At 40.8% G+C, this 144,179-nt stretch overlaps 2 protein-coding genes across 4 annotated transcripts; one reads left to right on the top strand and one right to left on the bottom strand.

Moving 5' to 3' along the window:
• The first annotated feature begins 102,115 nt into the window (after window positions 1-102,115).
• On the top strand, window positions 102,116-123,872 carry C5H14orf180 (chromosome 5 C14orf180 homolog). Of its 3 annotated transcripts, none has more exons than XM_005031080.6 (7): window positions 102,116-102,262; window positions 104,402-104,580; window positions 112,279-112,379; window positions 113,214-113,321; window positions 117,203-117,329; window positions 119,230-119,256; window positions 121,950-123,872. In XM_005031080.6, the coding sequence occupies exons 4-7, from the start codon at window positions 113,304-113,306 to the stop codon at window positions 122,147-122,149; spliced, it is 372 nt and encodes a 123-aa protein (XP_005031137.1). In that variant the 5' UTR covers window positions 102,116-102,262; window positions 104,402-104,580; window positions 112,279-112,379; window positions 113,214-113,303; the 3' UTR covers window positions 122,150-123,872. The 3 variants fall into 3 exon arrangements, with proteins under 3 accessions (XP_005031137.1, XP_071894337.1, XP_005031136.1); XM_072038236.1 differs by having other exon boundaries at window positions 102,136-102,262; window positions 104,455-104,580; XM_005031079.6 differs by lacking the exons at window positions 102,116-102,262; window positions 104,402-104,580; window positions 112,279-112,379; window positions 113,214-113,321 and adding an exon at window positions 114,394-114,638.
• Window positions 123,873-126,497: 2,625 nt separating this feature from the next.
• Window positions 126,498-143,441, bottom strand: TMEM179 (transmembrane protein 179). The gene is made up of 4 exons (XM_021279599.4): window positions 143,001-143,441; window positions 138,892-139,029; window positions 137,319-137,397; window positions 126,498-135,046 (listed from the first exon to the last, which is right to left on the bottom strand). The coding sequence occupies exons 1-4, from the start codon at window positions 143,300-143,302 to the stop codon at window positions 134,867-134,869; spliced, it is 699 nt and encodes a 232-aa protein (XP_021135274.2). The 5' UTR covers window positions 143,303-143,441; the 3' UTR covers window positions 126,498-134,866.
• Window positions 143,442-144,179: the final 738 nt, after the last annotated feature.

Raw genomic sequence — 144,179 nt, 5'->3', positions numbered from 1 at the left:
TCTTGGTAACGAGTCTGAACCGAAGAGTCAACATGGCTTATATTGCATAAATATTAGTGCTCTATAATAACATATCAAAAATCTATCCACACCCCTTTTTAAATTTATCTTGTCTACAAGCTATTTCACCCTGAGAACAAATCTATTTGCATGTGTATAGGACACTTTGATACAGTGTCTTTTTTCATCCTAATGTATGTTTTATTCTTTGGAGAATAGAGTCCTTGAGAAGCAAATATAGTTTTCCTGATCTCCCACCTGAAAACTTAATAAAGGGAAGAAGATTGTGTCTACTACTTTACACCACAATGCAAAGAATAACAAAGATATGAACAGTGAAGGCTCTTTCATTTGCATGAGGTTTCTGGGTGCCAGTGAAAACAAGCTAGGAAATCCCTTTTGTTGGGTTCCCAGTTGCTTTGATTTTTGACATGAAGCATTCTGTGAACAGCACAGGCAGGTTTGTACTGGGAAAGTGAGCACCACAGCTCATTATCAGAAGTGCAAATATTGTCGGTTCAGAGCTCTGTCTGTGGGAGTGTGTGAGCGAGAGAATTTTGCTGTGTATTTTTCTTAGGTTGCTTTTCTTATGTAGAGCCTTATTCTGTAATTTGATAGACATGGTTTTCCGTAAGTGAGTCACACTCTTGAGTCTGGTTTGTTATGCAAGTCATGCCCGGTGGCAACTTGGGGAACTCTATTAGAGGAGAGCACGCTTGTGGACATTTTTCACATATCCATCGATTAATGGGATTGTTGGATCATTTAAAATGCTGATCTAATGAAAGGTGTGATGATGACCATTCCAATACCTGACTTCCAGCCAACAAAATAAAAATTATGATCTTATGCTGGAAGTCTCTGCAATAAAAATCAGATCGGGCAGAAGAAGCTATATGTAGCCAGCTACACCTTTTTATTCCAGGCCTATAAATGGATTTGCACACAACACAGCAACCTTGAGTCAAATATTTGCCATTACAGTCTCTCACCAATAATGTGGAGCCTCACCCAAAGCAATTGGCTTGTATTGATTTACACCCAGCTGGTTGCCTGGCCCATCAAATTCTCCCCTTGTGAAATCTGTTCCACTTTCTTCTTTCAATTTATTTCTCCTCCATTACATCAGTGCTTTGCAACTGTATGTATTCTTACCCTGAATATGATTACTGGGCATCATGTTCTGCCATTCAAACACTTAAAATGAAACAATCCAGTCCTAAAAATCTCATCATCAAATAAAAAAGAGAGAAAAATGGGAGAAGAAAGAGAACAGGCAGGTATAGTGAGAGGTGAAATTGCAGAGCTGGGCTGCTCCCAGGACCAAGTGGCATGTCTCTCGTAAACCCCCTTCAGGAGAACTGGAGATCTAGTACTTCACCAAAGCTGAGCACTTCCTCTCCATTTTGCCACAGCTCTGCAGTCATAACTTGTAATTCAGAAGAATCACAGATAACATTTAAAATAAGAACAGTAAAAGTAAATATTTCCTTTACAAAGACTGCTTTCTTTGGGTGGGTACAAATATGTGATGTAGTGGAAATTTTAATGACAACAATACCTTTTCCATTTCTGTGTAAAACTAAATTCTTAATTTCTGGATCTAATGAAAAAAAAAAAAAGTAAAACAATTTAAATGGTACAGAAAAATATGCATCTTGGATAGGGATTTGATCAAAAAGTTAAACTTCTGAGCTAGTGACAGGGAAAACTGTATAAACCCTACAGGGGCAGTCCTGATTTCAGGCCTAATTCACAGAGATTACTTGCCATAAGGTACCACTTGAGTAATGTAAAAGAAAAGCACATAGATATGATGGGAAACGTAAGCAGCTGACTCCTTTATGCGGCAGTAAACTGGGGTAATCTATCCCTGTCCACTAATGTTTATAAACATATTGTAAACAAGCATAAACGAACAGCTCATCTCTCTGGGGGGACCAGATGCATCCTTAACACTGATTAAGTGTTTTGTTCTGCCTGAGTGTCTGGCAGAGGTTTACGCTCCGCAGCAGAGGGAGGGAGACAGAGTAATGACAGACTCCTATTCTCCTAGCTCTTTAACAGCTTTCGGGGATTCAGCAGGCAATACGGCATGTATAATTCTACTGATGATCATTTCCTACAGCACACTGTGACACAGGGTACATTTGCCTGTCAGGTTTGTACATCAGCTTCCCAAGTTTCCTTTCCTGCAGAGGAAACTCAAGATGTGCAGAAGCAGGAACAGCAGCTGCATGTGGGGAGGTCGGCTCGCCCACTCCCATCTCTTTGATAACAACGAAAATGTCTGAGCGCTGAGTCATTGGCATGATAAGAATCACAAACACAGCTTATTCTCTTTTTTATTTATTTTATTTTATTTTATTTTTTTATTTTAATTTTTATTTTTTAATGTTGGTAGGCTGCCTCTCACCCTCCAGAACTCCGTGCTCCAAAAATAGCAAAGCTTTCATTGTTGTAGCTTCCCACAGAAGCTGAGGTCAGGAATGATTTAATAAGGCACCTCATCATGTCCTGTGATGCTACAATCAACTCCTACTATTTTGCGGGGTGTAATTTTAAGAGCTGGATTTTATGAGCAGTTTGCACTCCTCTCCCTCCCCACTAATTACAGCCACAAATGTAATTCATATGGACTCATATGAACAATTTGTTGGGTAGCAGGGTGAGGATTTGCTGCCTTCTGCGAACTGAGCAGAACAGAGATTAAACAATCTGAGGACAGTGGTTTGTTGGTGTGAAATCCTCCAATCCAGATCCTAAACCTTTCATGCCAGGGCACTGTCTCTCCCTAGAAGATTGCTCTGCAGCTTCTGAGAGCTCCGCTGGGGAACCCTCCTCTGCTTTTCTGCCAAAAAAAAAAAATCACTGCAAGAAGGGAAACTGGTAGGAAAGAGTGAAAGATGGATCTACTATTTTATAGAAATAGGGTTTATTAATAGTACGAATATTGTTTTATTTCTTTATCTTTTTGCCAGCTTTGATTTTTCACCCCTTACTGGTAAACTCTAAACAATTTTGTTCTAAATTATTTAAAACCATCACAGACTCACAGAATCATCTAGGTTGGAAAAGACCTTTGAGATCAAGTCCAACCATGAATCTGACCTATGGAGTTCCACCACTAAACCATGCCCCTTATTGTCACACCCACGTCTCTTAAATACCTCAAGGGATAGGGACTCCACCACTTCCTTGAGCAGCCTGTTCCAATGTTTTAGCACCCTCTCCATGAAGAAATTCCTCCTAGTGTCCAATATAATGTTTGCTATTCTTATCTACTTTATGCTAGTAGATAATACTAACTTATCTAATAGCATTATTTATGCTATTAGATAAGTTAGTATTATGCTATTTTGTAATAAGAGTTGTCTGACACAGTAACTTTCGAGCTTATTTAACTTGTTCATATATTCTTATACTTTTAACTAAGTATTTGTGCACTTTCAGAAGCTACTGACAAATTTTAGTGGCAGTGTGTGGATGCTGAATGAGTAAATGTGTTTATAGTTTTTGTTGTATTAATTATATTTAATATATAAATGCTGCTGCTGTGTACCTAGTGTATCTTCATTTCAGTGTATCATGAGCTGGTGTGTCTGTTATGGGCTGGGTAAGTAAGACCTGGATTGCAAAAACCCAACATAAGAAAAATGGAAAAAAAAAAAAAAAAATCATCCTCATAATGCAGAAAAAGCTGCATCTTCAAGGCTGACTAAAGCTATGAGAGCACTGCAGGTGTCTCTGAGGGGTCCCTGCCACCCACCTGTCCTCCACCTACATTTTTCTTTGCTGATAGCCTGCAGGGTGTCTGGGTGAGCCAGGAGGAGAGAAAACTGAGTCACCAGCTCTGTGTGGGTTCATCAGCCCCACCTTCCTCTTTTCTAGGTGAAAAGAAAAATGAGGCAAACCTCAGGAAATCGCTTCAGCTCCAGTTTAGGTAGAGCCCAGGTTTTCCTATGGAAGGAAAACATACCCGTGCACAGGCTGGGGTATTTGGAAGAAGGCATTTCTAAACTGAAACATCTTTTTTCTTAAGTGAAGTATCAAGAGAAAATTTCACAGCATAAAGTAATCTGTTTAAAGATGCAAATGATGTAAACAGCAAAAAAGGTCAGGAAGATTGATAACAAGTTTAGTAAGGGTTTCTTTTCCCTAACTGACATGCAAGATGGATTGCAGGACAAACAACATAAACTGCTTATAATCTCCTTTTCCCTTTTAGGCTAACACATCAGTGCTAATGAATCTGGTTGTTCCTTATTTATTTACACAGAAGTTCTGCTGCACATATTGAAACATCAGGGTTTTTGTTGATTTGTTTTGTTTTGTTTCATCACTGTGGATGTTTTAGTATCTATTAGCAATAATGACCTAACCTCTTCACAGAAAGAAAAGCAGAATGGAGGAAAAATACAAAACAAAACAACAACAAACAAAAACACTAACCAACTAAAGAAACAAACAAAAATCCCCACCAAAAAGCAGTTCTTGGCTCCATAACATAGAGAAGTAGATCCTCAGGGCAGCTGAAATGCTAGAAAAGCATTTATACATCAAATTTGCAGCTTTCTTTATTTGTGGTTTCATTGCCATATATTCTCTTTTCCATCAGCAAAGCAAGTTTGGAAATAAACAGGGTAAACTACTAGACACAGATTTGTAAAGCATCTTTGCAGACTGTTGCCAGCAAAACTCTAACTGGGGATACCAGCAGCTCATGTGCAAACTGAACCATCACATCTGGGCTCAGATCCCCCACGTGAACCAAAATTCATTGCACATTTTAGAATCTGCATTCAACAAACTCAGTATTTTCATACAAGGACTGTGCTCCTCACCTAAAGTAACAGGCATCCCTATCCAGACAGAACCAGGACAGGACAGAAACAGGGACAGAAGACAAAAAGAAAAGTGGATTGTAGAGCGAGGAATAGCCCATCACAGTCTGACTGCACAGAAGAGAGATGTGAGGCCTCCTCTGATCACTCAGAATGCCCCTGTATGCAGATAGTAGTGCCCCAGAAAATTCATAGTTGTTGAGTAAATATTTGTATTCACAGTTCAGGTATGACTGGAAGGAAATTCAGATCTTTGTGCTAGTTAAGATCACTAATTACTTCTTAGAATTATTAATTATAGGGACAACATGGATATAACTTGCCTGAGAGCAAAATTTGGGTTTCCGCATGTTTACAACTGGCTAGCTGGCATCTAAGTGGAATCTGTCCTCTCCTGACAAGAAACCTTATATGAGTTTCTGGGTATACCATACTCACTCTCCTGGCCACACCTCAGTTCATTTCCAGGCAAAGCCTCTGATCTGTACCTTATCTCTGGACTGTAGTTGTCAGAGGGCATTTTTCCTTCATCTGGCATGGCCCAGAACAGACATGTAATTTCATGCGTCTGCTCAGCCTTGACCTGTAGGTAAGGTTGTCACTTGTAATCTAGGGAGGAGGCATTTCACAGTGAAAACAGATGAAATGGAGCCTTAAATTTCTCACAGGCTTTCACGTGTTGGAGCTGAGAGCCACTGTGAAGTGCTGGGTGAGCTCCCAGCACGCTGGTGGGCTCTGGTGGAGTGCACTGCCTGTTGCACAGTGCTGGAGGAATGTGGCATGCTGCAATGCTGGAAGGGTCATTTTTCCATTATGCTTCTAATCAGCAGAGTGTGAGAAAGAGGAGGAGAGAGATAATCAGAAACCATACAAAAAATGGCTCAGATTTCTATGACATACACATCTGGAAGCAATTGCTACATTAATTAGTATATTGATTTTCTCCTCTTCTGGCTATTCTCCCATGTAACTATTTGTTCAGCTTGATTCCTGTTATCTATTGCCATGGAGAAGCTTGGCTATAAAGCTGCTTTTTGGCACTGTAGAAAATGAGAAATAGATGGAAGAGGTTCTGCCATCAGGTTATTACATGTTCATAACGAGCAACTGTCCCTAGAGAATGGACACAACACTCATTCCTATGTAAAAGAAAAGTTATCTGTGCTTTTTATTGGCTGGGTTGACTCTTCACTTTATCTCGACAGGTGCTGTCCATGGATCAAAAGTGACTGTGATAGAGGAAGAAAGGCATATCGTCCTGTTCAGATTGCAGTGCTAATTTCCAACAAGGTGACTGCATAGACTGGTTTGTCACACCAGCTATAGACCTGAGTAGGGTCTGAACCCATCTTGCTTGGGAAGCTTGTCTCTTACCTCTTAATTTGACCTTTCCTGGAAAAATCTCTTGGAGACTTTAAACAACACAGCCTATATTTTCCTGCCTCACTTCTCCTGTAAGATGTTGCTGACACCCCCTGCCATTTCTTTTAAATCAGTTCTTATTTATTCCCCGCTGTGGTTTCTATGTGCAAAAGACAATTACTATAAAAGATCTCACCATGCAACTTTCCATTCACTGTACAATACCGTATGTATGACAGGTTGTAGGGTGTCTCTCTCATGTTAAAGTGTGGATTACCCACTACTGTTACTTAATGCATATGTAATGAAGAAAAAATCGGGAATGAATAATGGTTATAGCTGATTTGACCTTACTTTGTACAATGTGAGGCCATTTCTGGCAATCGTGATCTCATTGTAGCTTTAATGATCTCATCTAATTATTGCTAACTCAAAGACCTTTAGTGCTTTAATGTGAGTCAGAGTATGCACACCAGCAAACTAATGAACTCATCACATTGTGCTAGGCTTTAACCAGGAACAGGGATTCATTTGGAAAATTGGAAAAAAAAATACATTAGGGAGAGGAAGCTTGAGATTATTTCGCATTTATTTCCCTGACTTGAAAGAAGAAACAATAATGACATTGCTGGGGAAAATAAATGTAGATGAAAGTAACATTATTGACTGCTGTAAACTGTTCAGTTGAATGAAAAGGATAAAGAAGCAATGTGCTGTAGTTCTGGAAAGAAACATGGCAAAGCATGTTGGGTTTATTTATTTTGTACAAGTATGGCTCATCCAGGTTAACCTGTGAAAGCAGGAATGCAAATAATAGGAGAACAATCCAACTTAGGAGAAAAGCTGTGACTGAAGAACCCACCTAAACATTATGGCAAAGTTAAAAGAACATGACTTTCTCCACATGAAAAGTGTAAAGTTAGGCTATCTACCAAAAGAGTTAATTTTAGTATTCTCTCTCATTAAACAGAGATCTGTTAATGAACAAACTTTGCTTCATTCTGTTAAATAATTAAAAATCTAAGTTTCCCACCACTAGGTAGAATAGGTTATTATAATCCATTAAACTCCCCAAATCAATGTTTTGCCCCAAAATATAAAAGCAGAACATCGATATCATAACATAGTGAACTTTAACAGCAGGGTATTCACTGCATGTTAATCAGCTTTCAAAAAGGGCCTGAAAATGTCATGAGGATGAGATACCTTATGAAATTTCAATTCCTTTCTGCATCTGGCAAGGCAAGGAATATTTAGAGGACAGGCTTTTGTATAACACAATAACACTTCTGTTCCCACTTTGAAGGGGGTTTGGAGAGCATCTGGGAGCAAAGTTTCCCTCACATGTAGTGTAGGACAGTTGCATCTTTTTTTTTTTTTCTTCTCCTGACCTTCAGCTAAAAGTGGCTTTGACATCTTGTTAAAAAGAACTCAAGTGGAGCATTTTTGTATGAAAAAAAAAATTCATCTGCATCAAAATATCTTGCAGAGTAGTTTAGAAAATGCAAGCACATATATGTTGCTGTGCTTCCTGCTGTCTTAATCAGTGACATACTCACATGGGTTTCCCAGCTCATGGCTGTTAATGCAGTGCTCTTATAAGATGTTGGAAGTTGTCTTTCACCTGTACCAGCACCTGTTTTAATTCCTTTAATTCCTGAAATCCCACTTTCTTTTTAGGATCTTCAGATGAGGTTTATTGGTAACAGGAAACCTGGCATATAGTGAGAAAGACAACTCCCAAAGTCTAAGAATATGTTCCCCCTATTTCCTACATCAATGCTAGAGCTCAGCCTGCCCAGGGACTGAGAGGCTTCAGATACTGTGGTGCTGTCATAGCTGTCGGGGCAGATGTACAGTTCCAGTCCTTTCCATGGACAATTCTAAAGCACTCAGTTGTCAGCTGAATTGGGAACAAAAACAAGTTCCAGCAGATCAACACCCTTTTCAGAATAAGGACATGTTTTTCCTGTAGATGCCTGTATTTTTTTTCTTAAATGTGTTGATACTCCTCATGAATACTTAACACATATGCTCAATTCTTGTAACTTTGCAGATTTATTGGGGAAGAGCTAAAATCAGTCATGTTCTTAGCCTTCTGTTTCCCAGAGAAGACAATAAAATGGGACAATGTAAGTTAAGTCCACCGAGTGCTACAGGCAGTTTCTTGAAGGAGGTTTTCAGACTTGATCTTAATCGTGCTCATACCATACTGAAGCTAAAGGTCCACATTATGGGGTTTCATCTGGAACAGAGTTACACAAGTTGGTTTGGAAAATCCCACCTAATTTCTGCCAAGCACTTGATGATGACTAATTAATCTTCACAGCTCTTCCCCTGAGATAAGCACCCTTACTTCACAGATAAACAGCTTTTCATTACATTGGAGAAGATATTTCCATTTCCAAAAGCTTAGTCTAAAACGTGTGCTGTCTCCTACACTTTGAAGAGGATGGCAGCATGAGGCATTGCTCCCCAGCCTCAATGCAATCCTATTCATGCCACTGTGCTGCTCCGCTGAGTGCCACGGCAGTTCCTGAGGAGCTGGACCATGGCAACGATTGCACACTTGTCAGGCAGGAATGCTGAAATAGATTTGAAAGTGAGCAAATGACACGCTCAAATTGCCTTTCTATCTCACTCCTTCTTTAAATTTTGACTTACTCCAGTGATGGAAGGTGATCTGGGCCATAATTTTATTCAGGGCTAAATACACTCATGCCATCAGGTAGGCAGATGAGGAATTCTTCATCTTATTAGCATACAAGTCTAACCCTGCAGCTCAGGATTGCAAGACTGTTCATATACAGTTCTTGCATTTTTACTGGTATCAGAAGGTCAAAGACCAGCTTTTTAAATTCCCTGTGCTTAGAGGTTCAGGGAGAACACAGCTAAGAATACCTGAAATTTGCCATCGCATACTTCTTTTCCCACAGATACCTACACTGCTGGAGCCCCTCATAAGCCCCAAGCACTTTATTGATTTTTATCAATTGAAAATTTGGCCCTTACACTCAATTATAGAATGAGATATGTCTCCAGAGTATCATGGAAAGGGAACATTTATTGATCTTTCTTCACTGGTGGAGTTTTCTCTCCATTTTTCAAAACATATAGGCTTCTGTTTATTAAATAAAGATGATATCTGGCAATGCTCCTAGTTTAGACACATAATTAAACAGGAAATGAATTGGCTGTGGAATACAATCCCCAATCAATTTGCAGTTTTAATTGTGTGTAATTGGTCAAAATCAGAAGTTCAGCTTTTAAAAAATACAAAGTTATTTCCCTCTTCTACCAAAAGCAAAAGTGGTCCTAGCAATAAGAAGCTCTGGTACATAATTTCAGTTGATCAATTTGGGGGGAAAATAGTGAGGGTTTTTTAAAGGTGAATAGTTACTTATTCAAAACTCAATGTTTTGTTTACCTGTTTCTTCACATGGAGTTAATGTCAATGTGGGAAAACAACACCTCGCAAGTGGAATGGGTTTTGGGGTTTATTTTATTTTATTTTGCTCTTTGCAGAAGTAGTAAAACTGTGATTAAATGATCCATGTTGCTGATAGTAAATTCCTCACCGATTCACTTCTGCTTGTGTATGCAATATATCCTAGAGCCCTCTGACTGCTTGATTCAGCACTTACTGGAATCAATTTATAGGTTGCCCCTTTGACTCCATTAAGCCATCTGCACCAGTTGGAGGCACTTGGATGAAACCAAGCACAGAGTAACAGCGTGTTCGTGTGTGCATGTGATCTCTGCAAATATATTGCTCACCTATAGATGGGATAGGATGCTTTACATCCCTTGGGACGCTGTGGGAGTTGGATGTTTAAGGTAGAATGGTCCACAGACACAGTTGTAAGAGAAAGTCCTCCAAGTACTTTAAGGTTGTTAATTTTAATGCCTGTTTTCTCTGACCTCACCTCTCCCCTTCTCTGCATCCCATCTCAGAAAGGTTAACAAGCAAGGAAAGATTAAGCCAGAATTGCTTTCAGAGTGTTTTGTCTTTAATCAAACATCATCTTCAATGATGATATGAAGAAAAACATTGAGCTCCCACACTCCAGCATGTTCTTATTATCCTCAGTGTACAGCAATTTCTCTCCTTTTATAGCAGTAAATACAGATGTTGCTTTAGTAACAAAATCTGCTTTAAAAGCAGCATAACCACATTTCAAAAGAAAAACAAAACAAAACAATCAAAAAAAAAAAAGTGATCCAAGAGCTGATACTATGGTATAGCAGAAGAGTTTTTTATTGTTCAGTTTTGCTTGGCAAATCTCTTGGTCATGAGTTATTTCCATTGGCAGCTTAGGAAAGAAAAGAGTAGGGCAGAGCCTGTGCTGTGATAAAAAACACTAACATATAATAACAAAATCTGCCCACTTTTTCAGCATAGCTCTGATGGATGTGAGTACTTCAGCCCTCCAGCATATGTCAGGTGTGACACTAAATAGAGAAAGCATCTCAGCATATCGGGTCCTGAAGTGTAAATTCTCATTTGGTTGGAAAGAATGGCTGGAGATGAAGTGTGACTCTCTACTGCACACTGTGATTTGAGCTTCCCTGCAAAGTATTAATTCCTACATGATGGCTGCTCTACCACACTACATTACACAACCTCAGATACTATTCTGAAATATGGTAAGGAATAGCTATGGGAAGCTTAGAAAATTAATAAGTAGAGATTATATTTTCTAGCAGGGAAAACCTGAAAGGCAGTGCAATCAGGGCAATTCTAGCAATTGTGTGCTCTGAACAGATGTCAATGCATTGTAGACTTCACAGTTTGAAAATCCAGTGTGCTTTCTTTTTGTTCCTAATAATATTTATATAATACTTACATTCAGTCCTTTACAGCTAAGTGGAATTTGTGACATCTGGTCAGACAAAATATCACCAAGGCATTTTTGAAAACATGAAGATTCACTGAGTTTTTATCTCATGCTTACCATTAATGAGGTGAAGTCAGGAGAAAAAGTTCAGATCTGAAAACTGAGGAGAGAAAACTGAAAGAAAGCAATTACATGAGTTTTAAAATTGATTATTTGTATCTAGGATGAACAGTGAGTGCACACCAGAATATAATGTTATACAGGAGTTTTATTTTGATTATTTTATGTGTGACAACTTACACTTTAAAGTAAACATCATTGTGCCTAAGACTCTGTCCTTCTCTTGCTGCACAGATTATATGAGGGACAGAAAATATGATTGTACACTGGGTCAAATTATCAAGCTACCTGTGTTGGCATTACACTGTTGAAGACAGCTGGACATGGCCCATAGCACAGAGGCCCTTTTTTCACTGAGACCTGCCATTCACTCTGTGAATCAAGCTGTGAAGGAAGAGATATCTTCATCCAGGACTAATTCTGCCTTTGTTGCAATATCTCACAGACCAGACAGATCATATTCTTCATAATAACAAAGAGCAAGTGTTAGGTGCATTTGTGGCAGTGCAGTAGTTAAAATTACTATCACCCTGTGTTTCAGGTTAGTAGCTCTTTAGGGCTGGGTGGAAACGTCTCTACCCACCTGCCCTCCTGCCTTTGTATTTCTATTAACTACAGAAGATCAAAGTCTCCTTTCTTATTCCATTTTGATTGTAACAGGACTCAGGAGCAAGTTGAGACAAAGGATGAAGATTATTATGTATACTATCAAAGTATGAAGAACAATGGAAAATGTTAATATAACTCAACAAGGACACTTTATCTAATAAAAAGAAAAAAAAAACACAAAGGAAAACACATGAAAGCAAACGGTAAATACATACAAAATAATCAAAAAAAAAAAAAAAAAAAGAAGAAGAAGAAATGAGGTTCTTTAAGGTGGTTCAAGCTCTGATATGCAGCATGGAATATTTCACCCTGTGTTTAGGAAAACATCCTCTTCATTGGGTGTTGCAAGATGGATGACTATGGACCTTCTTCAGGTTTGAAATCCATCTCAGATCTCCGTAAGGAAAATGTTGCCTCTGATTTCTACTAGATTGCCTCTGATTCACGTTGCTGTGAGCAAATGGAACAATTAGCACCAGACAACTTCGCCACCTCCTCTCACATGATTCCTGATCTTGCAGACAGTTGTGACATTACTCGTCTTAAGCATGAGCCCTCCACAAAAGCTGTTTTCATAACCACAGTTTTGCTTTGAACTAAATTCTGTCATTGTAGGCTGCTTCATTAATTCTGTAAGGCAGACAACAGCTAAAGTGCAAAAACTTCATCATCATTGTTGAGGTCTTACCTAGATTTCTTTTAAAAAGCTTGCAGCCTTTCACTTTCCACTGCATGTTTAGGATGCTAGTCAGATAATGTGATGAAAGAGTAAAAAGATCATATTTTAAAAAGTGCAATCATAAAATTATTTTTAATAATTTCTAATTTCTAATAATAAAATATCATATCATTACAATGTAATAAAAATGTAATAAAGTTGAGTTCTTAAGAAGATTTAAAAGGCAATTGTGTCTTTTAATGTTGTAATAATTATACAATTAAAATTATAAAATCACATATAATAATTAAAACAGAATCTCCAGCCATGACAGTGTCAGAGATTCTCACTGTTTCAGGTTTGCTAATGAAGCCTCTATAAGCAAAAGACTAATATAGACTCGGCTGAATTGTGGGGCTTGCTTCTTGCCATGCTTGTGCAGTGTGAATCAGACTGCTGATTCACACTGAGTGACAGTCCGTTCTTCTGGGTTGCTAAATTTGCAATCAACATCACAACCTCACTCAGCTTTCTCCATATCCTATACTAGGAGCTTCTCCCCTCCCATCCTCCCATTTTTTATTTTTTTTCCTGCGACTGGATTGATGGACAGTGTCACAGGACACTCGCAGATGTCTGCAGTATGCAAATCTACATCCCTTTGTCCCACCCCCACAGTGCCTGGACAAACCACCTCTGAGTACCGTGCCTCCAAAAATATCACAGAAATAAATGCACTAGAAGGCTTCAAGACAGTGAGATATTCCTCTTTGGAACTACTGAAAAAACTGCAATCACAAAAATAGACTTTGTCATTTTCTTATTGAATCTTAGATAGTTTGGGCTTTATGTTGAAAATGGAATTTTAGACCTAAGGTGAAAAGGGGAATGTATGAAGGGCTTTTCCTATCAACTTTACAGTTTCAGCAGCTGTCCTAGGCAAAGGCACACATGCAGGCCAGATAACACATTCAGTCCATTAAGGAATCAGTCTATAAAGAAGCAGAACTGGCAGCCCAACAAACAGAATCTTTACCAAATCTACCTTGTCTTGCTTATTTCTTGGATCATTGTGGGACTTATAGGCAAATTTTACATTGTCCATCTTCTGAACATAAGCTTCTAATCAACACATACAATCTCCAATATGTGGTTCAATCATATTTTATTTTAACTAGCATAATGTTTAATAATCCAAATATTTTTTTCTTTATTTTTTCTTTTTTCCCAGTTACATGTATTAGTTCCAGTCATCCCTAGATTTATGTAGACAAACCACTGCTGTTCCAAAGATGTGCTTCCAGAAATATATCAATGTTTAAAAATCCCTAAAAGGATACTTAACAACACACTTCCAGCTATATAATCCAAAGTGACAGAGAATGCAGAGGGGAACCAGGAGTTTTGAATTTAAATAAGCAATTTTGTCAATGAATCAATTTCAGCAAGATAAGTTGAGAGCACAGATGAAAGAAACTTTAGGGACTATTTAAGCCTGTGAAAACCTATTTGTTCATACTTTCTTTATGCAGCCTCTGTCTAGTATTTACTCTAGAGTCATTTTTATATCTTTCCGAAGTGTAGGTGCCACCTATTAGAGGCAGAAAAAAGAAATATCAAAGGAAGCACAAGGAGGTGAATTATATCTACAAAAGCCAAGAACTTCAGAGGCTGAAGACCTCTGATGAAATTCTTCCAAACAGGGCCTGGCTGTGCTTACAGATATCAGGTTTGAAGTGGGGTCTGATGAAAAGTAAAACAGTTATGGGCTTCATAAGTGGACAAGGACAAACTCACAGGCTGGTTCCTGTAACAGCATCTCAAAAGAAAAGCACTGTGAGCTTGAGGAAAGGATGTGTGAGAATTCACCCAATTTTCTTCAACCTTTTTGACTTGGGTGAAATTTTCATTTGTAGAGTAGTATCCCATAAACTGCAGAATATGTATGGGCACAACCAGATGGCCAAGAAATGCTGCTGTGGGAAGACTGCCCAAGTATAACCAGCCCTGGGAAAACTTAGATGTTGAGGAAAGGTCAATGAGAAATCCAATGTGTTCACACGCTGCTCAGAAGTTGCAGGTGTCCCAGACAACCTTATAGCAGAGTGGTGGGATCAATACACCCTGTGGAAGACTTCCACAGATCTGCCTGGGCATATGCAAACATGGAGCTTTTCATTTCATTATGCTCATAGCAAAGATTGCAGTGATTCTACAGACTGTTGGGATGCAAGCAAATTGAAAGAGAAGTTTGATCCAGCACTATGATCAAGTAATTACTGCACTGAATGGGGAACTGGCATACCTATGCTCCATTTCCAATTCTGCCAGTGATTTGATATGGCTTTGGGCAGGACACCACACCTCTACACACCTTGGTTTTCCCTTCTGAACTCCAAGCCATATCTTATTCTATTTGTTTTGTGCTGTGTTTCTCCCTTTGAACCTCAGTTTCAGCCATAGCTATCAGCTATTATCATCTGTAAGAGTAAATAAACTTAAATGATAACATCTCAGAATCTTGACTCAGGCTCAACATTTTATGCACATGTGGATGTTTATTAACTCCTGTTATACTGCTTGTTTCCCAGGGAAAATGTATATTCTCTGTCAAACAAAATGTTTTGGTGGGTAGGATTTTTGTCCTGTAGAAGCTGGGAGCTAAAATGTAGCTGTTTTCTCAAAGCATCTAACAAGACACACAAAACTCCAACTACGTATACAGAAAATATTGGTCAAAAATAGGCCAAAAAAATGGTACCCACAGTTTGTTCTACGTGTGCTGGACAAAAGAAGGGACATAGACCCATCTGTGAATGTCACATTTAAATATTTCATATCACCTACTCTACCTGCCTCCAAGCTTACATGACTTTGCTAAGCAGCTGACAACCATTTAATTTTCTGCAGTAACTCATCATGGGGGGGCAAGCTAAACACTCACGTACATGAGAATGAGGTTCTTGACTTCTAAAGACATTGGTCATAAATGGTCCATCTGACATCAGTAGCAGCTGGGTGCTTGAATGCACAAGAGCCACACTGATTTGTTTAAAGTTCCTCTCATAGTAGTGAAATGGTTTCTACAAGGCAAGGGGTGGCACAGGTGTCAGAGTCCTGAAGTACGGTTAAATTCAGAAGTTTGACCAAAGGAACAAACTATGAACACTGGCTGAAATCTCACATGATGGATTTGTTTTAGTCCTACTGAAATAAACTGTATTAATATGAATAGAAGGGAGAAAACAGGATCTTTACTGTAAAAAAGCCTTGCATAGTAAAATGCATGGCTTATGATATCTTTTTTAAATCCTCCCCCACCAAGTGCAATGAACAGCAACAGAGAAATCCGAATGGAATTGGCCAGATCTCTCTGTTCATTCACAAGAAAAAAGATATCAGCAAATGCTCATTTCTTATAAATTGTAATTTTTCCAGTCAATATCTTGCTGCAAGTCTAATCATCTTGAATACATACACAAGAGGCATTTCCAGCTCAGCCAATATGATTAAGTAATAAAGCAAGGCATAAGAATTTGTATAGTGTTCCCCACACTAAGCATATCGGAATACAATTAATTCTCATTTTCAGGAAATACATTTTTTATATATGACCATATACGTTTCCTGAGAATGAGAAGTAACACCGTGTTACGTTCCGGTTCCAAGAGTCTTTCTTCTTAATTGAGAAAAATGTTAGAAAATAAGCTGGAACCAGACTGCCCCTGTGGCTACTGTTTTATTTAGACAAGGAGTAGTTTATTTTAATTTGTAATATTTAATGCACAGTGGGAGTTTAGAAGAGACTGCTCCAACCTTCAATGAAATAAATGGCATACAGCAAAATAAAGTATTTCTATGACTGCTTTAAATCTCTTGGGAAACAATGAATTGAAAAGTACTATTGTCCAAGCATTGATATAGATTACTAACAAAGAGCTGGCTCCAGTAGGTCACCAATTACATCAAAGCAACAGAAATGGCTGTTTAAGTCTCAGTCACAACTTCACAGCGTGAGCCATCTCACTGTTATTTATTTACTAGAATATAGTTCTCAATCAAATACCTTTTACTTGTTATATAGCTACTCATATGACTCTCCTGCATACTGCTCTGCTGAGCGGCTTGGAAAGACCTATCAAATAACTACAGGTCAATCATGTACTTCTGCCCTGGGGATCATGATTTAAAAGATCAGTATCACGTTTTAGTCTTTCTGTTTGGACTGTAATTTTAAAAGTAGATGACATAACAATGCATGAAATGAGTTTTTAAAATGGACTGAAAAATCATTTTCCAATACTCCTTAAACAGCCTTTGTTAACTTGCACATTCAGGAACTTTAATGGCACAGCGCTAAAGGGCATGTTCCTAGCTGATGCTAATCTTTATATTTTGTATTTGCTCCAACAGTGTTTATACAAGCAGTGGATCTGGCTCAGCAATTGCAGCTACAGTGTGTTTATCTTAAACATTTCCCCTCATTTCCTCCTTCCTTATTAGCACTGAAATGTCATTTATTGAAGCAGGTTAGGGATTCCAGAAGCCCTTGTTTGATATGGGTTAATTTCATGCAACTTGTTTCTTGGCAATATTTTTGATTTTCAGCTCACACATCAGCTTTCGTGTGAGCTGGATACCATGCACTCAGCTCCTTGTCACTTCCATCTCAGGAAATGAAACAAATTAGCTTTATTGGATTTTTTTATTATTATATTTATTTAAATATTTATTTACTTATGTGGCACTTTACATCCCTGCCAGACCAGTGAAAGGCATGGCAAAGACAACATTCTCCCGAGTGAGATGCCCTCACTTGGGCCCTAAATCTCTATGAAAATATAAAGTTGAAGTCATGCTCTCTTGTACAAAGAAACTGCTGAGCTGGATAGTGTCTTTAGATAGCTTTTTAGATAGCTTTCCAGCGGGAACATGAGGTTCAGTTGTCTTTACCATGCCAATGATTCAGTCATATTTGCTGTTCCCGTGGCATTCTGCATGTTCTATTTATTATATAGTTAGTCACTATGCAAGCTGACAGCTGCCCACCACATCAAACAGGACCCGGAGCACATATTGCCTTTATGCCAAAAGACAGGCAAGTCTATCAGTGCAGGCCTGTATGCACCAAAAAAGCAGTATCAGCCACACAGATGCAGAACGTTCTTTTTTCAGAGAACTGGTCCTGAGATTCTCCAAACATCTGCTGTAGAATTTTATCATTATGGAAAAAAAAAAAAAAAAGGAAAAAAGAAGTTGTACAGAGGTTTGGATAACAGTAACACCAGTAACTGAAGGAAACTTTATGTATCCCAAGTACCCAAAGGAAACTTATGACTCACTGTATTCGTGCAGGGTTTTCTTTTCTCTGCTTAGTTAACTTTGGATTTAGGTGGCTTTTTTTTTTTTTCTTGGGGGTAGCCAAAGAAGGAAATGCTAGTTTTGTTTTTGTTGCTTTGTTTGTGACCCTGTTGGATGACTTGTGGATGACCCTGTTGGATGACTTACCCAGGGCTGGTGGGGAGCAGGGTGGGAGACCACATTTCTCCAAGCCACCCTCATGTAAACTTTGGGCAAAGGTGGGCTAGTCATTGGTTTAGGCAAAGGTAAAACCCATGTAGAGTGTGGCCATGCAGCTCTGGAACTCTTGGATCACTGTTTGACAGCTCCACTGTAACCAGGGATTTTGGTAGACATAATAATTGAATTTATTCACCATCATTACTAAACCCACAGATGAGGAAAGCTCCTGGTGTTATTACTGTTTATCTCCTGAACTCTCCTTTACTTTAGAGATGATGAACCTCCACTTAACTTTTTGAGGTTTATAGAAACCTTTTAACTTCAAATATTTTGTGCTGGCAATTTAGACACTCTATCAACTTGCTGGATGTTTTTTCAACATATTTAACAGCCTTTCACTTAACCTGTGAGCCTCTGTCAGGGCTCTCCATTGTTCTTATTTCCGTGCAGAGCTCTTCTATGCCCTGCAGCAACCTCCAGATTACTATACTAGTATACACATACAACTAATGTTAAATGGCTCTTTTCACGAGTGCACACATCAACTAATCAACATTAGGGACTTGTAGTCATCAGTCTGAAAGCCTTGTTTGCCATCATCACCACTGAGACCCATAGATCAATAAAAAGCTGATACTGTTTATATAAAACCTAATAAACAAGACCTGTCTGAGGCTTACATATGGTTTCATTCATTCTAATAAAGCAAGTGCATCTCTGATGAGATTTAGCCCATCAGATTTTGTAAACTGCTTATTCACTTCAACAATCACTGACACAAGGATATTGTTGTATCCAAGTCTAGGTCAAGCAAGACTTACTTGATCTCATCCTATTTCCATAATAATCTCTGTCATTTCTCCAAGAATAAGAAGGTAAGGGCACTTTTATTGCCGCAATAAAAACAGCAAAGTGATCTTCTGATGGCACTTAATTAGATTCATTTTATCTTCTTTGACTGAGCATGACATACTGTAACCCTTATTTATGAAGTAAAAATGAATGTCTTATGGTTCCTAACACAATTGAAGAAGAAATTACCATGGTATTCAGCTTAATCTGTGTTTGTATCCGACATAAATGATCTTAAGATAAATTACAGGAAATTATTTTCTACTCCTGGTAACCATAACAACAGATGAGAATTGGTTCTAGTTCAACTTACTGACTGTTCCTGAACTCTTCCATAATGTGTAATAAAAATTATAAGACAAAAGCAATCCATGGGCTTTCATTTTTGTTTATATAGGAACAATTTGTGAAGCACTGAAAAGTAATTTTAGGTTTAAGTTAAGCTTCAGTCTTTCATCTCTCCATCAGACACATAAGGTGAAATGCATTGCTGTTGCAAAGTGCAATGGCTTAGAGATCACATAATGGATCTCCCAGGAAAGGGACACATGGCAAAGCTTAAGGAAAATGACACCTCTATGAATTGTGGCGAAATGAGAAAATTGAGAAGATTTTAGCTGGGCAAGATTTTAGAAAATACTGCAGATCTGAAGAATCCCTACAAGTAAATTTATTTGAAACAGGACAGTAAGAACAGACAGTGAATACGTTACCATAAAAAAATTCTGAAAAATTTGGAGGCTTTAAGTATATTGATTCAAGCAGTGTAACTCAACTCTGAAATGAATGACTCTTCAAAACTGGAAAGAGTCCTTAGTGTACAAGAAAGAAAGATAAGAGCATTGAAGAAAATTTGAGCTGTTAATTAAGTAGAACTTTAAGTATCATACAGTGCGTGGATAGTTCATGTTGGTAGGAACCTCAAAAGATCACTAAGATCTAACTTTCTGCTCAAAGCAGGGTCTGACATGAAATCAGACCAGGTTGCTCAAGGTTTTATTCAGTCAAGTCTTGAAAACCTCCAAGGTGGAGGACAACAAAACCTCTATAGGATATCTGTTTTACCTCTTGAATATCCTCATAGTGAAAAAGTTTCTCCTTATATGCAGTCTGAACCTCTCATGTTTCGTTTAATGCCCAATTTCTCACATTCTTCCACTTAGCTCTTAGATCTTCACCTGTTGGTACAGCCAAGGATGCTCTTGGACATTTTTACTGCCTGGGCACACAGCTAGTTTGTGAGTCTATGAAGACACCCAGATTCATTTCAACAGAGCTACTCCCCAGCCAGCTGGAGATAAGTGCCAAGGCTGGGTGAATGAACTTCAGGTATAGACAGAATTGGCAGACAGGAACCAGCCATTAGAAGTACTATGGTTAAATGGCAGAATTCCTTCTTTCTGCCAGGTCTCATAAAAATCTTTATATCCATGGACACTTTCTAAGCTGATTCAGTTAGCAGAAAGAATAAAAAAGAGAAATAACAAGTATGGGACAACCAGTATGTTGAAGCAGGTGAAAGAACTCAGCAGTCTTGGCTATCATGTGGGACAGGAAAGATAAGGCACAGCAACTTGTGTCTGTAAGGGATGGTACAAAGCCTGATTTTGATTACAGATAATAGACTACAAAATGGTGCCTATGCATGACCTGGCAGGCAGCAGAACAGTCAGAAAAATCAGAAAGATGGCAGTGTGGTGACCAATTTGGGGATGGGTCGCCCTGGCATCACGTCATTGGAAGGTAGACCACAAAGAGCACTGTGTGCATCATATTTTCTCATGCATTCAGCTCCCATATTGGAAATGTACAGCAGTTCCCTTAAGCTAGGGCAGCCCTTTAAAATTATTCATTTATACAGGCCGGGGACTTAACTTGTGATTACTGAAAGTAAGTAGAAGTAGGTCAGTTTACATCAATTTACATCAGACCATTTGCAATTATTTTTTCCTTTCTGAAAAACATTTTACAGATGATAATAAAATTACACAGCAATTAAGTAGTGAGCGATTACACCCTGTGCAAGCAATTCAATAGATAGTGAGGCAACATCCATCCTGCAGTGGTTAATTATTTGGCTTAAGAAACAGACCTTCTTCCATGGAAGCATTTGAAGGTGAAGGTCACTGTGTTCAGTCAGAGTATGTCTAATCCCAGCAGATAACACACAGAACACAGTCTGTGTGTGCAGTCTTCCTTGCAGAAACAAATGGTAAAGCAATGAGAAGGTAAGGAGGTTCAGGATAATCAGATTCACTCTCCCTTCTTATGCAGTTCCACTGAACAATTTGAATAACCCCCTAATGCCAGGTTATTTTATCCAGAAGGTCTGGAGGTCTGGCTTGGTCCTCCTACCTGTCAATGAACACAAGGTTAAAGGAACTTCATCTTTAAAGGTTAAAGAAACCTGTGTCTGGCATGTTCAGAGAAAAAAAAAAAAAAAAAAAAGAGTTGGATTCTCCAACTTTCTAGCATACAAGCAAGAGAAACAACAATTTCACACATAAAAAAATAAGACAGGAAATTCTTGATGATGGCAATGCCATTTTATGATTTATAAGAACAGTTGCAATCCACCCTAATTTCCCAACTGAATAGCAGATGCTCTTCAGTAAAAAGCTGTTATCATTTTATCTGTTTTACAATATGTCATGTATATTTTGCCAATCATATTTTGGCTCTCATCACAGTGTCTGCTGTAATGCAATTGCAAGCTTGTTTAATCAGTTCAGCATAATCTTGTGCTTTCAACACTGAGAGAACGCACACACATGCGGATTATGCGTTGCCCACACTATTCCCTTTTGCCTTGTGAAACAGAGATGCATCGCTCCATCCATTTGTTAGGCAGAACCAGCCTTTGAAGGTCTGTGTGAAGTTCTACTTAAAATGGATGGCACAATATGGTACATGGTTTTTTACCTGGCTGAGCAGTTATTCATTAAAAAACATGGCCTTAATTGGTGTTGCCTCACTTTTGTTTTAAAGCAGATTATTAAAAGTTACACATAGCGTGATGTGTGCTGCTGTTTTGTAGTTCAAAACCGTGAATCAAAAAAGCTACTTAAACTTTGTACCTGTGCAAATAAAGACTTTCATCTTCACAAGCTTAACAATTTATACTCCCCAAACTCATCCATCAATCTGTAGACTTATTTCCCTTGAAAACACCTGCTATTCGCGTTTTCTGTTGCTATCTCTGGTTATTTCCAAGGCTGCTGACACCAATTTACATGAAAATTCCCATTTTGCAAATCTATTCACAAAGAAGCACACCCAGCTTGAGCTGAGTTTGCTCTGTGGTATAGAAATGCTACTGAAGATGACAGCTGGGTTTTGTGCCTTCCCAGCTCTTTATGTTTTGCTGTTACCCTGTTATTCCTGTGATGGTTGTTCCTCCTGGCCCTTAGCTGAACTGACCACAAGAGTCCACGGTCAGTAGCTTTTACTGGGCCTTGCACATAAAAACCCCAATTCAACATTAACTGCTTTTAGCAGTCCTCAGCACTTTTTTATACTGCCATTGCACACTGCATGCTTTTCATTAAGGGAGATCAAGAAACTTTCACTGGATATCACATCACAGCAGTTGTGTGGTGTAACAGCCCTAGCAAAACCCCTCTGATTAACAGCACCAGGGGTGATGAGTTCAGGCTTCTTCAGCTGTGGAGGAACCAGCATGCTTGCGGTGAAGTGTTCGTCTCCCTGAAAAAAAGTTTACTGGAAGGGTCTTTTTGGGTAATAGATGGTAACAGAAGAAGAAGCTCTGCTGCTTGTGTGCACTATAGGGTGATATCTTTGCTTGGATCACAGGTCTTAGAAATCTGCTACAGCTACTTACACAAAATTTTGCTACTTACACAAAAAGCTTGAGTGGGTGTGTTTTCAGTTCTGCAAACTAGCAGCAATTTAGAATCATAGAATATCCTGAATTTATTATCTATTTTCTCTATAAATTATAATTAAAAGTTACAAACTTTTTATTTATTTATTTATTTATTTTTATTTTTTATTTTTTAATTTTGTTATTCTTCTGTTTATTCAGGCTTCAAATCAATAGAATATCTCAGAGGCACCCCCAGCCAGTTCTCACAGCTGTACAGGGTGTTTTGTTTTGTTTGATACCAAGTGAGATGTGATTTTCTTCTGTGGCACAGAGAAGGAAGAAGCATATTCTAAAGGCTGAGAAATTATTAGCGGTTTCTATGCAAAGGTGTCAAACAAGTAATGCGCTGGGGGAAACAGATGGAGCTTCCTTTATCTCAGCTGTGTTTCACCTTTTAAAACAACAAGGAATTTGGCCCAAAGGCAAAAGTGCCTTTTCTTGCCTTACAGACATTTGTTCCCAGACCACTAAGAAATGCTTTTATCTTCCCTGTGTAATAATTACAGTGCATCAAAAGGCCAAGAAGGCAGTGAACTACACCTAAATTGTTGCTGGGTTTTGATATTTTAATGTAATGCGTTCCATTGTTGCTTCTTTCTTTGTTTCATCTTTGCACTTCAAGCTCTGTCATCTTGGGTGAAGCACTGTGAAGTAATGCTATTTATGTGTGTGCTGGAGGAACTTTACTAGGTTTATCCCTCTTTCTCACCCATCAGAAAAAGTTCTGCAGCACAAAGAAGTCAAACTGACCCTTTCAGCTATCTCCCATACACTTTGGAAGATCTTGGGGTTTCCTCTCTGCTCTCAATATTTTTCATTTCTCTACAGAGAAATTTCTCCCGACTATTTTTGTTCCTCAGTCCCACACAATATCAATTTCTAATTGCCATTCACTCGGTTACAATCAGTACAGCTGCATACTCCCATCAATACTTTATCAGAGGGCTGCAACAGCTCCCACATTTCAGTGGGAGCTTCCTAATATTTTTAGTCATTCATTCATCAGTTCCAGGATCTTCTCTGCTGAAATAATTGATGCAAGGCAGCCTATGCCTGCATAGCCCATGGAGCACAGGTTTGGCTGCTGCTCCCTGCCTGCAGGACATGCACCAGTAGTAATAACATGGTGGTCACGGTGAATACCTGTTGTTGCTTTTCAGGGCTTATCAGTCCATGCCCAGCTATTTGTGGCTGTGTGATTTTAGGTTGGCAGAGAACACGGGTTGTCTGAACTCCCTTTCTCTTGTGAGTTGCTATATGGGTCTGCTACCTCTTGGTCTGACCATTTGCAAAAGCAGAAGTTAGCACCTGGAGGTGTCTGCTGTGCTTGCCACCAGTGCATGGAGACCTGCATGTCCACAAGACATGGCCCAAATGCTGCTGTGCTCACTTCAGGCATTGCTGATCTCTCACAGACCCTATGTGGGCACAGCTGTCTGCTTCAGCATCAGCAAGGAAAGAACAACACCTGTATCTCTGAGAAGAGAGAGCAGGAGGGGATGTCAAACAGACACGGGAGCACAAGGTACAGAGACAAGATTATATTTTGCATAACAAGCAGAGCACGCCAGTTGCATGACCACTGTGAAGGCCATTGTAGGATATGCAGCAGAACTGAGTACAGAGTTTACAGTTGCTCTGAGCTGGCCTGAGTCACACAGCCTTTGTGTTTCCCAGCTTTACAGCAAGAAAAATACGCAGGGCTGATTTGTGGTCCTCTTGGATTATTTCCTAGGAAAATCTGCTGGTTATTTAATGAATTGTAAAACACTGTTAAAGATGAGAATGTCTTCAGGTATCTGAGAAAACAATAACAATGAACTGTTTCCTAGTTTATTGGTCTATAGGGTTATCATAATCGGAACTAGCTGGTGGGTTGTGCATATTGATTCCCTAGCAGTGTGTTGAGGTGCAGATATAGACAGCTGAACAATAAATCTAGGCACCAGGCTGACACAATATATTCTTGAGCTATACAGCAGCTAGGGCAAGTGTTGTCTGCAAAAAAGTAGAACCATGATCAATAAATATATTTTAATCAACACTCTCAGGGAACATTTTATCTCTCAGGGAGAGAAAAAAGCAAACTTGATAGAAAATACATTGAAAATCCATTTAAAAGGATTGAGTTCCTTTACCACTATCTCCATTTTCATAAATTGCAGACACGTGCATGTCCTTGTGCATAAAGATCACAACATATTCTGATACGGTGAAGTCAAATCTGTAGAAGAAAAACTGCTCAATAACATCTTTTGCTGTGAGAATCTCCTTGTAAACTTCTCAGTTAAAGGAAATGGCATGGTAACTACATGATCCAGACAGCTATTAATGCGACAGGGAAAGGTCTGCATTCCCACCATGCAGGTGGGAGTTGGTGTGCAGGCAGCTGAAGCCATGACAAGTGAAGGGAATATAAGTCCCGCAGCAGAGGAGAAACCCCTGCAGTGAACCACTGAGTGCAAGAAATCAGAGAGCAAACGTGGTCAACAGGGAAAGGAACACAGGCCAGAGCTTGTGAGTGAAGGCGAAGCTTGTGTAGAGATCAGCTTGGGTAGATATTTGTATTTATTGCATTATCTGTATCAATGACCTGTATCCACAAGCCGTGTTATCAGTCCTGGAGTACAGTGAGAGGGCACCTGGCCTCTCAGCTACAGCATATTTTGTGGAAGAGGGAAGAGGATAAGGACATCAAGCTGCGCTTAAGCTCATGTGGGAAGAAATACTCTGGCTCTGTTAGTGAGGCAGACGGCTCTGGTTCTCACATCACTGCTCATACTGCTGGCTATTTTCTGAAGCAATCAAAATGCTGTTGCACCATATTAGCTGCCCAAGAAGGCCAGAGTCAGCTGCTTTCTAATTATAAGATACTGCTTCTCATTGGAACAGGGAGATGGGTTTCTCCCAAGCAACAAAACAGCAGATCTGATCGTTCCTGTTTTCTGTAGAGCACGGATATATACTTTTACACATTTTTAGGTTTATCTTCCTTTTGTATTGGATTGATATAACACTATCCCACCAAGCTCTGGTTTACTGTCATGGAATTAAAAGAAGAATTTTGCCCTCCACGTCTAATATGGTATGGATGTCCTATAAACTCATTTTAATCTCCAGCCCACGTACCTTCTTTGCAAGTTAATGTGGCATGTTTCAAGGAGGTGTGAGCAGAATCATGATGCTCACAGAATTCTCCTGAGAGTTTCCACATCAGATAAGAAAATAAAGGCTGGTATCTTGGTCCTGAGGTCACTGACAGGTAAATCACAGAGTTTAGCATTTCTCCCTCTTGACCATGTCATTTGCCTTTTGTAGAGCAAAATGAACTTGCTGAAACACCCCTGTGGATGTCCCTGGGAGCTGGATCTGATCCATAGCTGTTTAAACTACACCTGTGAATTAAAGCTGCTTTACACACAACCTCTAAAAGACACTAAACTGCAGGAATGCAAATAGATGATGGCATATGATGACTCTAAATTACAGTAAAGTGATCCATGGAGAGGCAAAAAGACTGCTATCAAGAGAGTAAGTGAATGCAAAAGAAGACACTGGTAACCTTGATTTATGTGCTCTGCAGATGTACAGCTCCTCCCCAAGGATGAGATGAGGAGGGGGTGCAAAATAGAGTGATGGACACATGAGATGGAGGCACCTGCACTCTGATATGTATAAGGACATGTATAACTGTCTTGGATTAAATCAGTGGTAACTCTAGACTAGAGTCTAGTTGAACAGTCTGGCCTTTGTGGGTGGTTTTGCTGGCCTCATGTAAATCTTCAAATTGAAGGAGGTCTATAGTTTCTCCCCCTTCTATGAAAGGGAGATAGTTATATATCACCCAGCGATCCTTGGAGCATTATTCTGGAGCAGGTAGTGGACTTTGCAATCATGAAGCAGTTTTATCATTATTTTTGGACTGCACACAGGTGAGGACACACCAGGAGAGTCTGTGGAGCCATAGCCAGGTGAGCACATCCTCTGAGCCAGGCTGGCTTTGGGACTTAATAACTCCATTCTGCCATGGACATTAACTACAGCTTCTCTACAAACGTGATAATGTATGTGCTGTGTTAGTGGCTGACAAGTCGAGCAATGGTTTCATTGATTAGTTGCCCCCTTTTCAGAGAAACGTCTCATGTGGCTTTCCATCCCACCACCATGGGCCTCAGCTTGTCTGCTGAGTGCAATAGCATGTGAAGAGACTGTGCTAAGCCAGCACCCTCCCCTTCCCAAGCAGCTGAGTTAGGGCAATGACAGACTGACCTCTAAATGGAATTTATATCATTCTTTTCTCCACATCAGGCAATGTAAATGTTCCTCCCTGCCTTGTTTTCCTTTTAGGATAAACCTTGCTGTTCCCTTCAACTCTCATGAGATGCATGTAGTAATGCATTTGGAGTCTGCTTTATGCATATCATGCCTACCTCATTTCATTCTTCCGCCAACAATCAGCCAATTTAAAAGACTTATAGCTAATGTTTGAGTCTTTTCAAAAAAGCAACGTATGCTCCTAATTTCCTTTAATAGTCCATTTTCATTCAATTTATCTAGTTTTATCCATTCTCTTTAGACTAAAAGATTTCGTTTATATTCAGTTTTTCCTTGTAAAGAGAAGTTTATTTGGGGGAGGGGGTAATAACATCCTTTAACTTCAGGCAGTTTGTTTTAAAGAATTATTTCCATTAAAAGAATAAGAGCACAAACGTCTTTAAAAATTCTCCATCTTATTTGTGCATCATTTAAATGGAGAAATGTCACTCTTCTATTATGCTAATGACTTTTAAAGAGGGATAAAAAAATTTACCTGTAAAGAGCAATCAAACATCTCTTCTTGCAACAGTAAAGGCATCATTAAAAAAAAAAAAAAAAAAAAGGAAAGAAAGAAAGAAAAGAAGAGACAAGTGCATATTTAAATGAATGATCCAATGTGAGGATACACGAGAGTGATTTGTGTCTTGAAGCTCTGCTGTCACTTAGATTATGCCTGATGAGCATTTAATGAATGTTCACAGAAATAAAAAAAATCTACTCATTTTATTTGGGGACAGGGAAGGCAACAGCCATTTTTAGGGCACAAAACTTAATGTGCTTTCTTTCAGCTCAGTAGATACAGCGATATTCATAAATCCTTTCTAAGTGTACCACCGTAATTATAAATCTTTTAGCTATATTTTTCATTAGAGAACATTAAGGTAAATATTCTCTCCAAGAAAAGATATATTTGGCATATAGGTTTTTAAAGCTGACATTTAAGTACTCACCACAGTATTGCAGCTGTTCAATAACATTATTCTTATTATTTGTTATTTAAGGTTTGTACTCCTGAATGCACTGTTCTATTGCTGTAAAGCAACAAGACCCTTGATTTACCAATTGCATGTAGCCAGCTATCACCTAACAGAGAAAGGGGAGCCTGCAGGAAACTGCAGCTTATCATTTTCTGATCTATTCTCAGCAATCCTATTCCAGAAGCACAAACCATACCCCATAACCTTAACTAGTATGAATGCTGCCCCTATACAAGGGGACAGAGGAGAGTGCTGGGTTTATGTTTAGCCCCGCTCAGGTGCAGGAGGACAGATGGGTAACAACCCAACCCTGCACCTAGTTCTTCTTGCTTCACACCTGCTTCTCCTGTTGGACAATGCATTTCAAAAAGTGCACCTCTTTCCTTCCAAAGCAGCCCCATGCTATCTTTCCTCCTGAGTGACATACAAAGCCAGAAAATTGGTGAGTGGTTTGTTGCAGACACTGAGACTGTGCAGTGATGTTGCCTGGTACAGAGTCTTCTTTGGTGAGAGCTGTGTTAAGAACTACTAGATCTATATTGGCTACCTATAGGCTGACAGTAAAACCTTCACACTTTACCATCTTACTGTGTGTTGTGTGTTTCACAGGAATCTGACTCAGGAAACCTCCAGAATTAATTTTAGCAGTGCACTAAAACATGTTTAGCTTTAAACAAGCCCACACATACTCTGTTGGAATCTATTAGAAGTGAAACAAGTAACACATACTGAGCCCCCAGGAATCATATTCAATGTCAGAAGATTATCTCCAGCATGTGTGTTTATAATCAAGGGTATATGTAAATCCAATAACATGAGCAGAATAGCCAAATTTCAATGAATCTTGGTGTTACACTTATCAGCTTTGATCAACTCACTTTGAGACTGACCACGGCAAGCTGAAGTGTGTGGATCCTTCAGGTCTATCCTGAAACATAGCTTTGACAAAGCCCACAAAAAAAAAAAAAAAAAAAAAAAAAAAAAAAAAAAAAAGCAGAGCAAAGAGGCTTCATTAACTTGCTTTAATGTTCACTTGTCATTTCTTTCTAATACCATAGTTTCCATGTGCAGATCTCTGAGTACTTCGCAAGTAAAGTAGCCTAACGTTTCCTTCACAAGTAAGTAAAATTGCAACAAAATCAATCACTAGCACAGAGAAATTAAGAGTAGTGGACTGATAGCAGAGGGCTGAGAGCAGGAGAGCACCCCTTCCCCATGTGTTAGACAAGCTGGAGAGGCTCGGTGCCCAGCCATAAGCAAGTAAGTCTTTAAAAGCAGTCAGTGAAACAAAGCTTTTTCAGGTACAACTCTCTTTCTTAACAATTCCCACAGAAGCAAACCGAAAAAGCCATCAAAGCTTCTGGGAGGAAAACCATAAAGTGGGATCCTCCTTCCCCCATGACAAAGCGTTGAGCCATCTGGGAGAGCCAAGGCAGCAGAGCCTTGTTTTGGAAAATGTTTTGTTATCAAATGCTAAGAAAACATAGATTTTATTCCAAACATCAAATGCAGCTTTTAAATATAATTTGTTTCCCCGTGTTACAACTTACAGTCCCAGAAGGTAAGTGTATATTGTCACTTTACCTAAAATGTTAACGTATTCAAACTTCCTCAGTTTTTGTTTAACACACATGGAAGTGTGGCATGCACCTTAAATGAGAGCATGAATAAAGAGCAAAATCATGAAGCTTGAATCTGGGTATTTTGTTAAATGCTGCCACTAAACCTGCTCCTCCTCCCTTTTCCCCCTGCCCCCAGCAAGAGAGAAATGGAAGCATAACATCACATAGTTCAAGGCTCCTCTTTAGCAAGCTATAATTTAACCTCAGGTTATCTTGACATTCGCATGCTGAAGGGAACACTCTGCGCATGTCATTGTGTGTGAACAGCTAAACGAGAACAAAAATATAAAGAAAGAGGTCAGAAAGGAAAGAGTAATAACATAAGCAATTTACACACCTCTGTAAAGCAGGGGAGATTCTCCAACAGACTGTGCTGTGTCAATACGTTTGCTCAGGACATTTGCCATTCAGAGAAATGCTAAAATTTAGCACTAGCTACAGGTAAACCTGCAAATATTCAGGGAGTTCTGAGGATGGATGACACACAAATGTTCGCACAATGTATTAATTATCTGCTAAATAGTGGAAGAAACCTCATTTCCCTCCCCCTGCAAACAAAACATTACTGATAGCTCTCGTGCCATTTCTGACATTTGCCCACATGTGTCTCTCACCCAAGAATCTTAACATTGCTCATCAATTCATCAGAAATGCAAGTATCACAGATAGGGTGTTTGCAGGATGGGTGTTTTGGCAGTGAACTTCACATTTCTACCCCTAATACCTCATCTTTTGGGGTAAGTGACAAAAAAATGGAAAATACTGAAATAATGAACAATTGCAAACGTGATGGCTAATTACTGAGTACTGCCAGGTAAAGCATCATGTTGAGGCAGTGGTGCCTTTGGCTGAGGGTAACTGAGAGAGAAAATGCTCCTCATCATGTGCAGGGATGGTGCAAACAAGAGTCAGATTAGTATAACACAATACCACCAGACTACATCTACTTATGGCATAACACATGAGCTTGCTGCCAAAGACCCAAGCTGAATGCCACTTGCACAATGTACATTCCAACATAGACATGGTTTTCTATTATAGTGATGCAAACACAGATATTTGGGGTTGATTTCATGCCCTTGCCATGTGGGCAGCAGCATCACCCATGGAACAGCTCGAACGTGGCCCCACAGAGCTCCAGCTTCCTGGGCACATTAAAAAGCTTTCTCCTCAGTTCTTGGCTTCCATACAGAGCATCCTTTTTAACAGGAGCTCAGAGCTGTGCAGAGGCATTTGCCACTTTTCGCAGGTCTCGGAGTCACTGTAAGGCCCTGGGTTACAAGTGGGACTCACAGTGGGCCTCATAGATCTCACAGAACTGAACAACTGTAAAGCAGTTGCACTGAAGTGGTATGCAACAGGACTTCACCAGCAAACAATGCTTCTCTTCCCTGATGCCCTTTCCCCAGCAATTGATGCATGAAAATGGGTCATGTCCTTCTGCTCTGCATGGACTCATCCGAGGGACTGAATATGCAGGGAACCATCAAGTTGTTCATCCTGATGATTTCTTCAGCTTCTGTTTGTCATGGCATGGAAAACAGTATAAAAGACCAGCAGATCATGATAAATAACCCTTCAGTAAAGGATGACTGTATTATCAAAAATACTATTAAAAAAAAGGTAATTATTTTCTGTGTGCTTTATAGCCTCCCAGGAGTAACAGACAGACACTCCCCCTCACACAACACTCCAATATTTCACCTATCAAGGACATAACCCTGGTTATTTACAGACTGTAATGAGAGTGCCCACACTTTGATGTTACCATAAATAAGCAGGTAAAACTGCTGAGTTTCAAGAAACTCAGCTTGATTGCCTGGAAGATGTTATTATTTTAATAAAAAAGAATGGCATGTATAATGATTAAATTTATATCAAGCACACAAGTAGGTTTCACTGAAGGATAAGCATTCAGGCCTTTCTTCACAGCTTGTGCTTTAGAAAAACTGGTCCCTGTTTTTCAGTTAAAAGTGGATCTTTGTTCAAATGACACGTGGAAATTCTTCCTAGAAATTGCCTGAAAGCAAAGGTCTACCTGGTTGTGATGGATTTCAGCAAACTAGCATCTTGATACTTGTCAGATATGACAACACCTGTCAGAAAAACAGTCCTATGTAAGATGTAGGAGCCACAGAAGTGATACAGCTCTATCAGCATCTATATCACCATCGGTACTTACTGGCGAAACCATGCCTCAGATCTCTTCTACAACATTTCCTTTTTGCCCCATGCTAAATGTCACCTGCATACACATTTCAAAATATCATTTAGGGTTACCTTATGAAACAAGATGCAACTATTTCTGTATTCAAAGGATGAATGAGGGCAGATTTGAAAAAAAAAGAGACCTGAATTTAAACAGAGTATCAAACAAGCAATCAAACAAGCAAAACTAACCAAACAAATACAACAACATAAATGCACAAACACACACACATGCACAAAATCCACCACGCAACTGATATCTGTAACTTTTTTTTTTTTTTTTTTTTTTTTTTTTTTTTTTTTTTTCCTTCAGTGACATTTGCAAGTTGTTCTTTTTACTGGATGGGAGAATTTTCTTGTATTTTCAGCACAGCTTTTTAGCCATAGGTGGCTAACAAAAAATTTCTGCATTTTGCTGTGCTGATGGACTTTGAGATGTTCATCCATTTTTACTATGAAAAAGTTTGACTTCAAAAGTTTGACTGCTCAGTGCTGACCATTGCAAACTTTAGGGAGTCCTTAGTGCAAGGACACTTCTACATTATCAGGTAGCTTAGCAGGAGTAGGTCTGCAGAATTGGTGTTGCAAAACAAATACCCCCATTAAAATGGGGTGGGGATTTCATTCTTGAGGAATTCTGTTGTTGTGAACTGAACTCCTATCAGCAGTTGTGTACTGGTGCACATCTGGAACATATCTTCCAGCTTAGTTTCAGCCAGAAAGAAATCCAAGTGCTTCAAGACTGCTCCTTGATGTCAGCCAAAATGTGGTAAGCAGAAAAAAAAAAAATCAGAATATGCTTTTCAAAAGAGCAGCCAGATCCAAAATGAAACAGCTAAATACGTATGCAAAGAGTCAGGAACAAAACACTAATAGCCTTGATTGTGCTGCAGGAAAGGTGGTGGTCACCAAAAGTAGAAGGTAGCCCACACACAAGTGGATCAAGTGAAGAGAACCTCACTTCACATCATGGGGGTGATCTTGTTAATATTATATATGATGCATATTACATCAAAATCTGTGCCTATTTTCTTTCAAAACTGTCAACACAGAGACATACTCAGATACTGCAGGTTGGATTTCTGTGTCCGTGTTTTAGATAAGCAAGTGCTAAATGCACAAGTCTGACCCAGTAACCTTAGGAACCCTTTATAGTCAGCAAAGAGATTTCACACTTAAGGGATGCAATCCTCTGATCTCTCATTGATATTTTGGTACAAGAGGAAAATAGAGAGAAATAGACAACTCTGTTGAGTATAAGGGGAGATAATCACGCCATGTTCAGACTCAGATACATGTTTGAATATCCACATGTCAAATGTTACCTTTCCATGTATTTCTCTCTATTTCTTTCAAAAACTATTTGTTTGATTAAGTACACATATTGATTAATGAGTAGAATATATTGATTAATGAATAAAGGCTTCATAGTTTTTATATTTTTGACACAATGAAGTGTGAATTTCCATATAAAATCAAATTCTATGCAAACTCAAAATGACAGGGGAAACTGAAAACTAATTTTTGAGATGAATGTATTCACAAAGGTACCATTCAGAAACTGAACAACAGGAGGGAAGAGGATTGTTTTTCACACCAATTCATACCTGCTCAAAGCATCTTCTTGCAAACAATGTCCTTTGAGACAGCAGCTACTAGGAATAACTTTGTTGTGCCATGAGTGTTGATTGATTCATATTGTCATGTCATTCTTCTTAACAAGAGTTTGAACTTACAACTCCTTCCTCCTGTGGGGAACTCTTTAATGAAGAGGGCAGAGGCTGTTGGGAGATTCAGGGGATGCTGAGAGATGCAGCAAGAGAGGAGCTCTCCGTCCCTCCCCTGGAGAGTGGGTCATTCTGCAACAATAAACTTGGACAGGGAGGAAGGAGTCTGTGAGCCCAGCCTAACACTTGCCTTTCCACCTGTTGAACATTCTATATAAGTTCACTCACTTTCTCTCTCTCTTTCTCTCTCTATCTAATTTATATTTTTCCCGAGGCAGCAACTATCAGAGACAAAATGGAGAGATTTCAACCCTGACTTCGGTCTCCCAGTAGCACAACTGATACTCCTGCACAGGATATTCTAGAGGAATAAACAGAATGAAATAAATAAATTCACTATGAAATTCCCTCTACCCCAGGTTTTCATAGTTTATCTTTGAACTGCCATCCATTATACTTAAACAAGCTCATAACTTCTTTATGTTCAAACATAAAGTTGTTTATAGCTCCCACTACTTTCCTATACACTGGTGTCCTTCCTTTCTTCCCTTTCAGAGTGTTCTTAAAAGATGTATTTTCTTCCTTAATGAGGACTTCTGTGCACATATTCCTGTAAGCACTTCTACTCACAAAATTTTTGTAAAGATACTTGAAATTATTTGCCTAATACTTTAGCACAGGCTGGCATCCAAAATTTAGCAGAATTCCAGTTTAAAAAATATCTTCTGAGAGATTTCATTTATCCCTAATCTTCAGGACAAGACAAGATTTGGAGAAATCTTTTGATTAAAGAAGAGCTTTCTTTTCTGACTCTTCCTTCTTAAGAGGATTTGCTAACACTTACTGACCCTGTTTCTTCCTTGCGGGGTGCACTCTTTAATTTCTCCCTAGCACATACAGAATGAGTTGTTAAACCTCTGTGCCTTGCTATGTCATAAACTTCAGACATCAAAACTGAAGTGTGCCAGGTCTGCAGTCAGGCACTCAGGGGATAGACTACAAAAATACTCACAGAGCAGATGTTTTTTGGTGTTGTTTTTTTTTTTTTTTTTTTTTTTCTTTCATAACAGAAGCCATCTGTTTCTTCTTCTTCTTTTTTTTTTTTTTCCTCTCTTTTTCTTTCTTTTTTTTCTTTCCTTTTTTTTTTTTTTCCTTTTTTTTTTTTTTTAACCAATGAAAAGAAAATGTCTTCTCTCTAAATGATCTGAATAACTCATCAGAAATGCAGAATCTTCAAAAGACACTCATGGCCAGAGCCGGTTTCTTATGCCCATCCTGCTAATTATCAGCCAGCAGAATACAATCCTGAGCATCTGCTGAAGATGTAAATTTTGAAAGGCTCAGCTTCAGTTCTGGACACCTGTTTTCCCAGCCCACCACTTCCCTCATCATAAGCCCAGATGTCCTGTGCTGCTGAGAGGTTCCCCAGCTCTCATTACCTCCGTAGGTGATACATGCTGTGCTGTGAAACCTCCTTGAACACAGAGAGGCTTAGGAGACAACTTACCTCAAAACACACTATTTTCCCTGAAGAGCAGAAAGCTGTCTGTTGATCATATACTAGAGACAGATGACTTGAAGGACTGAATTTGAGCCTGATGCCTGTTGTAGCCATACATGCATGACACCAAAGACAGACCAAAGTGGGAGGCAGGCATCGTTTTCCCAACCTCTGAATTTTAATGCATCAACTTCCACTGTTAACATAGAGAGGCAGCTTTTGCAAGCATATATTGATTTGCCTGACATGGCATGACAAGTTTAGTTCACTCTGAGATCTGAAGTTGCATTAGATCCCAATCTTGTTTCCATAGGAGGGAGGCACACCTGGAGGTCACTCTACCTGCAGCTTATATGTCCCACACTATGTGCCCATGTTGTCTTCAGGTAGGTAGCACTGGCTTGTGTGCAATTACTTGAGCACAGAGCTACGGCACATCTGACACTGTGGATGTTGCAAATGCTCTGTCTTCACATGGCAAATGTAAAATATACCTCTACCCAAATATTGAAAAATTAATCATATAATAGTTCAATGCAACAATTCTCAAACTGAGTCCAGTAGGAGAAATGAGCAAAGGGAGCTGAACCTCTATGAGTAGCAGAGAGAACATCTTTCTTTAGTATTAATCCCACACAACATATGAAGGATAAAATTTCAAAAGAATATTTTTACCACAAATAGAGTTGGATTTGACATTTTATCTGTATATCTAACTCTGTGTTTTAGCAAGCAAAGAGATTCAGTGGATAGATGGCTCACTAAAAGCATGTCCCCGTGGAAGTCAGCCAACTCAGTCAACAATGCTGAAGGTACACGGCCACAGCCCAGCTCCCAGATACTAAGGGCTTGAGGTGAGGTGAGGTGACAGTGTTGGAGATGGCCTGCCATAGCACCACACATCAGGGATAGCAGGAAGTGTGTTTCCCTCTAACGCCTGCCTGTTCCCTTTCTTCAGAAAATGGGAAACCTCTGTTTTCATGTAATGAAAATATTCTTTTGAGAATAAAAATATTCTTTTGAAATTTTATCCTTCATATGTTGTGTGGGATTAATACTAAAGAAAGATGTTCTCTCTGTTTTCATGTAATGAAAACAGAGGTTTCACAACACTTTTTTTTTTCACAACACTTTTGTTGCACTTGGGATTTACAATGAAGGGTTATCTAAGGCACAAAAAAAAAAAAAAAAAAAAAAAAAAAGAGAAACTTAGAGACTGCCTCCGAGTGGGAGGTTGCTCCATGGTCTGCACACTTCACCCTGCTGATAATTATGGGTGCAGAGCCATTACCCAATTTAATCCTGCATCAATATCTGGTGTTTCTGGGAGTCATATTGCAGTTTTGTGGTCTAATCTTTGTTGCTCAACCCAAAGGCACACACAGACTTAGTGTCAGGATTTTGAAACATGTAATATATATATAAAAATTTATATAGATAGATAAATATGTATATTTATAAACATATTATATATATATATATTATATATGTATGTGTAATATATGTGTGTGTATATATATATATATATGTATTTTTCATTTAATGGTGCATTTTTTTCAGCAGGGGCATTGACCCAAAATACTACCATGTCTTCTGTCCCCAATTCCAGTGCAGTACTAGCCATTCAGTTGGGTAGAAACAAGAGCAGCAACATACAGATGCTGCAAACCCTGTGATGCAGAAGGCTACAAGGGCCATCACAGAGCATTTTGGGGCAAGGATAAGCATGAGACAATTTGTAGCAGTATGGTTCCATATATTCAGACTTCTCTCCCTTCCATGCAGAGGCTCCAGTGGCTACCACTGCTGTGATGTGATATAATGGAATTAAATGGTTTTAGAGCCACTCAGTGCTAACGTGGGCTTGCAGGTAGAGATAGCTAGCTATTGCCCTTAGCCCAATTCTGAAAAGACAGCGTGTGGTCTCCTGATGACTGGGTTCAGGGTTATTTCCCAGTGAGGGCTTGTCCAGATGGGTGAACAGTTTGAATGGAACCATAAATATTATCCATTTCTCATCCATTTCCAAGATTCCCTCAGCTTTGGTAATTGGAAATTGAAATTGCAGAATGAGAAATTGATTTCTTCTTCTCTTTTGAAACATATAAAGAAAAGAAATGACTGGCAATGTTTGTGAATGGTTTCCAAGCCCACCCAGATCTAAGATAATGAGCTTCCCCAGGCACCAGGTAATTCCCTCTCTTGTGCTCTCCCTTTTTCTTTTTCCATAAATGCAGGTCTTGCTGCAGATAACACAAGATTAAACTCCCCAGTCTGAAACTGAACTACACATCACTCACACAGCAAATATAATAGGAAAAAAATTCTATTCTTCTTTTTATTCTTTATTAAACACCATCACTTAATTTAGAATGCAAATCAATATATTAATAAGGAATGTATAATTTTTAATGTCATCTGTGCAATCACCCTCCTAGATTGAACTCATTGTATTATTGTTAATGACTGAAAGCTCACGCTGTACTTTATCAGCCAAAGTCTGTCTCCAAGAACTTTCTAATTAGTGCTACTAATCACTTATTCCTTCTCAGTGAGACTAATGCATTATTATAAAGACTTGTGAAATACGTCCAACAACATATATGTCTTGTTAAAATGACACTCGGGAGATACCATTACCCACATCCATCAACGACACTTAATCCATCACATGGAAATATTGCTTAAATACCATTGCCACAGTCAGCTGGGTGCAGGCATCTTCCACGAGGCCTGCTAGGCACAATGTCTTCCTGCTTATGGCTCTGGCATACTGCCAACTCCCTTACATCATATAGCAATTAATGTACCCTTACTTAGATAACAAGAAGTTAGGGAGGCAGTGGAAAGTAGCAGTGAAGTGGGACAACTGATGAAATTAGCTGCAGGAAATCTATTTTGTAATAAAACTGTTCATAAAAGTGAAATGTCATTTAAAGGCACAATTTCCATGGGGAATAAGTTTTTATGTCTGTGTGCATCTTTAAGGCAAGAAGTTTTTCTTTCTTTTTTTTTTTTTTTTTTTCTCCATTTCTCCTTTTAATACTTATTTCATTTAAATGGTTTTATAGAAGCCCAGAATATACATAGACGTCTTTAAGCCCATGGGAATCTCATTATATGTTATGCATGTCTTTTTCTCCCCCACCACTCCACCTCCCTTTTTTTTTTTTTTTATTCACAATGATTCGAGATGCTGCAGTCATTTAGCTGTGAGAAATACTCAGATCATAGAAGTGAGGATAATTAACAATATGTATAAATGAATATGCCAATTTCTTTTTAAGTGGAAGAAAAGATCCCATTTTAAACTGACAGGTTACACTGATGGAATTTGATTATTTTCCTCTTTCCCTTGTGTTTGAATGCAAAACCAACTATAAAATCAACTTCACAGATACATTAACAAAAACATACTCCAAACTGTCTAAATTTAATAGGGTATGTTACGAAGATCCTCCTTTTGACATGACCTAAAATGAAACTCAGATTCTTATTGTATCTAAATGTCATGAAATATTCTGGTATTCATATAAAAAACACTTTGAAATCAGAGTGATTTATGAGGAGAAATGAAAAAAAAAAAAGTCAACAAATAAATAAACTCAAGCTTATTGCTTGGACCAGAACATGACCCTTCTTGAGTGGTTTGAGGGAGGTTTTTGCTAGCAGGAGCCAGATGTATGTAGTTCAATCACAAGGGAAAGAGAAAATAGTGAATCTTTCTCTTTTCTTCAAGGCAAAGAGAATTCCCAAAGACCCCTGCTGACCAGAAATCAGTGTGTCATCTCCCTGACTGCTTCCTTGGGATTTATTTTTTCTTTTTACTTTCTTTTTTCCTGCTGCTAGAGATTCTTTTAGTGCTGGTTCTTCTATCCTTATAATGTTACAAATTACCCAGCTAATTTATGAAACAGATATGTTGCTGCAAAATATCTCTCCCCATTATTTATTATTATTATTATTATTTGCTAATCTCCTATCTCTTAATGTCCTGAGTAGCTTTCCTTTCTGAGTCAAACAAAAAGTTGCTGATCTGGTCTTTGTAAGTATTAGAGATGTATATATTAAAATATCCTAATATAAACAGGACCCTGGAAATTAGGGATCATATCAGTTGATGTGACCTGTAAAAATAAACCCCAGGGATTTTCTTCTTAATAAAACTCTTCCATTGTGTGAATTAAGGGATGGGGAAAAGTCCTATTCCTGCTGATATTACCTGAAGAGACCAAAAAAAGGGTCTTAGCGTGCAATGAAGCACTCCTGAGATTACAAAACAATAACAATGAATCTACAAAGGAGGCTTAAGAATATCAAAAGGTGAATATTACAAAGAAAGGCTTTGCAGATCTACAGCTGATGCTTACCCCACTGCGGTCCCTATGGGAAGATTCATCTCCAGCATACAGACAGTATGATGAAAACAGCCATTCACAAGCATTACAGTTATTTTAATTATTTCCACACCTGTGGAGATGAATCTGCAGAAATGATGAAGACAATGCTACAGAAAAGGGCAGGTGTGAAATCAGCAGCTGTGACTGCTGAGGCCAGTCATGATAAAGTTTTGCCCTTGCAAAATCTCTGGAAGTTTTAACACCTCACAGTCAATGACAGTAGTTGAACCCCACCAAAATTTCCATGGCTTCATTCATTATGCTCTTCCTTTGTCATGTTCTGCTCCACAGACCGTCTCATGCACAACAGGGACTTCACAAAATAAGACTAGAGGTGTTTTGCTCCATTTCAGGGATACACAATGGGGTGCTAGACCTGGTATGGGGGCACTTGGCCACTTTCCTTGTGTCACTACAGCAGACAGAGATTTCCCCTCTGACACCTACAGTTGTGTACAGACTCTGTGTGTATTTAAAGCACACAAAGGGAAACAGGTTCGCACACAGATAGACAGACCTGCTCAGAGCAGTTCTGCAAGATTAGAGAGGAAAGTTCTCTCATCCTAATTAAAGCTGAAACTCACTTCCCATTATGAGCCTGATTACATTTCAAACAGATGCACTTTCAGTGTGTGCAACTGTTCTGGCATTGTGAGAAGATGAATGCACTGTGGCTTCAGCTACGGAAAGGTTAGACTCAAGAGTGAGGCATTTTCAGAGCCAATCTCCATGAGTATCCCCCAACCTGAAAAGGGAAAGCGTCAATGAGCTGCCTTTTTATATCATGTGCATGTGCATGGGGCTGGAATTCACTTATTTTAATTACTATAGGACTTCAGATTAGTGCAGGAAGGAAAAGATACAGATAAAAATCATTCAAGCAATTGCTCACAAGAACAAATGGCTCTACAAAAAATTCCTGCGTCATGTTAACATTAAACTGTATGAGTTTAATAATAAGAAAGAAAATCTGTGAAAAAAATATGAAGAGCCAAAAACTCCAGGCCCTTATGAACTACTTCTGAGTAAAATATGGAGACAGCCTTTAAATCAGCAAATTTATTGTCAAGAGAGACTTGAAAAAGCTGGTTGGCCTCCGGAAGAGCTTCCCCAGCAGCTGGAAACACTACATTTCCATCAGACCTGGTGCTGCTAAGCATTGCCCAGTGCCACATTTGATTCTTTGCTTTCTCATGCTGTAGTATGCTGGGTTATCTCCACTGAATACATGGTTTTATGCAAGAGTAAAATGAATGAGAAGAATCGGTAAAGGGTCTTGAAGTCTCTAGGATGCTGTAGGAAGAGCCTGTGAATTTCTCTGTCTAATCTCTTCACTTTGCTTTCTGCAAATGACAGAGTTGCAACAGAGCCATGGATTCTCACAGCATTGCAAACTAAAAACGAGGGGCTGTCCATGGAAAATTACAGAAAGAAAATGATAAGAGGATATATTTTCAAAAGATTTTGGAACAAGTAGATTTGAAAATTTGTTCCTAGATCATTTTTGCATCCTCTCTTGAAAATATGCCCTTTGCATTCTATCATCTGTATATGTATCCTTTTATACATCTATATTATCTTTGTATCACCAATATCATAAAAATGGTGGGCACATCTTAGAATGTCCCCTCTTAGTACCATTACACTTATCCCCACATTATGCTAGTGTATTCAGGAAATATGTCTTGAGGTGTTGGATATTCAATGAAAATAACTGCTAAAAAAATAGTCTTCAAAGATCCTAATGGCTATCCTCAAGCTGAATATGGTAAGATAATTCAAGGGATAATGTGCTGCTTTTAGTGTCAAATTCTTCAGACTGTACAACCCTAGCCAATACTGGTCAATAGCAACAGAGCTATGCAAATTCCCATCAGGTACAGGATGAGATGAATCAGGGCTGGGGATCTGGCAGAGAACGGGATCCATAATAGGAATTTCAGTCAATACAAATCCTTTAAGACAAGCAAAAGTTTAAGTTATATGCTCATCTAATATGGTATAGCTCCTGTTTCTCTTGGGGAATAGAGCCACTTGGATTATGCCTTTAGGTAGCACTGGAGGAAGTCTTCTGAGTGCATTTACACATGAAATCCCTTTGTACATGCAAGTACCTGCCTAGAGTATCAGTGTGCATTGTGGAGGGTCACACTGCATTTTATCAATGGTCCTATTGTGTCTTCTGAAAATGTAGCTCTTTAAATTCATTTCTTCCATTTTAGCACTTATTGGTGTGTTTTGCTCAGTGACTACAGCAATGACCATTGCTAGATAGATATAGATAGATAGATGCTGTCTAATTCTACACCTGAAGTTATATTGCAGCCAATATGAGATCTAGCCAGTTTTCTAATTCTACCCGTATGTTATCAGGGTTTGCCACATATTTTAACGTAAGTGCTACATATGTCATCAACTTTGTGGTAAATATGTCTATTTTTCCTCCTGGAATTACAGAAGGGAGAGGTTAGTGTCTGGTACATTCCATTATTTATTGTCTCAATTCAGTGCAATTCAATATATTGTGTTAATTTCCTTTTCCTTTTTTAAAAGAAATAATAATCTGTCACTGAGGTTGCAACAGCTCCAATGTTAATGGAATTGTATGAGACAATGTCATTGAAATTGGATCGGTCCAAATGGAATCATTATTGTTCGTCCATTGAGGTCTTAATGGCTCCATCAATCGATGTGTATAGGACAGAGCCCAAGGTGTTTTGAGGAAGCTCTGAGGTGCATCTAAGTGTTCTGAGCCTTTGTGCACCTTTGAAACACAATAACATGAATTAAAAGGTACAATTCCAAAATCTCCTGGAGACCCATTATCTGCAGATCACACAGCAAAGGCTCCCTTAGAATTATCACGGCCTGTCACACGAGTGTATAGTTTGCAAAGCACTGAAATAGTAGATCACAAGGCTAAAGGGGCACCAGTGTATATTTAGGGATCATTCATCCATAGATCTAGGGCTGTGTGCTCGAAATTCCTTAGGAAGTTTTTTAGTAAAGCAATAATTGATGCACTTACTTACTGCTCTCTTTCCTGCATTTAATATTTCACCTTTTCTAATATTGCTACAAATTCCTGCAGGTGCCATATTTCATTAAACATTCACAAGCCTGGACATGTCTATATTTTTGTCTAAAAGGAACACCAAAAAGCAGTGAACACAGGGAAATTCTGGCCTTGTTTTCAGACTGCTCTGAAAGGAGCAGCTGTTGCAAGGGGGCAGGACGATTGTCCCCAACACAAGTCAGTACAGTGCTAGAAATAGTTCCATTTGATACCCCAAATTGTCCAGACCCCAGCACTAGTAAATGTTAGGCAGCATAGATCCTATGGAATAAAGTTGCTTAGTGTTTCTGGTGGGTGATGCTCAAGAAATTTTAGAGTTTCTTTAATAGAGTTCAACAACCTGAGACACTAGACAAGTGTAATTGCTATCAAACTCATGAGTGTCTTAGCACTGGGTATGGGAATGGGATAATACAGACCCTCTGGCATTTTTCATGAGGTATACGATGGAAGAAGGGTAAGAAGATCCCTATCTATGCCATGGCTGTGTTGACTCACAAAGGTGACTGATCACAATGAAGCACCAACTGACCTGTCCTAACTCTTCACTGCAGCAATGAGGAATGTTTGATGTTCTCAGCACTGTTCCTCAGCAAGACCCTTCAGATGAAAATTTCAATCCTAACTTCTGTACTACTTCCACAGCTAGTAACCATCTTTGTAGTTCATTGATACTGTCCCATCATGGAGAGTTATGAGTGATAGCATTTTTAAGGAATGTATTAATTTATTGTTTAAGAGTGAACATGAGTATCCCCACAAGTCTTTGGTGGCAATTTTCTCTGCTCATCATATCATTATTTCCCCAAAAATTGATGTTGTTTTTTTCAGTAGTAATTTAGAAAGCTGTTGAAATGATATATATTAACCTAAAGCCAGTCATCTTTTTATTCACTCTAAGAAATTATCAATTTCAAGAAAATTAAGCATTTAAAAGTATAAACTTTGAGTTTTCTGTTGAAGTTTTAAACTGCCGAGTTGTGTTCTCTTGTTGTGACATGCCCCTACACCTCTATTTCTTATAAATCCAAGAAATTTCAGTTAATGCTTGTAACTCTGTTGTCTCACAGGAGTTGTACACTCCATACCTTGTGTTCCTACTTTGGCCAGAAGAAGAAAACAGAGAGGAGATATGTTGCAGAGAAAAATCTGAAAGGAATGAAAAACAAAGGGTCTCATCATTGTTTTTTTTTTTGTTTGTTTGTTTGTTTGTTTTATATTTTCCTTAAAAAGCCTCACCCTCAATAATTTGCCATAGTGACACTGTTTGATAATTATTAATATGTTTGTTCTCTATTTACATAGTCTCAGAACTAGAAGGAGCTTAGTGCAGATGTGAGCAAATTTCACATATTCACCTATAGTCCAGACACTTAGCAACCAAGGACTGAACTTGCAGAGGAATTGCCTGTTAAAAAGGAAAATCATGAATAAAAAATGGAAAATACTCATGAACATAAATTCTTTTTTTCTTTTTTCAAACTTGGACATGACACAAAGCCATATTCTGTGCTGGGGTGTCTCATCCAGGTGCCACGTGTCCAGATCAACAAAATCCTCAGTAGCCTGCCTATCCAAGTGTGCAGAAGAGGCATGTACTGCACCACATCAAAATCTCTCTGGCTAGTTTTATGTATTCCACTACCCAGTAATCACTCTGCATTAAATCTCATGTCCTGTCTTTTTGTAATCAGATAAAGAAGGAAATGAATTGGGCTTTACATATGGCTGTAAATACCTGTGATCCAAAGGAATACCACTTTACTTTCTAAAGTAGACTTATCATGTGTATATCTTGTCAGTCAGCATTATGGTACATCAAGGATAATGCTTATTTTCTTGCACTGACATCTAAGAAAGTGTATGTAAATCTCCCAGTATGGCTGGCCCAGAGAAATATGGAAGGCAGCCATTAAATAATCTTTTTTTATTATTATTTTTTCCTGTTATGCAGCTGCCACTGCTGTTTCCAATACTTCATTTCTGTTTCACTGCTTGATGGTATTCTCATGAGTCTTTGGCTGACCAAAAAGGACAAGACAAATAACTGGAAAATTAAAAACATATGCAGTCCTGCATCTTGGTATGTGGTCTGACACCATGATAGCATCTTCAATCCTACACAGCTAATAAAGCCAACATTATTGTTGGCAAAAATTCAGGAACCAAGTATAGACAATAAAACGACTTTATTCTCATTTAACTCACAAATGTAAGATAAAATTCACCTTTTCTGTCATCTTGTTGATTAAAGAAAATTATCGCTTGTTCTGCATGTGTGAGGAAGAATGAGAGGACATGTGAGAGACAAACGCGAAGGGTTTTTTTTTTGGAAATTGAGTCATCTTTCTCTGGAAAACACACACAAAACAGCCTGAAATCAAACTGTTTCAGTCCAGAAAAGTAGCTAACAGGGCCTCATGGGAGCTGCAGTCCAAGTGCCACATTTGCCTATCTGCCTATGGAAAGGAGCTCATTTTCTCAGTGAGCTTCTGTCACCCATGAACAGTCACAGCCTTCCAGAATGATGTCTAGGTGCATCATCCAAGTTTAGCTTGTGTTGTCAGTCTTCAGCAAGTAAGAATGACAATAACTCAGTTTTCAGCAGAAATTTCTTAGTTCAGTAGAGTGCTTTTTAATGTATGAAGTTCCCCCCTACCCCCCAAATTGAGTTGACTGTTAAGCATATAAAAAGGGAAAGGAGGATCATAGTTGTTTTCAAGCCAAATATCATAATTTCTCCTTCCCCATTACTTCCCAAATGAGACATAATTAAACATTTTTGTTTCTCATGATATTAAAGACAAAGCTATTTCAGCTATTTCTGGATTTATTTTTTATTTTTTTTTAGGACTATCAACATTCAGTGGCAGCAATTGAGAGACTGAGAACAGATGGTATATGATTCCAGATTCTGCCACATTCCTATAAATGCATTAATTTACTGTTGAAACAAAGTAGTTTTTTTTAATGTCATTCATAAAAGAAGAAGATGACATGAAAGATTTGATCAGTGATGCTAATGTGGTTTCTTTGGTAAATGCCACTTCCCACAAGTTTCACATTGTTACATTCACCAAGACTGCAATATAGTTAACTACAAATTCTTTTCTATGGTAATCAAACTGCTACCTTAGTAACAGTGTATATAAAGTCAAAATATTAATCAGTAAGCCTTTCTTTATTTCAATATGTTCTCCTTCAGAAGTAATCCAACTGGAGCCTTTTCAACCGCATTGTAATTTATGAGCCAGCTGGAGCACAATACATTTTTAATAAAAATTAGGTACAAGCAGATACAGCGGATTAATAGTTGTATTATAATTTTATAGTTTTCAATATACACCGCCATAGAAAAGACAATCAAATATGGGGTCCATCTCAAGGATATAAAATGCAGTATTTATTTTTAATGGAAAGAGAATTTCATGAATTACTGAGCCATGAACAGCTGATGAATGTATTCACTGGGCAAAACAAAGGGCACCTAGAAAGAATAAGCATTCAAAACAATGGAGGTCTATGGTTTATTTAGGATTTGGACACCTCTGAGTATGCTTTGGAATCTCAGCTCTACTAATTTGCACAGATTTATATACAGTTTCAAGAACAACCTCCTTTTCTCAGCAGCCTATATAGGCTGGGACTTTTTTTTTTTTTCTCCCTGTATTTCTGACACACACTAATTAACAATTTATTACACAGGGGAAAATAGGAGTAAAAACAGTGTTCATAAATTGATTAAACCATTAGAAGAATTATATCTTTCTCAGATCTACTTTAAACTATATTGATAAGACTGAGTAGTGGAAGTGAAGCAGCTATAAATTTTTGTGGTCTTTGCAAACATTAAAAATATGCATTCAGGGAGTTAATACATTATTGTACATCTCTTTCTGCAAATAACAAGGAAACCAGTTTATCACTGTTCTTTCAGTCTTAGCAATTGCATGTGAAAAACATTTTCCTTTGCTTCTAAAAATCCCCAAAGTTTTTGCTTTAATATTCTTATTGGAACCTTCAAATCCTTCTAGACTTGTAAGTGGGTGTCTCCTTGATCCATACACCTTCCAGTTGCATGATGAACTTGCTGAAGAATTACTCATTGTTCAGCACTTAATCTGAAAAAATGATCTGGCAATGGAACCAAAGCACATCAAAGACAGTTCTCAGTAAGAAAAACAAATCTTGTAGAAAAGGGCAGCTCTTTTCCTCAGAGATGCTAATTACACTACAGCAAACCCCTAAATTTGGTATACTCTGTTCCTCACCAGTGCTTAGGGCTGTGACATGAAATTGCTTTGAAAGGAACCCCAATGATATGATTTTTTCTCTCTCTCTTTTTTTTTTTTTAAAAAAAAAAAAAAAGAAACAAAGAAAAAAGAAAAAAAAAAAAAAAGAAGAAATGAACGGGTAACAGAGGGCAGGAAATCTTCAAATACAACATGCCAACAATGAAATCTTTGAAGGAGTACATACTGGCAATGTAAAATCTCCACTGGGACCATGCCTTCATCAATTCGAAAGGGAGACTCTCCATCTGAAAGCTTTGAAGAAGCCCCCTCCTTCTGAAGAGATGGGAAATCTTTGAAGTTATTAAGCATGCATTAATCATTTTAGATAGGTAAACTCTGGAATAAAGCTTGTTCCAACCTGCAGGTTTCTTGCTCAGTGCTTTTCCAACTAAATCATAAAGAAAGTTTTGCTATGAAAGAGACTGTAATAGCAGCCCAATGTGAGACTTTTTGCAATTCAGGAGTCCAAGTTTAGTGCAGAACGTGAGCTATTTTGATGGTAGGCTAAAAACATCACCTAGGGTAAAAGACATATAGGATATATGAAAATATCCCTCTCTTGAATGTTCTTTTTTTCCCCATTTTCCCTGCACCTTTCTTGGAGAGGCTGGCAATAAAACATTGCCTCACAACAACACCTCTGCTCAGGCAGCTCAGCTGAGCAGCTGTTCACGAGGGCCAAAACCAGAGACCTGGCATACCACCATGGGAAGGGGAGGGATGCTTCAGGGTGTCTGCGCTGCCTCAACCTGAACTTAGAGTCACAGCTGGATGTGGGGAGTTGTGCTTGAGCCACGCACAGCTTAGTGCAGGTCAGTGCAGGGTTAAGCAAGTAGAAACAACCAGCCTGTGGGGCTCAGCATGTCACAGTGGGTGGTGGAAAGGCTCCTTCTGGCCGTGCACACTGTGATTCAGTGACTCTCTAAGGGAGGAATGGCTGGTGAGTGAGGAAGTTTGTTAACTTATCTCTAACATTAGTTAGACAGTGATTTTTTACAGCAGGCATCGTAATCTCCTGTGTGCTCACACTGTGGTGAGTTTCTTTTTAGTGCCAAGCAAGTGCTTGGTTACACACAGGGCACAGGTTAGGACAGGACCCTCAGTCCCTTTGCCAAGATTCACCTGAAAGAGGACAACCAGGAGCAAACACCACCAGCATGGGTCAGCTGCTCCCTGCAGCTCCCATGAGCTGGATGGAGAAAGGAGACAAAGAGGCAGCTATAAACACAGAAGTGAGAAATCATTTAACTGCATCGCTTAGTAAAGACAATTCCATGCAGACAAAGGGGTAAGCTTGCATCAGTCATTCTCCTCTTGCCAGAGATACTGTAATTCTGAGCATGAACCGCTAATCTCCCCGGTTTAAGCAAAGCTGATGTGCTCCAGCGCAGCAGTGGACTAGCAGTGCCAATATGCTCTCTGTGCCTTCTTCCTCAGCTCTCCAGGCAGGGAGAGCAGCCAAAAAGCAGTGAACAGTCATAAATGATCGCCAGTCCATAACCTCTGTTTACTGCTTTTCCTTTCTACCCAGTGCAGGTCTGAGGAAATGAGGCTTTAGGGGGAGCGAAACAAGAGATACCCTTCCACACGAGGTTGTGATGGAAGTAGGCGACACCAAAGAGCAATGGTATATCTATGTGAGATTCAATTTCAGGTTAGGATAAGTAAATACAGGTGTATACTTATAAGCATTTGAACAATCATTAGCAAGATCTGGGGGAGATAAATCCCTAAATATGAATGCCTAGCACCCTTCAGACATCCTAAAATACCCAAGGCATCTGCAGGGTTAGATGAGAAAAAGGAGCCACCTTCTACTCAAGCATCAAATGAAGGCCAAGCAGATATTTTAAGTCATCCCAGAGGATAACTGAAGTGAGCTTCAGCTGGCTATCACAAGTGTTTAGATGCATGGGTCACAAGCTGTCACCTTCAAGGACATACCCATGTTAGATCGTCTTACTCTGTAGCTGTATCCCACTCCCAGAGTTCAAAAATGTAGATGTCTCACAAAAGCTCTATAGTTTTCCCACAGCCTCCCTGTAGTTCTTGAACGTCTTCTTGGTATTTTTTTAAAGCACTTTGTTCAAGAGGTTTGCTAGAAAATAAAAGAATAGGGAATATAAGCAAAAATGAACATATCCAGCTTGGGAACATATATGGCTGATGTATCCTGATAAGCCTGTGGCCATACCTTAATATGAAATGTAACACCATGGGGCTATTTTTATACCAATGTCCAGGGAGAATTTGTGGAATAATGATAATGTATCTCATTGATATCTGTGGAATGCAGGTCTGTGGTTTGTAGCAAGATACCTGGGGATCTTTCAGTGTGAGAGTAATACTGACATATTGGCAGCATCCCAACTTAAGAACAATGGAGAAGGAGTGAGACCAAAGTCTGTTTTCCTTTAAGAAAAACTGAAATATATGTCTAGATTTAAAGTTTATTGGGTCTCTTTCCCAACAATCATTAAACAAGCCTCAAATTGGATTCATGGGGTATTCTGGATTGTCTACGTCCTGGCCCAGGTTAAGGTATTCACTGGCAAGGGGGCAAAGATGCTTTAACTTTGTTTCCTTTCCTTATATACACCTTTTGGAAGACATGAAGTAGGACCAGGAGGTATTGAAGTATTCTTTCCTAGAGCCTAAGTATATACTGAAGGGATGTTGCTCGAAGCAGAAATCTGATTGAGAGAGCTATCTATAGTGTTTCCCTTAATGAGACCAAAAGTATGAATATATATTATTTATCTTCACTTTTTGCAAAACAGCAAGAAGTGACTGCATGAAACATCATACAGTCAAGGTAGACCATTGCTCTTAAAAAGCAGAAATTGATGTCAAAGAAGCAAACTCAGTGGTCCCAGTAAAAGCACTGTCATTTTTCTCTGACTTGCTAAGGGTAGAATATTGGCTGCTCTAAGAGAGAAGTACAAGAGGTACTTGCCACATTATGCAGCCTTTGATTATCCCCCTGTGGCCAGTCTGAAAGGCCCTATTAGCAGTCGAACTACCCATTGCCCCAGGGAATTAGGGAAGAAATATATTACAGTGGCTGGATAGGAAAGCTTTAGATTAGATTTTAGACATTGTATATTTGGGAGCAGTGAAGTTTTGTGGGAGGTCCAAAAGTTGTAGATTCAGTTGCACAGGTTTCCTCAGTGTCCTTGCTCAGCTTCCTGTGCCCAGATGCCCAAGGCTGTGCAACAGGCTGAGTCTGAATCTGTGGTGGGCTCTGAGCAGGGCTGCTGGTTCAAAATAAATCCCGTTTGTCCTTACTTACTGCAGTCTGTTTCAGTTCGCAGAGCAGTTTTTAATTCATGTGAGTTGTAGTCCTTCTTGAAAAATGTTCTCTTCAACATTTGCTACTAATGTAACCCATAACAGGGACATCTTAGGTTAAACCAGTATGTGGTCCTTTGGGCAGCCTTGAACCACAGGTCCGGTAAAAAGATGTTCATCTGTTGGGACCAGAAAAACTCTAGCACAAAGTAAACCCCCCTGAACAACTTATAGCACATGTAGAGGGCCTTAGCACCTGTTGCTTTGATCTACTCATCTGCTCTTCTGGTGCCAAAGGAGCCAAGTAAGACATAGCCAAATTCCTTTCATTTTTTTTCAGAATAATGCACTCAAGTACTAGTTGCATAACTAAATATACTCCATGAGCTGGCCTTAATGTCTCTCTGAGCTACATTCGGACAGATAACTGAGACATTTAAGTTCAGAAAAATGATAAAATATTCCATTTGCCTTTGTACTGTGGACTCCCAGTATAGCCAGAGGGGAGAGTCAGGTGTAACCCCAGTCAGCCCTTGCAGGCAGCTGTGATGTGGCTGCTCATCTGTCTCCACTGACTGCCTGATAAATCAGAGTGCAGCAGCCCTGACAGATGCTTGCTTGTGATCTAGTGATTTTAGCTACCTGCATTCATCGTAAATCCACTGTGGATGCCACAACATCCAGGACATACCATCTGAATACACTTCTCTGCGCTTCGTTTTCCAGCTGTGAATGCAGTTTCCTACCTTCTCATTCGTCCCTCCGCCACTGGTGTTGGACACTTCAGTACAGAACCAGCATACCCAGGAGACACAGTTTGGTCTTTAATCGGTACTCTTATTAACAATTAAATGCCGGACACAGCACTAGGTAGGACATTAATATGTGACAGTTTCCAGTGAACCTCCCTGACACCCTCCCAAGCAGTCAAAATAGAAAATATATCCGTGGTAGACAGGAAAGCCCAAAACACCAGGTCCTAAGCTAGTAAGAGCTGATACAACTTCACCACAACACAGCTGTGCATGCTGAAATCTGCTCTCCCAGTACTGCCATGAGTAAACAAGACCCCAACAACTTCAGTAACATCTGAAAATACCTTCAGTGAAGCCTGTAAAATAGTTTTTGGTTGTCGTATTTTTTGTTTTGTTTTGTTTTGTTTTTCAGATTTGCCTTGTAAATAACTCTATTGTGTGATCAATGATCTGAGTATGCCTGGAACATTTGCCATTTATTTTTTGATCTTATATTGAATTAAAAAATAGCTGTGGTCACACATCAATTTGTATTTTGGCACTTCTGAAAAGCGTGATTTGTAATGGATCATAAGGACATTTTCTTTCCTCATAGATTTTTAGCATCCAGGCAGAAAATGTGCTCAGATAGCCTTTTGGATATAATGAAAAGCTTACGGTGTATTGTATCTTGTACCTGACACCATTAATTTTTTCATATTTGTCCTGTATGTCACTTGTTTTACTAACTAATAGATCATTCTTATCTTGGGCAAACCTTTACCATTGAGATATCTAAAAAGAGAGACATGGTTAATAACAACGAGCTCCTCTTGGAATGTGAAAATATCCTTGGAAAGAAAGCAGTGCTACACCTGGCAGGAACATAGCTTTACTTTTAAAAATGAGACACAGCTCAGGCAGACCCAGAGCTTTGTGAAATGCTGCATCCACACCTATGTACATTTTTAAAAAGCCCCTTCCATGCCATGTCTCTTCTCCTTATCAGAGAGGATGGACACAGCCCAACATTTAAAATCATTCATTTTGTAATGCAAACATACTCCTGCTGCTCAGCTGCAGATTTCAAACCAGTTTTACAAATTACAAAAATCCCTTTTCAGAAGACAAATTATTTGGAATTATCAGCTCTGATGCACTGTTTAATTATGCATGCTTTTGTGCTAAGCATCTTTAAATATTAACGAGATATGCTTTTGCACTTATGACCTAAAGTAGATCTATAGTAAACTCAGATGTCTGCTGGCAGTAAGTCATCACAGGACCGCCGCTGTACAGAGCAACAGCTCTTTTTAGACTATGAGCTTTTCTCTTTTTTCTATTTTTTTTTCTTTTCTTTTGTATCATTGCCAGCACTATGGGAAAGGAATCAGGAAAATCACAACCCTGACAGCGAGCCCTTCTCAGATGAATAGGGCTGAGATAATTCTTGCAATCACTTTCTCTCCACCTCTCTCTGTGATAAAGTACCTCCTGAAAGCTGCTAAAAGCTCAGCCACGGTGGTGGGCACAGGGGGCTGCTCAGTGAGGAGGGAGAGGGTGGTGGGAGACACAGCTGGCTGGGGACTGGCCATCCCCAAGGCAGACATGGGGGCCCTACCCCTACAGTAATCCCTAGGTAGCCAAGATTAACTGCACCCTGACAGTCTGATCCCCTCAAATAAAATGCACATTTCCAGTGCTTCAGTGAATTTCTGAATAGATGCTTGAGCCATCCAAACCAAGTATAATTTTGTTATTGATCTCCACTTCTAGGTCAGTCTGATCATCTTCTACCATCATCAGGCCAGAAGGTGTTTCCCGATTCCCCGTGAAAGAGAGCAAAAACCCTGGAAAACATGGAGTGATAAAGGGAAAAGCATGAAGAGGAATACTTAATAGAAAAACTTTCAGCAATAACTTGAAAGCTGAAGGTTCTGTTTGAGCCCAAAGTCATGTCTGTATAACTCCTGGACCATGGGAATGTCCTTCTGCTCTTGTTCTCATCAGACAGAACATGAACCTGAACCCCATCCGACATCACTGAGAGTACAACAGGCACCCAGTATCCGGTACAACATCACCTCTCTTCAACCATGGGCTGTCTGGTCCCCCTGGCCCTATGTGCAAAAACCCTTGCATCTGCTCCACCTGCCAAGCCTGTTTCTGGAGCTGAGTTCTACATGTCGCTGCACCATGTCCAGTGTAAACTGACCACAAGATGAGCCATCCTTTCTTTGAAAAAATCTGATGGCAGCGCATGCCTCACATCTTAAAAACAACTTTCTTTGCCAGCAACAGGAAGCATCCTTGTTGCTCACAGACCGCTCACAGCAGCTGCAAGGTGCCTTGTATGTACCGGCGCTGTTGCCTGATATATTAAGCCAATACACAAGCTCATTAACTCCACTTCTTCCACGAAGCTTACCTATATCGAAAAGCTGTCACACGGCAAAGCATTAAACAAATACATGTGCTGCCTTGTTATTATTGTCAGCAAGCAAGGCAAGCAGGAGCCTGGCTGCACTGGTGCTGTACGTGGAACAGGACCAGAGGCAGCGTGAGCTCAGGAGCTGGCACAGCCAGGTGGGTTTTACCTTGTTGCAATGACAGGATTACCCATTTCTTGCTGCCCGCCCAGCTGGTCAGGGAATCACCCCCCCCCCCCTTTTTTTTTTTTTTTACTACAGTAGTGGAAAATAACCTTGCCCATGGAAAACTTCTATTAAACAACCAAGTCAGAGCAGGCAGGGCAGCAAATATTCTGTTTGGGCACAAAGGTCTCCAGAGTGCCACGGGGGACTAGGCAGAGACAGGGAATAAACAATTTCCTTAAGGTTCTGCAGGCAGCCTGCAGCAAAGCAAAGGGAAAAACTGGAAATCCCTATCCCTCAAGTGCATCATCTGTCCCTGGAACACAACTTCTTCTTCCATGTTGGACTGACACAGCTCCAGGGTGTGTTCTCTCAGGAAGAAGCCTCCAAACACTCCTTCCACTGTCAGATGTATTCACTGAGAAACAAGTAATGTGACGATCTGCAGATCTGTTAACCAGGTGCCTGATGATGAATAGCTTCTGTTTATTCTCTAATGCAGCAGAGCAGCGGCTGACCACCAGCACAGCAAGGAGGGAGCTGCCCCAGTTACGCAGCCTGTTCCCTGTCCGCTCCTGAGGGAAGGAGGACAGCAGGGATGGGTATTGTCAGCTGGTCTGGCAACACCACGTTGCTTCCATCCATTCCTTGCTAGAGGTTTGCATGCACGCAGGGTTGTGTGGCATATGGCCAGGACATGGGGCATATGCAGCACTCACAGACTGACCAGAGCAGGGCAGGGACAAACCTAGACCTCCTGGCTGAGAGGATGGAAAAAGGACAGAAAAATGCAGAAAGCCACAGAGAAGGAAAACAAGAATCTGCAATTCAAATCCTTTCATCCCCGAGGGGCTGGTGAAACAACTGCTTGTGATTGCATTAGTGCATTTTAATACGTTAACCGTCCCCCAGCTGCTGGTAACTGCCCTGTCAGCTGGAGTGTGGTCTACTGACCATTTCCTTCTGCTGCTCTGCAACACAAAGTCAGACAGGATCCCTCAGGAGGCCTGGGTAAACAAAGTTTAAATCACACAGCAGCACACTACGAGAATACTCAAGGCCAGTTGTGATTATCTCAGCTCCAGGGTGGTAACTGGCTTGATGCAGCAGGAGGGATTTTTCCGAGAGATGTGATGAAATTCACAGCACTGCTGCCAATGCTGCCTTCTCTTCAAAAAATTTGCTTGCATAATTTACACCAGGTGTCATTGTAGGTAGAAAATATTGGGATGTTAAGGAAGTCATAACACTGGCAGATGATATTTTACGTAGTAATATGCATGCTGAAGACAATACGAGTATGTCCCATAAGTGAGTACCACTCAACATGAATAATGGCTGCAAGGTCAGGCCCCTAATGAATAGTTGTCTAGCTGTGAATATATACACTTTTTCACACTGTTGTAGGCAATGCTCTCTGCTGCCTAATTAGGTTGATCCGTGAATATGATTATTCATTACCTGAAGTCTGAGAGTATAGAATTATGTATCTGTGCAGTGTTCCTTAAAGAAAAAGCATGTGAAATTCCAATATTAGGAAAAAATGACTGCATGATGAATGAAAAACAAAACAAAACAAAACAAATATATATATGTATATATATATCAGAAATTTCCATGGGAATATGTTGATTTTCACAAAAATTCAACTGGAAAATAAAATGGTAACTTTTTAAAATAAGGTAAAAATCAAATATTCAAATCCGTATTTTAAAAGGGTTTTTTTATGTTCTAGTGTGAATCATAATGAAATACCTGATTAAAAAGAAATGCTAAAGGAGAATAAAATATTTTGATTATATAGAAACATAATTTTTCAACCGTGTTCAAACCAAGTGTCTGGAAATTCCCAAACACCGTAACGTCTGCTGTTATGCAGGTCTGCAAGCTCAGGATGAATTCCAACCCACAAAGCTCCTGCAAAGAAGGATCTGTAGCTTGTTCCCACAGTGCTCCTGCTATTTTGTCTCTCAGGGATTCCGAGTGGTGTCCTTGATTCCCGAGAGGTAACTGCCAGAACTCAGGAGACTCTTCCATTTATGAGCTGACAGTGGGGGGTGAAGGGTGCTCTGGGTGCAAGGAACCAACACTGCCAGGAAGAGCAGAGTGGCTCAAAAGCCTGAGAGCATCAAAAATTTACCACCAGAAGCAATAATATAAAATAAAAATATGACATAATGAGATGAAAAAAAAAAAAAAAGAGGAAAGGAGAATAAGGTGTAGGACAAAGGGAGATGTTGTCTTGATGTGAACCATGTCCTATTTTTTTTTTTTTTTTTCTCATCTCCTATGCTTGATTAGGATGGGCCTTACCCAGAAGAAGACTTTAATTCTCTACTGTTCTTTCAATCAGGGTTTGCTGGTACTGACTCGGGCTCTCTCCACACTCCCAGACAGCACAGCCTCTCTGAGAGTCCATCCCGAGAAGAGGAAAGAAAGAGTTAACAGGAAGGCCCAATATTTGAACTGGCTCCCAGAACAAGAAAAAGACAAAAAAAAAAAAAAAAAAAAAAAAAAGATGAGAAAAAACAGGTGTCCCACCTTCGAAAGGCACAGTAGGAGGCAGGCAGACAGGCAGACCAGAGGAAACAGAGACAGATTCAGGCAATTCAGACAATTTTTTTTTTATTATTTTTTTGTCTGAGTTTCTAATTCCTGACTAATGCTGGGATGTAGCTCCTGGATACTGACTGAAATCTCTAGATACCAATTTGGAAAGAAATCTCAGAATAAAATTGATCTAGGCTCACCCTGCATGCTGCAGGTCAACTAGTCTGTGAGAAGAAGCTCCCTTAAACTCTCCAGACATTTCTTGTGATCCCAGCTTGATACGTCTCTCCAGCTCCTGAACTCCTTTCCTTCCAAATATCTGGTGTGGTCCTTTTGGCTGCCACTGGCACCTAATCCATCCTCATCCAGGGAAGTCAATAAGCCAGAGCATGCACCACTGTGGCAACCATGTGCCAGAACTGTTAATGATGAAATGCAAGAGGCGTTTCCCCATTATACCCTTTCTCCTGCGCCAAGTTTTTCTGTGTTAATTAGGAGGAAAATCTCACAACTTCTCTGCTGTATAATTAAATCTTGCAATTAACATGCACTTAAGCCGTCATTTTAAAAACAGGACTTATGCAGAGAGATCTACTTATGGGAAAGCACCAGGATGGAGGGTGAGATGGAGTCACTGTGAGCTAATGATCCAGAACACCCCAGATAAATGATAGGTCTGACCGGCAGCACTCAGCCCAGGTGACACTTGCAGGAGAGGGCACATGCTTAGGGATGCTAACACAACACAGTACCGATAACGGCGGAGCAGAAGGGAGGGTGACAAAAGCAGAGGTAAATACATTAAGTCTCAATTAGATAGTGACACGAGAGAAAGACGAGGTTAATATATTTTAGGAGAAAGCTTTTCTCTGAGCTAGAGGCTGATCTCTGTGGTTTGATGTGACGGGGCTGATGACAGGGGACAAGGGAAGAGCTTTTTGTTTCATTGGACACTGCTTGCAAATGGCAGTGCAGACTCAGTGCTTCACCTCTTTGGTTTCCAGGCATGGATGCTGGGCAGCTTTGGAAGAGTCGGATTTTATTGCACCACAAATGTTCAAGCATTGTATCTTCAGTGTGATTTTACAGCACAGCTGTCTGTGTGTATACTAGTCACCATGTGGCAAAATTCAAAAATCAGCAGACAGATATCTTGATAGGGGGGCGGGTTTGTACCAGATAGCTGCACAGCAGCAGCCAAGCAGTCCTGGGTCTCCGTTGGTGACCTGACATGTACAACAATACAATTAAAGCAGTCTTTGAAGAGGGAATTATTGCAGACTAGTGGTATTCCACGTTGGAGGATGGAAGATAATAAAACCCAACAGCTGACCACCTACCACTTTTGTCTGCTTTTTTTTATGTACTTTGGGAAAAAGAGAGTTGTCTCTTTAACAGCAATCTATGTGATTATTTTAATTGCACTGACTGCATCTTATTTGGCTATTACAGCTTTTCTCATCCTTATGCGGTTATAAAAGATCCAGACAGCATCATGAAATAGTCACAGAAGCCCACCGGAGAAACAAAGCTTTATTTTCTTTTATACCTCCTCACACACATGCACACAACACTGCACTTATTAGAATGGCATCCGGCGTTCAGGCATAAAATCTTAAATTACAGACTGATTGGGGCTGTTCAACTGATCCATAAAAGTACTCACTTAGCAAAATCTAAGGACAGGTAGAAGAGATGGATAACACCAAACACGTTGCCTTTTCAAGACACCCACTGAGGCATGCAAAAATAAACATATGCTGAGGTGAATGCGGTGTGCTATTTGTACGGTGCAACATGGCAATGACCTCAAGTAATAAAAATATCTGCAGATTTAAGCCCAGTGGACTATATTGCATATCAATAGCTATAAAAGCAGCAGAAATAGAAATGTATTATTTATAGACCTATTTATAAAACCTAAATACCTCTCTAGTGGACCTACTTCTGTAGAATGTATTGCCTTTCCCCATTCCTCCTTTAGCGGTTTATGTGACAAGGCAGCACGTGACTGTACTATCTTTACAAAGAACTAAGACAGTTCTTGGTAAAATATACAGAATTGGCTTCAGGAAGAGATGCAACTCCCTCCTGCATAAATATCCCAGTGACTTGACCCATGTTTCATGGGTCATGAAGCATGCCCCACTTTACCCCTTTGGAAGTGGAACTGCAGGTGAGCTCTAGGTCCCTAACACAGTCTCACTAGGAGGTCTGATTCTGCCTGATAAAAATGAACAGTATCTTTGGCATTAATTTTGGCAGCAGTGTAACTGGATTGTGACTGAGTTCTTCTTTTTTATTTATTTATTCCTTCTAGTGCAAAGCCCTTTAATTCACTGGACATACTGAAATGCCAGCAGAGGAAAAGAAGGTGTTTTCACTATCTCTTGTCACTCAGATCATTCCTTAAAACACTCGTGTTTTTCATGTTGCTTTTATTTTGCTATCACATATAAGATCATTACAAATAATAAATCCTTCCCGGGATGCCCCATTTTATGGACCAAAGCAATTCTGTTTTCACAGGGACAATTTTCCTTCCTTCCATATCCCCTAGAGCAAAACTGCAGGTGCTGAAGTAACTTCACCAATGAAAAAAAAATAAAATTACCAGGCACGTAAAAGATTAGGCTGAGGAAAGTAATGGATTATACTGATGGACTCAATCACATACAGTTACTTGGAGAGCCAAAGTGTCTTAGGATCTATCCCTAAGCTACTGAGTAACACACTAAGTAATTCAGACACAGGACAAAGGACTCTAACCGGATTGACAGGAGACTAATTTAAAGCAGTCCTCATTTTGTCTCCTGCTTGTTGCCTTTCTTATGGACCCCAGCACTGGCTTCCTCGTGCTGTGTCCCCAGTGGGGCAATCTTCAAGCCCTGTGGCTGAATCATGCAGGTGGGAAGAGGTGCTGTGGAGCACCAGGTGCCACCTTTGTCCCTTCTGCTGAGGCTGTTCTCTTTGCTACTTGCCCTTCAAGTGAGAAATCAAAGCATTCATATTACTGCAAATTACTCAGAAATCTTTTTTCACCTCCTCCCAGCTGCTTAGCCTCATGCAGCCACTTCCATATCTTCACCAGATTTGACCCACAAACTTCGAGAAAAGTTTTGTTTGTTCTTTCCAGACCCATCATTTGATGTGCTATTTTTAGATGTCTTGGTCAGAGCTGCCAAATCCTATCTTTATTTCCTCCTTCTTCACTCTAGCATCTTTCAGATTAGTTAGTTGTGACTCTGGCCCTTATTTTGCCAGTGAACAGTGAGTTAAATAAGTTAAGCTGAATATAATCCTGCTTTGATTTGCACACTGGTGCAAATCTAAAGATTTACTTTAGAATTGCTTGGGTTGCAGCAGTGTAAAAGAGAGCTAAACAGTGACTGAGTCAGATCAGTACTTCCCAAATGTCTATACTTTTAGGTCCTTCTTCTTGAAAAGTGAAGGCTGAATTTTCAAAGCTGGTCATCATCACACCCCTGTAATTTCATTTGAAATCCTGGCAGTTTAGTTCCAAAATGTGATCAGGACTTGTGAGCAGAGAGACCAAATGCTGAACAATCTGGTTTATAACATCTGCATGAAATACAGTTTCATTCCACGTGTCTGCTACAGAGGAGACCAAAAGGATTCTATATATATTTTTCAAGATGTACAAGTTGCTGGCCAAAGAACTTTACCAGATGTTTCGAATATATCATTCTTGATGGAGATGTATCTTTTTACACATGAATCTCACCCAGCTCTCCCACAGACTTGAAGCTAGCCCAGCTTTTTCCTAATGGGAAAAAGATCACGTTTCAATGTCCTTCATAAATTTTATGCCTAATTAAATTCCCATTAATGGGGTTGAAAGGGGCATCTTTATTTCCACCACATATTTTTTGGATTTGTGCTTTAAAAAACAAAAACAAAAACAAAATTACTGTGGCTTTCTAAATTTTTAGACATTTTTTCTCTTTTGCGATTCACTTGTCAGGCAGAAGTGTCACAGCAAAGCCATGTGCCATTACTTGGTATCATTTGGTTTCTGGTCTATTCAAATTTGTTAGCTTTTTTATCTTGGGAGTGACAGAAATGACAAAAATCTGTCTCATTGGATGAAAACAGGGAAATGCTTTTCACAGGCAGCCAAGCAGCTGACAACACTGCCACCCTGCGTCCCAGCCAGCTCTGGGACTGGCGGCCCTGGAAAAAATGCATTTATTAAGCCCTTATCGGACACACCAGTCTCCTCCAGCTCTCACGCATCACACGCACTAGCAAGGCTCCTTTCCTGATGCTTTCTGGCAATTATTTACTTTCTGAAGCTCTTTTTTTAACTTTCTGCCCGGCGGTGAATTTATGGCTGCCTCACAGAAAGCCACCTTCAGAGCAGCACAAATAATCATTCGAATAAGGCACCTTTCCTCAAACAGTTTGGTTCTGTAGTTTGGATAGAAATGGTTTGATGGAGCTGCAAATCAATATTCCTCTGTAAATTTTTAATGTTCACACCATGTGAAATGCTGTAAATAAAATAAGCTAACCACAATAGTCTATTCTTTGTAGTTCATTTTAAAAAATGTCAGTTCAGCAGTATGGCTAACTACTTGCTGTAGATATGGCTTTAAAACTGTCTAGGCTAATACATCAAGACCATAATTTGAATAAACTCTAGTGGCAGGCAATTTTTCAGAACTCCCAAATACTACAATAAGTAACACTTTTTTTTTTCTTTCTTTTTTTTTTAAGTTGTGTGGTAATACAGATAGAAGTGAAAGCACATAAAATGAGTGCAGGATTCTCACTCTGGCACATTTATTAATACAGCAAAGAGTTAATTATTAGAGATTTATTAGAGATGAGCTCATAGTGAAGAAGTCAGATCTGGATTTCAGCCCTAACCACACACAGAAGTCCTGGGAATTCTGGGAATTTGGAGGTGATATTTATTAAATGACCCTCTTATAGAAATATGCAAGTACCACTAGTGTCCTTTGGGTCCAGATTTTAAAATTTTTCTTTTCTGTTCCTTTCCCATTAGCCGTTTCCATAGGTACATTTTACAAGAGACGTACTAGTGTGAAAAAGAGGGAAAAAAAAGCATACATGGCTGCAAGACTGATTTAAAAAAAAAAAAAAAAAAAAAAAAAAAACACAAACAGCATCTGCAGCACAAGAAACACCTTTTGTAACTTTGCTTCTTGCCTGTGCCTTGCCCATAAGTATCTTGGCAGGCAATGTGTCACTATGGAGACAGATTGATGACTTTTCCACTGGTGGTATGTCACTGACTGATTTGATGGTCTAGTCGTAGATGCTGCCACATGGGGGATATCAGTACAGTATTTAATCTCACCCTGCTAGCAGAGTGAGCAGTGCTTGGAAGCAATATGCAAAAGCCAGGCATAGAAGGATGTATATGATTATATGCCATCACTTTTGAGCACCCTCTTCTATTTCAGAAGAGACTTCATGTCCTACTCTTTTGGCCTTATACAGCATTTGGGGTGGGGAGCAGAGCAGGATGAAGAGAAGTACAAGGGCTTTCTTTGGCTTGAAAAATCAGTTAAGAAGGAAAACAGATTAGTTGGTAATATTGAGAAGCTGGTCAGCAAAGACCAAATCTTGTTTCCTTACTTGCAGCCTAGTCCCATTGTAAAGTTGCAAAGTAACACCCTATTCTCACTCTTCTATTAGGAACAACATATAGAGAGTCCCATATTCAATAGCGGGGTCAGCTGTGAGATGAGAACAGTTGCTCAGGGCTTTATTTAGTCGTGTCTTGAAAATGTCCAAGAATGGGGAGAGCAGAACCTCTATGGTCAACTTGTTGCAGTATCTGACATTTTCCAAAGGTTATCTGTATATCCAACCTGAATTTCCCATTTCAACTTATGTCCATTGTCATCTTCCTCCCACCAGCCACCACTGTGAAGAGCCTGGATCTGCCTTCTCACTAATCTCATAGGTATTTTTCACCAGAGCAGCTCACATTTTCCTCACATTGTCATTTGTCCCAAGGTCTCTTCATGGTCCCATTAACTGATTGCTGCTTAGATCCCTTTTCACAATTTCCCTGACCATTGCTCCTGGCATCTCAGTGTCTCTGATGTTAAATTCTCTGTCAAAATCCCCTCTTGCTCAGCTGCTTGGTAGAGGCTGATGCCCCCACAAAGACCATGAAAAATCAGTTGTTCAGCCAAGGGTAACTGTTAACTTCAGATTTCCATGTCTTGCAACTTTCTTAGTAACTAAAAATGTAAAGAGGAAAAGGGTAAAACTTGCTGCCTTAACTTATTTCTCTAGCATGACCACACACAGTTAGACTTCAATAGCTCTCAGCTAGACTTGGACCTGAAGAGCGTATAGAAAAAGAATAAAGACTGGTGGATTTTCACAGTGAGTTCATCCCAAGTTTAAGTGCAGCTTAAGGAAGGAGGAAGTTTAGGAGATACTAGGCTGAGTTTGCATCCATGACGTACCCTTCACAGCCTTGCTCTCTGTGCCTGAAGATAATCATTCCCATTCCAGCCAACACTCTCCTTAGGACAACGAAGGAGAGGAGATGCCAGGTTTCCAAAATCCTCAGGTTCACAGGCAACCTCGAGTTGCTGGCAATGAACAACTAAACAAAAGAAATCAGTCTTGGGGCAGTGTTCAGCAGGTATGTGCTGAACCAAGAAGCAAAAGGAGACAGCATTTGAGGGAGAAGGGAAAGAGTGACTGGCATAGGCTACTGTATAATAACATTAACACCTCTTCATTCAGGAGGACAGGACCAGGAAGTCACTAGGCATTAAAGTTCTACCTGCCCTTGTCAACTACTTCTAGAGAGAATGTTTCTAGACACGGAGAAAAAAAAGCACCAATGTCTGCTCCATGGAGCTATTTATTTAGTAGTTTAGATGAAGCCTAGAAAGGATTCCCCCTTCTTAGCACTGGTGAGAAGAGCAGGAAAAGAAGCAATGAGAAAAGAGAAGAAACTAGAGGATATATATGAGTTTTGGAGAATGCAGAGCTTTTGGAGAAAAAGAAAACCTTCTGCAGATTTCATCTTCCTCCACCAGACTTTCACCACCGTTATGGACACATGCAGCTGCTGCACAGTGTACCCTGGAATATGTGGGTGTTTTCCTGTCATTTGACATGCCACCCTCTTCTTAGCTCTAACAAGGCTACCACTGGTCTCATCTCAAAAGGTTATCATAGGTCTCACAAACTTTTTTATTTTCTTTCCCCCCAGTTTCCAGTTCTTGCCACTGGGTGACTATGGGAGATTCTCAGGTTTCTTTAGAAGCAAACAATAAAAACTATTCTTCAGGTTTTGTTTTGAAAAAGATGTTGATAATGTGAACTGTGAAGATATGATGATGTGGAAATTGACAAAAAAAAAAAATCCATGTTTTTATTAATTTAATCTTCTGATATTTATGCACTATCTTCTGATTTTTAAGTGAATGGACTTAGCAGTATTCCTCTCAGGGAAAGGATTCCTCAAGTCCCAGATACTTTAATCTCATCTTCCCTGGGGACACTTGCACCACCAGAATACCTGGGATGGAAACAGCAGAGACAGAGCTAAGCATTAGCAGATAATCTAAGTCTGTATTTTCCATGATTTTATCTGTTTTTGTTAAAACCTGAAGATCAACGAAGAAACTCCGATTTTGTGGTTTGTACAATCAATCAGCAAAAGGTAACAAAATGAGTGACAGAAAAGATCACCTTGCTGTCAAGACAGGAATGGTTGTTTGAGACAATTCTAGTCAAGGTGTCAAGTCAAACTTTAAAAGTCACCATGACGGTAATGTTATCTCAAAGCAGAACAGAGTGTGAGTTATACTGCAGTTCTTCAAAATAAAAGAGAAATCAAATCAGAACAAATTAAAGCTACAGCACAACCCAGAACAGAACTGCACCATAAAATACTTATTGGGTTCATTTTTGCGTGTTAGTTATCCTCCCTTCTGATGGCAGGAAAGTAAGAACAGAAAGACAGCCTTCCATCACTCATGCACACTCACATAAATGTGTATTGTTTTCAGAGCAATTTTTTCCTGTGTGAAACAATCCTTAATAGAGTTTCCAAAAGTTTCCATTCCTTATGAGACTGTATCTGTTTACTTGGCATTCAGGGCCATGTAGTAATTTGTTAATGTATAGATCTGTCACAACTAATAAATCTTTACAGCGTTATGGATGACATTATTATTTTTGATCAAGATTACTACAGTGGCTGGCTGATGCAGTTGATATTGATGCTTACAGACTATCAGCTACTTCTTGAATATTAGTCTAAAAAAATCCAATGCAATTCAGAGCATGGTTTCATTTAAATATTAATGGTACAATGATATTGATGGTACAGTATCCCTGAAGAGGCTGCACACCACATCCTCTGTACATGCATTCATAGCATTAGGCAGCAGAAAGAGCACTCGCTGGGGGCTGGCTGCTGATTGTAATGCAGAAATATTCGTGTGCAGCTGCTCTTGGGAGGGGGGAGGAGGGCAAAGGAAGGAGGGAAGGTGGCTCACATGGAAGTATGCACACAAACACACAAATTGAGTTCCTACAGCATGAGTAAAATAAATCCTAATCCACTTGCCATGCATAGGAGTCAGGTAGGGTATAAAGGAAGTAACTATATACAGGTAAAAAAATAATCCACAAATACAAATAGTGTACAACATAAATACCATATGTGCCAAATGAATTCTATAATAAAACAGATGTAGCAAATTACATTTAATAATGTTTGACAATTCCCTATGCAGCTAATGGTTTGTTAGAAATTAGTCCCTAATGTTTTAGGGACTGCTGGCATTTACAGTCATTTTCTTTGTCTTAATTTACATGTTTGTGTGTTGTGTGCCATTTTTCCTGCTCCTTGCAGTTTTATGATCTTTCTTGGCTTGCCAGGATTTCAGATGTTTTTTTTATCTCACTAGCTATTCCAATAATACAATGTCCATGGGAAGAATTTGGTAAAATTCTTTTTAGGGCTCATTCCTTTTTTTCTCTTCATTATGAAATACAAGTCCATTCTGCTCTGACATCCAAACTCCCATGAGACCTACTTGTTGCCAAACATGTAACTTCTGCCCCTGGATTTCATGATATGAGTGAAGGAATAGGGAATGGATTGTGCCAGGTACAAAACGCAATTCAACTTGCTTTGAGAATTCTTCACTAGAAGATCCAAGTGACATAACAAATCCATTTTAGCCCCTTTAATAAAACTGTTCAAAAGCACATAAAATTATTTTGCGTCATCCTGACAAAATATCTAAACATAGGATTATATCCATTACCCAGGAGGATGCATTAAGCAACATAAATGACTCCATAGCTTTTCTGAGTCCAGGTGAGAAAATTCAGTTAAGTATCTCATGTCATTAGAGGTAGAGCTCTGTCACATTTTGCATGCACCAGAATTTGGCTCTAGATTTGAACTTCTCAGAATGAGGGAAATTCAGAAAAAATCTGTGAAGGATGATTAGCAAACCTCACCTGCAAATATCACACTGTGACAATACTGTGTCTGTTGTAACACAGCAGCAAAATCTGCCATTTGAAGCAGACTATTCAACCTGAAGACACAAAATCACGTTCTACTTTCATTGCTCGTACAAACTAAATGTAGTCTGTGGTCATCTGTGCTCCCATCACAATGCCAAACACTCTAGAGAGAACAGGAGACCAAAAGTTCATTTTCTTCTGACTTTACCAGCTGCTGTAATTTTTAAAGACTTCCTCTCCCTACAAATTTTAGCTTGACTAAGAAATGTTGGGCTCTTGAGCTCATGGGAACCTCATGCCTTCAATCCAGAGCAGAAGCAAGGTAGAGGCCAAGTCAGCTCAAAACGCCAGAATGGTTCCACCATATTTATAATATGCCTATAATAAAACATAAGAAATATTGCACTTCTGTGACAGAAATTCCAGATTTGCTTAAAGGAGAGGAAGTATTGTTTGTTTGCAGCTGCATAGGTGGAAGCCCATTTTTCCTTGGGAAGACATCAGCTCTGCTCAGGTCTTCTTGCAGCAGTCTGTCCTTGCAGACTGGGACAGCAAACAAGGTTAACTCCAGGCAAGGATCTCCATAGCTTGGCAAGAGAGCTGCTGGTGTCCCAGCGTAGCGATCTGTGCCCAGTACATGTACTTGTCTCCCAGAACTCAGAGTGGGGAATCAATTATTTCAGGTCAAAGTTTAGAAAAATCTAGGTATGGCACAGCAGAAACATAGATTTCTTTCTCATCCCGGGCTTCTTAAGAACAAGCCTGATTCCTATGCTTAATTTAGCACATAGATATTTCTTACCAAGGGTTACTTTTCTCCTAAATAATTTCATTTACCTATATTTTCCTAGACTAGCCCAACAGTACTAGTAGCTGGTGCCAGCAAGCCTGAAAATGGAAATGGGCTAAATCTTGAGGGTACCCCAGCTCACTGGCAGCCAACACAGACATTGCATAGTGTGGATAAAGCACAGTCAGTCTGCTCAAGTCCTGCAGACTTCCCATAATCTCCCCAAATTCTCCATCACCAAAAATACTCATCACGTAGCTCAGATTATTGGTGAGTTGGACGCAAAGCCATTAATGCCAGACTTGAATGACTGCAGCTTTTAAGAGGGCAGGGAAATGAGTGTCTCAGTGGGACCAGGCAAATCTGTGATGAGTAACTGCAGTATATCACAATAATTCATTCCTCACTGTTGTTAATGAGTCCAACACTGACTAAAACAACTAACAATAATTTTTACATCCCCTCTCCCCCAAAATAAGGAAGAAATTGGATTTTGGCTTCTTTTTTGTTGTTATTTTAAGATGGTTGGTTTTGTATGTTTGTTTGTTTGTTTCATATTTCACTAACAAATATGAACGAAACTAGTTTTCTGCCTGAAAAAGAAAAGAAAAAGCATGCCATGGTGTACAACCTCTTTCTTTATCTGTCTGGTGGAGACCATTACAATTTGTCAGGAAGCAGTGAAGTTCAAAGTACTTTGAATGTGAAAGGTGAACGATCTTGATGTATACCACCAAGTTTCACGGGGGACACATTTGCAGGATATAAGTCAGACTAGCTGCCATCTCAGGCACAGTTTTGATCCACCTGCATATACATTTTAAAGGAGGTGTGAAACTCATTCACATACTGGGCTGCTTCAAGAAAATGTATTTAAACTTGGTAACAGAGTGAAAGGTGGGAAGACCTGTCATGTGGAAATGTGCTTATATCAAAAAAAGTGTCAGCTCAAAATGGCAAAACCCAGAAGGGGTAAAAGATACTAAAAAGATAAAGATGTCAATCTCTCCCTCTGGACAGCTGATGGCTGAGGGTAAGTATTGTTTTATTTTACTCCATGGCCTTTTTCTTTCCCTTCAAGAGCTGACATGGGTGCAGTTAAACACCAATAAGTCCAAAAGCTTGACCATTCAAGTTAAATATTGTCCAATTACTTTCCTCCATTAACCCTGCTTGGGCTGCAGCTCATAATCAGATGTTATTCAGCTGCCCTTCTCAACAAAGACACTCCTGTCAAGCTCTTTGTCAGGTTTGGGAAGCAATGTGTTTAATAAACAGTGGAAGAGGAAGCTGTTACTGGCTCTAAACCCCTTCATCAAAATTGTTTGCCGAAGTCCAGATGTGGACTGGAGAACATCAGTGTCCCTAGGTCTCTTGCTAACAGTAACTAATTTGAAGCACTAAACATTTATTCTGGTAAGCCGCCCTGCTAAAAGACGACAGGAAAATTCTATCCCTGCCAATGTCAACAGGGCACCACAATTATCAAGGCTGTGCCTTGACTTACACAAAGAAAGCTCAGCTGCTTTCTGAAGGATACCACTGGTGTTTAGTTTTCAATTCCCAGGGTCTATCACACCATCTTGATGCTCAAAGACTTTAATTCATCTTGCTGTCATATCTAGCCATCACCTACGAGGCACTTTTCGAATGAGGTTCATCCTGCGTGCTAGCATAACACAGTCATCATCTGCCCTGTCATCTGAGAAATATAAATGCTTCATGCTCCACTAATAAATCTGCTACAATATTTGCTGCTGCTTGTGCAGTCCAGGATCCTGTTTTATGGAATATTTATGAATCACTTGGTTGATGATAATGATCATTGCTAATTGTGAGCAGCTTCCCTCCCCCTGCCCCAGCAGGTGGGGCAAGCTGAGTACTCCAGTGTGGATCTGAGCCCTTTTGCTCTCTTCCCATCATCTTTCCCACCATCCAGCCCAGCCAGGGTGACAATTCCACTTAACACAATGGGACAGAGGAAAAAAAAAACACCACAAGCAAATAAAGGCAACATTAAAAGCCTTTTGCCTGATTTCCTATTTAATGAGAGGAGCTGTAGGAGGAAGTTTGCAGAAGGAAAATGAGTGTGATTATTGCTAACCATGAAAAGTTACAGTTCATCATCTCCCACACCTTTCCTTTGCTGCCTGCTTCCTTTAGTGGCTCTTAAAATCCATCTGCACTGCATTGTATATTTTCCTCTATCATCTGCATAAATCTTCTCCTCTCCAACAACTATTGTTTATAGGACCAGCAGGTATAAGTAGTATATGTGGAGTCACTGCTTGCCAGAGGGAGCTTGGGGTGCAAATAAATATCTCTGCTTTGAGAAGGCATTAAGAGTCTGAGGAGACAGGTTGGCTTCTGAGGTACACAAATTCATGTTGGCCACATATCAATGGCATCCGGAAACTTCAGTCAGAACAGGGTGCCTTGGCCTTAATACAGTAGTCAAAAAAAAAAATGTTTTTCTTCCCAGAGAACTTAGTACCAAAATGGGTGGCATAGGTCATTAAAGGGGATTTTTCTCTCTGGATTATATGCAGGGATCTTGGAGTACAGAGAAATGAACTCCTGCTGCCCAATATCAAATGAATTAATTTGGGCAGAATTAAGGAATGAGCTCAAGAGTCAACCAAGGCTGTGAACCAAGGCTCATGGACAAGCACACCCTTGATCTCTGGGTGTTCTTCCAAACTCCACCTCTCCTTTTCACAAAATTTGTCAGAGCCCAATGTCTTTAAGATCCTGAACATTGACCAAATCTGGCTGAAAGTGGGTAACAGAGTCAAATGAACATCCAGCAAACAAGCACATACGACATCATAAATCTCATTTCCTGAAAAAGGCAAGATAAAAAAAGAGCCTGTAGCCACCAGGCCTTACTTCCTTTGACTGAATCAATGCATCCCTTGGTAGGGCTGAGTATTGATTTATTTTATACAAACAGTGGAGTTTGGAGGTTTAGATTTATGCTCCTTGCCCAAAGCTCATCCCTGAAAGAGCATGAATTGGTGTATCCACTAATGGCCCCTGCTTCAACTGCTAATCATTCCAGTTCCTAAAGATTTTTAAGTCAGCTATTGACCTATATTATTCTGACCTGAAAGAGCTATTATAAGCTGCACAACAAATTGGGAGGAAAAAAAAAAAAAAAAAAAGAAGCAACAATCAAGATTGGTCTCAGATCTCCAAATCTTCCCATTAAGAGCTGCTTCCATTTCCTATTATTCATTGTTTCAGTAAAGAATGTTTATGAGGTATTAGACATGTTATCAGTTTCTCCTTCATTTTAATTTTGACTGTTGAACATTTGAGAGATAAAAGATCTTGAACCTTTTTTTTTTTTTTTTTTTTTCCTACAAGTTATTTATTAACACTTATTAAAAGGGGATTTGGGTGGAAATGAAAAACTAAATGGCCCATTTTTTTTTCTTACTTCAAGACCTGCACTGGAATCCAATTTTCACTACCTGCAGACAATACCCAGCCAATGTTCACACAGACACAAGAAAAACTCAGGCCCAAAAGTGACAAAAGATGCCGAATCCATCATTATTTTTCCACTTCACCTAGCTAAGTTGAAAATCACCGACTGCTCACTTCAAAGCAAACACAGCTGCAAAATGACGCAAATACCATTAGCAATAAGATGACATTTCTTTTTATTTATTTATTTATTTATTTTTAAAGAGGAATTTTGGCTTAGCACAACATTGAGCTGCAGGTGCAATGAGTTCCTTTGCAGCTCACGGACTCAAGGCCAGCGAGACATTGGCACTGTGTTGCAAATCTCTGCACCAGGGCCACAGTTAAACTGGGTCCAAGCTAACCACGGGTTCAGAGCAGAAGCTTGGAGAGGTAGCAGGGACCATGAAGGAAGGGACAAACACAAAAAATTAGTCTTGGTAAGAGAAGATTTCTCATTGATTGTTTCTCTCTATTTCGTGTTATTTTGAAGTAGAGAGAAAATAACAGGTTGAAATTAGCTTGAGATTCCTTTATAAAGCAGAGAAGCAAAAATGTGTATATACAAATATTTCACATCAAAGTGTTACTAACTCTTCATGCTGGAAGATTTCTCCTATAAGCATGAACTTTTTTTTCTGTCTCCAATGAAATATTCATTACTGTACAGTATAGGGTTAAATGATTTCATCTTTTAAATTACTGTCTGTAAGGTAGCCATGCTAAAAAGCACATGGAAACAGAGGTAGGACAGATAATACATCCATATCTCAGAAAACTGTAAACATACTCAAAGGTTGTTTGCTGTGGATAATACAGTATCTTTTTTCTTTTTTTTTTTTTTTAAATATACATATATATGCAGATTTACAGCATTTAAAATGCAGATGCATTTACAACTGCTTTATTTGTTTAGATCTGTCCTTCCCAAGGATGCCTAACTTTGTGATTCATGGATACACACCTCTATATGCGAAATTGGTTCTCAGTTTTATTTTAACTACGATCACGCCAGGAATAACTGATAATGCTGTTGTGAAGTGGCACTGTGTAATTTACAACCCACATTTGGTATACCACTACCAGATCAAGCTTTTAAAAGCAACGAAACCTTCAGACTTCTCATTTTTCTATCTTGTTAGACACCCTAACTCAACCCAGAAAAATCATGCTTGCTGAGCAGCTTTAATAATACAGGAGCCATTCAAGTTCAGTGAAACAGCTTCATATTACAAAAGGGCAGCATTCCTGAACATACATTTCTCGAAATAAAAGCAAGTGACATGAAGATTATGGAGCTGGGCAGAAGTGCCAAAAGACTCTCTAAGTTTTTCTGCAGGAATTATTTAGTGCCTGGTAAATTTCAGTGATTTTGCTGCTTTAGACTTCTACTCCTCGAGGTGTAATAAATCTGTGCTAATTCCCATCCAGTGCTGTGTGCACCGTCTCTGCCTGGAAGACAAGTAGTGGAGCAGCCAAAGGCCTCAAAACAGTCACTCTCAGCTATTAATGGGCTGAGCTTTTCAGGAAGCTAGCTCAAGGCAGTTAGAATCTTCCTCTACCTTCTCCCAGAAGCAACTCCTCGCTTCATTACAAAGAAGAACCTCGCTGGAGGCAGAAACTCAGGGGTGCAAAGGTTCCCAGGGAACCAATCATTCAATTTCCCTAGCAATGTTCCGTCTCCTGTGTCAATGATATGGAGAGAAAACAGAAAAAGTCTTGTGGAAAAGATTAAATGTATGCATTGTTATATTTATTCCATAGCACACCATACACAGATTCCAGCTGGGAGGTTTCTAAACACCTTTACAGTGACACAACTGCTAGCACACTCCTATGCTCTGCGGAAAAAGGAATTGGTGTGTGTGTGTGTCAGTGTTAGCAGCTGGCACCACCTCACCCACAGCATCTTGTAATGTCCATAGAGCACAGAACTGACCTTGGCTTCAAAAGCATCCTTCCCAATTTTCCAAGGCCAGTGTCAGGTCACATTCCCACTGTTTGAGCAGCTGCATTGCATGCCATTCTCACATGTGAAATGGCAAAATCAAGCAGTCAGATGTCACATCTCTGCACTACAAAACTGTTCATCATTATCAGCAAATGCAAATATGGGGGCATGAAAGGAGAAGCCAGCCTGAAGCTTTTTTCTGAAAATCAAGAATATTCATTGAGAGACCCTTCCCCCATAGCACCTTACTCGATATATTGACCTTGGATGGGTAGATGAATCTCTTAGTGCTCTTGTAAGCTTCATTTACATTTCAGTAGGCATTAAACAATTAAGCCATTTTGGGATCCAACTCTGCACATTATTTATGTGTCTCTGAGTGCCCTTCCACAGCAAAGTTCTAGGACTTTAAGCAAGCAAGCATGACATGTAAGTGGAGAAGAAAAAATAATACTGTTTTTTAAAATTTCTTTTTAAACGTACACAATATTTTTTGTTTAGCCTGAGCATAGCAAAGGTTTTGAATGCTGAAGAAAAGAGGCATAGGAATGATCTTCTTATTATAATTAAGACTTGATGAAGCAGACAAATGCAAAATAAATAAATAAATAAATAGGAAATTTGTAAATGCTATTCTATAGTCCCATACTGATAGCTGCAACTCAAAAAAATCTTATTAACATCTTATAGGATTGCAGTGAAGCAAGTGATCAGGTTACACAAAGATGCACATAGTTTAACACTAGTCCAGGCAGAGACATATGCATGTGATATTTGAAGAACATTAGAACACAGAAGCACAGCCAGAAGTATGGAAGATATATGCTGCCGGGGGATTCGATGCTGAACCTGTCATATGCATAGTCTCAAACACAAAAATGTTTTGATATTCTCTCAATTCAGATGATACAAAGCACTGCTTTCCCTTGACATTCAGGGGTCAGTTTAGGCACAGTCATAAAAGAAATGGTCCTCGGAATGCACTGCTTGTATCAGCAATCCTCCTTGGCATTAGGAAACCGGCCTCGGAGATGATGTGTTGCCTGACTTTTATCCAATAACTCTATTGAATTTGTTGTCTGACCTTTTCTTTCCTTTGGATGGCATCATCCATAGAGTAGTATATCATCATCATCATCCTCACTCAAATGATACATTTCACTAATAGATCATTAGAAAGAAAGCTCACTCTGAGGATATATGAGTGCAATACATCATGACGGAAAAGGGCGTACTGTTGATGTACTACTCCAACAATGGAGGAGTCCAAAGAGGAGGAGGCTGAAGAGGAACCTTTTATTTTTTTATAATTTCTTTATTTGAGACGGATGACTACACCACAATAAAAATCCTTTACTATGCCCTCACTTTGCATTATTGAAATAAGCCGCAATGGATGCTCAGGCTTTCTGCTTCTCTGAGCATGAAAGAAATGACAAATTCTTTTCTTCCTTCTATCCTGATTCACAGTCTGGTTCTCATACACTAACACATGGGCAACCTGTGTTTCTTGATCAACTCAGAGCTGGACTTCAGGCCCAACGATGTTGTGCAGAAAGCAGGAGGGCACTGCCGGTGCAGGGAACACCATGTAACACAAGTCCTTAGCGGGGAGGACAAGAAAATTTGTTGGGTTGCCAAAGGTGTCTATAATGAATTGTTCTAGAGGACAACTACACATATACCTGATATGCAATAAGTGATGTGACCATATAGGTTCCTGCTCATGGACCAGTCCCAATAACCCCGTTTCCTCTGAGGAGCCTGGCAAACATCTCTTGGATCTTGTCACGTGTATATTTTGGCATGTATGTTGGAGAATAAGGAGATATAAGATCCTTTCCCAGTACTGAGTCATTTATACAGCAGCCTCCCCCTGGAAAAACTTTTTTTTTTTTTTTCATATTTCCAAACAAACATTTATATCTGGAAAGCTATGATTTGGTGCAGGAAAATATCCAAAAGACGTATCTGCAAATTTGCCCTGCAAAACTACTCCCCTGCATCTTGAACCCATCTGCCTCTTTCAGCATGACACATCGGTTTGAAAGCAAAAGGACTTTGGTGCCTGTCCTAAAAGCCTTCACAGTGGATGTGACAGTCTCCCCACTGTCATTAGCTCTTTGCCTACTTAATTATCTCCTCCATGCTGGAGAGGGGCACCTGCAGTGCTGCGCGGGGACGGTGCTCAGATAGCGCTGTTCCTCCCACCCCTGTGCTGTTATCAGTAATTTCGTTCCGTATTGTCAACAAGCGTATCAGAAAAGTAAAACACAATTAACCATGGTGCCAAATAGTGGCTTAATGCTTAATTGCACAACCCACAATGAGGTCACAATTACTGGGCAATCAGATAAGCTTTCACAGATGTATTATATAATCCATGAGCTTAATTCCTCTGGAGGTAGCCAGAAAATTGCTGTTCATTAACAAAGTGGTCCCATTATCAGAAAACATATTTAAATCATTTTCTCCATTCTGGAAATAATGTCATTTCTTCTTCAAAGGATAAATACACTTTCAAGAATTGCTTCAACTGGAAACTACTGTCCCAAATAAATCTAACAACAGATGTTTAATGCATCTTCTTGCCCCTGCTCCCCATTAATAAAAAAGACAAGAAAATATTTTTCTTAACTCCTTCAGTTTACTTCCCACAAGGTGGAAATATGAGGTACGGAGAACTGCACTGATGTTCCACTTATGGACACAAATCATTAAATTCTGCAGTTTTGTTCAGTAACATGTCCCAAAGGAGCCAAGGGAGTGACATAAGTAAGGGTCCGGGATCAAAAAAAAGTGTCAGATGCATTTTTCTTTATCTCCAAACCGTTTTTTAAAAAATGATTTACTGCCTCACCGTATAGGACATGAAAGGATAATGCTGTTGTCAACACTCAAACAAATGACACACTGGAAGTAACATTTTTTTATATACATTTATGCATCTTGATGCAGCCGCCTCCCTTACTATGACAAAACCCCCATGGAAACAAATGGGATTTTTACCTGAAAGTGACTGCAGGATTGGCCCCTCCTTTATGACTGTTAAAATATATCAATGTTCTCTGAAAACCCAGAATTACTTTGCAGAAATAGAGGAGACATCCACGTATTTTACTAATTTTAAGAAGTACTAAATCATAGAAATTATTTCAGAATACATCTTTAGAGTAATCCTTAATATTTCCTCATATCTCTCTCAGACTGAAATAATATAAAAATCCATTGAAGAATAATAATAGTCACATTTGATGTATATTTTTATTAATAGCACTATAAAAATTCAATTATGTAGCAAAAGGCCGACAAAAATCTTCCTTTAAATTATGCAGTAAACAAAACACTCAAAAAATAATAATTTGCTCATGTCAAAATGTTAAAAATCTCTGCTCTGTTGGCTGAGGTATTTAAACTAAATTTCCTTTTTGTGTTTAGAATCAGATTTCCCCTTTCCTCTCCCCCTGCTCTCATTCCTTCAAATGCTTTCCTGGGAGAGGTTTATTTAGCCAACAATCTGTGCCTTCCAGACGTATTATTTCCTCTGTCCACTCTGCAAATTCCCATATCTGACATTTACCATGGGGGGAGAACACAGCTGTACAGATGGATTAATAACAAAATCAAGATACAATAGCTCTGACAAACTGCTTCCTCACTGATAAATTGAAAAATAACTACAGGCCACACGATAGTCTGCTAATGATGAGTAATACCACCACTTAGGGATATACCAAAGTATACGTCTGGACAGGGTTTAGGTGGTTCTGCTTCTATCATACGGTGATGCAAAGCTGTTTTACCTTGCATGACAGGAGATGATCTAGCATAAAATGACCATTTTTATGCTTATCATGCAGAACTAGATTGCCACTATCTTCACCGGGTTGCACAGGAGAGCAGTAAGCAGTCCCCTTCCTCGTCTCATTAAACCAGGACTCTACCACAGAGAAAAGGAGTCTGCTCATCTGAATCCCTCCATGTCCCTGAAACCAAACAAATGAAAAGGGAAATGTGGAGATAAACCTAGATTTTGCCATCAAGTGGGAGGAGGAAATATGCTATTCTGCCCAAAAGTAGACAGATTATTTTGTTTTAATTTTATTTTTGTCTTCCCCAGACCAAGGGAGCAACAGAAAGATGTGGGAACTGGATCCCCCATCATGGGGCAGTAGCAGCCCACCTCTCCTAACAAAGGAGCTGAAACCATCTGGGAAGACCAGGTCCTGATTGATGACCCTAGTGATTCTAGACACTGGGGTGAAAGTGACAGCTTTTCACTTCATGAATCTCTATCTAACAAATAGACAGAACCAGTTTCTGCAGGTTCCACTGGGTTTTGAGTGAGTGGAGTTATTTCTCCAGGAGCCCCGATAGCAGTGACAGGAATATCTGTCTTCCTTCTGTGACTGATTTTGTCCCGCTCACTGCCTTTGGTGGTGACATCCGCCTTGTGTACCCTGGCACCACTGGCCACAGCATCACACCTTTCCCTCCTGTACCAGGCAAAACCTTTGTAAGACCCGTGCACAAAAAAAAATACTTAAAATCTGAGCTGGATCTCTGTTTCTGTTAAAGCCTTGGCCTTATGTTCCAAACTAAAATCCTGAGTGGGCCCATCTCCACCGTGCAGTATTGGCCAGCCTCAACCTGCCACTTCCTACCAGCTTCTATGCTTGTATGTACAGGCGTAGGGAAGACATGGACTCCCAGCAGCTTCCCACTTCTCCATTCTCACCTCCCAGCCTACCTGACTCCAGCTTCAGATTTGCCATAGCCAATTTTCTCCTCCCATACCTATTCACCAGCATGTGGCTGGAGGCAGAAGTGTTTGTGCAGATCCACGCTTCATCTGTGAGCCCTGAGTGAGCTGCATGAAAATAATTAACGTACATAACAAGGAAAGGGAGGGAAGAATAAATTATATGCAAATTTAGGCAAGGAGCTCCACAGAACTAATTAAATTGGATAGGAAATTTGACAGCACAACAGCCACAGAGACTTTTTCCCCTTCTGCTCACTAGAAAAAGTATTGATTGCCCAGGCTTAATAGAGCCTGGTGCAGAGCAGCTAGCTATGGATTTGTTCTTCAGAGTCATGTGCCACTTGTGCCATGCACAAGGAGCTTATGTAGTGGTGGGGTTTAAAATATAAAAGCAGAAAGTGCAGAAAGTGCCTAATACAGCATCCTGTGTGACATGACACCCATTACTTTGCATCTCTGTGCCTCAGTTTCCCTGGCAGAAGGATTGAAAAATAGTAACGAGAACTCCTCCATATGATCAGTGAGTGCTTACTAAACTCAGACCTAAAATAGTGTTGTTCCTTGACTGAGTCTCAGCACCTCTCCAGGGGTAAACAAAACTGCATTTTTCCTTTTCCAACCCACAGTGTACTCACTGAGACAGGAGCGGAAATTTGGTTTGAATTTTTCTGTCTTTACCTTTATTTTATTTTTGCTTTTATTTCTTTTTAATTTATATATACATATATGTATGTATTTTAAGAAATGCTAGGCACCTGTAAAAATCAAAGAAAGAAAGATAAAGCACTTCTCAGATTCGTCTCTCTTTTTCCCTATTCCTATCATCTTCTAATCAAACCAGCATGAGATATCAAGCAATTACAATGCCATTTGCTCCCTGCTGGATGCAACAATTAGCCTAAGATATCTAATGAAAGGAATTAAATTCTACATCTTTTATACCAAATAGCTTTAATTTTAATTACAAATCCCAAATACATCATCTTCAACAACGATCAACCATCACATCTGCTAGGAGCTGATGAGGATTTGCCTTTGCATGGTTTGGACTGAAAACGAAACCAGACTCTCCCCACATAAGAGCCCTAGTGAAGTGAATGGAAATTAGGGTACAGCAAAGATCACAGCCCACAAAATCCCTGCAGAATTTCCCAGAGAGTGAGGCTGTTACCAGATTGCTCTTCATCTACAGCTGTGAAAGCGTCCTTATGCATCAGATCTGCAAAAGTTGCTGGGGGTTTGGGGACATAATTCACTGCTGAGTGTCTATTACATCTCCCCATTTGGACTCAATCCACATAGTCCATTACATCTCCAACTAGAGCTCATTTTAGCAATTTGCATTATTCCAGGTACCTGTCTCTGAGCACAAGCCACCTGCTGGCATGCCAGCAGTAGTCCATTAAGGGAAGTTGAGGGCTCAGGGCAACTCATCTCCCAGTCTTCCTCCTCTGCCTAGATAAGGAATAGTGATGGGTGAGAAATGGGTGAGCCCTGAAGCAAAATGCTGCCTTATCATACCTGTCTGTGAGCACAGCAGTCTCTGCCCATGAGCACACAGCAGGGACCCCAGCTGTCTGTGAACCCATGCTTACAAACCTTCCCTCAAGATCCAGCTTTGCTTCTATTCCTAAATCTCTGCACCCAGCTTCATTGCCCCATGAAGACCTGGCTGGAAGCACCAAACAAACTATATCCCTTCTGAAGTAGAAATCATGTTTAACTAGTAAGAAGTAAGAAGTCGCTTACACACTTCTGAATAATTTACCTGAGAACTGTTTGGAAAAAGAGGTAAACTCTCACTCTCCGCAAGGTCATGACTTTTTCTCCTATGGTCATAGGAACAGTTAATTTTTAAAAAGTTTATTACTGTGATAGAAAAATAGGCTGCATTTTGTAATATCTTTGTAAGCACTCTGATGCTTTTCTAGTTATATATTCATATTAAAAAAAAAAATCTCTAGTGGAATAACAGTGAAAATTAACTATGTTCAATTGCTGTAAGTCAGTCAATATTTTCATTTTTGGCTAAGTCTGAATATAAGCAAATGTGGAAATATTTGGATTTTTTTTGCCAAGGGAGATGCACAAGTTCCCTCTGATTCTCCTGTCTGGTTTTTATTAAAAGCAGAGATTTACTCTATAGTGAAAGACACCCAAAACCAACCCCTCCTGCCTGACAGCTACTGACACCCCTGAGGGGACCCCAGGCTCTGTCCCACCCGCAGCCTTCCCTGGCTTTCACAGGTGGGGCTGAGCAACTGGCTGATCCGTGATGGCTGCGAATGAGTGGGTAATGCTGCTGGTTCCTAAAGACCCTATAATATAGTGGGCGATCACTCTGTGTTCATGGCATTGTCACTGACCTTCATTTTCATGTTATGATATCTCTTATTCCCACGGGCCTCCTAACTGCTTGCAGGAGCTACAATTTATACCTGTCAGTTACTGGCAGCTACCCCAGAGAGTCCCGGCACCGCACAGACCTGCATTTTCAATTCCATTTCTTTGTCGAAAAGCGACAGGAAATCAGCAATAAGGAACCTGGGTGATGAATCGTGGTCTCTGTGCATCCTGACATGGCCATCCACATAATCCCTGCCCGTGGCAGGGGGTTGGAACTAGATGATCTTTTAGGTCCCTACCACCCCAAGCCATTCTATGATTGTATGATAATGCCACCAAATCTTCCCTGTCACTCCAGCAAACACCTTCCTGACCACACACAGGGCTCAGGCAGTGCTGCAATCCTAGCGAAATGCAATGCTAATCCATCACCCCTAATCTTCACACCACACATCCAAGCACCGTCCACACCCATTTGTCTCCTCCCGCACCCCAGCACAACTAATGATGCCAGCATTTATAACAGCGGTATCGTGCTGGGTACCCCTTCTCACTCCATAATTTATACCGGGTGATTTATTTGCAGTGGACATGCCTAGAAAATATATTTTTTCCCTTCCCTTCTGATGGAGGTGTGGCACCATGCAGAGAGCACTGTGGGCACGGTGCAGAACTGCCCACATCTGAAGCCCCAGGCAGGCTCAGCTCAGGGTCAGGAGCAATGCACTTTCTTGACACCACACCACAGCTACACGATCTGGCTCTGGTGGGACTTAGCATCTTCTCCCTACTTTCTGGGAAAATTCTGGGCTGATCTGGAATTTTGTATCCCAAGGAATTGCTGGCTGGGAAGACAACTGTTCACAAGAAAACATTGAGAAGTATTAAGAATGGGTCAGAAGGAGCTTTGGAAGGTCTGCTAGCAAGGACCATTGCTGAAGGGATGTTCACCACTGTCTAGAACATTGTCCACAATGTGCTTGCTCTGCCTGTGTTTTAAGCTCTTCCTCAAAAGAGACTCCACAGTGCCTGGCAGCCTATTGTAATGCTGTGTTCTCTCACTAAGACACTTCTAATACCCAACCACAACTTTCTGTAAATGAGGCTCTTTTTTTTTTTTTTTTTTTTTTTTTTTTTTTACAGTGGCTATGGGCAACAGCTGACCACTATCATGTGTACAATACATTATATACGTAACATATGGCATATATATTCTATGTAAAAAGCAATAGCTTTAACTTTATCAGTTTCTTCTCTTTTCTAAATTTTCTCTCCTCTTTTCTCCCATTTGCTATTGTCTGTATAAATACCGACGAACACACTAGGGAATATTACTCAATTCCTTGTCATAGTGATACAGGGAGAGTGACCACAACAGTCACTAACTCAGTGACTAAGAGATGTAGGCAAATGGCCTACAGAACCAAGCCCTGTCTTGCTCTTATTTTTCTTAGGGATTCCTTGTTGTGGAAAGTGTCACAGTGTCCAAGTGTGAGGCTGGCTCCACTGCTAGAGCATGGGCTGGGATCTCCACAAGCTCAGAACAAAGAGCTGAGCTCCATCACCTGCATCCCCTGCCCAGGATATCAGCTTTTACAAGGCATGGTTCCCTCTTCTGCCCTACACTTAGACACACATATATGCAATATTTAAGGTCTGGGTTTCACTTCAGAATAGAAAACATTAATTCTGAAATATTTGATGTTTGTTAAAGTGGAATTTTCCTTTAATAAACTGCCTGGTTTGCAGTAACTTCCCAGAACAGTGTATGTGCAATGTGGTACCTGTGTGCTGGAATTTGTTCCCCAAATTGCTGTGCTCTTACCATCTCTACTAGCCCTATATAAGCATGGAGCTGGGAGTGTTTTAAGACTTAATAGCTTTACCCATCATCACTAGAAACACCTGTCCTGGGGAGCTGGGACGTTCAGATTTCTAACAATATAACCATCTCCAGCAAGCTCTAGAGGTTTGCCTGCTTTCAGGCCTTAAGGCTATGACAGTGATCTATGGAAAATCTATCTCTGATGATTTAAAGGTTTTTAACATTTGTTCTGTCATCCAACACATATAGGTAGTGGCTAGGTCAAAGTGAGTTTATGGATGAGTGAAGTAGGAAAAAAAAAAATCCAGTAAACATATTTTTCAATTCTAAAGGGAAAATTTTCCAAAATATTGTATTTACAAATACTCACTAGCTGTTTTTCAGCTTGGAAATGAGCAGTTTTTATACTACACTTTCTTTGGTGATTTCCAAGCTATAGAAGAAAATGTGTATGGTGCAACATTTTCCTACAGGCTGCCTATACAGCTGCCTATATAACTTTGTTTTTTTTTGTTGTTTTTTTTTTTGTTTTGTTTGTTTGTTTGTTTTTGTTTTTGTTTTTGTTTGTTTGTTTTTGTTTGTTTGTTTGTTTTTTTCAGTGAGGTGGATCAGAAAGTTGGGTTTTCAAAATACTGACTTTTTGAACACCCATTCTCATTTTTTTTTATTAACAAACAAACATTTTTTTCTTTTTTTTTCTTTCATTTAAACAGTTTGACAGGCTTCCTCCATAAGCAAGCTCTCCTGATATGTGTTCATGGCAAGCCATTGCCCCTGTTTCCCAGTTGTCCTCTGTTTTGTCTGATTACACTATAAATTCTTTGGGAAAAAGGTTGTCTCTCAGCGCGTGAACTCACCAACTCAGGGACTCCCTGGGTGTTTTTATACTGCCCAGTGCAGTAATACACTACTCTGATAGAGTCCCCCGTTGTACTAAAGATTATAACAATCATGGACAGAGAAATATAATTCTATTTTATGGACTCAGTGTTGACCATTTAAATTTGCTTGCTTTTGTTTTGAAAGATAATACCAGAATGGTAGAACTCTCTGTGGAAGGCAATGGATAACTCTAAATATTTGCCCTGGACCTACTTACCTTGTGAGGCGACTAGTGGGAAAACATCCTAAAAAACCACCTGGGAGATCTGGCCACCAAGCAGCCAAGGCTGGAAGCAGGGCCTGGGGAAATGCAGCCTGTGTCCAGTGGGAAGTTTGTCCAAATGGAAGCTTTGCAAACCATCATTTTAACAAGGAGTACCAGCAAGCAAAGTTTATTCCAGATTTCTCTGACAGCATAAATATGGTACAACTCTATGTTCCCAGTATTTCATGGTGGTATACTAGGAGAATAGAGAGAATATCACTGTAATTTGTTTCTTTATCTTTTTACTAAAATATTCACACAAACAGAATAAGGCCCTTGAACTCCTCATAATTCAGCCTATGCCGTTATTTTGATCCAAGTTTTGAAGTTTCTCTGGGTTTTTCTTCTGTTTGTATCCCTGGCTGTATACTTGAGTAGAATAACTAATCACCTTTTCTCTCTCCCTCCATATAACTTGCTGTGGGTAATGTCAACAAACTGGTACATCCCTGCAAAATGGGCATGCTCTAGGCATGACACCTGCAAGTAACTCTTGACCAGGCGTAGTTTTTATATATCTCTTTTTATGTGACCTTGATAAATGTGGTCTGTTTAATATGGCTAAGATGAATGAGCCAATAATTTCTAGACAAGACATCAGACAGGCAGATTGTTTTGATTTACAAGGCTATGTTAATAAATACCAGTGGCATGTTTTGTTCTTCAGGTTGCTTTGTGTCTCTTACTTCCGGGCTGCTGTTGATGGAAGGCTGTGAATTCACCTGCTGTTGCTGAGTTTCAAGAGGGGACATACTGTAGGGATGGAAGGAAAACAGGGCGAGAGAGCAGTTACCTGAGCCATGCTGCAAACGTTATTTTTGTTTTGTGATGTAGGCACTGCATAACCCCAGAAATGGTAGTGCTCACATGTCAGGAAGGTACAAGGACGTCCCCATGACTCCAAGTTGGTTAGCATACAAAATAATGTCTCAGCACTGCAATCTCTCTCCGCTTTTTTCTGCATGCTGCTTTATCTTTTTCCTAAAGGAGGCCTCATGTTGGTGTGGATAATGCCAGATTTTGGATGAGTTTTGCTCCTTGGAGGTCAGGCTCCCCATGAATTTCCCCCCAGGTGTTAAGTACCAGGTGCAGTGACTCCCTAACAGCTTGTTACACCAAAAGGGTGCTGTGTCCAGCAAATGAGATGATTACATCAAGTGGGGAGGCCCCTGAGTAGGAGGGAACCAGAGAAACCCTGCACCTAAATTAGCTAACTACATTATGTGACAAAAGTAGAGTGACTTCAGTATCTGTTTTCTTCTCCAAATGAAAATTTAGTTTCTGAATCACTGAGTTGTTTTTGTAATCCAAATCCTTAAAGTTATCAAAGTTTTCTTCTTTCAGACAGCTTTTAGAGCTTGGAGGCCTCTGGTAAAGCCTTTCAATACCTTTTGCACTCCTCCACTTATTCAGGTAATGAAGTTAATGCATTTTAACTATCCTGCACACCAGCAGATCCATAGCAATGATCTGTATGCAAACTTCTAGCAATGGCAAGCGCAGCTTAGTTTAGCCCATGCTGGAAGTGCCACTGCCTGTATTTGCCTTTGGCTAATAAATCACAGGGATTAGCTAATACATCATAAGTTCTCAAGGCAGGTAAAGCAGTGAGCATGAGTCCTTATCTGTGTCAGAGGACAGATAGAGGTAAGGAGATGCAGTACAGCAGGTACCTGTCTCTGGGCCTCTCATAAGCAGGAGCTGGAGCAAGGAGGTGCCAGAATACAAGGGCAGAAGTTTTCTACAGCCTGATCTTGGCAGCCAGCTCTCTGAAGTGCTTCTGGGCAAGGAATGGCACTTTTCAACCACGAGTTTAACCGTTCAGAGTCATCAGCCTTGTAAATGTTCAGCTTCCACCACACATAGTGAAGAGGAGTTTCTCAGGTTAATCACTTGTAGATGAAGCACCTTTTCTGTTTCTTTTCAAGCCTGCCCCCTGCACCACTACTCCCCAGCTCAAGGAAGCAGAGAGCTGTTGCTCCCGATGTACCCATGCATGTCACTCCTCATTTTATAATCTCTAAATATTCCCCACATAGGTCAAGTCTTCTCCATTCTGAAGCATCCTGATCTGTGTAAACATCTGTTCCACGGGAGCCACCACATGCCTGGTATCAGTGCTATGCTTTTCCAGTCCTTCTCTCCTTCAAAATACGAGCAGAGCCAAGCTGCACACAGCATTCAGCACGTACCTACATAATATTTTGGTTCTGCTTCCTTCCTAATAATTTCTAGGTGGTAATTTACTTATTTGCCTCTGATGATTTGACCCCAAACTCTGTCAGGGGAAAGGGTGCAGACAAAACACCTTGGCTTCACGATCAGGCAAGGAGCCCTGCACTAATGAAGACTGGTATGAAACAGTTCTCAGTTATAATGGGGGAGGTAAATGGTTTTTCAGTCAGCATGTAGTTAGCAAAGGAGTTATGCAGGAAAGCAGACTGACCAGGGCTAGGCTGGAACATGGGATCAAGCTGCAACAAGAAATTGGTAGGGAGTTTCAAACCTACCAGAAGAAAGGAAAGAATCCTTCAAAGCTAAGAACAAAGCACAATCCATCGGGAGCACAGGGATGAGCTAATTGAAGCGTCTCTCTTCGTTCTTCTCCTCTTTGGCTCCAAGAGCACCTGCTATCACTTAAAGGCAGCTATCACTGTCACTTTTTCCTTTGGTTCACATACACTTGTTCATCCTTTGAGCTTTAATCTTTTGTTATTGATTTCCACCCTGTTAGCTGAAATATTGTCCTGCTCTTTGAGAAAGGCAATCGCCCAGACCACACTATTGCAAATAATATGTACTTTGGAAAACAATGATTGAATTCCCATATTATCCGCTGAAGCAAAAAACTCTGCCCTGCCAAAGAGAAAATGTTCTGCAGAGATAAGATCATAGAAATTCATCAAACTGGCTTCAGGTTTTGTGTGTGCATGTGTGGATTTTTATTTATTTATTTATTTATTATTTATTATTTATTTATTTTGTACCACCCCAGAGAGATGCTGAGATTAAAATGTATTATACTTGGATATGTGGGCTAACCAACCCAGTGAGTCCTGTTACTCAGAATTCAAACTATAATTCACACTCGGAAAATTGCAGATCCACCCTGAGATAAATTTCAGCTAGAGTGCAAAAGAGCCAGCTATAGTTTTACATACATATTTAGATTGTATCCTTGTATATACAAATCTTCTGATAAACTGCCATAAATCTGCTGCCATACGTTTCAATGATCCAAAGGAGAAATGTGTGAACATAAGGGGTTTTATTCCTCCCTCAAAATGTCACATGAAAAATAAAATGTATCTATGCCTTATCTGGGTGATCTGTAGAACTTTTAAGGCCATTGATTCATTTTATTATTATTATTTCATTAAAACATGGCACATTTGATGGCAGAAGCTACTGTTAAATATGAGAGCCTCAGATTCAGTATCTAAAGCCACAGCTGTAGGTACTTCAGTAAATTCACCCCCAGCTTTTCAAATGAGTGCTCATTTTCTGGCGCCTCTATACTGTCAGATTAGGATTCTCCAGAATTTCATGGTGGGATGCATGGGGCTCCTCCACTCAGATATGCACCAACAGGATTCCTCAGTCAAGATACCGTAGTCTATCCTTGTATGATACTGTTAAAATTAATAGAAATTCATATTGAATGAGCAGATCAAGCTCCAGCAACAAAGAATAGTTTTCCAAAGAACTTCTAAGAGGGACATATACAATATGACATTAGTAGAAATGAAGGTGAAATAAGTAAATGAGCTCAATCCCTTCTGTAACCTCCCCCTTAGTTGGCATTCAAGATGGTCAAGGATCTGGCAACCATTAAGGATCTGCATACTCTGCTGAATTTCATTTGAAGAATCAGAAAAAGTAAATCATGTCCAGCCCAAGCTCTGATGATGTCTCTCTTTCCTGCTTCATATCTGAAGTGTTTTTGCTCAGTTCCAGGCTGAACAAAAGACTAGACTTTTGGGCTATTTGATCTTGCCTGTCTTATCACAAACAGATCCCATTTTGATAACATTTTCCTCTTCCTCATGCCATTTCCTGCCTTTTGTTTTGTAATTATGTAGTAGTAATGGCTCTTAAAACTTCCTACAAGGGTGTTACATCCATTACAACAGCAATTCAATTTTAGTAGCTATTCACATATAATGGAAAGAGATATTAAATTGGAGGTGATGTTGCAATAAAAATCATACCATTATAAAAACAATATAATGTTAAAAACTGTATTACAACAGAAATATTTTAATAAAGGCACTAAATAAACACAACAAAAGAAAACAAGAGATAAAAGGCACAATAAGAGCTTTTATTGCCACGCTGATTTTGCTTTGTTTTTAATGTACTGATGGGGTATTTCATTGCAACAGCTCCACGATTTTATCATAAATGCATGACATAGAGCATCCTTCTTGTAGGTAGTGTAATTATTACATTTCCTTTCCAATGGTAGGAAAGGGCATGTGTGGTAGATGGAAAGGGCAGAGTGAATTACGGACTGGATGGGAATCCTGTCCTGCTTCACGGGAGGATATATTTCCTGCTTTTCCTCTGCCAGAGAAACCATAGCCAGGGCAGGGAGTGCTGATCCATAAGGACCTTGCCAGGAGAGTGTGTGGCATGAAGGCAAGTGGTGGCAACATCGACAGGAGTCCCCACAGTGACCAATCTGCACCACATATTGCACAAAAGTATGTCTGGGTAAAGAGATTCCTTATGAAAATATACAAAGTCTTATTAAAAGGTCTACTCCTTTCTGTTTGTGCTCACACCCTCTGCAAACACAGCACGGTAAAATATGGTAGTGTGTTTAAAAGCTGAATCTTTAGCTTTTTCTTTGGGAATGAAGGTTCTCTCCCCTTACGGGGAGAAGTCTTTGATTTGAAATTTGCAGATGTAATACTTTCCACTCAGAAAGAAGATTTTCTCAGCATAAGAGATGGAAGCCAGGGGAGGGAAGAGTTTTTGAATTATTTCTAAAATTGTCAAAACATTTTATTTTGAAATTTTATAAATCAAATAGAGGTAGGAAGGTCAAGATTTCAATCTCAGTTTTGTTCCCCGAGCCTGGGAGTCCCGTCTGTGGTGAGGTTCCTGGAGCTGGAGCTTGAAAAAAGCTTTTCTGGCTCCCCAGTTACCTATATTGTTATTATCCTTATCAACTTCTTTACCCTATTATTTTACACAACACCAAAGACTTCATTACCTCAATGATAAGCTGGGGTAAATGAAGATCTCAGGACTTAAAAAATCATAAAAGTCATCTATTCACATATAGTGTTTTTCAGCTCTGTCATAGTAACAATTTTTTCTTTAGTTATTTAATAAACAATGAAAATATTAACAATCATAAATAAATTTAACTGTAGGGATAGAAGTCTTCGTGATAAGCTTTATTATTAATGATCTTCACTCAAACTCAGCTCCAAAGATTTCTCTGCAGAATATTTTATAGGAAATACTAGTCCTTTAAAAGCCTGGAAAGCCTAAGAAGCCACTGAAATCTGTAATTGAAATGCAAATGGAAAGCCCTTGGCACATCAAATCAATTTTGCTATTAATAAGAAGCGGAAATAGAATGTGACACGGAAAAGTCCTGATGCCCTACATAAAGGTAGGGTTTCCTAAGAGGCCTGGTGCAAAACAGAAATTCCTGTTTGCTGTAGTCACACTTCTAAATTGCCCCATTATCAGTGATAATGTGATGCAATTAACAGGCTCCTGCTTGGTTAAAGAAGCCATTTTCTTCAAGGCACAAACCTCCCATAAGACCATAAAAAAAAAGCCTTTCCAAGCTCATGTCCACAGTGTCTGGCCTCTATGTATTTACCAGTGACCCAGACAAATTTCAATGCATGAGACGTGTCAGCTCTGTGTCTCGCTGCCCTGGTCTTACCCTGGCATGAGGATACCTGGGCCAGGAAGAACCTGGCTGTGCCCGGATTCGTTATCAACACCTGACTCTCATGATTGTGTTTCAGTGTTTGATCCAGAGATCATTGAAGTTAATGGAAAGATTCACCTTGACTTAATAATCCGTCACGTAATGAGGGTGGGGGAGAGCAGAGAGGATTGACTTTTAAGGAACTGAATGATTCATGCTGTCAATAAATAAAACGAGTTTGCACGGTCAAATAAGGTATTATCCTGAAAAGTTTTAGAGGGAATTTTGCTTTCTATCTAAAAGATCTCAGGACAGAAAGTTTTGAACCAGCTGCAGCTTTTGTATGTTTTATTTGTTTTTCAAGAACCAGTCTACCCAATCTCATTTGAACTTAATCTGATCTACTATAATTTCATCCAGAGCAAAGACACAAAGCTAGACATTGATATGGATTTTCTGATGTTTCCAGTCAGAGTCAAGATGATCCACTTCCTAAAAAATAAGAAAAATGTCATTTAACAAAACAGGATTTTATTTATTTATATTTGATTGCAAAGCTGCCTTCTGTTGCATTGGTGTAAAAGCAAGATGTGCTCTGCTGTGTTGGTGAGAGTTTGGGCACAAAGGACCACGTCTATCTGTAGCAGTGGAGTTATCTCGGCCTTTTAAAGTTGCTGGGGAGTCAGCCTGGAGAAGTTCTCCCAGTTTCTGTCTCTTCCCCTGGTGATGTTCAGCTCAGATGCTTGATGCTCGGCTGCCCTGTGTCCTGACGGCCCCTCCGCCTGAGGTGCATCTTCCCTCAGTTGTTGGCCATAATGCACCTTGAGTGGCAGGAGGGAGGCTGTGTTGCAATGTACGTCAGGCATGCGTATGTCTAGAAAATAATAAAATCTCTATAGAGTCTCATTTAAGATGCTGAGAGCTGGCTGGCATGTGTGACCTTAATGCACGAAATGCCAGCTTCACTTTTCCATCTTCCTCCCTTAATAGACAATAATTACATTAGTGGGAAATTTCAATCCAGGAGAAACCTGCTCCTCTGACACGAACAGAAGTGCTCTGGCAGTTTCAGCAGCTTTTGAATGTCCCTCTGGAAGCCTAATTCAAAAGGATGCTGAGCACCTTCCTCTGTGGTTGGCTTGGGTCATGTTTTCCCTGAGGATCTGGGGGAAACCCATGGCTTCTAGGGCATCGGTGTCAGAAAGGACATCAGGGGGGTGTTGCCATGCTGGTGGCCATGTGCATGACCACCCCATGAAAACACCATGGCACAGATTTTCAGGTTTCACTATATACTGCTGGTGTGTACTCAGTCAGCCAGCATAAGCTGAAATCCTGGCTGTTACCCTGAATCCAGCGAGCCGGGGCAAAGTTGACACAGCTGCGTTTATCCATGTGCAACCACGCCTTTCCTGGATGCACAGGCGTGTTTTAATTCTGTCATTTGCTGCTGGGGTGTTACCTGGACAGCACAGAAACAGCCTTTATTTATTGGTCCTGCTGAACTAGTGCCCAGGACTGATTACCTGATGATAAGGTTTATCTGATATATCAAGTTTATTCGTATAAATTACATAAAAGAAGCATGTGATGGAAAAGGGGAAAGAAGAGGCTGAAAATGTCATTGTTTCAATCCTGTCATATTTCCAATATGAGCAGTATTTTACCTGGTAAATGGCTGTCTATTATGAACTGTGCTGCATGCATTTGTTCCCTCTTAGTACCAATTCAACAAACTAAATATCTTGCTGTGGGTTAAATGCAATGTTAGATCATGCTGTCTCTCAACAGAAATATATAAATGGGTGGTTATTTCACTGGAAAAATGATGCATGCTCCCAGGCCATTAGGGAAATAACACCAGCAAAAGTTCTATGGTATAAAATATATAGGAGCTGGGTTTGCAAGCCAATGTTCAATCACTGTAGCCTTGAACAGCAGGTTAAAGTCAGAGAGGGCAGTAAATCCAGCCATGGCTCTTTAACCAATAGAGCCAGAAGCATGGATCTTGTGCCAAGAAATAATTTAAAGGTGAGGAAAATCACTCCCAAAGCTTATTCACAGATAAATAGGAAAAAAAAAAAAAAAAAAAAAAAAACACTACTATGTGTAGAGGTTCCAACCCTCACACGTTGACAGCTACGGATGTGGCTCTGAGCAGGTTCTGGGATGTGAGTGAGGACTCGGGCACTGTGCTGAGAATCCTGCCCTTGCTCAGTACAGCATCCCAGCACAGCTTGGACTTTACAAGTCTTCATGATCCGGGGTTCAAATCCATGGGTGGAGATTTTTAGAAAAGTTAAAATCTGTCCCATTCCCAAAATATCCCTGAGCTGAAGTTTGTGGGAATAGGTAACATCAAGGCTTCTCCCTCTGTAAGTAAAATCTCTAAACTGAGTAAAAGAAGACCACATGGAAAAGAGGCATAAAGCAAAATTTAGCCCATCAGAAGAGCAGACCCATAGGTATCTCTGGGTGTACTGTCTTTTGCTGGAGATAAACTTACAGACAGCAACCAAGTACCTTCTCTCTGCCCTTACATTTGACCTCTCTTGCTGCCTCCAGGCCAGGGGACTTCTGGCCTTACAGCTGTTTAAAGTGAGTTCCAGGTTGCCCGCCCGACACATCCCCACAAAAAGCATCCTAGCTGGGAGCTCTACAGCAAACAGCCTTGCCAGGGTCTGTGCTATCCTTGACCACAGACCTGTGGCTAAGCCCTGTGTATGTAATTAAATCAGCATTTTTGCAAGTCTAATTTGCAATGTTTTTTCCATGTGCTTTCTTTTAATGAAATATTTCCCTTTTGCTCGCAGCAAGTATAGCTATGCTGGAACCACTTAAATAATCCCTTTGCAATCAGTCTGAATACTGGTGCTAGGTATGAATGGAGGCCTTTCGGGGAAAAAGAAAATCCATTTATTTAGCTACACCTCATCAAAAGAACTGAGCTCAGTTCTTGCTTCATAAGCGTGCACACAAGAAGTATAATAATTTCCCTCCCAATACTGGGAAAATTTTGCAAACCTGCACCTGAAATGCAGTGCAAACTCTGACCATAGAAACAAAGACAGGGCTGCAATATCCACTGAACACCAGCAAGGGGAGATGAGACTACTCCAAAGCACACTCTCACTTCTTTCCGACCACTTTCTGACAAGGTCAGGCTTTTTGCTTTTGTTTGTTTGTTTGTTTGTTTTTGTTTTTGTTTTTGTTTTTGTTTTGTTTTGTTTTGTTTTCTTGGTTTCCCCTACAAAAACAAAACCTGTGGGTTGCACAAAGATTCCCTTTTGCACAGGCACTTGACAGCAGTTTAAGTGTAGCTAATACACAGTAAGAGTGAGCTTTGTTTTCTGTATTTCTGGGATCCTCATCCTCTCTCTGAGTGGAAAGACAGCCTGTCAGGTCGCATGTTTGGAGGATGTCTCAGATTATGTTCCCCATATATCCTCACCACCCCGTGCACATCCCTCCTGCGTGCTTGAAATGCTCCTAGCACAGGGAATGGGCCTGTGGGTCTGCAGGGGCTTGGAGCATGTGTGCAGCCACATGTGGCAATGCAGGGGTATGCCACCATGACACGTCCTTTTTTTGGGAACAATCCCATTGGGCACCCACTGGGACAGAGCAGACACAGCCCCAGCACCTGGCCCCACACCTCCATGGACCAGACAGGAGTCCAGAAGATGTCTAGAGGGTTCATGATCCATCAATTCTCCAGCGCAAACATCAGTATCTCACATGCCTTGTACAAGCACAATGAGGCAGAGAAACTTTCAGTAAGCACTTTGTCACATGTCACAGGCTCCTCTGGGTCTGAGCCAACACTGCTGAGCCAACAGGTTAGAAGACATCACCTGCTAGTGATGCATCTTTTCTTAAGGTCTAAAAGGCAATGAAGACTAGCACATAGGCCAAAACCTGTTATATGTTTAGCCTAGTCACAGTTTTGCACAGATTTGAGTTTTCAAACTCAGATATCATGAAACAAGCTTTAACAAACCAGCTATAGATAGGTTTGCGACCCCTCTGTAGAGCTTATTCTGCAACAGTTGATGAAGACCTCTGGTATTTTCATCCTCATCAATTACTTATGAAATCCTGCAGGCACAGAGAGGCCTTAATGACTTGATGACAGCACAAAGTCTTGAATGTGTACCCTGATCTTTTATGTGCTAATCAAACAATCCAGCTTTGGCGCAATCCCTCATATCAGAATTGCACTACAAGAATATCTAATTCCATGGCAGCTTCCACAGTCTTCATTATTTGATCAGCACAGATTGTGTACATTATTGCAAGACAAAGAAAGCAATCGGTCAAGGCTTTATCTTTGTTCTCTTGCTCACACTGGTATCACTTCATCTCTCTGCACTTTCATGGCTGGCCCTCATAACAATAGCAATCTCACAATCTTTAATGTTCATGTCTTACAACAGTCTGGTGAGGTGTGACAATATCATTATTCCTATTAGAAGACTAACCACAGAGCAACAAAGTCTCATAATCACCAAAACTGTCCAAAGCCTTACCCCTGACAGCTAATACCCAGGGATATCAAACAAAACACCACCAAGGTCACGTTACTTTCTCAAACAGAAGTTAGGTGCCTGAATACACCTGTGATGGTACACGGACACAACTTCTCCAGGTCTCACCACGAGTTCTCTGTTGGAGCTGACAATAAGCCCAATGCCACATTACAGGTCAATCCATTGCCCACCAAGCCATTCTTGAGAACAGGTCAAGGTTAGCAAAATGTTCTGGTGTAAGGGAAGAAGGCATATATGACTCACCTGTGGCAATGCTCAGGGCTGGAGCAGCATACATATGGCCAGTGACTGTCATTAAAGGCTTTTTGCCTAGTTAGCATTCCCACTTGTGTGAAATCTTTGGGAACAAATGAAATTTTAGTATTATCAATAATTGTCACCATTATTTTAAAAGATCTTTCAAGAGCCATATAGTGCCATGCCACATTGCTGAGGAACCTGTCTGTGTGGGGCTATGCACACACAGCAAACAGCTGGAAGGGTGAAAGAAGTGAATTGCAGAGGGAGGAAGGCAAAGAAGAAAGAAAAATGACCAAAAAAAAGAGGAATGGGGTTGTGCAGTAAAGGTCCCACATGTGCTTCTGTGAGCTCTTTGCCACAGCTCAGTTTATGTCACAGCTCTGTCACATTCAGTTTATGTCACATTTCCCTTCCTCTAGTGGAATTCACCAGCTTCAGGAGAGGCCAATCCACCCTGCCAGACATTATGTGAAGCTCACAGGAGGTTCAGTCCTGTGATGTACTCAGCTCTCTCAAATACTAGGCCCAGTAAAGTAACTGAGGAGCACACTTTTTTGTCCTTGTAATTTTAAAGAATTGCCTCTAGTGTCCTCCCTCATGCCATTTCTTTACCTCTGTCCTCAATTAAGCAAAATCTGGGCTGTAAATTGGCAAGATAACACTGAGGGGTGAAGATATCTGGAGTAAGTTCATCATAAAAAAACAATGTTTGCTTTCTGTCTCACTTTTCTGAAAACGTTTGGTTTCAGCAGTGAGGCAATTAACCAGGGGAGGTAATAGGGCATCAGGGGAGGGGGGCACCGTGGGCAAGGAGCGGGTTCAGCAAGTCAGCCCTGAAACAGGAGTACAGCTCCTCATTCCTATAAATGAAAGGCATCAGGGTACCTGTCTAATGGGACACCAGAGCTACCTTAACCTCCAGTTGTTCTCAGGGTTTGCATAAAGTGGCATGGCAGAGTAACCCAGCATCTATCTCAATTATTTGTATGGCATCCATGGTAATAGTAACTGAGAAGCCTCATGATCTTTCATGTATTTGTCCATACAGCAGCCAGATAAAGAGTTTTATCCTGTCCCTTATTATAGGAAGAAGTACAGAGGAGATTGACAGCATACCCCCAGCTATAGATTCAATACACGGGTGAGTTTGTATTTTCTAATTTGGACACTTATAACCATAATTTCAGGGATGTCGGTTTTACTTACTGAAAGCTTACCCAGTGCTCCAGGTGGAAAATACATTAAGATTTATGCTTGGATGTAATGCCAGTAATGCGAGAAGCATGGAAATACCTTAGCTGGATAGATGGAAGAGTCTTCTTTCCAGCAGGCATGTTATTAGTAAAGCCCATAGTGCTGCAGCCACCCAAAACATGAAATATACTTACACAGCCTCTACTCTGCCTCTGGCTGAATGGAGGCAGTACCTTGCCCAAGTTAGAAGTAAAATTTCCAGTAAATTGGAGAATTGTTCCCAAATCTTCCAAAACATCCAGACACCTACTGCATCTGAGCAAAAGCAGACAAACAGATCCATTTGCAGTTGGAGATACAGTGTCCAAAAACATTGCATCAAGTGTTTTCAATTCTCCTTGCTGAATAAAGCAGATTCTTGGTTATTAAATATTTATTAAATATCGAGTCCAGGTCACACATCGGGCCTGAATGTTTCCCTTGAAGCTAACCTTGAATATCATTAAAAACTTGGTCTCCTTGATTGAGCTATATTATTAAAGATGATAAAATTTGAGCAAAAGACATAATTAAAAGGCTGGTTGGTTACATGAATATTCCTCCCTGAAGTATTGTGATGACATTTCTTCTCTTAATGCCTGAGTGACTCTGTTGGAGTAGTTGCCTATTGTCTTATGCATTAATTTACTGCCTGAGCTTGAGGGGGGAAAAGAAATGTAAAAAATGAAATCAATTTCCCCTTTCAAGCCCCAAATGCTTTCTGAAGCAACCTTATCTACTCTCTGAGGACTCTACTATATGCTAATAAAAAATCTATACATATATGTGGGAGTCACTGGTTTAAATCCAGACATCACCCCACTGAGTTTTTAAAAGATCTTATCAGGAACAAAACAGATTTTGAATAGGGACGGGAATGCTCTGGATATTCCTGGACTAAACCTAATCAATTCTGCACACAGGAGATATAAGCAGCTCACCAAGCTGGTGTGTGTACAGAAACCAGCCCTAATTAACTGTGTGTGTGAATTTTGGATTACTGAAAAAGCATGTGTTGTTAATTTAATAAATCTTCATTAATGGTGCAGGTAGAAGCGACCACCACAAGAACCATTACAAATTGACCCTTTCCAAATCCTCATAATCCTGCTCTGGAGAGATATACCTAATTGGGCTCATTAAAAGTAAACATTGATTGACAGGACCGCTGGGATCCTTAAAAGGGCTGTGCGGTCAAAGAGAATTGCTGTTTTCCCAATCTCTGGAGAAGCAGGTTGTTTGTTCCTTCTGCTGCGGTCCCCAAAAATAGAAGGAAACCTGCAACTAGTACATAAGGCAGCAAGGAAGAGTGTGGGGTTACATTTCCAGGTAAGAGTCCTCGAGTATGGAACATTTTCAGAATCAGGTCACATTCACTTCCCTGTGTCTGGTGGGAAATGCATACCACAAATAAATACAGAGATAAGGGAATTAAGGACCTTTGAACTGTGATTGACTCTTGTTAAGACATTGGGACTGTTCCTCCAATGTTTTATGCTTTGTAAGTCATTAGCATCTGTGCAAAATGAGTGTAGGAAAACAAGGTCAAATCAATAGTGTATTACATAGGCATCAGTAATTACATAGCGGTGGGGAATTGGGCTTTGGGACTTTTCAATTATTTTCTATTGCAAGTGATGTTCAGACACCATTTGGGAAATCATGTGTTGGTCAGACAGTAGGTGTTTTGCTCAGTGTGGGTCAGCGTTATGGAGGTAATCAAAAAATATGGATCTTTCAGGCTTTAAAAAATCTATCAGTCTCTCAACCTCTATTTCTGAATCCAGGCCAAAAAAAAAAAAAAAAAAAGGCTTAATACATAGATTGAAAGTATGAAAGTATTCTAGTACTCTGGCTGGAACACGTATGACAAAGTGAATGGTCAGACATTTCTTTAGAAATCTACTTCATCACACATCTTTCCTTGTGTAGTTTTTCTGTTTTGAAGTCAGCCTCCAGCGTTTTCTTCCACAGAACATAAAAGCTTATGTCATCTTTCTTCATTCCCAAGCTACACAGACACTTGAGCACTTTACTGACATCTGAAAAACTTGCTGCATGTCAAGCACATTCTGGTAACTGTTTATATAAATGTTCCTAATATGCAAAAAATGTACAATGACCTAGCGAGACCTAGTGTAGATCTCTCGGAGATCAGATACATTGAAGCATCTCCCAGTTCCCATGATCTATGACAATACACGAGTGGTTACTCTGGACCTGATAATGATCAGCAGATTGCTCAACTGCAAGTATTGCATGGTGTGTCTGAGCCCTCTGTATCACTTATTGCCTTAATTCTCCTGTATTAATAATCTCCTGAGTGCTCAGGAGTCCCAGGAGTTAGTCCACAGCAGCTGTGCCTCTTCCAGGACAGCCAAACACTTCTGAATGGGCTGCAGTGGAGACATGGGAGGCACGTTATGTTTCGTTGCAACTTGAATGTGGTAAAGAAGTGGAAGTGTCAAAAAGGATTAGCGTGTCAGTGGTTAAAATGATAGTGGCATGAAGGGACTGAGGGCTGCCAAGCCAAAATAACAAGAAATTGTCTCCGAAAGCACTCCTGACACATCATTTTGACAGTTGTGCAGCTCCACATTAACAATAAGTTACATGGAATGGCAGACTTTTACAGCAACCTTCTTGCCCTGAGACTGAGAGAAAATTTGGGATGGACTGAGCAGAAATTGTATTCCAAAACAGCTGTCTTGGTAAGGTCAGAGAAGTTTCTGACTGTTGCACCAGTGCAAGCTGATGGGATGGGGCTGAATGTGCAAATAGCACATTTTTTGCAGTTTTAGGGCCTTGCAAGATCCAGAGGTATGAACATTAGCCACCACACTGAGGTTAACTTCAGCCTAAGAATACAGATTCACCTGCTGTGTGAGGGTCTGCACACCCACTGGAAAACATCTGGATGTTCACAGGTTGTAAGTTTGGAGACTCTTTCCAGGAGTTCACAAAGACCAACCACAGGCAGCTGGCTGAAGAGGCCAATATTCCTTAGTTCCCTTTGGTGATGATGGAGGAGGAGAGATTTCCTCAGAAGTCAGTCCAGTTCTCTCTCAGAATTCAAACCTTGCATGAGAAGCACCAGGAAAATATTCCTACCTTGGTCAAGCAGAAATAGCCCTCCCTTCCTGCTTTATTCACTCTGCTGCCCCTCCCAGGGATGCTGCTCCCAGCCAGCATCTGCTTTGGTCCAGACTTACCTCTATTTCCTGCTCAGTCCAAGAGCAGTGGAGTTGTGTCTGATAGGAGCCCCACAATATTTGTGCTGCACCCCTGACCTGTGCTGTGCATCCCTCTCCTGTTTTGAATGGCTGAGCTTCAGAGCATTCACCAAGATTTCAATAGTTTTGAATACTGGCTGGGATAAATGCATTGCTCTGACAAGCACCTTGCGGGAATCTGAAAAGGAAATAGCACAAAAAAAAATAAATAAAATCAAACATAAAAAGGTAAACACAGTTTTTATAGGATTGTAGCTTGTGTTTATGCCTGATTTCTTTGGAGTTGGTTTCCTGACAAAGTAGAGTGAAACCACGGTGTTAGATGTGCAGCACAGCCCGTGCAGTGCCCAGACTGCCTGCTGCTTCATATATATTAATTGAGAAATCCTTGGGCAAATTGCCACTAGAACTACAACATTGTTGATAAACTCAGCAGTTGCTGGTACTCCAGCAGCATGCAAAGAAGCTGAACGAGACTGATTACGCAGCGCAGCTATATCTGCAGAAGCTTGATTATATGGTTTGCTTCCTAATTAAACATCTAAACATCTATTTACCAAGGAAAGCAAAACTGAGGAATCTTCAATTACAGCAGGCTTATGTGGAATAAGAGAGTCAATGTGAAACTTCCTGGACTATAAGGACATTTTATGGCCAAGCTGTCTCCAAGAAGCTGGTTGGAGCTCACATGTGATTTGGCACAATGAACACATCCTAAACCTTGTCATTCATTCATGAGCATTCATTCAGTTCAAGGGTGAACTGAAATCATGTGCAGAAGAAGCAGTGAAATGGGCTTCTATCCCAGCTTCTGTTTCATAACAGGACTGAGCAGGAGATGCCACAGTGTGGTGTCTGCTGGTGTCAGCACAGGGGCTGCTCAGAAAGGAGCAGTGACTTTCTGAAACAGTTCCTTGAAAAGGAAACACCCATTCTAGTAATAACTCCAGCAGATCCCAAGGACTGAGTGCAACATGCTCACCACCTATCAGAGGCAAGGAGAGGTGGACAGAGGGAGAATTTCTTTTATAATTTCTTTTTTCCTGTTTCTTCAATACCTTGTTGCTCAATCAGACATTTGCAAGCATACCCAAACACGAAATTACCATATGGGCTCAGCAGGATATCTGGGAATGATTTTCCCCATCACAGCTACACACTAGGTCTCATCCCAATCTTTAACATTTAACATCATTGTTTCTGATGTGAATAATTAAAAATCAAAATAAAGTGGCACTGCACTTTCTTCTGTGGAGGAGATATGGCAGCAAAAGCATGTTGCCATGAGAATAAATGACTTTAAACTAGCCATCAATAATATTAAACATGATGATTAGAAGAAGAAAAAGTCTGGAAAATGCTTCTGATGGATGCTGAAGGCTGGAAGTTGCTACACTGTCATTTGCGTTAAGGCTGGTACATTTAGAAATGAGATTGTATGATCTGATTGCCATAACAGGGGCTGGATTTAATGTCCAACTTATCCCCATGCTCCTAGGTCATCATTCAGCAGAAGTTTGCTTCTTCACTATCAGTATTTAGGACTGTCATTTTGAGGAAAACACAATCTTCATAAATGGTCTTAATATCCTGTAGCTCATAAGGTGCTAGGAGGAAATAGTGACAGAAAAGTTTGAAAACAGAATAGATAACTTCATGTTGGAACAAAGAAAACATCTTGATGGAGCAAAAACAACTTTTGATTATTTATGCATATTTAAAAGCCAGTTTTGCTGTTAGTCTTTCTGAAATCATATTTAGTCCAATTTGAAGTAGAAACACAAACTTTGCACCAGCTGCTTTAAGATTAGGTCAGTATCCTCTACGAGACAATGCCTTATTTACCTGTATGAAGGAAAGCTAGTTCCTCTCTTACTGTTTTCTGTTTATGTGAGTATTTTGCTGTGTAATCTTACTCAAATTCATTTTTGGAAAAGCAGGTCTAAATTAGCACTTCTCATTGCATTTAACAGGTCTACATCCATTTGTAGCCGAGACCAGATGAGGATCTGCTGAATTGCTTCACCAAAGTCCACCTCTTATTTCTAACATATGATCTTACCTCCATTTTCCATATGGCTCTTTGTTAGCAAAAAAAGACCACCGCAGAAACACAGCCCATCATTACAGTGTCTGAGGTACAACAGATGGCATTTGCAAAATTAAGGGGACAAGAGAAGCACCAGATGATTAGGACCAGACACAATCAATTCACGGGCATACAGTTTAGCTGTGAATTTAGCGGTGAGAAGAAGCAGTTGCGCATCAGAAATGAAAAGAAATGACAAAAATAATTAAATAAATTACATGCTACTGGACTGTTAAATATTATTAACCTGCCAGCAGCCTGAAGTATGCAATATTAAGAGCAGTCTATCTGTGGCTTTCTATAAATGAAAAACACATGGTTTCAAGGAAACCATAGTCACTTAGAGTTATCAAGTTTATCTAAATAACAAAAACAGATATAATAGCATCTTAAGAGCAAGTTTCTCTAAGAATAAAGCAGGCCACAAATGGTTCAGTAATTCCCAAGGAGCTGGTTGGGGCTGATTGTGCTATTTAAGCGATGTGTCTCGGAGGTTACTAATGCGAGCTACAGTCTGCCTGCTGCGTTTTAAATTACCAGCCACTGCCAGCCCATTGTTTTATGCGATTCCCCCTCCGGAAAGATATATTTATTCATAAATAGCTGGCTGTTCAGTGAGTCTCCCTCAGCTTTGTCGGAGTCACTGCACAGTGTATTCCTGTAGCCAGCTTGCACCAAAAGTGCCCTATACAAGCTTGTGTGAGCTTTGCTCAGATGTACACAAGTGAGTCACTCTTGAAGCCTGAAAGAGGGTCAAGAATCAGTTGCTAAATGTTGTAGTTAGTCACCAAACCTCTGGTAAGAGAAGAAAAGCTACAGGGGTGTTTGGAGGAGCAGCTTGTTCCAGGCTTCTCTCCAGTCTGAGGGCTCTGGTTAAAGACTGCCCTTGGGGATATGGCGCAGTTTGCCACAGGCTGGAGTCACAGTCATGGCACCAGCACAGTCCAAGCCTGACTGCATGCTGTAAAACACCATTGTCTGAGGTCGTTTCTTGCACACACACACACACACACCCAAAAAAAAAAAAAAAAAAAGAGAGCGAGAGAGAGAGAGAGAGTCTTTCAGCTCTGAGCAGATGGACCAGGAGCAGCACCAGAGTGAGAGGCCACCTCTCCGTCATCACAGAATCCAACAGAATCCAAAAGGAAAGGGGATAAAGGCAGGAAAGGGCATCTATCCCTCTTCTGACAACAGTGTTGTAATTATTCTGATGACTCGGGAGTGACCAAGTAATTGCAGTACTGATGGGATGCTGCCAGCTGATGTCCACCACACTGACACCGTGTCCAGAGAGCAGCACCACACTTAACCATGGGATAAGTGTGCATGCCAGGAGCAAACCTTTAGGCAGAGAACCTCACAGCCTACACCAAAAAAAAAATAATAAAATAAAATAAAAAAAAATATGATAAGACTAAGGTTAAATGTGTATTTTTTCTCTCTTAATTGTGTCCTCAGTTTGAGCAAAACTTGAAAGCTTTATAAGACGAAGACTTCAGCATACAGTGAATTTCTGAGCAGAGTTATTACCTCTGGTGCCTGGAGCAAAAGCGCCCCTTGGGGCATTTGACAGGATATAATGTCTGACTTGATGATGGAAGCAAAGAAGTCTTCTCCATGGCAGATTTAGTCTCTTGAATTTACTGATAATGCACTCTCCTCCAATAAATCATAATTCCACTTCACCCACTTAGATGTCTATTCTGTATGGTGCTGACATGCAACAAAATGTAAACCTCCCATAAAAGTAAAAGAAAATGTAAATTATAATTCAATAAACAAAGAGAGATTTCAGAACTGGGAAAAGGCCTTGGATTATATTTAAAAGGAGCTCTCTGAAACAAAATTGCAGACAGAGAAAGATGTGCAGAGGTGCCCAGGCAGGGCGTGCACAGCTGACCTCAGTAAGTCTGCAGCAGGACTTTGCTGTGGGCATGCACCCCAGTAATTCCTCCTTGTCTTTCCCCTTGCAGCCCAACAAACTCACCATGGGGAACTCAGTTCAGTGCAAGGTCACTCCCACACCTCCTGACAGTACCTATTGAAATATCATTCTGGCCTTCAGGAGAACAAATTCTCTGCCCAAGCATAAGGTAGGTGTGATGGGGCCAGACAGAGGTGTCAGCATCCAAACTGGTCCTTCCCATCAAGGGGAGAGGAACAGGACGGGACTTGTTCACTGCTGCAGTGGACATTTAAATTGGGGTGGATGAATTGCTCCTAAAGGCACTCCTTTGTCTCACTTGGCTACAGTGGGAGCCTGGGGAACAGCACTGAGGTGGAGGTGACAGCAAACATCCGAGGAGCTGAACGCCGATGGCTCCCCAGTGCTCAGTGCATGGCTCCTGGAGCTGGTAGCTAGGGCAAGCAGTACAGATTAAAGGAAACCAGGCTGCTTTAATTCATCCCACGGTCTCGGCTCTCCTTAAATCACCAATCTGTACAGTCAACCACAGCCTGCCTGCACATTCATATAAATCAAACCTGAACAAAATATGGACAGAAGAGCTGAGTTTCATGCACTAATTCAAGAAGCAGCCTGGATGAGAGAATGTGAAATTAAAATGCATCCTTCCCCCAGCTCCCTGTTTCACCCCTCTGTCCCATTCCAGCAGTAAACTCCAGCACAGCCAGCATCCCATAACCAGGGGCAAGGTGTGATGGGTGGACCCAGGCAGCACAGCCAAAATGCAGAAATGTCCCCATCGCCTCCAGGCTCTTGATTTGTGTGGGTGGGGAGCTGTCGTGTGAGACAGATGAGAGCTTCATGATGAGGGCCAGTTCTGTTGTGAGGGTCAGTGCTATTTCGATGGCTGCAAGATGCTCTAATTACAGTGCTGGGGTGGCTGGAGGCTGCCAGGTGAGGAACGGGAATATAGAGTCCTCCTGTGGCACAGGAACCGTGTGGTAATACTGCTTATTTCTTTGTTCTCAGTTGCTTAACCGACTCAGGGACAAAACCTTGAGGAAGGAAAAGCGACTTTAAGCTTATAATTGAGCCCCAGGAATGCTGCATGTATATATAATTAGACACTTAGGAAAAAGTCAAGGAGCCTCGTGTTTATTACGCTGGCTCCGTCTCCCGTGCTTTTGGCACAGGGGTTTTTCAGCTGAGCTCCAGGCAGTTGCCTGAGCTGTTAAATATCCTTCACCAGGATAAACAGCCGAGGAAGCCCTGCAGCTCACTCGAGCTCAGTGCCATTGGTGTCTCTTCCAGAGGGCTCAGGCAAGTACATGACTTTATATATACTGAGCTATTTTTCTCTGCTACCTGCTCCATGCTCTGCTTTGCCTCACTGCAAAACCACAGCGGTGTTGCGCTTTGGTGTTACGGGTTCTCTAGCAGCTTTTCCCTTGGGTTTTATGCTCTGATTTCTCCTGGTGTGCTGTCTCGGAACAGCCAAGAGAAGCCTTTGGCAGTAGCTTCTCAGAGCTGTCCCTTGCCCCGGGGTCCCTGCGGGTTGTGGGGTGATCAGTCAGACAGCCCCAGTGCTCAGCTCTGCTGCTGGCTTCTGCAGGGGCCTCGGGCAAGTTGCTTTGCTGCCTGCTGCCTCAGTGTCCCCTGCTGAAAAAAAAAAAAAAAAAAGGCAGCACAGAGCCAGCTGAAACAGGGTGAAACACACTCAGGGACTTTGATGAAAACAACAGTCAGCCATGGGAAACAGATTCCTTGCTATCACTAATAATCCGCCTCTCGGGAGTGCAGTTCCTCCCTTCCCTGCAGCAGCTTTCCCCATGCCTTGCTGCGCCAGGGTCTCCCAAATTACTCCAGAAATCCCCATGCCCTGTGACACACCTCCACCTCTCCTGTACTTCAGCAGCCTCTCCCCCAACTATCTTTTTCAGAAACTCAGAGGGGCACAGTGCTTTCTCTTTTCTTTTTTTTTTTTTTTTTTCTCCCAAGAAACTCCCCTTAGATACTTGCTGTAGGCTTTGGATCCCTCCCCTCCTTACCTGCAGCAGTCAGGGCACTGCTGCTGGGAGCCCTGTGAACACATCAAATGTCTGACAAATCAGTGATTTCCCTAGCTATTCCCACCTAGGGGACATGATGCTTGTTCTTCTTTTTTATTTTCCTTCTTTTTCTTTTTTTTTTCTTTTTCTGTAGTTGTCCAAACAATCACACCATGCGTTGTGATGTTTTCTTTTTCTTTATTTCTTTGTTTCTTTGCTTCTTTCTTTCTTTCTTTCTTTCTTTCTTTCTTTCTTTCTTTCTTTCTTTCTTTCTTTCTTTCTTTCTTTCTTTCTTTCTCTCTCCCTCTCTCTCTCTCTCTCTCTTTCTCTCTTTCTCTCTTTCTCTCTTTTCTTTCTTTCTCTTATTTTCCTTCCTTCTTTCCTTCCTTCCCTCCTTTCTTCCTTCCTTCCTTCCTTCCTTCCTTCCTTCCTTCCTTCCTTCCTTCCTTCCTTCCTTCCTTCCTTCCTTCCTTCCTTCCTTCCTTCCTTCCTTCCTTTCTTCCACTCTCTTTTTTTTTTTCTTTTTTCTTTTTTCTTTTTTTTTTTTTTTTTAGTTAGAGTGATAAGAAGGAGCTGGGAATCGATATCTGGTGTAATGCTAGTACACTGGAGAAGTATCAAGGACACTTTGGGATCTGTTTGTTGTACCACTACTCAAGATGGAATCAATAGCCTAAAATCAGAGACACTGAAAACAATATAGTGTAAATGCAGCTAAAATCAGATACACTGATACCCTTTAATTCTAGCCAAGACTGTGTTTAATCAAAACCAGGCTAAATTTATCCCAGATGTAACTCCAGCAACTGCAGTAAACATCAGAGCAGAAAGAAGTTGAGCCCCTTTTCTCTTCCTTACTGACAAACAATTTATGGAAGCTGCAAAACTGCTGATGCAAGCACAAGTACAAGAGGGCAGAAATACACAGCAGTCCCCTCTCAGTGGTCACCATGGCTGCTGGGCTTCATTCCAGTCTATTTACAAATTATTAAACATATTGACCACAGCTTCATGTTTTGAAATCAGGAAGACAAAGAATCCATTTTTATTACTTTATTAACCTTTTTTATATTTAGCCGAGTAATAAAACTACTCAACTGTGTGTAGAAATCTCGATTAAAATTTGCCCTAGCTCCAAGAGGCACACAGACAAATGCTCCAGTAGTTATCTAAGTTGGTTTCCTGGTAAAAGCTTTGCTCTGCTATCAGATTCTGTTGTGCAGTACATAGATCCCTACTTTACAGGCAGCACCATTTCAGGAGGTAGTTTGAAAGCTTTCGGGCTCTCCCAATGATTGCTTTGCTTTTCTTTCACAGCAATTACAGCCCCTTCATTTAATTTCAATGGAAACTTTAGTGTTTTAGACCTTGCCCATGCAGCTGAATGATCATCTCTGGATCTTATTTCCAGTCCTCAGGAGGACCGGTTTTGATGACCTAGTCTGATTACAGCATCTTTGACAGCTTTAAAGGAATTTGCTCGGGGGAAGACGACAGCTGCTGCTCTGATGAAGGATTTTTCTGAGCAGGCCTCCCAAGCAAGACGTGTTAGCATGAGATGCTGCCTACGCTTTTCATCATGACCAACAGGTATGTCTAAAAAAGGTTTTGTGTTCTTGCCAGCTTAGGCCGGTGTGGAGAAAGACTCTATCGTAAAAACTGCTTCAGCTGCTTTTGTCCAAACTCTGCAGCTTCTTGGCTTGCTTTTCCTTACATTTTATGTTCAGCCTCTCTGGAAGCTGAGGTCCAGACCTTTAGTCTTCTGTAAACTGGTATTGCTCCTTTGGTTTATAAAGTCTCTGGTGCAGGTACAGCCTCTTCACCAACATCTGTAACTCCTGTGTTGCCCTGGTCTTAAACAAGAGTAATGAAAATGAGCATATTATTTATGATCAATAATAACTACTATTAGGAGCAGCAATAAAGTTTATTTGCAGGCTTTTTTGAATAGAACCAGTACAAAGACAATATGGGAAGCTGATCCTCTAGAGCCTGTTTTTTCATTAGTGTTGAGAATAACACAGGTAACAGTTCAGATCCCACCCCCCCCCCAAAAAAAAAATACACTTTGTACAGAAAGGAGGTGTGAGCCTCTCCCAGTGCATGGATCAGGAAAGCTCTATGTACCTTTCCTAGAGCCATTCCCAAACCCTGTAACTACCTTCCATTTTGCTCATGTAAAGTGCCTAGAGTGAATGTGCCATTATTTAGGTAGTTTTGCAATAGAAGATTTTGACAACTATCTGAAATGCATAGTTTTATATATGCATCCTGGAGCAGCTGCTTTACCTTTGGGGAGAGCAAATAAACCAATGAGTTCAGATACAAGAGGTTTAGTGAATCTTTTAAGTCCTACACACTCTTTGGGCCAGAGCTGCTACTGTATGGTCTGGTGGACAGAGCCAAGATTTGGGGAACTCATCCCCAAGGCATCACCATTCCTGATTTTGTGCAAAGAAACTCCCCTGTTAACAGGTGGCTCAAAGCACTGAGGGCTGCTTGGTACATGGGACCATTGGCTTCTTCTCTCCAGGGCCAGTCCATCTCCTCTGCTAAACATTGCCTCACATTCAGCTCTGAGCTCACAAGTTTCAGTGACATAAACCACCGGTGCCACCTGCTCTAATTCCTCTTTTTTTTTTTTTTTTTTTTCACCTCTCTATACTTCTTATTTAAGTTGCACTTCTCTAGAAAAAAGAGAAGCAGTGCTGTTTCTGTGTCTTGTGGGTGTTTGATTTCCACTTTGTGAATGCAAGGAGCTGAAGCTAAAGCAAGGAGCATCCTTTCAGAGATGGCAGGGTGTTTTTTGCTCCGCTTTGATCAGCCTGACACTTAGTAAGTAACTCAGTAAGAAGAGATATTCTCTTATTCTTGTCTCAGGGGTGCTTTTTGGATGTTCTTTAGCTGAGGGACACTTTGTGCATCCAAGAAAAACTTACAGGCTTCAAGAAAGCCTGTCTCTCTCAATTTGCTCACCTATGAGAAACAGGAGGGGCACCCAGCACGGGGCTCACCCATGCTCTCCAGGAACAACCAGGTCTGCAGCACTTGCTGCCACCATGGCAAGTGCCAGGTAAAGTCACTCAGCACATCCCAGATGAACCTAGGCCAGATGAAGAGTGGGCAGGCTTCAGGGCTTAGAAATGAGAACCAGGCATCCTTGTGCAGAGATTGCTGGATGTGAGGAAAATTCATTTAAAAGAAGGAAGTGTGAAGCAGACAGATACTTTCTTCACTCATGTACTGCAAGCAGAGTGTATTATACAGAAGATTATGCTGTGTGTCGGTGCATTGTGAATGCCAAAATGCTGGAAATTCACTAGTTGTAATATGCTAGTGATAGCAGACAAGCCAGTGGGAATGTGACAGATGAAATTACTTGGCTGCTTGGCAGAAACCAGTAAAGCCAGAGCTCGAGAGAGCAGAGTGCCAACCTCACAGGCAGATTGTGCCCCTTGCATTAAAGTGACTTCAGTCAGAGGAAAATAAAATGTATTGCCCTAATCAGGCAAGAAACTTGATATCTGTGTTTTGGATTCAATGGTTCCTTGCCCCAGTCTTTGTGTTTCTCATCACTTCACTTAACCAAAGAGCAAATGTTATACACATGCACTAACAAGTTTCCATTCACTGCAATATCTTTGTAGGTGTGTAAGTGAAAAGGCAGCTTGACCCAAAGTGCCCTAACAGATAAGTTTTGCTTCTAATGGAGATTTATCAGTCCCACAGATGTGAGTAACAGAGATGAAATCCTGCCTGGGTTCCACACGAAGAACTCTTAATTGGAAACAGCAGCACCCATGGTTGTACAGTGGGGCAAGATCAGATCTCCTCTAATGCTCTTTTAAGGCCAATATAAAGATTTGTAGGGCAAGTATGCCATTCAAATAGAAGGAAACTGCTCTGTAAAGAAGTCTTATACCATCCCTAACTAATATTTTTTTTTGTTTTGTTTTGGGATGTCAAATATGTCCATCATGGAAGCTGACACAATTTTCCAGCTCCAGCACTATTAATGCAGCAAGTGACAAAGCTTGCCAAATCCGGAAGCATCAGAAAAGTTATTTCAGTCCCACAGTCTGAAACTCAGGGCTGATGAGCTGGAGTCAGGAGAGCAGGAGAGGTCTTTTTCTGGAAAGGAGGAGTAGTGGCATCACCTTTCCATCATATTCACTTTAGAGCTAGAACGACCCTTTTGTGGTCCAAAAGGGGTCTAATTTTTTTTCCAGCTCTCCAATACACAAGGAGCCCTAAGTAGAGAGCATAAGGGCACTTCAGCCTCCATACTTGTCCTAGAAATGCTTGCTGCACAAGGTGTAATCCATGCATGAGAAAATGCAAGGCACTGAGCAGGTTTTGCTTGCATTAGGGAATAGCTATGTTGTCAAAATCATGATAGAACAAGAGCTCAGTTTCAGTCCTTCTCCCTTCAGACACCAGTAATTCACAATCTCTGTAACTGTCCTGTGAAGCTGATTCCTTTCCTTTGCATTTGCCTAGATTTAAAAGAAAAGGCATTGTAATGTCCACTCCTTCATTGAGGTGCCTATTTGAAAGGCTTATACATTTGAGATTATGAAAAATATGCTGATGAAAATAAAATGCTCCATATTAAAAATAAAAATAAAAATAAATGAAAAAGATGGTATGTTGAAAAAGAGGTGGTTCTTAACAACATACTAATTTAAGGTGAGAGGCTTTCTGTTCCTATCCCAGACCAAATTTCTGATAAGAATTAAGTAGAGAAAAGTAGAAAAACAGAGAGGGCTCTAACTATTAACAAGGCAGATAGTAACAGGCTGGTAAAGCTACTAGCAGGGGCATCTTCTCATAAAATCATCAAATGGCTTGTGTTGGCAGGGACCTTAAAGATCATCCAGATACAACCCCCCTGCCATGGGCAGGGACACCTCCCACTAGAACAGGTTGCTCAAAGTCCTTTATTTTAAGGATCTGATCCAAAACTGTCAGGGACCAAGGCTGGACCCAGTTCCACACTCTCCAGTCCAAGCCTGTCCTGTTCTTAGCCACACTTCTGTGAGACACCAACTGACCTGGCACAAGCAGGTCCCCCCCAACACTCCCGCAGACATGCTGAAGAATGCTCTGCTTGGAACAAAAACACAATTGAAATCTTCAGCTTACTTGTGCAAAAAATAGCTGGCTTTCAGCCTGACATATATTCTAATGAGAACAAGTGTTCTTTGATCTACTGTCTGAATTTTTCCTTGTTTAGTTTCCTTGTCCCAGCTTAAATTGAGATCCAAGTGAATATAGGTTCCAGAAGCACTTGGCCAGGTTTGGAAATTGTACCAATTATTCTTTGTTAAAACCGTTTGTTTTACTCTGAAAACACCATCCTCCAGGGTGTGGAGAGGTGGAGGAAAGAGTCTCACATGCTAATTACAAGAAATTAAATCCAAAACAAATATCAGCTTTAATAGACTTTAATATATTTAACATTACTGTAAAGTGTCTGCCAACGACAGCAGGATTTGACACTTGCTTTTTATATTCATCATGCAGTATCACCATCCAAGCTCCTTCAAATTCATGCATATTTCACTCATTTGGGCTTTTCTCATGCTTCGATCCATTATTCTCTCCAGTTTTCTGTTCTCCTTTCATGTCACTAATCTAATCTAATCCCCTTCCAAGGTGACACCACAAATGGAGCTCAAGAGCATTTTCATCAGGGCTTTCAAATCATCTTATGCAGTGATGCCTGTGTCTAGGTGCTTTACGATTCCCTTGGCTTCTTCCCTTCCCACTGCTGTAAGTCCCACTTGCTGCCCTTCTTTGGACCAGTCTGACATTAACAGCTTCCGGGTTTCTAAAATCCATTCAGAACAGACCATGGGCCTGCAGAAATCAACGGGAGCCTTTTGATATCTCTTGGATTTAGACAAGGCCGCTAATCCCCATTTTAGGCTATATCCTGCAATTATCCTAGTCTGATTTCTCTGCTGGTCAAAACTCGCATGAGTAAATGAGGAATCATTACAGAAAGCCCCAGTCAACACAACAGAGAGCACAAAGTCATTGCTGCTGAAATAAAGCTACTGAAGATAATTCTGCTTTTGCTGTTTCTGAGGGTTTTTCGTTTCATTATATATATATTTATTTATTTATATTTTTTGGCCCCTCTTTTTATTTCACGCCAGCTCAGCCATCCACCTGCTGGCTGTGGGTTCATGCTTCTCAGCCATCTCCTGGCTGGTGGCAGCCCTGCCATCAGCAACCCCCCAGTTGCTTTAAGGAGAGGTTTCAGTTCCACTCCTTTTTGTTGCTAAAATACGATGAACGTGTGATAAAAGCTGACTCAGAATGACCTCACTCACTTCAGCTCTGTCTGTCTCCCACATTCAGCATCAACAGGGCTGACTGATATGGAAACAGTGAGCTAACAGCAGTTATTAGCATTCGGTTACTTGGTAACTCTTATTCAATCAATACATGTTTTACATTTTAGATCCCAGTGGCAGGATGAACAGAACGAAGGGGAAAACCTCAGGTGGAATAAACCTAATGGTTTATGGGATATTTCCAAAGTAAAAATGCATGTTGAATCACAAATAATGGCTTGGCTGTAATCTCAGGAGTCTAATTATGAAATGGATGTGGAATCATTCTGTAATTATTTAGAAAGTTCGTTTCAGCAGCACAGAAATCCTCTCTTTTTGCTATATATCATCACAAGTACATTGTGGTTGTTTGTAACATCTACCCAGAAAGACCCATGAATAAGAGAGGCAATTTTAAGAGATGGAGACAGATCCATGCCTTTATAAATCAATGGATTCATGCCAGGGATGAATTAAGACCACGTTCCTCAACAGAGTTAAATCATTTCTAGCCAGTTACAGCAGACCAGAAATCAGTCTGCCCTGCACTTGGGACCTTCTCACCACAATGCAAAATCTTGCTATGCATTTTGCATGGTGCTTGTGTATTTGCCCTGGAGAAGAGCTCAGCTGAAAAACCAGAGCAAGCTCCTGCACGCTGTAGATTTGGAACTGGTGCTGCAACCCCAGGTAGATGATCAGCACCCCAAGGTACCTGCTACATCCACAAGCACAGCCAGGGTGCTGGCTTCAGAAGTAAATTTTGTTGTGTTGGATCAGACAGCTACATGTGATGTGACTGTGACAAATCTAATTTTGGCAGAGTGGCAATCCAGGCCTACAGTTCCTGGATAAGTGGCCCCAGGTCTGCCTACCTGCTTCAAAGGGGAATTTACAGCCATAGGTCATTAGGAAAACTGCAGGGTAGAAATATATAAATGCAGAAGAGAATGTCTCTGTGGGAGAATAACCTTGTGGTTCCTTCATATAGCACCACAAGAACTGGAGATGCTGTGCTTTGGGCTGAACAAACTGCCCTTCCTGGGGGACAAACACACTGGGGTACACGGGACTCTGAGCATCACAAGAATTCGGGATTATATGAAAAGATAAACTGATTGCTATCAGTGCACCTGGCTACACACATATGACCATTCATTGCTCTGTCTCCATTGTGCTTCATGGCTGATTTTTTTCCAGTTCCTCAGAAACACCCCATTTTGGAGTGACCATCAGAAGACAGGCTAACCAAGACCCTTCAGTCATGGAATGCATATGGAAATGCACAGTCCAAAGGACTGATTTTTGTCTTGAGGTTGGAATTTATGCAGTGCTTTCCTTTCTGGAAGGTCTGAGAAGTAGAAACAGTGCCGTATGACACCTCATGGGTGTTCCGCACATTTCAGCAGTAAATCTGCTTCTCCAGAGGCAGAAAAAAGAAGAAGGAACACAGCTAATGATGCTCTGTGGGGCAATTCACCTTTTTATTTCCTGATGTATTCCCTGACTGGTGGAAAATCACTCTTGGCAAACACAAAACTTACCTTGCTGCCAAAAGGTGCATCTCTAAATTATTAATCAAGAGCACACAGAACCACGAAAGGTGGAATATTGAACAAAGGCTCAATTGACACTCTGGAAGTTGAAGAAGATATGGAAGACTTCCTTCTAATTTATTTATTCCTTTTCTGTTCTGTTATCCTGATATGCTGCTTCCAGTTACCATTGCACCCTGCACTGTATGGTATTACGTGATTTTGTTTTCAGATTGTTGGAGATAAAGTTACTTCATTATTAATATATATGCACTGTGCATATCCATAAATATTGAATATATATGTGTGTGTAAACCTACTAGAAGTGTTAATAGTTAAGATAAACTAAGTCCATTATCACAATGAGTGACTATTTCTATGACCCTATTTGCAATAAAACCAGATTCAATGATATGAGAAAATTGCTAGGTTTCAAAATAATTGAACCAGGCCAGACGAATCCCCACAAAGGCATCATTTACAAAGTACTTTGCTTGTCTAAAATATTTATTCCTGCAGAAGGAAATGGAAAAAGAGTTCATATGGTTACACAGCTATCCTCTGAGCGTAAAATTGTTTTATCATGTTATGTTTATTTCCTAGACATCTTCCATTGGGGTGTTGCATGAAAATACTGGCTGTGCAGTTAGTTCCTTTGTGTGGACTGTTCGTACTTATTCACTGGGAAGTCAATCATGTTTTGTTCAGGCTTGTTTTATTTTTCTGCTGAGCAAACAGTTAAGCAACCCTTTTCTTGTAAAAACTTATTTGCATATACAATGTGAGCCATTCAAAGTCGGCACGACAGATATTTGACATGTCTTTGCTTTTTCTCTCATGTAACACTGGAAATAGTAGAGTTTGTCCTCAAAAAGGGGGATTTGCTTATTAAGACTGCAGTATATTGGTCACGCTTAAGGACTCCATCAGTAGTTACAGATATTTTCAGTTTGTCTCGTATTAAAAGCCTGGATAGATTTTTACTATTAAATGGTCACAGCAAAATGCTTCCAAGCAATCTACAGACAAATAATTTCTCCCAGCAATTATCCACTGAATAAATCTGAATAATGAATATGTTCACAAAAGTCACTATGTATTTGTGAACAATTAGCAGAAAGAAATAGAGGTGACACTCCTCAGCTAAATAATTCATTTATGAATTCTTTGTCCAGCTTTGGTTCTGACATGTGTTGCGAGAAATGAGATCAAAGCCTAGATGAAAAATTACTTCAAAAAGGAGGGCAATGTTAAGGGAAATTCTTCCAGCTTCCAGAGCAGAAATTGTTCCAGTATTGTAACTATTATTTTTTTACCAGTGATTTCAGAAACCAGGAAAGTTATCTTCCCGGAATTCTTCACTTCATGCATGAAACTGTGCTTTATTCCTAATCTATATCCAATTTTAGGTGGTTAAATTGCAATCAAAAGCACTTAGCAGGAATGGATCCATCCCTGTTATGAGATTTGAACTCCTGACATCTTTATCCACTGGAACTTGAGTGCCCAGGTAACTACAAATTATTCAAGCATTTACAACTATCACTATCAATATAATTAACAGGTTGAGGGAAAAAAAAAAAAAAAAAGCAAGAATGGTGCTATTAAATGATCATTCCTAACATTTAGATGGGAATCTTTCATTAAAAAATTTATAAGATGCCTAATATTTTTTCAATCAAATTAATAAAAAAAAAAATTATACTTGAGGGGAATCTCTGGAACTGAAAAGAGTTCTTACATTGAAAAGTACAAATGAGCCATTTAGAATTAAAAACAGACAAACAATCAAACAAAACCCAACAACTTTTCTTTTGGGGATTTAAAAGACAATCTCAAAAAAATCTGATTAATTAAAAAAAAAAAAAAAGGGCCTTTGTTTTCAATAAGATCAGATTCATTGAAAAAGATAAGAACAGGGTTTCTCATTCAGGTCTAAAAGATTTAAAAGATTGTGAGCTTTTTGCCTCTGTTTTCAGGAATAAGAGGCTACAAAAGACCTTTTTTATGTGACTTGATGTATGACGCTAGTAAAAATGAATGAGACTATTCATGTAGGGTAAGTGAGAGAGAGATGAATATTAGGCTTTGACTTCCCTCTTCCCACCTCCACCTGTATTTTTGGCCACAGTCGGCATATAAATTCCTTCTTATATTATTTAGTAGCAAGTGATTATCATGATGGGAGCAAGGAGGAACCAGATAAGCTGGAGGGTCACTGTTTGAAAGGTTTTGTCACCTCTCTGTCTAGGATCTACCATGAGCAAAGTTTTGAAAAATGACTTTTTCCCACCAAAATCTCAGCTTAGATATCCCAAAAATAACTGATGTGAAACACTTGCAGGACACACCAGAGAGGGGATTTTGAGAACGTTTTACAAGCCTTGCAGCTGTGAGCCGGTTGCAGCATGAGGAAAAGCCCTCCAACACACCAATGTACAGGAAAGAGAAGGTAAGGTGTTTTTCTCTGGGAGGCTTTTAGACACAGTGCATTCAGTGAAATGCCCCAGAACAGTAAAATGTGACACCCTCCATGCTGACACTGCTTTCAGTGATGAAAAGGGAAAGGGTTGAGAACAGCAGGTCTTCCAAGCATCGAAGACCCATGCAGAGACTGGGTCTTGGTGCCAGTGGCCACATCTTGCAACCCTTGCTTCACAGGGTAGGTGAAAAATGATGGCCTGGTCTAAGCATGCACAGCTGTAACAGAGAACAACACTGGGGTCTTCCCTGCCACTTTGCAGTGAAGCCCCTTGTGAAAGGAGCAATGCTAGGGTCCCACCTTGAGACACTCCATATAACTTGGAAAATTACACAAAACTGGATTTTTTTTAGACAGTTCACAGCAAATAAATAGCTCCAAGAAAAGAACAACAAAAAAAAATCCTCAAGCTTGTGCTTGTAGAGATGATAAACCACCATATTTCAGCAGTCATGGCAGGTATTTCTGGCTGGAAATTGTATATTTAATGATGACCAGCCTTCAGCATTTGACAAGGGGCTGTTAAAGCCTGTTGAACAGTAAATCACCTCTCTTCTCTATCAATAATCTTATTATAATATCTGTAGAAATGTCTAATGTTCAAATCTCACTTTATTACTATAATAATGGATCTAATTTGTAAGACATATAAAGTGAGGCCATAACTGTGCTGGAGGGAGATATATGTGAACCCACTATATCTATAACATTTCCTCATGGTTTTTGTCCACATAGTTCTGAACAAGAAAAGGATTAAATGTAATGCCACTTGCAAGTTTTTTGAGATCAGGAATGTTTTCAGGAAAGGAGACCAACGTCATCATGGAAATGCAGTAATCATTATGGAAAGAACAGCCTCGACTTTACATTTACGCATATAAATATGTAGGTGTTTATCTGTGATTTGCTCCATTCAACCTCTCTCCAGTTGCCAGGAAAGCCCTGCTTTCCAGCTGCACAACCAGTATTATCACTGTGTGCTATTTTTGGCTGCCGAGTACATTTCAAGCCACGTCATCCTTCCCAAGCCAACACTGGCATGAAGGGCGGAAACTCATCTTTCCACTCCTCTGTCATCTGCTGCTGCTCCCATCTGCTCACTGGCACTGCCTACTCAGTCCCTGCTGCAGAGGGGTCTCCAGACGATTTTCCCTGGTCCTCCCCATTTCTTTGAGTGAGTGGCTTTCCAACCAAAGCTTTGTGTGGGAGGCTTCATGTTGGCATCCAGAGTACATGTCCCAAATATGTCCAGACCCACCTTCTGATCATAGTGCAGAGGAGCTCCTGGTAAGTAATCTCTTGATGGGTGATAGTGTCCTTGTGCCCAATGCCCAGAATTTTTCACAAGTGTCTTGTTTTTAATGTCATATTCTTTTGAAACTAACAGTTCGTTAGGTTTCCAGTTCTTGTCATACCTGTTAACACTGGGTCTCTGAGAATGTACCTTTTTTTTTTTTTTTTCTTTTTTTTTTCCCTGACACTGTACAGCTTTGATTTCCATAGGTTGTTAAAGCCTAGTAAATATTATAAATTTCACTTCCTTGTTAAGGTTTTCCTTGGCTTGGTGCTACCCCACCACTTAGCTGTTTAATGTTTTTCTGTTCTGATGTAACATTGCTGTTGGGTGTTTGGAAAATCTCATATGGACAAAAGCATCTCATGAAGTTATGAATCTCTTCAAATATAAGGTTTGGTTTCCTTGGATGTGCTACTGGAGCAGCCCTCTCAGACAAAGCTGTAACCACCACTAGTCTGAGCTGGGCATCTTGTGCTGTGCCTCCCCGAAGCTGCTTCCTTTTTCCACAAAATAATTAAATATTCATTATGCCAGAAAGTGTGTGTGTGTGTGTGTGTGTGTGTGCGCGCGCGTATATAAGGCTACAGCAGAGTGATTAGGGCACTCACCTGGTAGACAAGAGACCCTGTTCCCAGTGACTGCTCCAATGAATATTTAAGTATTTCACATTAAGTATTCATTGGAGCAAGGATAGGAGCAGACCTCTTCCATCCCCAAGGGAACACCCAAACACTGGGCTGCAAAGCCATTCTTTCATTCTTTCTTTCTTTGTCCCAATGAATATTTAATTATTCCAGGCCAAACAAGATGGCTTCAGTGACAGCAACTGAGATTCCCTCAGTCCCACACGTGCACTATAGCTCTGATGATGAAGGTGTGCATATAGGAGGCATGGGTTCACAGTCCCTTGGATTTAGAAAGAAGTTGACTCTAGATCTCCCATACATTGCATGGGTCTTCCAGATTCTGATCTTCTGGATAAAATACACAGACCTCCACCATTCTGCCTCTGGTCATGAGACAGAGGTGGTATTGATGTTTGTATGACCCCAAGCTCAGAGAAAACATCCTTACCAGTGATACATGATGCTAAAATCTGGCTTAAAAATCCCTCAGGAGAAGGTATCAAATCTGAAAACGTTCCTCACTCCCCTGCAGTTCCTGCTGTCTGTGTTATGTGTTTTCCTGTTTATTGGGTTGGCTGCTGTGGATGCTTTTTTTAAACACATAATTGTCTTGTGAATTGTGTAGGAAGCCTAGGCATCCACCGGAAAGCCATGCCAGTAGGCTTGGTCTGCCCAGCAATGTCACTCCTAAATCCCTCTCTGGATCCAGCACATAGTGGTGTCTCTTCCAAGGCCAATGAGATCAACATGTGTTTGGTAAAGGGCATATACAATGTGTGATGCACAGGGAAACCCATGGACCCTCCCTGGGCAGTCAGCCAGCCCCAAACTGTAGGTAATGGGCTTTAATCTTGCCTCTGAAGCCCAGATAGAGTGTGGATGAAGTGCTGAGTGTGGGGAAAGCATCCAAAGAGACAAGGTGTAGGGCAAGGCTATCTGACTAGATAAATGTAACGGACATTGAGGAGTAGAAGGTTAAAACAGGAAGAAAGACACGGAGAAAGGGCTCTGCATCCAAAAATGTCTGATTTTTCCCCACTGAGTGGGGAAAAGGCACATGAGGAGAAAGAGAAGGAAGAGGTGTAGAGAAGACAACTTTGATCTTAAAGTAAAAATAAAACGTGGAGAATTTCTGCCACCCACTTAGGTCTTTGAAAAGTAGAAAATTTGCCATCTGCTGCTCCACTTTCTGAGGACAATGTGTGTCTCTGAACTGAGATGCTTTGGATTTGCTTTGAGGGAGGAGGTTAACTTTGGGAACATTCCTACACAGAAGAGGGTTTTATTACTATTATTGCAGCCCTGTTTTTTTGTCATTTGGCAGAATCCACAGCAATCTGATTTCATTATCAAAGACCGAGTGTGGCTTCCAAGGAAAAAACAGAGCAACAACATAATTGTGATACCAAATGACAAACAATTGCTTCTCATACCCATCAAGATGTCCAATCATGAGATTGTTGCATAGCTACAGTTGTTTAAATGGCAATATCACATCCAAAACAGAGCAGCCTAGCTCAGAACACTTCAAAGGTGCTTCCAATAATGTGAATCTTATCTTTCATATCATATTTGTGTTCTACCCCAGTCTGTTGAGCAGCTATCTTCAATAACTGTTCACTCCAATTTAGAGAAATCCTTTCTGAAACCTTGCTGTCTCTTTATCCAAGCTTTTTTTTTTTTTTTTTTTTTTTTTTTTCTTTTCCTGAAAAGACAGCTTTAGTGTACTGAAGATCTATGACAATGATATTTATATTGGCGTGGTGTACGTATTACAGCGATATGACTGTAAATGTCACATCAGATGTGTTTCATATCATGTCCTTCGAGGGATGTGGTAAAATTATAGCCACAAAAACTCAAAGCTTCACCTAGATTCATTACTCTGGTTTGAATGGCCATGTGTTGTTTTTTGATCAACTCTTTAGACAGATGACAGTAGCTGTCCTCCTTCAATATTGAGGAAAAGGCCACCAGTGGACCAAGCTGTGGGGGAAAAACGGAAAGCAGAGAGAAGGGTTCGGTTTCGTGAGCCAGAAGAAGTTATTGAACATGGTATGCTCAAGCTATTAGGCTTTCTGGCATGACCTTTCTAGTTCTTAACCTTCCCCGTCTGTCCTCATCAGCCTTCCCCTCTGTTAGTATTATCTGTCTTTCTGAGCTCAGCACGTAGCAGGGGACAGACACCTTCTGTGCTGTGCTCTGCAGAAGTGCACCTGGTCCATTCCCCTGCCTGCCCAGGTTAGAGCAGCCTCAGGCTGCTCATGGCGAACTTGTGGGACCATTGTAGACTGTGGGTTTGGCTAAGCACCAGGTCTACACCAGAACACTGCTATCATTCATAGGGGATCTCAAATAAACCAAATTTAAATGTGCTTACGTCAGTCTGGGTAACTAGGATGTAATACTGGGGAGGGAGCTCACCTTCTGATGGTTCTGAGCAGCCTGCATGGCAAGGGGCAGAACAGTAAAGATCTGAGCCTGACTGGCCCACTGGGATTAAAAGCAGCCAGGATGTATTGTTTTCTGCAAAAAAAGAGTGCCCAAGTAACAACACAGCTAACATGACTTCTGGTCTTTCACTCATGAACCAAAATAACAGCTTGTGGGTAGGACAGCTGGGAGTGACCTGAAGCTGAGGTCTAACACAAGGATTCAGTTTGCACTTCTGCACATGCTAAATACAGATCATAACCAAATAATTGTTTTATTCTGGCTTTCACTAACAGACCCGACTAAGACAAATTGTGTTTATTGGTAGGAAGCTAAAATTGTATGGTTTTGATACATCTGCCAGCAAAAACACAGGTGACAGAAATTTCCATGTCAGCCACCTGCCTGGACTGCTACTCAGCTTCTAAAAACAAGGCTTGGCATCCACTGCTGTGTCTGTATACAGACTTCTTGTTGGTTTTGCAGTGTGCTGCTTCTGGTGCCTAGGAGTTAAAAACTGTTTCTTGATAAGGTTGTTGGCACAGCCTGGGCTTTCCTATACAAACTGAACACATGGGAAGAATCAGTGAGTCAGCCCTTAACTCTTCAAAGCTCTTTTGACTGCCCAGGAGCAGGATTTGGATGAGATGCAACACCTCTTTCAGCTCCCTGCCAGGGTCTGTGCCCCCAGATCAATGCTTGGCACCCTGCAGTCAGTCCAGCTTGGGATGCGGTTTTGGCACCCACCAGCTCTGACCTCAGCGCAGCTGTGCTCAAGCCACAGGAAGCTGCAGGGATAGGAAAGACTCTGACTCTTCCATGAGGACAGGAGAAATGTCCCAACTCATAACTGATATTCTGTGTTACAAACAGACTGTGATTTAGATGATTTGCTGTTTGTCCATGCAACGTTATTAAAATAGAGACTGGTAGGATGAAAGGTGCTGGCACCAGTGGAATTTTTCCATGCTTCCGACTTTTCATCCTGGACTGCATCTGGGCCCCAGCCGCCAAGCAGAGGCAGTTCCAGGATGCTGTTGGATGAGAGTTGCATCTTGCAGTCGGGTTTGTTTTCTATATTTCATTCTTTTCTTAGCCTTCTGGTCTCTCTCATCTCTCTTCTAGAAATGATGCAGAGTAGGAAGAGGTGTTTTTTGTGTTTTTTTTGTTTTTTGTTGTTTTTTTTTTTTTGTTCTGCGGGGTGTGTGTGTTGTTTTTTTATTTTTGGGAGAGCTGACTTCTGGCCATCCTGCAACAGCAGCAATCTCTGCTTATGAAATTCCTCATACAATATTTTTTCTCATTTTCCTGAAGCGCACCTATATCTACATATTTGCATGGGGTGGATAGATCCTCATCTGGCATAAATGCATTCAGCCAAAAGCAGTGTAAGGAGTTGCCCAGTGTCTGCAGGGTGACAGGCAGTTTCCGAAATACCATCCAGTGCATGCTTTTCTTTTATCTTTAGCAAAGAGACACCCCCTTTCCAAGTGTGTAAGAATATTTTTATTCTGTTTTCTAGTTATTTCCTGCTGTGACTACGTAGTGGGTAAGTCAAAGTTTCACATTATAACTTTGAGGCATTCATGGAACTAACCTGAGTTTGCTTTGTGGTAGCGGGAATAAACTCTGCAAATAAAACCTCCAAAAATGAAGGTTGGCAGCTGTTGCTTTTTCTTTCTCAGCACATGAAGCACAGAGAGCTGATGAGGTCTGCTGCAGTATTTTAAACAAGACATCTAGCAAGACAAATAGTGGAAACAAAAATGAAATCCCTGAAGCTATTTTTAATTTAAATATAATTAATATATTTTATGGCAATGAAATAGGTACAGGTTTTTCACTAAGATATGCAGGGAAAGCACCCCAAGCGAAACACTAGTTCTCCCTGCTGACTTTCTTATGTGGGGAAGAGACAATTCATTTATACACTGGCGGTGGGGTAGAAACAATAAAAATAATCTTTTTTTTTTTTTTTCTTTTTGTTTACAAGGATGTTTGAGGCCAAGCAGCCTCACAGACCCCCAAGGAAATGTGTGTATCTGGGTGTTATTATGATGGCGATCATCTCTAGAGGTCTTGGCCAAAATCCAGCCCCTTCTGCATGCAGTGCAGTAAGAGGGGAAGGGGTACATATATCCATGTATACGTACACACACAGAGATGTAGTGGTGGGAGGCCAAAAGGAACAAGGTGCTGTGGGCAGGAAGGAGTCTGGTGGAAAAGTAAAGACCAAACATCCCTCAGGTAACAGTGGAAATGTAGGGCCAAGGCAGGACCTGAACCATAATCTCTTGAATGCCAGTCCAGTGCTTTTCTCACAGACAAGTTGCTTTTTTTCTTACGTGTGTGGACACATGGCTAGGGCTGAACGTGCTGTTCCAACAAACAATTCAACAAATTTAAACATCGTGGTTTTTTTCAATTTGCAACTTAGAAAAGAGCAAACACACACTCCAGGACACATTTGTAGCAGTGTGATTAAGCTGTGTGAGCATAGCTCAGAGCTATTTTTGGGTTGGGACTGTTCTTCCACATTATTTTTTTATGTCTCTGGGCTAAGCATATTCCTATGTTGAAAGGATATAATGAAAAAAACAATTTTGCATCTGAAATAACCCAAAAATTTGACATAGAAAGTAACTTTCATGAGATGAAAAACAGTTTTAAGCACTTCAAAGTTTTAAGCACTTAATAGAAACAGGCTGATTTGAAAGGCAGTTGAGCATTACAGAAGCTTCACTCTCACAAAACACACTCATCAGACAGGTTCCATGCTTTGAAAGGCAGGCAGCCACCCAGCCAGGAGCTGTATCATGTGGCCTGGGAGATCAAACAGCGTAAATGCCACCCTCCAAATCAAAAAAAACCTCTGCATAAGCAGAAAGTGGTGAGTAATTCACTGGTTAAATACTTACATAAAAACCATTCATAGAATAATACCAAATAATCAAATTTATAAAAATTGAAGTCTGCTCATGGATAATTTGCAAACAGAAAGAAAGGATAAATTCAAAGGAATAAATTATTTGCTGCAAATAATTCAGTCAGACCTATTATGGGACATTGATTTGGTTTCTGGTTAGCTATAAAATGACTGCCTATTAACATTTTACCTTTTCCCAATACACTTTTTGATACATTATTATGGTTTCTTGCTTGGTTTTACGACTTTTTACCTTCCTCTCTGTACATCTGTATGACAATTTAATTGACTGCTGTGTATTCCAGGGCTGGTAGTAGAAGCTAATTTAAATATGTTATAGCTAATGTTGGTCCTTTACCCATAATAATCCTTGCCACATTTTTATCTTCTTATTGATTATGTGCATATGGCAGGAAAATAGCTGCACACTTTGGATTTCTATTCAGGCGTGAATTTGGTTTTATACTGCATGTTTAATACTCAAAGTGTTTTATAAAATAATACTGATGGTGCAATGAGTATGCAGCCAAACAAAGCAGACAGATCTGAACCAAACTGCATCCCAGATGCCCATGGATGGATACACACATACAAGGGCTGAGACACCTCTAAATAGCTGCATGGACATCAGAGAGCTAAACGTAGCCCATTGACTTCCACACATGAACTATGCCTGACCTATAGCACTTTAAACATCCTTTAATTATATTTTAACAGGCAAGAAAAATGTTTACAGTGTCCTCCTGCATAAGAGCAAACACTGAGGATGTTCCAGTGTAATTAGCACACCTAGCACTTAGAGAGAGGTTAAGCCAGCCAGAGCTTTCTAAATGCGCCTGTGCCTTGTCTCAGATGTTTCTGTAATTAGCAGAGGCCCCAAACAGGCTGAGGTACCAGGGAAAAGGACAGAAATCTAGATCTCTCTTTGTGGAACATTTGTAGGCATTAAATAATTAGGTAAGGTGTCTTAATTTTCTCCTAGTAACTTAACATTTAGCTTTAAGGTATAAAAAATAATTGCTGGAAGGAAAATTGAGATTATACATTAGCTATGGTAATCCTGTTCATATTGTATATAATTAAACTCTTTAAATGCACCATTAGATGAGGGCTTTTATACTCACCACCCTGCATCAGGAGGTGTGACCTGCTATCACTTAACTGATGCCTAGAGAAGTATTCACAATTGGAGCCCCGTGTACCCTGCTGTTCCCAGAAAAGTAGGACAAAGGCATCAGTGGGGGGTCAGATTTGGGAAGTGTTTAAGATGACACTAAAATAATGCTGCTTTCTTTTTCCTCCCCACCCCTTCTCAGTCCATGACAGGTCATCATCTGGCCTGCCTGTGCTCCTGGGGCTCTCCTTTTGCGCTGTGCTGATCCTGGCTGCGAGTCTCTACTACACCAGCATGAAGCAAGACACCAAAGTCCTGGAGGAATTTCAATCCCGGCTTGTTATCTTCTTTCTTCAGATAAGACACATCGCTCATAAATGCTGGACTTGGTTTATGAGGTAGTAGTGATGACCTCCATCTGCAGTGAGCCTGGTAGACTTCTCAGAGCACTGGTAACCATCACGCAGCAGATCAAAGCTCCCTGTCCACTCAGTCCCCATGCAAGGAACACATGAGCATCCAACTCAAAGAACAAGAAAACCACCCCTCTTGTGCACTTTCTAGCAGCTACTTGTTCTCCTTTCCTTTTTTTTTTTTCTTTTTCCTTAACATTACTGAATGATAATAATAGCACCAAAAGGTTCCACCAAATTGATGCTCCATCATCCTTAACAGCAAACAAGTGTCTGAGTTTTGTCCCCCAAAAAGCTTATAAACTGCTGTTATGAGGAGCAGAGGCAGAGAGAAATTCATTGATCTGTGCAGGCAGCAGCACGCTGAATAAAAGTCTCCCGAGTCTCAGGTCAAAGCATTAAATACCAAATCATCTTTCTCCTCAAGTCTCCTAAGAGCTATTCTACAGAAGTTAAAATAAAGCTGAACTATTGCACAAACACTGCTCTGGTGGCCAAAGGCTTGTCAAGCTGCTACATTTATATACCTGAGATGATTGTTAGTAAAATCACGGCAAATAGCTTTCTTCTTTCCCTTCATGCATTTTTTCCTCCATGGGCAAGAGCGGACTCTTAATGTTTCACTTGACTCCCAGGTGTGAAAAAGAACATGAAAACTCATTTAAATAGTAAACAGAGCATTTGCCTAACATAATACATAGCAGCATCAAATCCCAGGTTAATTATCAAATCAGTGGCTTAATCCTCTGGGCTTGATGCAGTCCATAAACCTCACGAGCTGAGCTTACAAGATTTATGGCAGTGCTTGTCTCCAGTCAGAGGTTTTGCTTTTATGTCTGTGTGTTCAAAACCTTATGTAAGGGTATTACGGACTGTTTATGAAGGTGTGGGGTCAAAGCCCTGTTATCTCTTTGTTGTAGCACCATACAGTGCAACCTCTCTGGAGCCAATCATTTTTATGGAGATCAGGCAATAAATGTGGAATGATGCTCTGGGTGCCTGAGAGGACATCAAGCAAGTGCAAGCTTATGAGCTTGAGCTATGTTTTCTTCCTAAACAAAAACATCATGTCACACTTTTCAGGCCTTAGATTCTAGTCAAGTAACACTTGATATATGCTTGGGTTTATTCAGTGTAAGGATGACAGCAGAGCCCATAAGAGCTGAAGAAAAAGAAAAGAAAGAGAAAGGAAACAGGGCAGAGAATATGGATGTGATGACTGCACGACCTTGACTGGAACTCCTCTGCCTTTGCAACCCACTAAAAACAAGAAAAAATAGTGATTTATTCTTAATTGACTTTTAAAAAAAGAGAGGACAATACTTCTCTGCCCCACCAATCTTGTCCAAGCAACCCAAGGACTTAAACCAGGCAGAGGATAAAAAGAAACCAATTATGCAGCCTTCTCTCAGGAGCAGAGTGGGCAGCAACTTGACTGAGAATGAGTACAAAAAAAAAAAAAAAAAATGCAGTCAGAAACAGAAAGAAGTGGCTTCAGCAGCTATTTTCATGCTTTTCCTAAGATGTCAAAGGCCACAGCAATTGCACCTGACAAGCTGCTGGCCTGGGACCCAGAGGTTGCTGCAGGAGCGTTTGGCTCTGTGGCTCTTTGCTCAAACCACTTGTGTATCCTAGCTCACAGGGTAAGTCCCCTGGTGCTTCCCTTCCCTTTCCCCACCTCAGCCCTGCTAATAAATCAGAAAAGTTTTAAACTTGTGTGCTGGTGAATCCGTGGCGGGAAGGTTTGGATTGTGACACACATAGGGCAAGGGGGTGATTGCAACTCCTGTTTTCACTTCTGTTTATGACCTTTTTAATGTTGCTGTTGGAACTCTCTGCAAATCAGTGGTGTACCTTTTGGGGTCTGGAATGATGTGCCCTCCTAGCACTCAGTACATACAAAATGGGGACCTTTCTTGGAGGGTCTGTTCCCACACTGCAAGTGGTGGCATCTTGTAATAGGAAGGCAAAGCCTGGGCTGACAAAAGCTGGGTCATCTTGAGAAGGAGAGCAGTACAGGGAATCCTTCCTGAGTGCTGTCAGCCTGGTTTTGGTAACCTGAAAACAAGCCAAAGAGTTAAGATAAAAAGGGATCTCCTCTTTAGGACTGGGAGGAACGATGTGAAAACAATGTGCATGGTCACGTCTCTGTGCTGCTCCCCAGGAGGTGGGCATGGGACCTCCTTTCCTTCAGCCCTGCTCGGGATGGAAAATGGCCATGTTCTCCTTTATATCAGGTGATAAATCAGGGCCCAGCCTTATCAGTGTGAGTGAGGCACACTCTGAGAATGGCTATCACAACCGGGCTGTCAGGGAAAGTAAGCAGAGGAGCAGCTATTCCTGGCTCTGGGTGAGACAGTTTTGGGCACAGGCAAAAGCAGCACTTGAGCTGTCTGCAGAAGCCTCCCCGTAGCCTTGCTGGCCTCCTGGGTCAGGACTGTTTTGCTGTGGTCTGTCAGCTCCATGACAGACTGCAGAGAGCCAAAACAACACATTGCAGAGCACCACCAGATAGTTTGAAATAAATAAATATTAAACCCCATCCCTGGGACAGCAGTGTCCTTTTTCAGTTGAAGAAACTGAAGCTGAGAAAACCAATGTATCTGTGCGGCTGAAGGAAACAGGTCAAAAACTAGCCTGGGAACAGGGGTAAAAATCCTGACCTCTAGGCCTGCATTTAATTTCTGGTTATCAGGGTCGCTGTGGACTTACCTGCTTTATTTCCTCCTCATGCTGAAGCTCTTGTCCCCTTGCTTCACCCACGCTGCTTACACAGCCACACAGATGCACACACACACCCTTTTCCCACTCTGTCTTCCTTCTGCTCTTTATCCATCACACATCTATCCTCAGTGCTGTGAGCTGGGCAGGATTTCTCATTACTCTTGCTCGACAATTTTTTTTCTAGGTGTGACCCCTTGGTGAGTCTGTGAGTTTGGAGGAGTTGAAAGGAGCCCTGAAATTATAATGAATCAGTCATGTTGGTTACTATTTCCCCTGATGGTTGTGCTGGCTAATATTTCCCTGCAGTACAACTCCTGAGAATTGCCTATAAAGAGGAAAACAAAAGGAGAAGGACCATATAATTTACTACAAATGGACCGAATGCTCACATGAATTCACTGTGGTGCCAGCGTGGAGACCAGCTATAAAAGTCAGGAGTCCTGAAGTCAACTGGCTCTGAGCAATTATTTAGTCTGGCTTGGAAATGGTCGTGTTTCTGCCTCAAAGAGCTGGGGGAGGAATATGGAGGACAGGACCCTTGCAACAAATTTTGAAGCAGACAGTGAGGATGTGGGCTTGCCATGAGCAGTGTCTGTGCTGGTGAGAGTCAAAGGGCCAGAAGGAAGCAGAAAGAGGTTTATGCATGAAAATGGGCTAGTGTGAGGGCCTAAGGGCAGAAGCGATGCCTAATATCCCTTATGTAATGGGTGTTAAATTCCCCATAGCAGGAATCAGCAGACCGTAGCAGTGTTGCTTTGACAATGTGCAGTACATTCCTGCAGCAGGAATGGAGGGCAGCTGCCAACACCCTCTTCAGGCAGTTACACCCCATCAGCAGCACCTGATTGCACGAGCAGGTGAATCCATACTCATACAATTGCAGGAGATAGAAAAGGACACAACGAGATGACACTAGATTTTTTTACATTAACCTTTTAATGCACTTGGCATTAGTGCTGGTAAAAGGGAGTTCCAGAGACTGCTTACAGTCCTACTCTTTTGCTTCTTCTCTCCAGTCCTGCTAGTCTGGAAATAACCCATAGCAGCAACTTTAGTTGACATTTCTGCCTTTTGACACTTTGAAGCAATCAGAAAGGTTGGCAGCATGTGGCTAGAAAAAGAGTATTAGCAGCTGCCCTCAAGAAATAACTCAGAAGCCTCCAAGATATTAGAGTGGACTTGTCCCTTATTAATTCCTTGCTCCAGGAGATCTGCTGGGAATCTTTAGACCCACCCCTGAAGAGAAAGTCCGGGGCTACAAAAAGAAAATTAACTGATTGGCATTTAGAAAATGAACCTGCTGTGCAGCCTGTGGTACCCATGCAGCCTGTGGTACCCCACTACACTTGGTAACCCGTTGGCTTTCATCTGCATCCCATGCAGGTGAACTGCCTTCTCCTTGCCTGCTGCAGCTTTAGGGCTCACTGCTGGAAGATGGTACCAAGAGGGCTCAGCATAGGGAGGTTGGTCATGTCTAAGGCCATGCAAGCTGCAGCATGGTGATACCAGGGAATGAGGGAACAAACTAAGATGTCACCACTGACTTTGGTAATTATTTTTTAACTTGCACACAGTAAATTCAACTCACTATCAAAAATCCAAACACAGAAATATTAACTTTTCAAGTAGTTTATTCATATATATCACCAAATCATAAAAAGCCAATGCACCGTCCAGCAAAAAAAGCATCCATATATAAAACATTAAATCATTATCATTAACACTAGAGTATACCACTTACACTGAACCCAGTCCAGCTCCTACTAAAGCCAAAGGAAATTTTGTCAATGACTCTATTAGCAGAAGGATTGGACTCACAATTTTTATTTGCCAAGTGTTTACAAATGGCTGTATTAAAATGCTAGTAAAAAGCTTTCCTTTTGAGACTGTATCAAAACAATAAACCTAACTCCATTTCAATTTCTGTCAAATGCATGCAATTAATGCTCCAAATCAGCACTTGTTACACTGCAGAAGAGCATACAAAGCATGAGAAAGAAGATCCAAAACAGACCAGGCTCTGCCCTCAGCTTGTGCAGACTGGCATGGCTCCAGCGAGGCTCACAAAGCTAAGCTGCGTACACCAGCTAAGGATCTGCCCCAATCCTGCTTTCAACAGTTAAATGAATTATGGAAACCTGGAGACTTCCAAAACAAATTGTGAAAATCTGCGTGGTCCAAGCTAAGGCTGAAAGCAGTGTCAGCACTGCCTGCCCAGGCTCTGCCACGCTGGATCCCTCGTGTCACAGCCTGAATGCTGAAATCCCTCACGGGAAGAGCACTAATAGTTCTCCACACTATCTATTTTTATTCTGAAGTATGGCACTCTCCTGTCCCTCTTGACTGTGCTTTTCCCTGATAGGAAGAGATGTGAGAAATAACGCCTGATTAGCCTGATGGCAATAAAACCCTGTGAAATTATTCCAGAAATGCTTTTAAAGAAGAAAGGATCCAGGGAAAGGAGACGTCAGTGGAAGAGGTTTATTATTTTTCTTTGAATAAAAACCTGCAAAAGCCTGCAAAACTCTTACAGCAGTATATTTTAGATCATAATATATTGATTTCTCATTTGGGCTGAAAAACTGCAGTAGCTTTACTCAGAGAGTATTTGGCTATAATATGGCACCTGTCTGAGCTGGCTGTGGACCCTGTGCAGTGGTTCTCCCCCCAAAGGATGCTCTTCAGCACTGAGCTTCCTACAGTCATTTGGCCAAAGGACTGCTTTCATTTCTTAAAAACTATGGTGTAAGGAGGCTGTTAGCACCTTTAGAAGCCAAATGGTGAACACACTTTCAACAAAGAGGATTAAAATCATTGCAGCATCCTAGGAAGTGTGGCAAGGGTTAATTAACTACATCAAGATCCAGCGCGTTGCAGGAGGATGTGCTGTATTTCAGGCACAAATAATTGCACCTCACAGTGTTAAAAGGGAAAAATAATTCCTTCTGCTGCAGGAGCAAGTGGGAGAAAAGCCCTGGAGTGTGTTATGTGGGATACCATGACAGATGATTTTAAAACATTTCCCTCCCTTAAAATCTGTGGATTAATATCCCACTTGTCTGACTCCACCAGGTTCCTCAAGAGAGTGCTGGCACCAGTCTTGGGAACCTTTCAGAGCAACATGTCAGACAAATCAGGCCTGGCTTGTGTAAAGGGAAGAGTTTGGCGTCGAACCCCAGAGAGCCCAATGAGAAAAGAGAAAAGCTGAAATGTTTTTTCTTATTTTCTTTTCCACAAAAAGTAAAGTTTGCAATTTCTCTTGCATTTGTAAACACTATGCAGAACCTGTATACAAACTGAAGTCAAACTTGCCTAAATTTGGAGGAAAATGAAGGGAAAATAAGGAGTTTTGCCACAGGGCCATTTATCTGCCTGCATGAGAAATCACCCAAGAGGTCAACTGCAATGATGGATCTTCATTCCCACCTCCTGTCAGGGTGTCTCCACCCTCACTTTGCAACATAGGTGGGAAGAAAGAGGGATCAAAACCTTCTCATATTTTGTTTCCACCGCAAACAAATAATTCAAGTTATTTCAGTGAGCTCTTGCTGCCAGGTACTTTATCTCCTTGATAAACACCATAACCACCAAGCTAAAATGTCAGTTTTTAGGAATTTCTAGCCAAGTAGAAAAGTTCTAACAGGAAGATTTGAGGGATATGCAGAATAACAGCATGGTGAGAGCATTTGCCATGCAGATGGAGGCTCATTCTTCCCCAGGAGGCAAGGAGGTTAAAAACCTGTGCCTTGCAGCTCCCTCCCTGTGGAGAGGGCTGGGAAAGGAGGGCCACAGCCCATTTAACGAGTAGCTCCATGCTTCTGCCACTCCTGTGAAATCCTACTTGCCAGGTAACATAACTTTCCATGTCTAACAAGTCATGGTTGCTGACATAAATTTAAAAAAAATAATAAATTATTTGACCCATCGAAAGGGCTATTCTCAGAGGCTTTCTTGGGTGCCTATGCCCATTTTATAGGAACAAGGATCTGACAGGAAGTTGATGAGATAAATCCTAAATCCTTAAGCTCAAAATGAAAATAGGATTTAGACTCTTACATGCATTCTTTTCTTTTGACTGTTTTATGCAAGAACACTTCAATCAGTTATAGCAGCTAGGAGAGGTAGAAAGGTTTAAGCACTCGGGTGAATACATTCACATTAATCTATGTTTGCAGTATCAGTTCGATTACATTCTTTGGCATGGACAAAAGAAACTAAAGAGAAAGCATTGCTATATAAATACTCCTCCCAACAACAGAATGGAAAGATGCTATCAATTACATGCCTGCCTTGAAATAAACAGTACTTGCTATATATTAAGTAAATCATTGTCTAACCTCCCAGAAACAAATGCTAAATTTTTTTGAGAGACTGCAGTTGTGTTTTTCTCTTTTATGCCAGGAGTACATCAGAATGCTTTCTTCTATGCAGTTGTTAGATTCAGAAATTGCATGGAATGTTATCGCTTAAAGCAAGCAAACAAACAAACAAAAAATAGAAATACTCTTAGGTTTGTACCTGTGAATGCTAAAATATAGTTCAGGTTAGGTTTACTCTTCCTTGTGGGGAACAAAAATAAAAATATATACTTCTGGAGGGTAGACCATGAACAGAAATAACTCTAAAACAATTTCAGTGCTCATGAAGCTATATGAGCATTTTCTCACTGCATGCAGATGTGGAAACTAGCCAGGCAAAACCTAATTCTCCTCCCAGATTGCCTAAGCATAAGGAAAGGACATTTGTGGCCTCTAAAGCAAACATTCCAATGAGATAAAAATGGGCTATTTCCATCAGCAAGGGAAGTGGTCTGAGATGCGAATTTAGGGTCTGTATACAGAAACAATTCCCATTAGTTCAAGGATGTTCACATCCAAGCCATTAATTTAGAAGAGAAGACAAAAGTTTGTCAAACTCCAGATTAGTTTGTCATGGAAAACTGTAAATCTGATGAGTCTGAATGATTGTCTGGATATCTGTTAAATTTACAATTTAAACAACAAAAGCGATGCAATACATCAGAGGTGTTTGGAAAATGGGGAAAATAAAAGCCTCTTTCACCTAAACACACAGTTTGCATGGACTTTCCTGCACTGAACATTTTGCAGGTGACATCATCTCTGAATTTGCACATTTTCTATTTCTTTTTCTAACACCCATTACACAGACCGATGTGTGATTTGAGGTTGTGCAGAAACCTTGTTTCCAGAATAAAGCCTATCCAATGGCCTGTGGCTCACACTTCCTTTGCAATGGGGCCACAAATCCTGAGTCCACATCAGCCTGAAGAGACTTGTAGGCAGCAAATAATGTTGCCATTCTAACACATATCAGTCATTTTGGGAGCCTGTAGTGAACAATTTCTAGATCTTGGGTAAAAGGACCCTTTGCTAACGCATTAATACTGTAAAATGTGTGCTGCTGTTCTCTGACGCTCTACCTCCATCCTGAGTACTACACAGGTTAAGTCAGCAGCATGTTGTGTAGGTGAGGGAAGGCCTTGAAAGGACTCTGTTCCTTGCAGGACTTATACAGGACATTACCAAGAGCCTGGGGAGGATTTAAAACCTCTGCAAACCCCCATTAGAAACCCATCTCAGCCCTTCAGAGGTTGTGCCCTGGCTAGTGCTTTCCCACTCTGCACACATCACACCCGCATCCACCTCTGGATATCATCACCTGTGTGTCACACTACACAGACCCTAATAACAGCAAGAAAAAGGCAGTGCTGAAAGTTAAGGCACCCTAATGACTACTCCAAACCATGCTGTCTGTATCCATACTGCAGTATGGCAGTGCTGTTATTTCTGAAATTTATCTGTGTACATTGTACATACATGCATACAGCATCTCTGAATCCTGACACTGAATGCTTTCATCAACAAAGTCTATCTACTTAAACACCCATCACCAGTTATTACAATACCCATTTTTCTAATGGACCGTAGAAACATTGCCATAGCATGCATATATCCTCAAGTTCTTAAAGTAAATCATCAGGCTCTTATTTTTGTGATTCCTACTAGAAGTTTACAGCTGAAAAATGCCTCCTGAATTAGTGGGATAAGATGTTATGAACATTTGTACCCTCATGAGGAAATTATGTTCCAAAAATAATTGGCTTTAATTGTTTCTCCATTACACAAATAAATAAATAAATAATAACCAATATTGATCTAAAATCTCAGCCAAGATGTTTTAGCTTGGCTGAGATTTTTCTAACGCAGCTTGCACTGCTGGCAGGGAATTGGTAAGGAAATTAACCACAGATGGTAGCCAGGACACAGGGAATATATTCAATATAACAGAATACTGGCAACACCCCAGTGTCTCAGAAAGCACCATCCACTTGCTTTTGACTGTCTAAGGTTCAGCCTGCATTACTAGCAATTTGCCCAGGCCAAAAATAAGATCCTTTGACTGTGGCTTTAACATCACAAGGAAAATGGCTAGAAAACCAGAGCAGCCCACACTCTTCACCTGAATGACCCACAGCTTTGCCACGGGCAGCAGCTAGCAAGCTGCATGGGCAAAGGCCACAAAGATCTTTTCCCTTCCATCATATGAAAAAAAATATATGCAAACATAAATATCACATAATGTTCTTGTTCTTTGAATATATCTCTTGCTAGAGTGTTCCCAGATGCCTGTTTTTGGATATGGTAAAATAAACAAGGCATTAAAATATCACAAATATCAAAATATTTGACTAAGATGAAACACTACTGCAGCCAAACTCTACACTGCTTGTCAATGGATGACTCAAAGAAGAGGTCAGAATGGTACAAAAGAGAGATGTGTGTAGGTAGGTATACATAATGTTGCCATTCTAACACATGTTCAATGAGTTGGCCTGAGTGTCCAAGCTTTAGGGGAAGAGTTGCAAAAAGCTAAATGCAAACCAAAAAATTCCAAGGAGGCTCAATAACTGCATCCTTGGACTGTTCCTTTCCTCCCTCCAGTCAGACAGAGCTGCTCACCACACACTGCGTTCTCACCTGCCCAGCAGCTTCCTTCAAAACCAGCTTTGCATTTAAGCATCAATTAAGCTCACAAGCTGGGTGCCAGCCTCACTCAACCTGCTCAGCTGTGTGAAGCTGAAGAAAGACCTCTGTCATGTGAGGTAAAGGAATTCATCCACGTAAATGAATGAGACATGCCAAGCTTCGATGAAGTTAATGGGTGAGTCTATACATGTACTTGTTTTGGGGTGGCACTTCCAAAGGCTGAAGTGAGGTATTTCTTTCCTATTGGCTTTTTCTTAGCAGTAGGAACCTGGCTGTCCCAGACGCTTTAAAGATCCCGCTTTCTGTCTATTGAGCTGCAGAACAATGAAGATAGTGTCACTGAGATAGTGTCAGGGTGATAAATTTTAATGAATATGAAAACCACAGAAGCCAACGAGAGGAGGAACTCCAGACCCAGTGTCTGCTGCTTTTCATGGAAGTAGAAAGGAGGAAAAGACACAGAGACACAGGAAAAGAGAGGTAGAAGAGACTGTCAAGCGACTGGACAATCTCACAATGAAAAGCAGCATCTTGCTCCTCAGAACCAGTGACCAGGCTTGAGCCCTGGAGCCTCAGAGGAGGAATAAGGGGGAGGCACTCACTGCCATCTGCCCATCAGTTCTCAGGGCCCCCAAGCAAGACCAGTAACCCACATGTTACTGCAGCCTGTGTGATTTAGCACATACAGGCATTGTAGTATCCAAAGCAGCAATGTGATCCCATGCAAGGAGTTAGGCGTGTACTGAAGGTATTTATGGAAGGAGACATCACTGGTGAGTCTTAAATTCCAGGCAAGGTTGGAAAGGGAAGTAGTGTCTGTTATAGTCAGAGAAGCAACTGGGGAAACAGAGGAAATAAGGTAACCTTCATGTCCTAAGCACTTCTTCCTGGTTAAAAGGGGAAGGTCATGCCCTGGCATGGGTAACTGCAGGAATGTCTTCCCTATTAGACAAACCAAATAAATAAATAAATAAGCCTCTAATAGTCCTGGTCTCTGAATTTTATATTGGTATTAACTAATGTTAATGCCAATTAACCCAATGCCAAATTAACTAATATTAATACCAATTAACTAATCTCTGATTCCTCCTTTAGGAACTTTTCCTTTTATTTCAATTCACAACCAAAAAAATAAAAAAAAAAAAAAAATCCACTGTTGTAAAGCTTTCAGAGGAATTGCATTCCCTTGTGGGTTGAAATCACAGTGAAAAACAAGATCTCCCTGCAGACAGCCATGACCGGTCATCTGAGGCTATGAGAGACGTTCACAGGGCCATCACACTGCTTATATCACATGGCCTTTTTTTTTTTCCTAAACCTGAGGGAACAATTTAGTTGTTAAATGTGATGCTAGATTTTATGCCCTAAAATCCTTACAAACTAAGGGATTTGTTATGACTTCAAGTTCAGTTTCAGCTACTTAAGTGGGTGCTTAACTTTATGCACCAAATAGTCCTCAGAAGACAACAGTAAATCTGCATGGTTGTGCTTGTCCAATGCTTGTGCTCTGATGGGGGGGAAGCCCCCATACTGCTTACCAGGCAGTATAGATGTACATGGTTTGCACTTGTTTTGCAATAAATTCAGTGTCAGTTCAAGCTCATCTGACACAGGCAGTGTTAGGGTGCTCCCTGAAATTCTTCTTCTGCTTAAACTTAACTTCTTGCTTAACTTTCCTGCTGAAAAAGGTCTACCATGCATCATGCACCAGGGTATAACTGCCTAATTCTAGCACAACTTTACTTCTCTGCCATGCAATCTCACACTCACCTAAGTAATTCCTAATTATCAGACCTACTTCTCATCCACCTTATTCACTGAAGTGCTGGCCAAGCAAAACTGAAAGCAACAACAAGGTCACGAGTGAGCTTTGTGAAAGTAACAGTTCTCCCTTTTCATGGCAAAATTCATCAGCCCTGGATCTCCTGCCCAGGAGTGGGGAGAATGGGTCCATTCAGCACTGAGTACCTATAAAATAGCTCAGCTGTTCATGCTCTTTGCTATGTTGATAGATATACACAGATACCACAATGCAAATGTTTACAAAAAATTTGCATATTCTGTATGAAATAAGTAGCACAAGTAAACTCTAATACTCAGAACTAAATAGTATACAATATTAGGGACCAAGTTATGCTTATAAATGCACAAGCATTGCTACTGTGAACTCAGCTTAACTTCTTAGTACGCAAGCTTCAGGAGTTGCTAGCTAAACTACACTTCAGGAAGCCATAATAAATGATGGTCATGCCAAAATCTAAGAATAAATAAAACCACAAACATTCTCCTCCATCCCTTCAAATGGTACACAGCTTTTTACAGATAACATAATGGTTTCATGAAATTCGTTAAAACTGTCTCATAGTAAGTATCATCTGGAACACAGGTCTGTACGTTCTAAGCAAACTCAAAATCAGAGTGGGAACAATAGGTTTGTCAGCACAGTGACCACACATAGCAAAAGCAGAGACAGCAAGAGTCTGTACTTGGACCGGAGCTACATCCACCCAGAATAAAGTGAGAATGAGAGCAGCTTTATTAGCAAAAGGGAGGAGAGAGACAAGAGGGACCAGACGCAGCTCCAGTTATTACTGTTGTTGCAGAACAATATGGAGGAATAGCATAGATTCTGTAGCCTGGTCTTGCCAGCACAGTCCTCAAAAAACAACCACTGCCCCAAAAGCCAGTGATAACACACAGAAATTCTGCTAGCAACAGCAGGTTACAGATTGTGCTGCTCCCTGCATGTGCAGGACAGAAAGTTTGCTATGTCAATGGCACATGGGGCAGTTCATTCTCTGTATCCTCACATGAATATTCCTGCCGACAATTTTTCATTGAGAAAGTGGGTGATTCATAAGTACAACTTTTTTTCAGGAAAAAATGCATCTCTCACACTCAATACTCTGACTCAACATCAGCTTGCACTACTGAATAATAGAACCTAGATCCTGCCCTGGAAATTTGCTTATGCTTTAGATCATGGCACTTTTCTCATCTTGCAAGGAGGTTCGTGAAGAGGATCTTCCTAGCAACAGCTCCTTCTCATGGATCAGGCTATCTAGCAGGTCTTCCTGTCTGTAGTTGTGATAAACCTTCAGGAAAGCCAGTATGGTAATTCCCAGCCAAGTCAGCCAGGCAGCCCAGAGACCAAACTAGAGAAGCAAAGAAATGACAAATATCAGTACTGTTTCACAAAGACAAAACCACCTGTCCAAGCGAAGATCGAAATCTCACCTAGACCAAAACCCATGGAGTCACGACAAGTTATGCTTTGTGAGCTTCTGGCCCCACTTCTCAATCCTGTCAAGATATTCTGAGCTTAAAAGGAAATAAAGCTTTAAGTAATAGGAAATTTGATACAAAAAATACTAGGTTTGATCATGAAGAATTCTGTATAATCCACATGCAGCTGCTGAACTTCCCCAGCATCTAATGTTCTGGCCATCCCAAAATTCTTGGGATTATTTCTCTTCCATTACTTTAGAGTTGCCATATGTCTTAATACTTTTTCCAAAACTTTCTTCCTGAATCCTGTGGGCCTCTCACTACCCCCAGAGAAATATAAATTTCAAGGTGTTTCCATTCGGAATATTGTTGAGAAAATCCTACCAATTGAACTGTTACTTTCTGGGGTAAGTGGTTCACATTAGCAGGAGCTCAAACTGCAAGAGAAACCCAGTCTGACACATCCTAGTTCCTGGTGACTCATACATATTTGGCATATGAGACCTGAGCTTAAAGCCTCAGATCTGCAATAAGTCCCATCACTGACTTGGTCACTCGTTTAACTTTGTAGAAATAATTACATTTTGATTGGTTCAGGTACTTGAATGTTGGCCTCCCCTGTCTCAGAGGAAGCTCATTTGTAGTAATGTAAATTTCTGCTTTCTGGCAGAAATTCCATTTTAATTTCATTATACTGTTAGGGAAAATAAAATAAAATAAAATAAAAAAGGTACTTAAATTCACATATTACAGTTTTGACATACTGCTTTTTTATTATTTCAAAAAATAAAAATGGACAAAGAAAAAATCTAGCACTTCCAGGAAGTAGCACAGCTGTTTACTTAATAGCTAATTTAGATAAATAAGGGCCACTGTTATGTAAATGAGAGTTTGAGTTCCTATATACCTGATGCGTTTTAGTAAGGCCTGCTGAAGGAATTTATTGCACTCACAAGGAAATAAGTTTGCATTTGCTGGTAAGTCTAGTCTATTCTTGGATTTTTCATTCTGCTGATTGAATGAAACTTATTTGCCCTCCTTAGACAGACCCATTCTCATGCCTTCATCCAACTCTGCTTAATAGACCCCGGTTATCAGAAAACAACGCTGAAGGATTTTGCTCCCTGCTTGGTTCTGTTTTCAAAGTCTCCCTCAGGCTCCCTTTTGTCACAACTACATTCAGCTTTTGAAGACAAATGGTGTTTCCCTGCAGCTGTTATGCTCCCAGGCTCCTCATACTTGGGTATTTTGCAGAGCTTAAATGATGCATCGTTCAGGCTAGCTCTACCCAGGTCTGGAGGAACGTGGATTAGAGTGGAGATCACCATCTGGCAGGACATATGTATAGATTATCAGCTGTCCATCCTGATATCACAGTATGAATGACTCAAATTGGCTACATGTAGGTGTGTCTGGGATGGGTGTCTAGATGCCATTGCTGGGTACAAAACCCACAAAACTAGCTCATGTCTAAGGGTCACAGTTGCCTTCAAGGAGTGTCCCAAGAAAGGTAAGGCTTCCTCCCATGAGGGACAACTGAAAAAGCATGTGTATGGGTGCAGCCTGCATGGATGGGGCTATCCTCCTCAAGGGACTGTGTTAGTATGTGTTCACATGCTCAAGTGCTCAAATCTCAGCGTTCACTGGTTTTGAGTGTTGACTCAGAGCTGGCATATTCAATAATAATATGACAGCCTCAGAGGTCTAATTCTCAAAGATCAGGAAAAAAAAATCTATCTAAAAGATAGCACTATTTCATTATTTTCAGTGGACTGATACTTATATGGGCTCAGGGGATCTTCTTTCTATCCCAGCCTAAACCAGGACAAACTCATGGAAGAAAAACTAACAGCCCCACAGTCTGCTGCAGGTCAGCCATTCTCTTCTTATTGCTAACAGCAATAAAGAGCTCCAGGACACCCAAGTGTCCAGGACACCCAAGGCACTCATGCTTTGCAGAAACAATAAATTTTCCATGATGAGTAAGAGTCAGGTTTTGACATATCTGTGTTCAAAACTATCTGTTTTGAATGTAAAATGCAAATGTACCCATTCACAATCATCTTGATTCAGCACATACTAAAGTCAGTGGAAACATTCCCATTGATTTCAAAGGATCTCATTTCAGCTCCAACAATCCCAGATCGATGAACAAATGGAAAGTGAACTGGAAGAGAACTGTGACCTAGTCTGACCTACCTGTGCAATAGCAAACTGGTCGTAGAAAGCAGAGTTTTCTAAGTTCAGTTCAAGATCTATATCCTGCAATTCTTCACAGCTACCAAGGAAAGCATTTGGAGGGGAAGAAAGAAAGTTATTTCAGAAATTCCAAATAGGCAAACAAAGCATAAAATGAAGCAATATCTAAGTGTTTCAAACAATCACAATGGCACATTCTATGATTCTATATTTAATTCATTTCACTAATTGGGTTGCTTGCAAATCTTCTCTAAAGCTTGAGTAAAAGAATCATGTAAATACTTGATTTAAAAAATGATGTGTAATTATCTAAGTGATAACACCAATCTTCCATAAAGTGGAACTGTGATAGTTATTATGAAAACAATATACCTAAGACCCTCTTCTCCCACTCCCCCAGAGCCTCCCACTTATACACATCTGGCATCAGCCCAGCTTGGTTGCTTCCCCCTCAATGAAACAAAGTGTATGAGCCTCCGTTACCTTTTGACATCTGACATCACCAGGAAAAGCCTCAGAAGAAGGGATTGTATGGGTGTTTTTGTTTCAGATGCTCCAGCAAGGAGACGGTACTCTGATGGTAAGATAGAGGCTGCCTACAGATTTTACAAATAACTTGGACTTTTACTGGTGTGAAAAAAATCCCGGGATTTTGAGGTTGTCTTTCTATCTCTTGGTTGATTTCTGCAGCCTCTTCTCTGTCCTTTTCAGTGCTGTCGATCATCTTGGGTTCTTATCCGAATATTCGATTAGGTGTTTTTTGTAACGGAATTTTTAACCGAATATTCGAATAATTCGATTAGCGTTGCAGCCCTAAACAGAACATTTACTATGGCATTTTACAACATATGACAATGTGCAATATAAATGTATGCTTTAAGTAGTACCTTTATTCAATATTGTATGACATAAAATGTCACCTTTTTATTTCTCTTCATTGTTATTTGTTTGATACAAAAAATTTACCTCAACCTATTAGTTTCCTATTCAGAGCACAAGCATCGTGAGATACAGCAGAACAATTTAGTGCCTGTGCATTTTGTGCCCTGTCAGAAAGTATCAGACCTCTATACTTTGCTCTTAAAATACTTTCTGTACTGTGGCTTTCAGGGTGTGTGCAGCACAGCTCTGAGGCCAGGTTTTGGGTAACGGTGTGTTGTGGCACAGGCAGAACAAGGGACTTGGCTGCTGTCACACAGATCAGTGGCAGAGCCAGAACTTCAAGCCAGGACCTTGATTCCCAGGACACCCTCCCTCCTCCCTCCCTTCTTCGAGCTGAATTTCCAAATCCAGCTCTCTTTTGGAAATGAAAACTTTGGAATTAATGGTTTTCCTTTGCACATGTTCATGACTCTTAAAAAGACCATGAAACATGATGGAAAAGAGTTTGTTTTGTGGGGAACTAAAAGGAAAAAAGTTTGGTTTGCTGTTTTTGTACCAGATGAAAAGAATCTGGACTTCCATATTCTCCCCTTTGATTACCTTGTGTGTAACAGCTACAGTTTGTAACACCACTGTACATTTGTGCATATATGAAAGATAAAAAGAAGAAAATGTATTCTTCAATACTAACCTATTTGGCATGCTTCCTTTTTCGGTAATTGCATCACACCACATGTTAAATCCTACACTCACTATAGTGCTAGCAATAAACGTGATAAACACCACAAAGGCGCTGATCAGCAGATTCAGGAAAGCATAAAAGAAAGAGCTGCAATAAAAGGGAAGAAAAATGTAACTCATAAACAGCTGAAACACAACATCAGCAGTCTCTCTAAGCAGCATACACCAGACAAAGATATCAGTTTCCATTTGAAACACGTCTGCTTTAATTAAGAACATCTAATATATTGAAAAACTATGGCTTATGATCTTGAGTTATGTTATCTTCTTTTGTAAGCTCTTTTGATTTAGATTTATTATTTTCTTTAACCGTAAGAGGATGTGGCTTTAAATCATAAATGCTAAGTGGCTATCGTTCATACACAGCACGGCTTTCATTAGTTGTAATGATGAAAATCACCATTGTTAAAATAAATGTCATTAGCTCAAATTATATAGTAACTGGAGCTAAAATTATTTCATGGCTAAAATGATAATTGGGACCAAAATTGCCTACTAGAGGGAAACTAAAACTAAAAATAAAACAACACAGTACTGATAGCTATAATCATTTTAAGCAATGTAACACAAGGTACTGGCATCATAGGACACGAATCTCAGTTTTATGGGCAATTTGCAGAGCAGGCCAGTTTCTCCTGGGACATCTCTGGCTTTGGTGTCAATATGTTATTTCTGCCAGCTGAATGTCAGTTTACATCAACCCAGTTAGTCTGCATAACCAGAACCAGCTCTAGGCATATGCTAGAGGAGGTAAGGGGTGGGATGCTCAGAGTGGTACCATTAGGCAAAGGAATTGTCCAACTATTTTCCAGCCTCACGAGTTAGTCTTCTAGAAGGATGGACTGGGGTTCACTGAAAGAAGAATGGCCCTGCCTAACTCTGCCACTTACTTCTAGTTTATGAAAACTTTCTCATTCATCTGGCCAAGCTCTTTGGTACTTGAAGCTGCTCTAGGTGGCAGTTGGAAAGTCTCACTATCTAAAAACTGAACATCTACTCTAGGTTGGAGAAAGACTGTCAACTCCAGGAGGAAAGTCATCCGGTTCAAGTTAGATTGTAAGGACAAATATAACAAATTGTCCAGCAGTGCACCTCTCATTGTTCTGGGGATAAAAGGAGTCTACTCACCTCAGAGAGCAACAACAACAAAACAAAACAAACAAACAAAAACTAACAAACAAACCAAAACCAACAACAAACAGACATTTATTTCCACAGTTCTCTCAATATATTAAAAGTTGAGAAGCTTTTTGAGTCAGTGTCTGAATCCCAGCAATGTTCTGGGCTGGACAATCTTAATTTCTACAGGTTACACATCCTAAGGCATATGTGACCTTGGTAGAACTTCTTTAAAATTAGGTGAGGCAACATTCACCAGTTGGGCTAGGAATTCTGTTCCTGGGTTAACATGGATTTGAAGGGATTGTCTAGGTTCTCTCAAAAGTGTAGCCATCCAATCTCAACACCAATGTAAAAGAAACAAAATCATTCACTTGCCAGATGTGCCCTTACAGACTGCAGTTGGAGCTGGATGCTGGGACACCTGACTTGTAGAGGAATGTTGACATCAATCCTATTCTTCTCCTTCAGCTTCACTGGACTGGGAACAGATCAGCTCAATGCTGCAGAGCACCAGGGTCACCCACATAGCAGATGGAGCTGGTATGAGCACACCACAGTTAATGTGCAGTCATTGTCCCTGCCCTGATTTCATATCTAACCTAGGTTTTAATTGTCACTAAAGCCATATCTACTGTGTGCACCTTAGTACAGTATGCTGGCCTGAGACACAGAAAAGACTTGAGCTGTCCACCGAATAAAATCAGGGGTGGCACTAGAACTAATAACTGCTCTAGAAAAGGAAAGGTTCGCAGGCATATTCAGTGCATTATCTCAGGTCCCTGTCTGCACTCCACTTCCTGCCCTGCAGCACAGAAGATTGCCAAGGTCCAGACTGTCTGCCAACGAAGCAGGTCTCAGCGTCGCTCCCGGTTTGAACTGGGCAATCACCGTCATCACCACCACTGTGTGTGGGGATTCCTCAGTCCAGGCCATCTTGGTAGAGAGCCAGGGCAGATCTGGCTCTCTGCCTCACCTATTTTTCTGCTTAGATCAGAAGGATCACAGCCTGTCCATGAGGCAAAGGGTGCTCAGACCCTTCTGAGAACGATAGGTGTCAGTCCTAATTATTTGAAGCACATAAAGACTGGACACCTTGCTGGGATGCAAGTGCATCAGGGCAGCTCATGGTGGAGCTGGCCCAGCAGCAGTGGTCCTGCTCAGCAGGGCCAGTACAGATGTTGTCCTGGGGCTGCCCCAGTTGCCTCTGATCATTTATAATTTATGGTGAAGAACTTGTGTTTATCTCTCCACCCAAACAGACCTGCTCTCATGCCCATATGAAGTGTTAATAAATGGCTGTCTAAAATCAGAGCAGCGTGTGTGTAACCTGCTTTTCAGAGAGACAGACGCAGACCTGGGCATGGGACAGACCTGCCCTTTTCTGAGGAAGCTGCTATTTTAAGCAAGTTCCAGTTCACCCTGTTTTACCCTTCTCTGATTCTCTACAGCTACTCCAACATGTAGAGTTGCTCTGCTGTTGCTCCCCACCACACAGCAACCTCCTGCCCCCTTTCTTGCCTGGAACAACTCTGCTCAGCATTACACAACTGCTACTGCTCAGCCTAGAGGAAGGAGCCTGAACACAGCTCCTGAAGAGACAGTTTTCAGAAGCCTGCCCAGCAGTTTAGGAGTACATAGCTACATTTGGAAGTAGGCCAAACATCAGACCTAAATCTCACTATTTCAGGCTGTTTACTGCTCGTTTCTTCAAAAAAAAAAAAAAAAAGAAAAAAAAAAAGAAAAAATCTGGTTCTGAACTGTAAAGATGAAAAAAAAAAGTATCTGGATTCCATTAATACTCTATAGGTATCTGATGACCTGAGGAAACTGAATTCAAATGTAGTAAGTCCATGGTTATACTTAGCTCTTCTAAGGTAAGTTTTAATGTGGAAATAAGCCTCTCTTCTATACTTCCTATAGGGTGTTTTTGTATTAGGCAGCTTGAGTGTGGTCAGAAAGGGCCAGGGAAACACCCCAGCTACCCATAGTCCCAAGTACTACCACACCAGGCTATTGTACAAGCCCAGGGTTAAGAAACAGCCACTGACTCAAGAAACTTCTAGTCCAAATAGACCTGGACATGAGTGATTTACCCTCCATCTGGTAAAGGAAAATGGCTTTCATAGTCTAGCAAGCCACCAGTACATGCTCCTGCCTTGCCACCTTCATACAATTGGGTGCTTGGAAGACCCCAGAGCACCCTCAGGTTGGGTCACCTGTGCCAGGGTTGTACCAAAAGCTGCAGGACATCCCTGGAGAGCTGAGCACTGAGCACAGAACTGCTGAGCCGCTGCCCTGACCACCAGGCCCTCATTCCAGATCTGAGGCACCCTGGTTTTTCTGAGCAAAGGAACCGACTGCTGGAGCAGCCCTGCCGCAGTGTGCTCAGCTTCACTCTCATGTCGTAACCAAGCAATCGCTGTTCTCTGCAATAGTTGCCATGTCCACCACAAAAGCAGAATAAAAATAGGGGGAGAACTACCGACTGCTCCCACCTGCCCCCCACCACGCACAGCTGCGTTGGCTCAAGAATTCCCAGATCTACAATCAGGGGAAGGCCTCTTCCTGCTGGGACGTGTAATGGGACCACAATCAGGAGGCACCTGCAGTCCCCAGCCTCCAGCATCACCCCACAACCTGCAGCACCCTTCGTGCCCACCACGACTGAGCTGGCCAGACGCTGCACCCAGATCCCAAAGGGTAGCAGGAGCACAGCAATGAATTTGGCCCCCACCCCAAACCCATCCTCTGGAGGGGGCCACAGACTGGGAGTACACATGGGGTGCGTGTCCAGGCAGAACACCCCCTCACCCCAAACCCCTCTGGGCAGCAGGACACAGGTGATGCAAAGCCCAGTGCTTCATCCCTGAGGCTGCTGCCACCTGCCCCAGCCTGCAGGAGGGGCTGGCACCCCCTGCCCTCCCCGGGGGTACTTACTCCTCGTGCCCTTTGCAGAGGAAGAAGAGGGTCCTCCAGGCCTGCACTGTGGCCAGCAGCAGGGAGAGGAGCCCGGTGAAGATGCTGAAGCGGCAGGCGGCCTCGGGCCCCCACTCCTGCACGGTGAAGCGCTGCCGCTCCACCGTCAGGTTGGCGTTGAGCCACATGCCCTCGGTGAAGAGCAGGCACCGGCCGTGGAAGTCATTGCTATTCTCGGACAGAGGCACCACCACGATGAAGCTGAAGAGGAAGGCCAGGAAGTAGCAGATGCACTGAGCGAAGAGGAAATTGCTAAGCGCCATGTCTGCAGCTCCGCGCAGGCAGAGGGAGGGATGGAGGGAGGGATGCAGGAGGGAGGGATGGAAGAGGGAGGGATGCGGGAAGCAGGGCTGCCGGGGGGAGTGATGTGGGGGGGAAAGGATGGAGGGATGCGGGGAGGAAGCCTGCAGCAGTAGGGGGTGGGGAGGGAGAATGCGCAGTGCAAGGATGCGATGCGATGCCTCCGCTGGCACCGCTGCTGCCGGAGCTGTCCCCTCCGTCTGTGTACTGATGGCTTCAGGGTTTGAGCAGGGAGAGAGAGGAAGAGGTGCTGCGAGGATTCCTCTTCTCTGGGAAAGTCTGGCTGCTGATACACCCTGGCACCCAGGGGGTTATATAAATCGGCGTCCCCCAAGCGAGGCTGGGTACCACCAGGCTCTCAACAGGGTGTCCCCTTAAGGACACAGACACCTGTGTCATCTGTGCTGGTGCCTTTGAAACACAAAAAACCAACCTCATCCTGGCTGCTGGATCCCTGCGGGCTTTGGCCCCTATTTCAAAAAACTTAACCAAAACACTGCACAGACACTGACATCAAGTGATCACCCTTGCACACCTGCCCCAGAGGGCACTCAGACCACAGCCTACACAAGGGAAGCGTCCTGTCATCTCTTGGGTCCTGTATCTCTGTTTCTCCAAACCCATAACTGAAGCCATGATGTACCTCAACCCAAACATCTGGCCAGCAGCCTGAGCTGGTGGCAAGAAGGGTCAGCGTGCAGGGGTTCCCACCCCAGTACCTGCAGACCCGGCGGTTTTAGTCCCAGCCCAGCTCTTGTCTGTCCCCACCCCAAGACATTGCAAGTGGCAGCAAAAGCTCACTAAAAGTGGAATAACTTTGTTGAGGCTTGATGCCAGCTA

Source organism: Anas platyrhynchos, chromosome 5 (assembly GCF_047663525.1).
Source record: "Anas platyrhynchos isolate ZD024472 breed Pekin duck chromosome 5, IASCAAS_PekinDuck_T2T, whole genome shotgun sequence".
NCBI lineage: Eukaryota > Metazoa > Chordata > Aves > Anseriformes > Anatidae > Anas > Anas platyrhynchos.
Note: the sequence above shows the minus strand (reverse complement) of the source record. Positions and strands in the feature narration are given on the sequence as shown.

Coding starts and splice junctions, on each gene's coding strand:
- C5H14orf180 (XM_005031079.6), top strand. CDS start 114,585: ATGTCCCAAATATGTCCAGACCCACCTTCTGATCATAGTGCAGAGGAG. Junction 114,639..117,202: donor ATAGTGCAGAGGAGCTCCTG/GTAAGTAATCTC, acceptor TCAACTCTTTAG/ACAGATGACAGTAGCTGTCC. Junction 117,330..119,229: donor AGAAGAAGTTATTGAACATG/GTATGCTCAAGC, acceptor TCTGTTTTCTAG/TTATTTCCTGCTGTGACTAC.
- TMEM179 (XM_021279599.4), bottom strand. CDS start 143,302: ATGGCGCTTAGCAATTTCCTCTTCGCTCAGTGCATCTGCTACTTCCTG. Junction 139,030..143,000: donor CTCTGCAAAGGGCACGAGGA/GTAAGTACCCCC, acceptor CTTTTATTGCAG/CTCTTTCTTTTATGCTTTCC. Junction 135,047..137,318: donor ACCAGTTTGCTATTGCACAG/GTAGGTCAGACT, acceptor TTGCTTCTCTAG/TTTGGTCTCTGGGCTGCCTG.